General features: G+C 43.7%; 1 protein-coding gene across 2 annotated transcripts; it reads right to left on the bottom strand.

Moving 5' to 3' along the window:
• Positions 1-35,370: 35,370 nt before the first annotated feature.
• SLC29A3 (solute carrier family 29 member 3) lies at positions 35,371-130,334 on the bottom strand. 2 transcript variants are annotated; one of them, XM_069753213.1, is made up of 6 exons: positions 129,770-129,888; positions 127,736-128,019; positions 106,982-107,064; positions 95,842-96,068; positions 74,927-75,089; positions 35,371-35,438 (listed from the first exon to the last, which is right to left on the bottom strand). In XM_069753213.1, coding segments are annotated over exons 1-6 (822 nt in total). In that variant the 5' UTR covers positions 129,771-129,888; the 3' UTR covers positions 35,371-35,374. The 2 variants fall into 2 exon arrangements, with proteins under 2 accessions (XP_069609314.1, XP_069609313.1); XM_069753212.1 differs by lacking the exon at positions 35,371-35,438 and adding an exon at positions 46,883-50,364 and having other exon boundaries at positions 129,770-130,334.
• Positions 130,335-144,179: the final 13,845 nt, after the last annotated feature.

The following is a 144,179-nucleotide window of genomic DNA, read 5'->3' as shown; positions in this document are numbered from 1 at the left end:
CTGATGGTGACGTTCACATTAGTTTTTATTGTAATTTAATGTGGAACCATGGTCCGGGGGCTCCGAAGCGGGCGTGACTACATGTAAGGTATTAGTTGATATTAGGGCCATAATATGGGAGCTGGCAACCCACGCCAAGGGTCCTTACGTATTGCCAGTCCTACTCTAACATGAAAAACACCAAAAAAGGACACATTCAAGAAAAAACACCAAAGACAGGCAAAGATGCTTACCTGTCTAAATAGGCCTCAATACAAATGCACAAGCAGGGTGCAGCGGACCCAAACAAAATAGCAAATGCACAGGTGCAATACCTATTTTGTTTGGGTCCGCTGCACCCTGCTTGTGCATTTGTACTGAGGCCTATTTAGACAGGTAAGCATCTTTGCCTGTCTTTGGTGTTTTTTCTTGAATGTGTCCTTTTTTGGTGTTTTTCATGTTAGAGTAGGACTGGCAATACGTAAGGACCCTTGGCGTGGGTTGCCAGCTTCCATATTATGGCCCTAATATCAACTAATACCTTACATATATTTATATGTTTTTTGCACGTATATTTTTTGCAGGGTGCAGCTGGGCCCAAATTGTTCTGTATACTGTGGCCTCTGTTCGCACGGGATGCATTTTAGCACTGGGCAGCCCGCCATAGGGCGTTATTAATAGGCTGTAGCCAGATGCTTTGTATTCCTTGTGTGAACACGCCACATACAGAGTATTTTATCTTAGTGCATTGGTGTACCACAAGGCCAAACCCTTATTGAAGGCTGGCTGTTTCATTAGGTATTGCACCTGTGCATTTGCTATTTTGTTTGGGTCCGCTGCACCCTGCTTGTGCATTTGTATTGAGGCCTATTTAGACAGGTAAGCATCTTTGCCTGTCTTTGGTGTTTTTTCTTACTTCAAACTCCGCCGGACAGTCAATTATAGGTTGGCGGTCTATCTTACTACACCTACGAAGACATAGGGGGCAACGCGTGGAGAGGGGCGTCTCTAGGGTTCCGGAAGAGCTCCGAGCCTTCCCGTTAAACGGGTGGCGTCCTAGCCATAACATACCTGGGGGACGTTAGAAACTAGTAACATCTGGAACCAAAGAACGAGAGAGAGCTGTAGAGAACGAACGAACGAACGGGAACAGCAGTTGTGAGGACTATTCCGAATGCTCAGCAGGGTAGGACTACAACACACAGGCGCTAGTGGTAGGCAACGATTTCCATCTGTGAAGGAAACTGGGTGTGCCCATCGGACCGGCCGGTCTCTGATAGCCCTGTTAAACGTGCTCTGGATTGAGGATCCTGAAGTCTTCAGTAAAGAGGTAAAGACACTGCAACCCTGTGTCCTCGTTATTGCCTGCACCTCACACCATCACCATCCACCTTACTGGGAAGCCCTGGGGACACACTTTACCTGTGGGAAGTTATACCATCCAGCTGCCATTCCATCATCCCAGCGGACCCCACAGCAGCGTCGTTCACCCTGACCGAACACCACAGGTGGCGTCACGAACCCCTGACAGACTGCACCACCTTTATTGGACGCCCCTTAGCAGGGTCGTGGACCAGGTCTAGCCACCGTGACAGCCTCAGAACCGAACCAGAGAGGCCCGGTACCGAGAACTCGTGGCCCTGTGTCTGGGGGCGATCCACGGGGAGAGGGACAAACAGGTGCTTCTCACAAAAATACAATATCATCAAAAAGTTAATTTACTTCAGTTCTTCAATACATAAAGTGAAACTCATTATATAGAGTCATTACAGAGTGATCTATTTCAAGTGATTATTTCTGTTAATGGTGATGATTATGGCTTACAGCCAAAGAAAACCCAAAAGTCATTATCTCAGTAAATTAGAATATTTTATATCACCAGTTTGAGAAATTGTTTTAAAATCCGAAATGTTGGCCTACTGAAATCTTTGTTCATTAAATCCACTCAATACTTGGTTGGAGCTCCTTTTGCATCAACTACTGCATCAATGCGGTTTGGCATGGAGGCGGTCAGCCTGTGGCACTGCTGAGCTGTTATGGAAGCCCAGGTTGCTTTGATAGCAGCCTTCAGCTTGTCTGCATTGTGGGGTCTGGTGTCTCTCATCTTCCTCTTGATAATACCTCTTAGATTATATCTATGGGGTTAAGGTCAGTCGAGTTTGCTGGCCAATCAAGCACATTGATACTGTTGTTTATAAACCAGGTATTGGTACTTTTGGCAGTGTGAACAGGTGCCAAGTCCTGCTGGAGAATGAAATTTCCATCTCCAAAAAGCTTGTCGGTAGAGGGAAGCATGAAGTGCTCTAAAATTTCCTGGTAGACAGCTGTACTGACTTTGGTCTTGATAAAACACAATGGACCTACACCAGCAGATGGCATGGCTCCCCAAACCATCACTGATTGTGGAAACTTCACACTAGACCTCAAGCAGCTTGGATTGTGGCCTCTCTACTGTTCTTCCAGACTCAGACCTTGATTTCCAAATGAATTGCAAAATTTATTTTCATCTGAAAGCAACACCTTGGACCACTGAGCAGCAGTCCAGTTCTTTTTCTCCTTGGCCCAGATAAGATGCTTCTGGTGTTGTCAATTGGTCATGAGTGGCTTGACACAAGGAATGCTACACTTGTAGCCCATGTCCTGGATATGTCTGTGTGTGGTGGCTCTTGAAGCAATGACTCCAGCAGCCGTCTACTCGTTGTGAACCTCCCCCAAATTTTTGAATTGCCTTTTCTTAACAATCCTTTCAAGGCTTAGGTTATCCCAGTTGTTTGTGCACCCTTTTCTACCATATTTTTTCCTTCCAGTCAACTTCCCATTAACCCCTTTCTGCTATCTGACGTACTATTCCGTCCATGTGACCTGGGACATATTCCCCATGGACGGAATAGTACGTCACATGCGATTAGCCGTGCTCACGGGGGGAGTGTGACGAATCGCAGCCAGGAGTCAGCTGATTCTCACAGCTGACACCCCGCACTAAGTGCCAAAAGTGGTCATGGACCGCTCCTGGCACTTTAACCCCCGGAACACTGATCAAACAAGATCGCATCGCAGCGTTTCGGTGGCATAGCGAAACATCGCACAAGGAGGGGGCTCCCTGCGTGCTTCCCTCAGACCCTCAGAACAACACGATGTGATCACATTGTTCTGAGGTTCTCCCTGCCTGCAGACCCCTGGATCCAAGATGGCTATGGGGTCCTTCCGGGTCCTGCAGGGAGATGGCTGATCTGACACAGTGCTGTGCAAAGTGTTAGATCAGCGATCTGACTTTATACTGTGTAAAAATATATACTTTTTAAATTCCTAAATAAAGAAAAAAAATATATATTGTTCCAATAAATACATTTCTTTACGTAAATAAAAAAATAAATAAAAGTACACATATTTAGTATCGCCACGTCCGTAACGACTAGACCTCTAAAACTATAAAGGCACAGATGATTGGCCTCGGGGAGACCAAAACATCCAACACCGCGGAGACACCATCACGTGTTTCTCAACGCAGTGATTCCAGAACACTGCCCCCATCCCTTATGGGAAATATGCAGATGCCTAGACCTGTAAAACTGTCCTAATAGTTAACCCCTGCAGTAAACACCGTAAAAAAACGAGGCAAAAAACAATGCTTTATCATCATACTGCCGAACAAAAAAGTGGAATAACACGCAATCAAAAAGACGGATATAAATAAACATGGTACAGCTGAAAACGTCATCTTGTCCCGTAAAAAACGAATTGCCACACAGCATCATCAGTGAAAAAATATAAAAGTTATAGCCCTCAGAATAAAGTGGTGCAAAAATAATTTGCTATATAAAATAATTTTTATTGTATAAAAGCGGCAAAACTTAAAAAACTTTAATCTAAAGAATAAAACTACTTTATCAATTTTACCACATGCAGAACGGTATAAACAAAGCACCCAAAAGATCTTCATGAATTGCTGGTTTTTATTCATTCTGCCTCCCAAAATCATAATAAAAAGCGATCAAAAAATATCAAGTGCCCAAGAATGGTATCAATAAAAACATCAACCCGTCCCGCAAAAATCAAGACCTCACATGACTCTGTGGGTCAAAATATGGAAAAATGATAGCTCTCAAAATGTGGTGGTGCAAAAACTTTTTTTTGAAATAAAAAATGTCTTTTAGTGTGTGACAGCTGCCAAACATAAAAACCCGCTACAAAAACCTGCTATAAATAGTAAATCAAACCCCCCTTTATCACCCTCTCAGTTAGGGAAAAATAAAAGAAAAAAAATTATTTATTTCCATTTTCCCATTAGGGTTAGGGTTGGGGTTAGGGCTAAAGTTAGGGTTAGGATTGGGGCTAAAGTTAGGGTTAGAGTTGGGGCTAGAGTTGGGGTTAGGGTTTGGATTATGTTTATGGTTGGGGTTAGGGTTGGTATTAGGGTTAGGGGTGTGTCAGCATTAGGGGTGTGGTTAGGGTTATGATTAGGGTTGGGATTAGTGTCAGGGGTGTGTTGGGGTTAAGGGTGTTGTTAGGGTTGGGATTAGGGTTAGGTAGGGGCGTGTTGGGGGTAGGGGGAGATTAGGGTTAAGGTTAGGGTTGGGATTAGGGTTATGGGTGTGTTTGGGTTAGGATTTGAGTTAGAATTGGGGGGTTTCCACTGTTTAGGCACATCAGATGCTCTTCAAACGCGACATCACATCCGATCTCAATTACAGCCAATTCTGCGCTGAAAACGTAAAACGGTCCTGCCCTTCCGAGCTCTGCTGTGCTTACAAACAGTGGTTTACCCCCAGATATGAGGTACCAGGGTACTCAGGAAAAAATGGACAACTTTTGCAGTCCAATTTCTCCTGTTACCCTTGGGAATATAAAAAATTGGGGGTGAAAATTCATTTTGTGATGATTTTTTATATTTAATGCTCTACATTATAAACTTCTGTGAAGCACTTGGGGGTTCAAAGTGCTCACCACACATCTAGATACGTTCCTTAGGGGGTCCAGTTTCCAAAATGGTGTCACTTGTGGTGGGGTTTCCACTGTTTAGGCACATCAGGGGCTCTCCAAACGCGATATGGTGTCTGATCTCAATACCAGCCAATTTTGCATTGAAAAGTCAAACGGCGCTCCTACCCTTCCGAGCTCTGTCATGTGCCCAAACAGTGGTTTACCCCCACATATGGGTTATCAGCGTACTCAGGAAAAATTGCACAACTTTTGAGATCCAATTTCTCCTGTTACCCTTGGGAAAATAAAAATTGGGGGTGAAAAGTTCATTTTTGTGAAAAAAAAAATATGATTTTTTATTTTTACGGCTCAATATTATAAACTTCTGTGAAGCACTTGAGGGTTCAACGTGCTCACCACACATCTAGATAAGTTCCTTAGGGGTCTACTTAGCAAAATGGTGTCACTTGTGGGGGGTTTCCACTGTTTCGGCATATCAGGCACTCTCCAAACGCGACATGGCGTCCGATCTCAATTCCAGCCAATTTTGCATTGAAAAGTCAAACGGCGCTCCTTCTCTTCTGAGCTCTGCCATGCACCCAAACAATGGTTTACCCCCATATATGGGGTATCAGCGTACTAAGGACAAATTGCACAACATATTTTTTGATACAATTTCTCCTATTACCCTTGGCAAAATAAAACAAATTGGATCTGAAGTAAGTTTTTTGTGAAAAAAAGTTAAATGTTCTTTTTTTTTTTTTTTTTTAAACATTCCAAAAATTCTTGTGAAGCACCTGAAGGGTTAATAAACTTCTTGAATGTTATTTTGAGCACCTTGAGGGGTGCAGTTTTTAGAATGGTGTCACTTTTGGGTATTTTCTATCATATAGACCCCTCAAAGTGACTTCAAATGTGATGTGGTCCCTAAAAAAAAATGGTGCTGCAAAAATGAGAAATCGTTGGTCAAATTTTAACCCTTATAACTTCCTAAGAGAAAAAAATTGTGGTGATGTAAAGTAGATATGTGGAAAATGGTACTTATTAAGTATTTTGTGTGACATATCTCTGTGATTTAAGGGCATTAAGATTCAAAGATGGAAAATTGTGAAATTTTCAAAATGTTCACCAAATTTACGTTTTTTTCACAAATAAACGCAAGTCATATCAAAGAAATTTTACCATGATGGTGAAGTAAAATATGTTACAAGAAAACAAATGTCAGAATCACCGGGTTCCATGGAAGCATTCCAGAGCTTTACTTCATAATGGGACAGTGGTCAGAATTGAAAAAATTGGCCTGGTCATTAACATGCCAACCACCCTTGGGGGTTAAGGGGTTAATATGCTTGGATACAGCCCTCTGTGAATAGCCAGCTTCTTTAGCAATGACCTTTGTGGCTTACCCTCCTTATGGAGCGTGTCAATGACTGCCTTCTGGATATCGGTCAAGTCAGCAGTCTTCCCCATGATTGTGGAGCCTACAGACTTAGGCTGGTTTCACATTTGCGTTTAAATCCGCAGCGTTTAAAACGCATCCGCAAGTGGTGGAAAAAACGCATACAAATGCGTACAAACGCAGCGTTTTTTAGATGCATGCGTTGTCGCATGCGGTTAAAAAAAACGCGTTTGTACGCATTTATATGCGTTTTTCCTGAGTTTGCATTTTTGGTGCACATGATGCGAAATTTCACAAGAGAAAAATCAAGATGACCAGACACCGCCGATGGGACTAAAGAGGGCGTATATGATGGGATCTCTATATATAGACCCTAGGGCTACTGAAATTTTAACAGTTTGCTACTGTATCCTGTGTCATGATGGATCTTCGCATGGAGAGCTTTCATTTCAACCTGGATTTCAGCTTCAAGCTGTTTCTTGCCTCTGCTTTTGCTTGGGAGCAAGACAGAAATCGCGAAAGATGGAGGAGACAACGTAGGCGTTTTTGGAGGCACCCCATTATCGAAGTACGTGAGAGCCGTGGAGCCTATCACACGCTCTGTGCTGAGCTTAATGCCAACCTGGAGAAATTCCATGAATATACAAGGATGTCGCAAGACTCGTTCCGGGATTTGCTTGCTCGTGTCCAAGGAACCATACAGAGACAGGACACCCAGCTCCGTAGAGCGATTCCACCGGAGGAACGTCTGCTGGTTACATTAAGGTACGTTACAAATCTAAACCCAATGACAGTCCAAATTTTTTGTTTTCAGACATGTATGTTTTGGCTATTTACCTATCTTTCTTTAGCGTAAACACACAATAAATAGAATAGATTGTAATTTTTTTTGTTTGTTTTTCTTACAGATTTCTGGCAACCGGAGAGAGTTTACCATCCCGCCACTTCCAATACCGGCTTGGAATATCCACCCTGTCCAGAATAGTTGCGGACACCTGCCGGGCTTTGTGGAATGTACTCCGGCATGAGTTTATACCCGTACCCACTGCAGACATGTGGCTTGAAATAGCTGAAAAATTCTGGAATGTGTGTGATTTCCCCAACTGTTTAGGAGCAGTGGATGGAAAGCACATTCGCATTATCAAACCAGCCAGAACAGGATCGGAGTACTTCAATTACAAAAAATATTTTTCTGTGGTGCTCATGGCAATAGCCGATGCGAACTGTCTCTTCATCGCCGTGGACATTGGAGCTTTTGGCCGTGGCAACGATTCCCAGAGTTTCAAGAACTCGGATATGGGCCACCGTGTGTATGGCAACAATTTCAATTTTCCACCGCCACAACCTCTCCCCAACACTCAAGGTCCACCGCTGCCATTTGTTATAGTTGGGGATGAGGCCTTCCAGATGTGTGAAAACCTACTGAAGCCATATTCCAGTCGGGACTTGAACCACACTAGAGGGATCCTTAACTACAGACTGACCAGGGCCTGAAGAACAGTAGAATGTACCTTTGGCATTCTGGTCGCTAAATGGCGCATTCTTGCATCAGCCATAAATCTAAAAGTGGAAACAGTTGACGAGGTGGTCAAAGCCTGTGCGGTTCTCCACAATTACATAATGACTAAGGAGCGACCCAACATTGAACTGGATGAACCAGTTGCACACCCACTGCCCGATTTCCAGCATCACCCACTGTGGTCAACTGCAGCCGTTGGTCACATGCGGGACCAATTTGCTGCCTTTTTTGATTCAGCTATTGGCCGGGTGTCATGGCAGGACAATGTTGTGTAAATGTCCTGTTGTAATTATATCTGTACCAGTAATTTTCTACAATGATAATAATATTTCTCATTAATAAACTTTAGTTTTGTTTGTGTTGACCATCTCTCCTGTCTTTTGCCTCTCCAAACCAAGATTGTCCTAAAACTGGCAGTATTTGATCTGTATTTAATATCAGTTTTTGTAATTCAAAACCAGGAGTGGGTGATAAAGGCAGAGGTGCTAGTTGTTATGTTAATATCATAATTTACCTCTAATTGTTCCACTCCTTGTTTTGGTTTACAAATACTGATATAAAACACTGGCCACATACTGCTAGTAATGGCAGCCATGTTGCTTTATTGGTAAGCTTGTTGATGTCATTGCGTCATGATTGTCTTCTCCTTTATCCATTGGATACAAACCGAAGAGACAATCACTGTCACACTATCTATACTCATCAAGTCAGGTGTCAGAAATAATGAATTCATAATAAACATATACAGGCTCATGAATTCACTATTTCTGACACCAGGGCAGGTGAGCATAGATATGTAGCGTGTGACAACCATTGTCCCCTCAATTTGTGTGTAATAGATTATGTATAAAGAAGAGAAAATGGTGGTTATACAAGGCAGTTATCTACTCAACAGGTCAGGTGTCATAACTAATGAGTTTTTTTACACCTAACCTGTTCAGTAGAGGTCTGCACTGTATTTCCACCATTTTCTCTTTTTTCTCTTCAGACTGCCACACTAGGCACAGACAAAAAAAGATATTATGGAGATACATGTAATATTTTTTGGCCCACCTCATATCTGTATACTAAAGACACACAAAGCTGCAGTCTTTTTATTTTTAACTACTGGAGTTATGATGTGGGCCAAAAAGTAAGTGTGTGGTGACGTTTCTTGGCGCACGGTGTGTGTTGCCGGCGGCGATAGACACAATAAACAAAACATAATTGTGGCAAATCAAACTTTTTTTGTTTTGTTAACAACAGAAAAAAAATATTTTTTACTGCGCCGGCTTGGGGTAGAGTGATGTAAACGGGGGGTGTGAAGAACTGAGGCCTGGCTAACCGTGGACGACACAGAGGTGGCAGGAGAAGGGGCAATGAAACTAGAGGGGTCTGGAAGTTCGAGGATGGGGCTTGACACATGAGAGGCTTGAGATGCACTTGAAGGGTGAGACAAAAATGACATTACAGACATACTGGTAGGTGAAGGGGAGGAATGCTAAGAGTCCTGTTTTTTTTCTGAGGTTTTTTTTGGGTTTGCCAGGTTGGGGGACGTCTTGGCGGGCTCATATGCCGTGGCGTGGTGGCGGGTGACCTGTCAGGGTCCGGCTGCACTGTGTCAGAGACCATATTGCTCGTAGAGCGTGCAGCCATGCCAGAGCCCATAGCGCTTGGAGAGCGGAAGGCCATGCCAGGGTCCTGCTGCATCGTGGTGGGGGCGGTACAGAAAGCCATGCCAGGGTCCTGCTGCATCATGGTGGGGGCAGTACGGAAAGCCATGCCTGGGTCCTGCTGCATCATGGTGGTGGCGGTACAGAAAGCCATGCCTGGGTCCTGCTGCATCAGGGTGGGGGCGGTACGGAAAGCCATGCCTGGGTCCTGCTGCATCGTGTTGGGGGCGGTACGGAAAGCCATGCCTGGGTCCTGCTGCATCGTGGTGGTGGCGGTACAGAAAGCCATGCCTGGGTCCTGCTGCATCATGGTGTCAGTGGGGGAGGTCCAAGCAGGAGCAGCGGTTGTCACGGTGGTGGCGGTGGGATGTCAAACTGCACTCATCATGGTGCTGGCGCTGTAGTGGAGTCCGCCTGTGGAAGGAATTGAGGTGGCCGTGCAGTGGTATGCAGCAGAGATCGGCATTGAGGTTAATCGTGACAGTGAAGGCACAGTTGGATATGCCCCCACTGTCTGCTGGAAATACCGACTCTGCTGCATAGCCTGCACGTAAGCAGCATTGCAGGCCTGCATGACACTCAGCTGGAGATCAGGAGTAAGGTGTTCCGACATGCCCTGCTCAATTTGGTTAAAAAAATGGTGAGCTGGCCTCTGGAGGTCGGCTTTCACTTGATCAAGGCTTTTGGTGACCTCCTGGATACGGGCATTCAAGGGGTTATGTGAAACATCCATTCGGTTACCTAAAGCCTTGATTGCTTCATGTAAAACCGAGCTCAAGTGCAAAAACTCGGGCATGAGTGACCTGTCCGAAGCCCTCTGCCGCTGCTGGGATGAGCCCAAAAAAAAGGGGGCAGTGGAAGAGGACTGCGAAAGGGGAAGACCTGATGGACCAGCTCCCTGGTCTCCAGTTAGTGTGGAAGGCCCACCTGCTGCTGCGCTGCTGAATGGCTGGGATGGGTCCGTGGCTGTCGGAAGAAGGACCGCTCCAGAACCTGGGCCAACAGTCGTGCTGTATGTGTTGTGAAAAAAGGAAAAAGAAAATTAATACCAAAAATTAACCAGACGCAAAATCCTCTGGAATTTAAAAATACAGATTATGGCAATACAATACAACCTAAAGCATGTGATAAATACTTACGTTCTCTGGGCAAGGACTGGTCTTAAAAATGCCAGAACGCGATGGTATTTGTATGTTCAGATCCTTGCTCCTGAACCACTGGGAACACGACTCTCTTGACGCAGGTCCTTGTTGAAGCGGTCCTTCATCAAACGCCAACGTGTTTTTACTTTGTCCACTGTAAAAAACAAAAACATTATGGTCAGAAAATTGACTTTTTGCCGTGCTCAGCCAACTGTGTGTGATGAGAGAAACTCCGGAGAGTTTCTTTCATCACACACAGTCGAGTGAGCACGGCCAAGGTCTCTGCTGCTTCACACTGCAGTGCAATACTTACCAAATGCACTTCGGACCCGTGTCGTGGCGTTGTCCCAGCCATCCCACATCGCTTGGGCCACCTCATTCCACAACCGCCGGATCGTGGTGTTGTTCGAGTGCAGTGGATCCTGGCTGTCCCACAACGGGACTCGCTCCTGGACCAGGGTGATAAGTAGGTCATTGTCTATCAGGTTATCATCCCGTTGTGAAACCTAAAAATTAAAGAAAGTCTTTAAAGTTTGCTCAATTACATAAGGAAAAGAAAGAAAAAAGATGCTGATAAATGGCATGAATAGGAGAGTCAACATACAAAAGGATTCCAGAAGAAAAAAATTAAAGAAATACGAGTGTAAAGAAAGGAAGATTCAAGAATATTACACTGAGGACAGTCAGCCTTGTATACGTACCCGCTGCCGTCTTTCCACCGGACCTTGACTCCGCTGCTCCTGCCCTGTCTGTGCTTCAGTAGAAGAGCTCTAAAAAAAAGGAAAAATCAAATTGTCACGTGTCGATGTGACAGTGAATACTTACCAATCTGACAAGGCAAATACTCATCTCACTGACATGCTCCACTTCCGACTGTCGTGGCTGAAACTCCTCACCAGATGAAGAAAATCGAAGATGACATTCTGATGCATGTAGAAAAAAAAAATGGCAGAAATTAGGACATGTAGAGACAGAAAATAGAAAATAAAGGCATTGGCTAGGATATACTCACATTGTTCAGGGTCTTGTCCTCCAAGATGTGGCCTGTCCGTGTCTCTTCGGCTTCAGAGTCTGGTGAGAAGTGACCTGCAACTGTCCACACCCTCCCTTTTATCACCTTGATGGTGGGGGGTGGCTTATCAGTGTCTAGACATTGTTATCTTAATTAAAACGCATGCGTTCAAAAACGCAACCAAACGCATGTGCTAAAAAACGCATGCGTTTACATAGACAGCAATATGATTTTTTTTATGCAATCGAACGCATGCGTTTCCTTGCGGTAAAAAGACGCCTCTAGAAATTACTACATGTTGCATTTCCGCGCGAAGACGCAAGCATCGAAACGACGCATGCGTCATCATACGCGGCCAAACGCGTACGAAAAAACGCATGCGTTTTTAATGTTAAATATAGGAAAACACGATGCATGCGTTTATATGCATTACAAACGCAGCGGCAAAAAACACAAATGTGAAACCAGCCTAAGGGACCTTGTAAAATGCTTAGAAAGCCTTTGCAGGTGTTTTTTGTTAATTGTTCTAATTTACTGAGATAATGACTTTGGGGTTCTCATTGGCTGTAAGCCATAATCATCAACATTAACAGAAATAATTATTGTACTTGTTTTTATTATGTATACCCCTCCTCACATGTAAAGCGCCATGGAATAAATGGCGCTATAACAATAAATAATAATAAATAAACACCTGAAATAGATCACATTGTTTGTAATGACTCTATATAATATATGAGTATCACTTTTTGTATTGAAAAACTGAAATAAACTTTTTGATGATATTCTAATTTTGTGAGAAGCACCTGTATATTGCAGCAAGAACACAGTAATTGTGCTTCTTCTAAAGCCTCTTAGTGTTCTCACCCACTACAATAAATCAACACAGTATGATTGCTACATCAGTTCACGCAACAAAGGATAATGCCCTCACATTGCCCCCAATATAATACAATAACCCACAATACAGTATGATGTCTCCATAGTTCCCACACACACCGTTTCATGCCTCCACAATCAACCAACCCACCATTTGATGCCCCTACAGCTCACCCCAAACAATATCATCGTCCCCCACTCCCACCATCCAGTATAATGTACCCACAGCCCCCCACCCACTATATGATGCCCCCAAAACCAGCTATGCACAGTATAATGATCCCCACTTCCCTCAACACACAGTATCATGGACTTCACAGTCTCCCCTCACAAGTACTGAGAACATGAAGAAATAAATAAAAACTGGTTGTTTCACCTCAAAAATCAATATTAGTTTGCTTAAACATTTTCTACATTGTAGGCAGTACATGGCTGGTTCTATTGTCTCTACTGCACCAGAAATTTGATAAGAGCATAAACTCTTACATTTCCTGCCTTCGTTTTTTTAAGTTAGAAACATGAGTAGTAAAAATTACACCAGCTACTTAAGTATTGATGCTTTTGAAACAATCATTTACTATTCTTTCACTGTCATTAAACTGGGTTATATAGATGCAAGAGTCTGTGCGGAAAATGTTAAATTAACCATCGGACTGCTGGCAGTTATGATTTTTATTCACACTGTAATACATTAAAACTTCCAGCTAAGGAGAAAGGAGGAGGAACCAGATGATGTGTGATAGATGATAGCTGCAAATTATATCTAGATGAGAACAAATGGCCAAGGACATTACAAAAGGCAAGGTTTCCACCCGAGAACAGTTCATGCATCTTTGACTCATGACAGCCATAAATACGTGTAGTACAAAAAGTGCTGCAAAATGCGTCTTCTGAAGATTACAGGTTTGTGATTTTTCTCAGGACAGTCAATTTTCCCACATGGTAAGTCACAATGCAGGATACCGGTGTAGCACTATACATATCGCAATAACGAAGAGGACGTGGCCGATACACTGTGTGCCCAATTATCAGGAAATTTTGTATATTTGATGATAAAATGTATTACTGAACAGCGACAGTGCTACTGATAAAGCCAAAAGTTTAACCCCTTCACCCCAAAGCCTGTGTTCACCTTCCTGACCAGGCCAATTTTTACAATTCTGACCACTGTCACTTTATGAGATCATAACCCTACAACACTTCAATGGATCCCACTGATTCTGAGAGTGTATTAACCCTGCTGTTCTGTTCGGTCTGGGGAGACCTATTTTGAACTTTGGTATTTTTTGGGGTGTTCAAGATGCGGTTCTGAAACTTGTGGTTGATTGACTTAAATGAGGATGGGTCGGTCGGCCACGGGTTTCAGAGCCGCATCTTGAATATTTTAAAGAATATTGAAGTTCAAAGTCGGTCATTTTTGACCAACAGAACAGCAGGGTTAACAGGACATATAGTGAAGGACCTTCGATGACGTCACGGTCAGGTGACCGGTCACCTGACCGCTCACGTGACCGCGACGTGATCGAAGGTCCTTCACTCACTGCATTCTTAGGAACGGAGGCAGACGCTTGCAGCGCTGAGAGCCAGGGGCCGTCCGAGGGTGAGTATATCCATATTTTTTATTTTTATTCTTTATTTTTTACATGAATATGGATCCCAGGGCCTGAAGGAGAGTCTCCTCTCCTCCAGACCCTGGGAACCATCCAGCATCGCTCCGTGCACCCGTACCTGGCGTATAAGACGACCCCCGACTTTTGGGACAATTTTTAGGGGTTAAAAAGTCGTCTTATACGCCGGAAAATAAATAACATTTCCCACATGTCTACTTTACATCAGCACAATTTTTGAAGCATAATTTTTTTTTGTTAGTAAGTTCTAAGGGTTAAAAGTTGACCAGCAATTTCTCATTTTTACAACAAAATTTACAAAACTATTTTTTTGGGGACCACATCACATTTGAAGTGAGTTCGAGGGGCCTATATGACAGAAAATACCCAAAAGTGACACCATTCTAAAAACTGCACCCCTCAAAGTACTCAAAACTACACTAAAGAAGCTTATGAACCCTTCAGGTGCTTCACAGGAATTTTTGGAACGTGGAAGGAAAAAATAAACATTTACTTTTCTTTCACAAAAATTTTCCTTTAGACCTATTTTTTTTTTAATTTCCCAAGAGTAACAGTAATTAATGGACCATAAAATTTGTTGTGCAATTTCTCCTGAGCATACTGATACCCCATATGTGGGGCATGTCTACTGTTTGGGCGCACGGCAGGGCTTGGGAGGGAAGGAGCGCCATTTGACTTTTGACTGTAAAATTTTCTAGAATAATTAGCGAATGCCATGTCGCGTTTGGAGAGCCCCTGATGTGCTTGAACAGTGGAAACCCCCACACAAGTTACACCATTTTGGAAACTAAATCACATTGGGAACTTATCCAAATGTGTATTGAGCACCTTGAACCCCCAGGTGCTTCACAGAAGTTTATAAAAAATAATAATAATAATAAAAATTTCCCAGATAAATCTTTTTTAACTCCACATTTTGCATATTCATAAGGGTAACAGGAGAAAATGCTCCATTCAATTTGTTGGGCAATTTCTTCTGAGCATGCCAATACCCCATATGTGGTGGAAAGCTACTGTTTAAGCGCATTGCAGGGCTCGGAAGGGAAGGAGTGCCATTTGAGTCTTTGAATGTAAAATTTGATGGAATAATTAGCAGATGCCATGTCGCATTTGGAGAGCCCCTGATGTGCCTAAACAGTGGAAACCCCCCACAAGTGACACCTTTTGGGAAACTAGACCCCTCAAGGAACATACCTAGATGTGTGTTGAGCACTTTGAACTCCCAGGTGCTTCACAGAAGTTTATAATGTTAAGCCGTGAAAATAAAACAATCACATTTTTCCCAAATAAATCTTTTTAACTCCAAACTTTGCATTTTCAGACGGGTAACAGGAGAAAATGGACACCAAATTTTGTTGTGCAATTTCTCCTGAGTTGACCAATAGCCCGTACAGTGGGAGAAATAATTATTTTATCCCTTGTTGATTTTGTAAGTTTGCCCACTGACAAAGACATGAACAGTATATAATTTTAAGGGTAGGTTACTTTTAACATTAAGAGATATAATATCAAAAATAAAGTCCAGAAAATCACATTGTGTAAGCTTTATAAATTTATTTGCATTTTGCAGTTGAGAAATAAGTATTTGATCCCCTACAAACCATTAAGAGTTCTGGCTCCTACAGACCAGTTAGATGCTCCTAATCAACTACCTGCATTAATGACAGTGGTCTTACATAGTCACCTTTATAAAAGACTCCTGTCCACAGACTCAATTAATCAGTCAGATTCTAACCTCTACAACATGGGCAAGACCAAAGAGCTTAATAGGATGTCAGGGACAAGATCATAGACCAGCACAAAGCTGAAGCGGGCTACAAAACCATAAGTAAGACAAAATGACTGTCAATTGACATCGATCTGGGGCACCATGCAAACTCCCATCTCGTGGGGTATCATTGTTTATGAGGAAGGTGAGAGATCAGCCTGAAACTACATGGGGGAACTTATTAATAATCTCAAGGCAGCTGGGATCACAGTCAACAAGAAAACCATTGGTAACACATTATACCGTAAAGGTTTAAAATCCTGCAGTGCCCGCAAGGTCCCCCTGCTCAAGAAGGCACATGTGCAGGCCCATCTGAAGTTTGCCAATGAACAGCTGGATGATTCTGTGAGTGATTGGGAGAAGGTGCTGTTTTCAGATGAGACAAAAATTGAGGTCTTTGGCATTAACTCAACTCGCCCTGTTTGGAGAAAGAGAAATGCTGCCTATGACCCAAAGAACACTGTCCCCACTGTCAAGCATGGAGGAGGAAACATAGTTAGGGGGTGTTTCTCTGCAAAGGGCACAGGACTACTTCACCACATCAATGGGAGAATGGATGGAGCCATGTACCGTAAAATCCTGAATGACAACCTCCTTCCCTCTGCCAGGACATTAAAAATGGGTCGTGTATGGGTCTTCCAGCAAGACAATGACCCAAAACATACAGCCAAGGCAACAAAGAAGTGGTTCAAAAATAAGCACATTATTGGGGTGGTCTGCAAGTCAGACCCTCAGGGATATTGGATGGCTGCCAGAAATGAGGATGCTGGAGCAATGATGGACAGAGACAGACGTCTCGAGCTAGACATGTTTAAACATATTCTGTTAGACTAAGAAGTACAGTATATAGATGTGAATTATAAGGATATATCAAGGTGGTCCTTGATTTCCCCATCAACATTAAGGTCATGGAGTGGCCTAGCCAGTCCCCACACCTAAATCCCATAGAAAACTTATGGAAGGAGTGGAAGCTCCAAGGTGCCAAGCAACAGCCTCAAAATCTTAATGACTTAGACGTGATCTGCAAAGAGGAGTGGACTAAAATTCCTCCTGACATGTGCGCAAACCTCATCAACTACAAAAAACATCTGACTGCTGTGCTTGCCAATAAGGGTTTGCCACCAAGTATTAAGTCTCATTTGCCAGAAGGATCAAATAATTATTTCTCATTGCAAAATGCAAATAAATTGATATAATTTATACAATGTGATTTTCTGGATTTTATTTTTGTTATTCTATCTCAATGTTAAAATTAACCTACCCTTAAAATTATAGACTGTTCATGTCATTATCAGTGGGCAAACTCACAAAATCAGCAAGGGATCAAATACTTATTTCCCCCATGTATGTCTTCGAAAACTACTTTTGAGGCACAGTGCAAAGCTCAGAAGTGAAGAAACGCCATATTATAGTGCAGATTTTGCTGCACTTGTTTGAGGGTGCCATGTTACATTGGCAGAGGCCCTGAGATGCCAGCACAGCAAAACACCCCATATCTGACCCCATTTTACAAACTAAACCTATCAATGAATTCATATAGGGGTACAGTGATTATATTGACACTACAGGTGTGTCACAGACTTTTATACCACTGGGCAGTGAAGATAAAATACTTTACATTTTTGCCACCAAGATTGTGTGTTAGCCCCAATTTTACATTTTCATACTGGGAAATGGGTAAAAATGGCACCAAAATTTGTCCCACAATGTCTACTGAATGTGGTAATATCCCATATGTGGCTGTGCAGTACTACTTAGCCTTACAGAGAGACTCAGGAGGTATGGAATGCTATTTACCTTCTGGAACAAAGATTTTCCTTGAATAATTTGCAGATTCTATATAAAGAGCCCCTAAGTGCTAGAAAAGCAGAATCCCCCCTCAACTGACCCCATTTTGGAAATTATGCCCCTTTGGGAATTTATTAACAGATGTAGTGATAATTTTGACTCCATGGGCGTTTTCCATGTTGCTGAATGAAAATTGCAAACTGCCGCTGTAGTGATCAGTACATTATGCTAAGCTCATGCTTTTGAAGACACACTACTGTAAATTAGGTGGGCTCTCATCACTACAGAAATGCCAAGCATGTGGGAGCTAAATGTGGTTTAGGCACACTGGGGTTCAGAAAGGAGGTGGGGCATTTGGATTTTGGAGTGGAGAATTTGCTGCATTTATTGGGGGGGGGAGGGGGGCAAGGAGCCATTTCACTTTTCCAGAGCCTTTGTGCTACCAGTAATGTGGAAGCCTCTATATTTCCGTTAACAGACAATGGACCTGAATGGGGACTTGCTTTTTTCTGTGGATTAAGTTGAAGCTTTTACTGGGAACATTTTACATAGTATTTAAATTATGATCACATTTATCCGGCACTCTACGCTGAGCAATTACATCAGGGTTTCCATTTAAATCTCTGAGTGATGTGACAGATGAAACCCCCGATGGATCCATTCACTTTAATGAGGCAGCAGATTTACTCTGGACTCCGTCTGGCCTGTTTAGCGGTGTCGCTTTCAGAAGTGCATAAAACTGTGGCCAACGGCACTTTTATGCAATCCTAAAAAGACGGACACCACCAGATCACAGGTCCCATGGCACCGACAGTGCCTCTCTCTGCCTCATTATAGGGAATCTTGTGCCGGGGGTTCTGTCTCGAACACATATTTCAGAGATTTACACAGAAGCCGTGATGCAAGCGCTCAGTGCAGAGCGCAGGATAAATGTAAACCAAGCCTTACTGCGATCAACCTCCAGCTGTCTGCTTTATCATTGCTGGTTAGCGAGAGTAGAGAGTTCAGACACCATTTTAATAAATAATTTTAAAAAATGGTGTTGGGTCCCCTTCTGTATCAAAAATAGAAGAGACCCAGCATCATATTTTTATTATTTGTTTATTTATTGCACAGGGGCGGGCTGATGAATACTCTCATCAGTTTCGCCTGCTCTCTGGCACAGTAAAAGTATGGTGAGGAGAGCCGTACTCTCATCAGCCAAAGCCTGTGACCAGCAATAATCTGTATAATCCCCGTTCACAGCTTCTGGTTCACATGCTGTCATCTGACAGTGAGGGAACTGCAGCTCTCTGACCAGCGGTAACAATCTTACTGACAATCAAAGCTGCTGGTGTTTCTTGAGCTGTCACATAGATGACAGCGTGGGAAACAGCTGATGTTTGGGGTGCCAAACCCAAACAGTAACACGGACTTCCTAGAAAAGTGCATGCATGAACTAGGTATTCGATACAAACCCCGAATTTTACTGTTTGCGTTCGCACATCACTAGTCACAACCCATGGTCAAGGGCCACACTGTTTTTGAAAGAAATCAGTCATGTTTTCCTACACTTTGACAACTCCTGTAAAATAAAAATGTAGGGCTTATATGGCTATAACTTTTATTTTATTAAGAATTTACCTTTAAGTTGTTTGTATTTTATATTATTGTTGCTGAAAAAAATTAAAGAATAATAACACAATCAATTTTCTTAGATTTGTTTTTAGGTCAGTTGGATTACTGATGTGAAATAGAAAAAGCTCAGAGCAAAAACATTCAAATTAAAATGAAAATGTGACGATGCATCAAGAGTCGTCAAAATATGAAAATGTACAATACAAAGCCTTAAGGTTATTGCTTTACAAAAAGATGGAATTCAGATAACGTGGAATCAAAGTATACTTCAAATAAAATGGCAACACTCAGATAAAGCAGACGTCAACAGAGAAGTAAGGAACGAGATCATGTAGACACATAATAGGTTTAACACATTAAAGATTAAAAAAAAGCAGGTCCATTCCGCTGACTACCTGGTAGTCAAAGCGTAGATGTGACATTTCAGATGTAGCAAAGGTCTGCAGGTAAATCAAATATATTAAAGTGACAGATTTATTTTGGTTACATTGATATAACATTGGACAAGTTACATAGAAATGCATAACTACTTTTATGCTTAAAGGGAATCTATCCCCACCTGGGATGTTTTTAATCTATTAATACAGGTAATAAAATGGTATAAAAAAAACAGCCATACCAGTGGTAAAAACAGTCATAGCTGTATTCTTCTTGAGACATACTTATTAGAGTCTATTCACAAATAAGTGCTTTTTCACAGACTGTGTGCAAAAATCACGGAGACATGTCATTTTTTTTCCACCATTACGGATGAATAGTGCCAATATAATTTTTTCGGACTGGTGGAAAACACAGACACACATGGATGGAATTGGAGTGCAGTCCGTATGCGGTCTATATTTAATAATGCAAAGTATAGGAGAGGCTTTGTAATTGACTTTTTTATTTATTTATCCGTCCTTGAAAAACGCTGATGACACCGCTCTCATCTTTTGGGTACATGAAAAATGCTGACGCCTATAAGAGACCTCACTGTTGTGAATTCTGTTGTCGGGCTCCCTCCTGTGGTCATGAATGGTACTTCGGCTGGTTCTGTCCATGGACTTCCTCTGGTGGGTGTTTCTGAGTTTCACAGGTGACTAGGTTAATTCGTTAGCTGCTGCTCTATTTAACTCCACTTAGATCTTTGCTCTATGCCACCTGTCAATGTTCCAGTATTGGTCTAGTTCACTCCTGGATCGTTCTTGTGACCTGTCTTCCCATCAGAAGCTAAGTTCCAGCTTGCATTTCTTTGGTTTTCTATTTTTCTGTCCAGCTTGCTATTTAATTTGTTGTCTTGCTTGCTGGAAGCTCCGGGACGCAGAGGGAGCGCCTCCGCACCGTGAGTCGGTGCGGAGGGTCTTTTTGCGCCCTCTGCGTGGTCTTTTTGTAGGTCTTTGTGCTGACCGCAAAGTAACCTTTCCTATCCTCGGTCTGTTCAGTAAGTCGGGCCTCACTTTGCTAAATCTATTTCATCTCTGTGTTTGTATTTTCATCTTTACTCACAGTCATATGTGGGGGGCTGCCTTTTCCTTTGGGGAATTTCTCTGAGGCAAGGTAGGCTTTATTTTTCTATCTTCAGGGCTAGCTAGTTCCTTAGGCTGTGCCGAGTTGCATAGGGAGCGTTAGGCGCAATCCACGGCTATTTCTAGTGTGTTTGATAGGTTTAGGGATTGCGGTCAGCAGAGTTCCCACGTCCCAGAGCTCGTCCTTATTATCAGTAACTATCAGGTCATTCCGTGTGCTCTTAACCACCAGGTCCATTATTGTCCTGACCACCAGGTCATAACAGTACAGGTGGCCCAAAGTACTAATGCATCTCAATAGAGGGATAAGAGAAGTTCTGAGACCATTTTTTTTTCTTTGCAGTGTGTTTTGTCTCTATTTTCCCCTTTACCTCTGGGTGGTTCAGGACACTGGTGTAAACATGGACATTCAAGGTCTGTCCTCTTGGATGGATAATCTCACTACAAGGATACAAAACATTCAAGATTTTGTGGTTCAGAATCCGATGTCAGAGCCTAGGATTCCAATTCCTGATTTGTTTTTTGGTGATAGATCTAAGTTCTTGAATTTCAAAAATAATTGTAAATTGTTTCTTGCCTTGAAACCTCGCTCCTCAGGTGACCCTGTTCAACAAGTAAAGATCATTATTTCTTTGTTACGTGGTGACCCTCAAGACTGGGCATTTTCCCTTGCGCCAGGAGATCCGGCATTGCGTGATGTTGATGCGTTTTTTCTGGCGCTTGGATTGCTTTATGACTAACCTAATTCAGTGGATCAGGCAGAAAAAATCTTGCTGGCTCTGTGTCAGGGTCAGGATGAAGCGGAGATATATTGTCAGAAGTTTAGAAAGTGGTCTGTGCTCACTCAGTGGAATGAATGTGCCCTGGCAGCAATCTTCAGAAAGGGTCTCTCTGAAGCCCTTAAGGATGTCATGGTGGGGTTTCCCATGCCTGCTGGTCTGAATGAGTCTATGTCCTTGGCCATTCAGATCGATCGACGCTTGCGTGAGCGTAAAGCTGTGCACCATTTGGCGGTACTATCTGAGCATGGGCCTGAGCCTATGCAATGTGATAGGACTTTGACCAGAGCTGAACGGCAAGAACACAGACGTTGGAATGGGCTATGTTTTACTGTGGTGATTCCACTCATGCTATCTCTGATTGTCCTAAGCACACTAAGCGGTTCGCTAGGTCTGCCACCATTGGTACGGTACAGTCTAAATTTCTATTGTCTGTTACTCTGATTTGCTCTTTGTCATCCTATTCTGTTATGGCATTTGTGGATTCAGGCGCTGCCCTGAATTTGATGGACTTGGAGTACGCTAGGCGCTGTGGTTTTTTCTTGGAGCCCTTGCAGTATCCTATTCCATTGAGAGGAATTGATGCTACGCCTTTGGCCAAGAATAAGCCTCAGTATTGGACCCAATTGACCATGTGCATGGCTCCTGCACATCAGGGGGATATCCGCTTTCTGGTGTTGCATAATCTGCATAATGTGGTCGTTTTGGGGTTGCCATGGCTACAGGTTCATAATCCAGTATTGGACTGGAAATCTATGTCTGTGTCCAGCTGGGGTTGCCAGGGGGTACATGGTGATGTTCCATTTTTGTCTATTTCGTCTTCCACTCCTTCTGAAGTTCCAGAGTTTTTGTCGGATTATCGGGATGTATTTGATGAGCCCAAAGCCAGTGCCCTACCTCCTCATAGGGATTGTGCAATTAATTTGATTCCTGGTACTAAGTTTCCTAAGGGCCGATTGTTCAATTTATCTGTGCCAGAACACGCCGCTATGCGGAGTTATACAAAGGAATCCTTGGAGAAAGGCCATATTCGCCCGTAGTCATCACCGTTAGGAGCAGGATTCTTTTTTGTGGCCAAGGATGGTTCTTTGAGACCTTGTATTGATTACCGCCTTCTTAATAAAATTACAGTCAAATTTCAGTATCCTTTGCCGCTGCTGTCTGATTTGTTTGCTCGGATTAAGGGGGCTAGTTGGTTCACCAAGATAGATCTTCGAGGGGCGTATAATCTTGTGCGTATTATACAAGGCGATGAATGGAAAACTGCATTTAATACGCCCGAGGGCCATTTTGAGTACCTGGTTATGCCATTCGGGCTTTCCAATGCTCCATCAGTATTTCAGTCCTTTATGCATGACATCTTCCGAGAGTACCTGGATAAATTCCTGATTGTGTATTTGGATGATATTTTGGTCTTTTCGGATGATTGGGAGTCTCATGTGAAGCAGGTTAGAATGATGTTCCAGGTCCTTCGTGCGAATTCCTTGTTTGTGAAGGGGTCAAAGAGTCTCTTTGGAGTTCAGAAGGTTTCATTTTTGGGGTTCATTTTTTCCCCTTCTACTATCGAGATGGACGCTGTTAAAGTCCAGGCCATTTACGATTGGACTCAGCCGACATCTGTGAAGAGCCTGCAGAAGTTCCTGGGCTTTGCTAATTTTTATTGGCGCTTCATCGCTAATTTTTCTACTGTTGCTAAACCGTTGACTGATTTGACCAAGAAGGGTGCTGATGTGGTCAATTGGTCTTCTGCGGCTGTAGAGGCTTTTCAGGAGTTGAAGCGTCGTTTTTCTTCTGCCCCGGTGTTGTGCCAGCCAGATGTTTCGCTTCCGTTTCAGGTTGAGGTTGATGCTTCTGAGATTGGAGCAGGGGCTGTTTTGTCGCAAAGAAGTTCTGATGGCTCGGTGATGAAGCCATGTGCTTTCTTTTCTAGAAAGTTTTCGCCTTCTGAGCGTAACTATGATGTTGGTAATCGTGAATTGTTGGCCATGAAGTGGGCATTCGAGGAGTGGCGTCATTGGCTGGAAGGAGCCAAGCATCGCGTGGTGGTCTTGACAGATCACAAGAATTTGACTTATCTTGAGTCTGCCAAACGGTTGAATCCGAGACAGGCTCGATGGTCATTATTTTTCTCCCGTTTTGATTTTGTGGTTTCGTACCTTCCGGGCTCTAAGAATGTGAAGGCTCATGCCCTGTCAAGGAGTTTTGTGCCTGACTCTCCGGGTGTTCCTGAGCCGGCGGGTATTCTCAAAGAGGGGGTAATTTTGTCTGCCATCTCCCCTGATTTGCGGCGGGTGCTGCAAAAATTTCAGGCTGATAGACCTGACCGTTGCCCAGCGGAGAAACTGTTTGTCCCTGATAGATGGACTAGTAGAGTTATCTCTGAGATTCATTGTTCAGTGTTGGCGGGGCATCCTGGAATCTTTGGTACCAGAGATTTGGTGGCTAGATCCTTCTGGTGGCCGTCTTTGTCGCGGGATGTGCGTTCTTTTGTGCAGTCCTGTGGGATTTGTGCTCGGGCTAAGCCCTGCTTTTCTCGTGCCAGTGGGTTGCTTTTGCCCTTGCCGGTCCCGAAGAGGCCCTGGACGCATATTTCTATGGATTTTATTTCGGATCTCCCCGTCTCTCAAAAGATGTCGGTCATTTGGGTGGTTTGTGATCGCTTTTCTAAGATGGTCCATTTGGTACCTCTGTCTAAATTGCCTTCCTCCTCTGATTTGGTGCCATTATTTTTCCAGCATGTGGTTCGTTTACATGGTATCCCGGAGAACATAGTTTCTGACAGAGGTTCCCAGTTTGTTTCAAGGTTTTGGCGATCCTTTTGTGCTAGGATGGGCATTGATTTGTCTTTTTCCTCGGCTTTCCATCCTCAGACAAATGGCCAAACCGAACGAACTAATCAAACTTTGAAAACATATCTGAGATGCTTTGTTTCTGCTGATCAGGATGATTGGGTGTCCTTTTTGCCGTTGGCTGAGTTCGCCCTTAATAATCGGGCCAGCTCGGTTACTTTGGTTTTGCCGTTTTTCTGCAATTCTGGTTTCCATCCTCGTTTCTCTTCAGGGCAGGTTGAGTCTTCAGACTGTCCTGGTGTAGATACTGTGGTGGATAGGTTGCAGCAGATTTGGACTCATGTGGTGGACAATTTGACATTGTCCCAGGAGAAGGCTCAACGTTTCGCTAACCGCCGGCGCTGTGTGGGTCCCCGACTTCGTGTTGGGGATTTGGTTTGGTTGTCGTCTCGTTATGTTCCTATGAAGGTTTCCTCTCCTAAGTTTAAGCCTCGTTTCATTGGTCCGTATAAGATTTCTGAGGTTATCAATCTTGTGTCATTTCGTTTGGCCCTTCCTGCTTCTTTTGCCATCCATAATGTGTTCCATAGGTCGTTATTTCGGAGATACGTGGCGCCTGTGGTTCCATCCGTTGATCCTCCTGCCCCGGTGTTAGTTGAGGGGGAGTTAGAGTATGTGGTGGAGAAGATTTTGGATTCTCGTGTTTCGAGACGGAAACTCCAGTACCTGGTCAAGTGGAAGGGTTATGGTCAGGAAGATAATTCCTGGGTTTTTGCCTCTGATGTTCATGCTGCCGATCTGGTTCGTGCCTTTCATTTGGCTTATCCTGGTCGGCCTGGGGGCTCTGGTGAGGGTTCGGTGACCCCTCCTGAAGGGGGGGTACTGTTGTGAATTCTGTTGTCGGGCTTCTTCCTGTGGTCATGAATGGTACTTCGGCTGGTTCTGTCCATGGACTTCCTCTGGTGGGTGTTTCTGAGTTTCACATGTGACTAGGTTAATTCGTTAGCTGCTGCTCTATTTAACTCCACTTAGATCTTTGCTCTATGCCACCTGTCAATGTTTCAGTATTGGTCTAGTTCACTCCTGGATCGTTTTTGTGACCTGTCTTCCCATCAGAAGCTAAGTTCCAGCTTGTATTTCTTTGGTTTTCTATTTTTCTGTCCAGCTTGCTATTTAATTTGTTGTCTTGCTTGCTGGAAGCTCTGGGATGCAGAGGGAGCGCCTCCGCACCGTGAGTCGGTGCGGAGGGTCTTTTTGTAGGTTTTTGTGCTGACCGCAAAGTAACCTTTCCTATCCTCGGTCTGTTCAGTAAGTCGGGCCTCACTTTGCTAAATCTATTTAATCTCTGTGTTTGCATTTTCATCTTTACTCACAGTCATTATATGTGGGGGGCTGCCTTTTCCTTTGGGGAATTTCTCTGAGGCAAGGAAGGCTTTATTTTTCTATCTTCAGGGCTAGCTAGTTTCTTAGGCTGTGCCGAGTTGCATAGGGAGCGTTAGGCGCAATCCACGACTATTTCTAGTGTGTTTGATAGGTTTAGGGATTGCGGTCAGCAGAGTTCCCACGTCCCAGAGCTCGTCCTTATTATCAGTAACGATCAGGTCATTCCGTGTGCTCTTAACCACCAGGTCCATTATTGTCCTGACCACCAGGTCATAACACCTCACTGAATACAATCATTGAAGAGATAAGTCTCAAGCAGGAGGCTACTGAAATCATTAACTTTCGTCTGTGTTGGCATAAAGGGAGGAGACATCACCAGTGGCAACAATCAGGGAGCAGTAAGTGGGTAATTCATGAAAGAGTTTGTTAAAAAAAAACTGGAATGAAAAAAGTTAAAAACTTTGTGATTTTTGCCTTTTTGGGCCAGTTCCGCCACTTTTCTAAAATATCGAGTTAGCAAAACGGGTAGAATACATGATGATCTAGAACAAAAAGTGGCTTGCATTATAGCAGACATCAACCCCAGGTTGTAGTTGAAGCAGATTTCTGAATTGGGTACACAGCAGCCCCACTTGTGTCAAAATGTTAATGAATTTGGTGCATCTTACACTAGCTAACTTTTCTTCAAGACTGGTGTGGGAAATGCCAATCCTGAGGAGTAACGGCTAAACAGAAAAAAAAAACAACAAAAAATTACAGTTAACGCTCCCTAAATCGCCTTCTTCAGTTTTGCTTCAATTCTATCCAAAATTGCAGTCAAGAAAAAAAGTACAGTACGGTTAATAACTTTTGCTTTACTTAACGTCAACCTCTCAGCTGTCTCTCAGCTAATTGAAGGGAATGTATCATTAAAAAAGGAAATTCATTTTTTTTAAATGTTAGAATGAATGTTTAGTTTTATATATATTTACATTTTATATGACATAAAATAAAGAAACAAAATAAAAATAGTTTTGATATTTCCCACTCTTAAACACCAGGGGGAGCAGTGTCTCATATTTGCCATGAAGACCTCGTTTTCTGCTAGTTTGCCTTATGGCTGCAGTAAATATGGGCGGGATCTGCTCCCGTGAGTGATGTTACTCCTCCCCTCCTCTGCAGGGTGTTTGCAAAAGGGTAATGTAGGATAAAGATTTAGGAACACAGGGCAGACATTTTATTGCTGACTGCAATGTGAAACTGGGATATAAACAATGTCACGGAGAATAGCTGGTAACACTGATTCTGGCAGTTCTGCTGAGAGGAAAATTAAACTGGCGCCGCCTCTGCAGTGCAATATAATCATAGAGTAAACAACTCGGCCATTGTTTTTAGGGTTCATTTTTACAGCTTTTATTGTATGGTAAAAATGACAATGTAACACGACTCTCCAGGTCGGTATGATGTCGGCGATAAGGTATAGGGTTTTTTTATTGAAACTTTGAAAAAAATAAGTCAGAAGTGGTTGAAAAATGGAAAAAGTTTGTGCCAATTAACAAAATCTTTAACGTTTTTTATTTTTCCAGCGATAGAGCTGTGTGAGGTCTTGTTTTCTTCCAATTTGGGGTACATTTGATGCTTCACTGCTTAGCTTGCTTTTTTTTTTTTTTGAGGCGACAGATATTCACAATTCTCACATTTCAGTTACTTTTGTGTATTTCTCATAGGGGTAAATTAATGAAATATTTTGATCGACCTATTATAGATGAGAATCCATAAATCCAAGGTACATATTAATTAACATAAATGGGTATTACAGATAAAATACCAGTGTATCTCTGAACCCATGTAGGCCACTCTAAAGGATGTGAATGAATAAGATACAAGAGAAATAGGAATTTTGACTCTAAAATGCAAAAAAAAAAAACCCTTTCATTGTTTGCAAGTTAAAAAACAAAACAATTAAGGAATATATAAAAAGACAGACTTCAGCGCTTCTGGCAACCAAAAAAAGGCATAGTTAAGGTGCTTACAATTTAGAACAAAAATAGTAAGGTACATACAATTTACTTGAAAGAAAAGGTCAGGTGTGAACATGTACCGATTAAAGGGAATCGGTCAGCAGTTTTTGCTACTTATCTGAGCGAAGCATAATAGAGGCAAATAGAAGCTGAATCCAATGCCCCCTGAAGAAGCGGTATTTTGAATGCGAAACGCACGTTGGGGTACGTGGCAGAGGCAAAGGCAGTACCAGTCATCTTCATGGGTAATTATCCCGGTTTTGCTTAATATGATCTTACATTGATTTTGGATGCTGCAGTAGGGTTAGCTGCATCGCATGTTACGGCAATTGATTGAAGCACATTTAGCTGATATGCGAGTCATATTGCAAGCCATAGTGAGAGACTATTTGCCCTATAGCTGCACTATATTTATATATATGTCCTGACCTTACTTCGGCCTCTTTTTCATAACATGGATCTAATCACTTAGTGATATTAAAAAACCCAAAGAGAGGCAAAGAGAAGCTGAATCCAACGATGTGTCACTTAGGACAGAGGTCCCCAACTCCAGTCCTCAAGGCCCACCAACAGGTCATGTTTTCAGGATTTCCTTAGTCTTGCCCAGGTAATAATTGCATCACCTGTGCAATGCAAAGGAAATCTTGAAAACATGACCTGTTGGTGGGCCTTGAGGACTGGAGTTGGGGACCTCTGACTTAGGATACCAGGTGCAGCAGTTCTGACAGTCAGAGCTTTTAGATTTAGCAATGAAGCAGAGCTGAGGAAGCTAACCTCGCCCATACCAGACTCTCTGTGCACAAAGTCCATAGACAGTGAGCTGCTTATCACAGAAGGAGGCGTTGCACGACTAGTTCGGCAATGTTAATCTCTTAGTATTAAATCCTTCACAGACAGTTAGTAAACAGCAGCACACACTTTGACAAGTGACACATCCCTGCATTATGTGTTTCAGCCTCTTTCTCCTGGTCTTCAGATTACATAGCAAAAACCTGCTGACAGGTTCCCTTTCAATGTATCTGAACAACCAAATGTAAATGGGCATAAATTGCACCAATATGTAATAACAGGTATGTCTCGTAGAAAGGAAGAATAATGAGCCGTAACATAAAAAAGACAAAATAGTCACAACACTCAAAAAGTCATTAGGTCTCCCATAAATACCGCAAGTCAAGCACAAAGTTCTAGTGTGAACATGGAGCGCCCGCTAGGGCCTAGGGGTACTCGGTACCAGGTCCAGTCGTCATTAAAGGGGTGGTCACGGTGGCAGCAACCCGGTCCATGGCCCTGGGCATCCAAATTAAAGGAAATGACTTTAAAGGGAACCTGTCACCCCCAAAATCGAGGGTGAGCTAAGCCCACTGGCATCAGGGGCTTATCTACAGCATTCTGTAATGCTGTAGATAAGCCCCCGATTTATCCTAAAAGATGAGAAAAAGAGGTTAGATTATACTCACCTGGGCGGGCGGTCCGATCCGGTGGCCGTCGCGGTCCGGGGCCTCCCATCTTCATAGGATGACGTCCTCTTCTGGTCTTCACGCTGCGACTCCGGCGTACTTTGTCTGCCCTGTTGAGGGCAGAGCAAAGTACTGCAGTGCGCAGGCGCCAGGAAACTTCAGAGGCCCGGCGCCTGCGCACTTCAGTACTTTGCTCTGCCCTCAACAGGGCAAAGTACGCCTGTGCCGCAGCATGAAGACCAGAAGAGGATGTCAAGCTTCAGGAGGCTAATTTGCATATTCCAGGTGCCTTCTGGGAGAAGCGAAGTCTCCCTAAGCTAGAAGATCGTTGGATACAGCCGGGACCAGCTGCTTCGAAAGCATCACCAAACCAGGGATTCAAGCTTCAGGAGGCTAATTTGCATATTCCAGGTGCCTTCTGGGAGAAGCGAAGTCTCCCTAAGCTAGAAGATCGTTGGATACAGCCGGGACCAGCTGCTTCGAAAGCATCACCAAACCAGGGATTCAAGCTTCAGGAGGCTAATTTGCATATTCCAGGTGCCTTCTGGGAGAAGCAAAGTCTCCCTAAGCTAGAAGATCGTTGGATACAGCCGGGACCAGCTGCTTCGAAAGCATCACCAAACCAGGGATTCAAGCTTCAGGAGGCTAATTTGCATATTCCAGGTGCCTTCTGGGAGAAGCGAAGTCTCCCTAAGCTAGAAGATCGTTGGATACAGCCGGGACCAGCTGCTTCGAAAGCATCACCAAACCAGGGATTCAAGCTTCAGGAGGCTAATTTGCATATTCCAGGTGCCTTCTGGGAGAAGCAAAGTCTCCCTAAGCTAGAAGATCGTTGGATACAGCCGGGACCAGCTGCTTCGAAAGCATCACCAAACCGCGCGCCTTACGGCGCGCGAATTTTTGCCTGTAGGACATTATTGCAAGAGAGCTTGGCTGAGTAGATTACACAAGAAGGAAAACACACAGCAAGTCAGCAGGATCTAGGAGCAACATGGCAGATGTGACAACCTACATGGTGAGCTGCAGCATGTGCTACATGTTCACAGATCGACCAGAAGAAGAATCCAATTTCACCTGTCAGAAGTGTAGACTAGTGGCCCTTTTAGAAGAAAAGGTGCGGGGTCTGGAAGAAAGAATAGCAACTTTGAAACTCATCAAAGAGAATGAAGACTTTCTAGACAGAACAGAAGCATCTCTACTGGTCACAGAAGGTGCAAAAAGTGTCAGAGAACCTCCAAAAGCAGATGAGTGGAAGCATGTGACCAAAAGAAGCAAGAAGACCATGGAGAAATCACCAACCACACAACTGAAGAACCGATATCAAATCTTTGTAGAGGATGAAGATGGCACACCTAAGAATGAAGCAATACCAGCAAGCAAAAAAGAAAAGGGCACACAGCAACAAGTGACAGCAAAAAGTACAGCCAAGAAGCAACGAAGAGTGGTGGTGGTGGGAGACTCACTACTGAGAGGCACCGAAGCAGCCATCTGCAGACCGGACATAACTGCAAGAGAAGTATGCTGCCTTCCAGGTGCGATGATCAAGGATGTGACCGATAGGATACCAAAGCTCTTCAGCTCCAAGGACGTCCACCCATTTCTTCTGATACATGTTGGCACCAATGACACGGCAAGGAAGGACCTACCGACAATCTGCAAGGACTTTGAAGAGTTGGGGAAGAAAGTAAAGGAACTGGATGCACAGGTAGTTTTTTCTTCTATCCTTCCAGTAGACGGGCATGGCACCAGGAGATGGAACAGGATCCTTGATGCAAACAACTGGCTAAGACGATGGTGCAGACAACAAGGATTTGGATTCCTGGACCACGGTGTGAATTACTGGTATGATGGACTCCTCGCCAGAGACGGACTACACCTCAACAAACCTGGGAAACACACATTCGCCAGAAGACTCGCTACACTCATCAGGAGGGCGTTAAACTAGAAGAAGAGGGGACGGGAAGAAAAACATTAGACTCGAACAAAGACGACCCAGGAAAACATACTCAGAAGGGAGGTAAGAACATTTCTAAAACAATCCACAGTGAGGAGATTGGAACAAAACAAAATACTCTAAACTGCATGCTCGCAAACGCCAGAAGCCTGACAAACAAGATGGAAGAACTAGAAGCAGAAATATCTACAGGTAACTTTGACATAGTGGGAATAACCGAGACATGGTTAGATGAAAGCTATGACTGGGCAGTTAACTTACAGGGTTACAGTCTGTTTAGAAAGGATCGTAAAAATCGGAGAGGAGGAGGGGTTTGTCTCTATGTAAAGTCTTGTCTAAAGTCCACTTTAAGGGAGGATATTAGCGAAGGGAATGAGGATGTCGAGTCCATATGGGTTGAAATTCATGGAGGGAAAAATGGTAACAAAATTCTCATTGGGGTCTGTTACAAACCCCCAAATATAACAGAAAGCATGGAAAGTCTACTTCTAAAGCAGATAGATGAAGCTGCAACCCATAATGAGGTCCTGGTTATGGGGGACTTTAACTACCCGGATATTAACTGGGAAACAGAAACCTGTGAAACCCATAAAGGCAACAGGTTTCTGCTAATAACCAAGAAAAATTATCTTTCACAATTGGTGCAGAATCCAACCAGAGGAGCAGCACTTTTAGACCTAATACTATCTAATAGACCTGACAGAATAACAAATCTGCAGGTGGTTGGGCATTTAGGAAATAGCGACCACAATATTGTGCAGTTTCACCTGTCTTTCACTAGGGGGACTTGTCAGGGAGTCACAAAAACATTGAACTTTAGGAAGGCAAAGTTTGAACAGCTTAGAGATGCCCTTAATCTGGTAGACTGGGACAATATCCTCAGAAATGAGAATACAGATAATAAATGGGAAATGTTTAAGAACATCCTAAATAGGCAGTGTAAGCGGTTTATACCTTGTGGGAATAAAAGGACTAGAAATAGGAAAAACCCAATGTGGCTAAACAAAGAAGTAAGACAGGCAATTAACAGTAAAAAGAAAGCATTTGCACTACTAAAGCAGGATGGCACCATTGAAGCTCTAAAAAACTATAGGGAGAAAAATACTTTATCTAAAAAACTAATTAAAGCTGCCAAAAAGGAAACAGAGAAGCACATTGCTAAGGAGAGTAAAACTAATCCCAAACTGTTCTTCAACTATATCAATAGTAAAAGAATAAAAACTGAAAATGTAGGCCCCTTAAAAAATAGTGAGGAAAGAATGGTTGTAGATGACGAGGAAAAAGCTAACATATTAAACACCTTCTTCTCCACGGTATTCACGGTGGAAAATGAAATGCTAGGTGAAATCCCAAGAAACAATGAAAACCCTATATTAAGGGTCACCAATCTAACCCAAGAAGAGGTGCGAAACCGGCTAAATAAGATTAAAATAGATAAATCTCCGGGTCCGGATGGCATACACCCACGAGTACTAAGAGAACTAAGTAATGTAATAGATAAACCATTATTTCTTATTTTTAGTGACTCTATAGCGACAGGGTCTGTTCCGCAGGACTGGCGCATAGCAAATGTGGTGCCAATATTCAAAAAGGGCTCTAAAAGTGAACCTGGAAATTATAGGCCAGTAAGTCTAACCTCTATTGTTGGTAAAATATTTGAAGGGTTTCTGAGGGATGTTATTCTGGATTATCTCAATGAGAATAACTGTTTAACTCCATATCAGCATGGGTTTATGAGAAATCGCTCCTGTCAAACCAATCTAATCAGTTTTTATGAAGAGGTAAGCTATAGACTGGACCACGGTGAGTCATTGGACGTGGTATATCTCGATTTTTCCAAAGCGTTTGATACCGTGCCGCACAAGAGGTTGGTACACAAAATGAGAATGCTTGGTCTGGGGGAAAATGTGTGTAAATGGGTTAGTAACTGGCTTAGTGATAGAAAGCAGAGGGTGGTTATAAATGGTATAGTCTCTAACTGGGTCGCTGTGACCAGTGGGGTACCGCAGGGGTCAGTATTGGGACCTGTTCTCTTCAACATATTCATTAATGATCTGGTAGAAGGTTTACACAGTAAAATATCGATATTTGCAGATGATACAAAACTATGTAAAGCAGTTAATACAAGAGAAGATAGTATTCTGCTACAGATGGATCTGGATAAGTTGGAAACTTGGGCTGAAAGGTGGCAGATGAGGTTTAACAATGATAAATGTAAGGTTATACACATGGGAAGAGGGAATCAATATCACCATTACACACTGAACGGGAAACCACTGGGTAAATCTGACAGGGAGAAGGACTTGGGGATCCTAGTTAATGATAAACTTACCTGGAGCAGCCAGTGCCAGGCAGCAGCTGCCAAGGCAAACAGGATCATGGGGTGCATTAAAAGAGGTCTGGATACACATGATGAGAGCATTATACTGCCTCTGTACAAATCCCTAGTTAGACCGCACATGGAGTACTGTGTCCAGTTTTGGGCACCGGTGCTCAGGAAGGATATAATGGAACTAGAGAGAGTACAAAGGAGGGCAACAAAATTAATAAAGGGGATGGGAGAACTACAATACCCAGATAGATTAGCGAAATTAGGATTATTTAGTCTAGAAAAAAGACGACTGAGGGGCGATCTAATAACCATGTATAAGTATATAAGGGGACAATACAAATATCTCGCTGAGGATCTGTTTATACCAAGGAAGGTGACGGGCACAAGGGGGCATTCTTTGCGTCTGGAGGAGAGAAGGTTTTTCCACCAACATAGAAGAGGATTCTTTACTGTTAGGGCAGTGAGAATCTGGAATTGCTTGCCTGAGGAGGTGGTGATGGCGAACTCAGTCGAGGGGTTCAAGAGAGGCCTGGATGTCTTCCTGGAGCAGAACAATATTGTATCATACAATTATTAGGTTCTGTAGAAGGACGTAGATCTGGGTACTTATTATGATGGAATATAGGCTGAACTGGATGGACAAATGTCTTTTTTCGGCCTTACTAACTATGTTACTATGTTACTATCTGATGAAGATGGGAGGCCCCGGACCGGACCGCGACACCCATAGGACCGGACCGGGACCACTAATGGGTGAGTATAATCTAACCTCTTTTTTTCATCTTTCAGGATACATCGGGGGCTTATCTTGTTATGGCTGGCAATCAGGCAACACAGCGTGCAGTAATCAGCGCACATACAGAGATCTGGCAATTACCAAAAACAATAGGACGAGCTCTGAGACGTGGAATCTCTGTAGACTGCAGTACCTGATCTATCCTCACACAACTATAAGCAGCAGTGGATTGCGCCTAACAACTACCTATGCAACTCGACACTGCCTGAGGAGCTGACTAGCCTGAAGATAGAAATACAAGCCTGACTTACCTCAGAGAAATACCCCAAAGGAATAGGCAGCCCCCCACATATAATGACTGTTAGCAAGATGAAAAGACAAACGTAGGAATGAAATAGATTCAGCAAAGTGAGGCCCGATATTCTAGACAGAGCGAGGATAGCAAAGAGAACTATGCAGTCTACAAAAACCCTAAAACGAAAACCACGCAAAGGGGCAAAAAGACCCACCGTGCCGAACTAACAGCACGGCGGTGCACCCCTCTGCTTCTCAGAGCTTCCAGCAAAAGACAATAGCAAGCTGGACAGAAAAAAACAGAAAACAAACTAGAAGCACTTATCTAGCAGAGCAGCAGGCCCAAGGAAAGATGCAGTAGCTCAGATCCAACACTGGAACATTGACAAGGAGCAAGGAAGACAGACTCAGGTGGAGCTAAATAGCAAGGCAGCCAACGAGCTCACCAAAACACCTGAGGGAGGAAGCCCAGAGACTGCAATACCACTTGTGACCACAGAAGTGAACTCAGCCACAGAATTCACAACATTATCTACAGCATTACAGAATGCTGTAGATAAGCCCCTGATGCTGGTGGGCTTAGCTCACCCTCGATTTTGGGGATGACAGGTTCCCTTTGAAGGGGTTATTAGAAATAAGAATGTTCATGACACCACCTGTGGTATTCAGTCAGGGGTGACAAACGCTGCTTAAAGGGGTCCTCTGGGGTGATGGTACTCCAGCAAGGATGGTATGGCTTCCCACAGGTGAAGCTGGGTCCCCAGGGCTCCCGCTGTATTTGGCAAGGATAGTGTGGTGCCAGAAATAATCAGAGGACTCAAGGTTGCAGTCTCTTTACCTGTTTACTGACGATTAACGGCCACAGTCCAGGGTACTGGTAACAGGTGTTGGTGAGGTCCAGGCAGCCTGCAAGCGAATAGTGATCCCGTTAGCCAGGTGGGATTAATAGCCTTCCTTGCTGCGCTGTAAGGTGTGTCCCTTGCTGCCTATGGCTTCTTACAAGGTCCTCTCTCTCTGTGTCCTAGGACAGTACTCGCATAGCAGGCAGTGCAAGCCTTTTTACAGGTGTGTATTTACTGGGACTCCGGGCTCTGGGTGCTGCTGTGCATTCGGGTTTAGATGTGGGCAAGTAACTTTAAATCTCCTGCTCTCCGGTTTCTGCTGTGGGGCATGCAGTCCCACACAGCCTCGGAGTCCAGTTCCTGCGCTTCAGCGTGGAGGGAGCCCAGTCGCAGCTCCCCTCCAGCTCCTCACTTCTCCTGTGCTCTTTCCTCCTTCACACAATCTACCCTAACTCCTCCTCCAAGCCAGAATATATATCTAGGAAAGCTCCCCTGAAACCAGGTTCTGAGCTCCCCTTCTGGCCTGGAATCAGAACATGTTGCATGTACAGTGCCTACAAGTAGTATTCAACCCCCTGCAGATTTAGCAGGTTTACACATTTGGAATTAACTTGGCATTGTGACATTTGGACTGTAGATCAGCCTGGAAGTGTGAAATGCACTGCAGCAAAAAAGAATGTGATTTCTTTGTTCATTTATTTTTTTAAATTGTGAAAAGTTTTTTCAGAGGGTCATTTATTATTCAACCCCTCAACCCACCAGAATTCTGTTTGGTTCCCCTAAAGTATTAAGAAGTAGTTCAGTCACAAAGAACAATGAGCTTCACATGTTTGGATTAATTATATCTTTTTCCAGCCTTTTCTGACTATTTAAGACCCTCCCCAAACTTGTGAACAGCACTCATACATGGTCAACATGGGAAAGACAAAGGAGCATTCCAAGGCCATCAGAGACAAGATCGTGAAGGGTCACAAGGCTGGCAAGGGGTACAAAACCCTTTCCAAGGAGTTGGGCCTACCTGTCTCCACTGTTGGGAGCATCATCCGGAAGTGGAAGGCTTATGGAACTACTGTTAGCCTTCCACGGCCTGGACAGCCTTTGAAAGTTTCCTCCCGTGCCGAGGCCAGGCTTGTCCGAAGAGTCAAGGCTAACCCAAGAACAACAAGGAAGGAGCTCCGGGAAGATCTCATGGCAGTGGGGACATTGGTTTCAGTCAATACCATAAGTAATGTACTCCACCGCAATGGTCTCCGTTCCGTTGCTCATGATCACTTGGAGGACTCTGAGACTGACTGGTTCAAGGTTCTCTGGTCTGATGAGACCAAGATCGAGATCTTTGGTGCCAACCACACACGTGACGTTTGGAGATGGCACTGCATACAACCCCAAGAATACCATCCCTACAGTCAAGCATGGTGGTGGCAGCATCATGCTGTGGGGCTGTTTCTCAGCAAAGGGGCCTGGCCATCTGGTCCGCATCCATGGGAAGATGGATAGCACGGCCTACCTGGAGATTTTGACCAAGAACCTCCGCTCCTCCATCAAGGATCTTAAGATGGGTCGTCATTTCATTTTCCAATAAGACAACTACCCAAAGCACACAGCCAAGAAAACCAAGGCCTGGTTCAACAGGCAAAAAATCAAGGTGTTGCAGTGGCCTAGTCAGTCTCCTGACCTTAACCCAATTGAAAACTTGTGGAAGGAGCTCAAGATTAAAGTCCACATGAGACACCCAAAGAACCTAGATAACTTGGAGAAGATCTGCATGGAGGAGTGGGCCAAGATAACTCCAGAGACCTGTGCCGGGCTAACCTAGGGGTTGAATAATAATTGACCCACACTTTTATGTTTAAAATTTATAAAAATTTAACTGAGCAACAAAACTTTTTGGTTTGTAAGATTTATGCATCTGTTAATAAATCCTGCTCTTGTTTGAAGTTTGAAGGCTCTAACTTATTTGCATCTTATTAAACCTGCTAAATCTGCAGGGGTTGAATACTACTTGTAGGCACTGTATGTACCACCTGATAAAGGGATCCTCCTCACTTCCAGGCATAGTATCACCCTCCCCGAAAGGAAGGCAACACCACTGTAACAACCATCTCCCAGGGGTGTTAGAAGCATGTGGCCTAATAGAGGTGCATACATTTTACTAATAAAAGATAAATTCAGATGTGAATATACAGCTACAGTATTAAGTACATTTTGATAATCATGTTTGAATGAACATAGAGCTCCATGGTTATAAACAAGTATTTGCTGCTGTAACAAGTGTACATACAGTAAGGACTCATGAGTCTTTATATAAATGGGACACAATGGTCAGAAAACGAGGCATTAACTCACTGGGGAACACAATTTTTTAAGAGTTAGGTCAGACAACTGTTCTTAATTAATTTTTGGATGCTGAATCCAGAAATGATCTCAGTTTTTCTCTATCACGTCAAGTTTTTGAACTATAGGATTTTTGTCTTCTCAAAACTATGTAAACTACTGTACCTAAAAAGTGTTGTTTTTTTTTAAATAGTACAAATATGAACAAAAAATGAAATATATAAGAAATAGGCATGACAAAGTTGTGACTACTCTTACAAGTTGCCACGTAGCTCTATATGAGTCGAATTGTAATCAGATAACAAGTCTTATTACAGATATCAGTGCAATTGTGCTTCTCTGGCAGGTAAGTTGTGTAGGAAAAACTTGACGTGCTAGAAAAAAACTGACTACATTTTTGGAATCAGCATGCCAATTTTAGTATAAATCGGCTCAAAAACCTAACTCAACAGAATTTTTTTTTCAAATTGTTCCCCTGTGAATTTAACATGTATAACAAAATATGACATTATCATCCTCAATGAACATGTAAATGTCCATCAGTTGGGTATATTCAAACAACCGGGTTTAAATGGGCATAGAATGACCCATGTGTATAAGTAAGGAACTAGGACTATAGGGGTATGCAAGGTAGAAGGGAGGAAAGATATGTCCTTACATATAATGGACACAATGGTCACAGCAATCAAAAAAAAGTATTGGATCTCCCAAATACCTTCATATAATGAACAAGATAAGAAATAATGCAGCCTTACCCTTTGTAAAAGTACAACCAGAGCGGTCACCAGAACACGATCCGCAAAGCGCATTTCACGTTCGATATTTGTGGCTTCCTCAGGAAGAATCGACTATTATAGATGCAGCGATACCAACTTTTTTTTTTTTTTTTACTTAGGGATCAGAATTTAAACTTTTTTTTTTTTTTTAGCAGTGAGCCATAAGCAGGCGCGGTGTTGGCAGAGGGGTGTAGACTTCACCTGCTCCTCTAATGCCTCCTCCTGTGTGATTTGGTAGTTGTAGCTATTCTTGGTACAACTGGGTCCTTGGGAAAGCATTTTATGGGAAAGCTTGCCACCCAGATACAATTAACAGCGGCTGAAGGAACAAATAACACAGGAGGCATTAGAGGGATGAGTGACTTCATCCAGTGCCCTGTTCTCACCACTGGATAAAGCCACAATCCTGATGCCCAGACCTGTGCTCATGGCTAGTTCCTGTGATCAGAGCGCTGATGCCGGCACTAATCTGACTGCTACATTATGAACACTGTAAGTAGCAATGACAAATGGAAATTGTAGCCCAGGACTGTGCAGGGCTACAATAAAACAGTGCTGGGCTACACATACAGCAATGAACTGCACATCCCAGGGCAGCCGCAGCATAGGAGATAGGGCTTGACACCAACTATAATGTAGCAGGTGGTATAATCCCAAATAGAATATGTAAAGAATACGTGTGGGATAAAATATAATTTTTACTGATTATTTTTTAAAAACAGCCCAACAAGAATTGCAAAGTGCATAACAATAAACAAACAAACATACACACGGATGGCAGCGTCGGCTGGACGGGCATGAAAGCACAACCCCAAAGTTTATCCCCTGATGAGTGTTAAACGAAACGCGTCGGAACGAGAGGGGAGGACACTCACCGCCATCAGCTGGACTGAGTACCCATGACTTAATATGGTCGGAGGCGGGTGAGACCGTTCTATAGCTTTGTATATACCAGCCACATCTACTGAATATGCTGAATAAGAGGCATGCACAGTCTCAGGTGGACTGAATACGGTGCATTATCAGCAATTCTGTAAGAGAATTATTTACTCTAGGGTGCAACATGTATTAATATACGATTGTATTGCACTTTGTTTATAATTCTATAGTGGTGTGATAAGGATCTGTACCTTAGGGGTGAGTACAACCGTTTCTCTGTACCTAATATATCAAGGACAGGTTCCTGTAGTAGGACTTGCACATATATATCCTAATATAGTGCTTTAAGAACACGCTGGTAAACTGATAGTGTTAATTGCTGCTGCATACAAACTATCAGTTGGTTTTGATAGCGTAACCTGCACATCCGTGTGTATGTTTGTTTGTTTATTGTTATGCACTTTGCACTTTTTGTTGGGCTGTTTTTAAAAAATATTCAGTAAAAGTTATATTTTATCCCACACGTATTCTTGACACCAACTATGTCTAGTATGGATTGCTGGATCTGCTGAGCATAAGTGTCAGGCTCCCACAACCAGCAAATAAAAATGGCAGTTGCTGAAGTAATACATCATAAAAAAAGAAATATTACAAGTTAGTTGTATATTGTTATAAACAAACATTTACATAAATACAAAACCAAAAAATGGTGAAACCTTCCCTTTAATGGGGTGGTATCAAGAGTATAACTTATCAATATTCCATGGGACAGGTGACAACTTGCTCTTCTTTGGGAATCGGGCATGCACACGGCTGCACAACTGAACATCTAATAAGATAACCAGAGCTCACACAGCGATGTTCTCAGTGTCTCCGACAGTCGCATTGACTTTGATTGGATGGGCCTTGTTATAAGATTGCTCCACTCAAGCTGGGGACTCATGACCCTGCTCTCCTTGTGGTTGGGGTCTCAGTGCACTGACCTGCATCCACTTACTGTCTCTGAAATGCCCATCACTTGTGTAATGGATGCCACTTTTTCAAAGTGGGTGGAACTTAGGGGAGTTGGCATGACCTACTACAGTTGTCACATTATAGCAGTAATGTACTTCAGCTAACGATTTCTTACAGTCGTGAACGCCAGCTGAAACGTGTCCCAAATTAATTATGAGGAGCCCACTTTTTATTAAATTTAGCACAACTTACTCCAAAATAGTCTTCATCAAGACCGGCATGCAAAAAGCTAGGGTTCATGAACTTGGTCGGGCTGAGTGATGTATCTGAATGAGTTATACAGTATGATTGAGATCGTAAAGCTGATTTTTTTTTTAATCACATACTTAAAAAAAAAAAAATATATATATATATATTTTTATTTATTTCACCTAAATATAAGCCAGAGAGCACATGCAGAATGAAGAACTGAAAATCCTAAATCAAAATGTAATACTGGCCCTCATGAATGTGATGCTGAATGCCCAACATTGTTTCTTTTTCTGGTGGATTCCACCTGGAACTCACCTGAAAAAGACCTAAAAAAAAATGGTAAAAAAGACATGAACATACATTATGTACAGCAAAGTAAAAATGATTTGTATATATGTTTCACTTCTTTTAAATCGTTTCAGGGTTTGAAAGCCATGAAGTGGCTAAAAGAAGTTACTACCGTACTTTCCGGCATATAAGACGACTTTTTGCCCCTAAAAATTGTCCCAAAAGTCGGGGGTCGTCTCATATGCCGGGTACGGCGTGTGTAGGGAGCGATCCTGGATGTCGGCATGTGGTTCCCAGGGTCTGGAGGAGAGGAGACTCTCCTTCAGGCCCTGGGATCCATATTCATGTAAAAAATAAAGAATAAAAAACATGGATATACTCACCCCTCCGACGGCCCCTGGCTCACAGCGCTGCTAGCATCTGCCTCCGTTCTTTAAAGGGAACCTGTCACCCCGTTTTTTGAGATTGAGATATAAATACTGTTAAATAGGGCCTGCGCTGTGCGTTACTATGGTGTATGTAGTGTACCCTGATTCCCCATGTATGCCGAGAAATACATTACCAAAGTCGGCGTTTTCGCCTGTCAATCAGGCTGGTCTGGTCAGGTGGGCGTGTTCACAGCGTTCTTTTCTTCCCCAGGTTTCCGTTGGTGGCGTAGTGGTGTGCGCATGTCCAAGGTCCGGATTCCCTGTGCCCACGTGAAGACACAGCGCGCGATCTGCGCTGTCATTCCTTTCATCGGTGCGGGCGGCCATCTTCCTGGGGCCGCGCGTGCGCAGATGTAGTGCTCTGCTGCACGGGGCTTCAGGAAAATGGCCGCGGGATGCCGCGCGTGCGCAGAAGAGATCGCGGCGGCCATTTTCCCAAAGCCGAGATGCAAACTCGGCTTTGGGAAAATGGCCGCCGCGATCTCTTCTGCGCACGCGCGGCATCCCGCGGCCATTTTCCTGAAGCCCCGTGCAGCAGAGCACTACATCTGCGCACGCGCGGCCCCAGGAAGATGGCCGCCCGCACCGATGAAAGGAATGACAGCGCAGATCGCGCGCTGTGTCTTCACGTGGGCACAGGGAATCCGGACCTTGGACATGCGCACACCACTACGCCACCAACGGAAACCTGGGGAAGAAAAGAACGCTGTGAACACGCCCACCTGACCAGACCAGCCTGATTGACAGGCGAAAACGCCGACTTTGGTAATGTATTTCTCGGCATACATGGGGAATCAGGGTACACTACATACACTATAGTAACGCACAGCGCAGGCCCTATTTAACAGTATTTATATCTCAATCTCAAAAAACGGGGTGACAGGTTCCCTTTAAGAATGCAGAGAGTGAAGGACCTTCGATGACGTCACGGTCACATGAGCAGTCAGGTGACCAGTCACCTGACCGTGACGTCATCGAAGGTCCTTCACTCTCTGCATTCTTAGGAACGGAGGCAGACGCTAGCAGCGCTGTGAGCCAGGGGCCGTCGGAGGGGTGAGTATATCCATGTTTTTTATTTTTATTCTTTATTTTTTACATGAATATGGATCCCAGGGACTGAAGGAGAGTCCTCTCCTCCAGACCCTGGAAACCACATGCCGTATAAGATGACTGGGCGTATGAGATGACCCCCATCTTATACGGCGGGCATATCCCAAATTCCATATTTTATATGGAAAAGTTGGGGGTCGTCTTATACGCCCAGTCGTCTTATGCACCAGAAAATACGGTAGTCCATTCATGCAGCTTCCGCTTGGAAGTCTCCATTACCTTGTATATGAAATCATTTAAAAAAGTCATCAGCAAAGCTGCAACAAGAACGGTGCAAGAGATGTTTAAGGAGACGCTTTAAGAAAAACACTTAAGAGGTAGAAAAAAAAAATTCCAAACTTACGGTAGTTTAAAAAAAAAAAAAAAATTGCTCCATTTTCCAATACCTGATTTCGGGCTGGGTGAGGGCTTATTTTTTGCGTGGTGAGCTCATGTTTTTAATTATACCATTTTGGTGCAGATATGTTCTTTTGATCGCCCATTATTGCATTTTAATGCAATGTTGCGGCAACCAAAAATAATGTAATTTTGGTGTTTTGACTTTTTTCTCGTTATGCCGTTTAGCGATCAGGGTAATTTTTTTTTTAAATGGATAGGTCGGGCAATTCTGAACGTGGCAATACCAAATATGTGTATGTTTGATTTTATTGAATGGGGCGAAAGGGGGGTGATTTGAACTTTTATATATTTTTTTTATATTTTTAAAAACTTTTTTTTTTTTTTACTTCTGGCATGCTTCAATAGTGTCCACTTGCTATGAGCACCGACCACTATGTGGCACTCCTAGCAAGCCAGCAGTGACAACCATAGAGGTATCCAGGAGACCTCAGGTTGTCATGCCAACACACTGGTGATCCGCGATCACGTGAAGGGGATCCCGGTGTGCGTATTTCCGGCACGATTGCTGGAAGCGCTTGTTAAATGCATTTAACTGGTTTTATAGCTGCAGGGGGATCGAGATTCAAAACAGCTGACATGTCTCCGGAAAGATGCCATTAGACAGAGATCTCATGAATACACTTTCTTCCTCTGTACATTGGCAACAAGCTGACTTTAATTTCCCAAGTTACAGACTACACAAGTAAAACCAGTCTGAAAATAAATTACTAACAGTAGTCTTCTGTATCTGCCAAAGTCAGAAGTAAATTGAGGGCATCATGAAGTGTTGGTACTGCTGATAAAGCGCAAAAAAATGTAATAATTTTGGTATTGCTCAACAGGTTCACAGGAAGTTACAGTTCTAGGAAAATGGAAGGAATGATCTGATACATTTATGTGACATCTGCTGTCTGGAACTTTTTAGCTGTAGCATGCAAGTATTTAGAGTTTACTTGGGGGGGATCTAGGTTTATAACTTAGGAATTTGCTGCATTTGCAGTTTTCTATATATATCTATCTCTCTCTAATATATACATCAAGCCTTGAGAAAGGCCCACACTGTCGCAGAAGCCCCTATGGGCTATTAGACTACTACATTGTTTCTAAAAGAGGAGTGCGGTCTTCATCTTTTTAACAAAATATAATATACTAGATGGCAGCCCGATTCTAAAGAATCGGGAGTCTAGAATCCATATATACTTTATTTATTCAAATGTAAGAATAATACAATTAATAAATAACTAGATGGCAGCCCGATTCTAAAGAATTGGGAGTCTAGAATCCATATATACTTTATTTATTCAAATGTAAGAATAATACAATTAATAAATAATAGTAAGAAAGAACAAAAATAATAGGCAGTATATGGAGAAAACACCAAACAAAAGTTCAAAATTGGTGTGAAAATGTCACTGAACCACTTCACAACTAAATATATATAGTTTTGGTAAATGGTATTATCATTTTTTTGACGAAATTCGGCAGGAGCTTGAAGAGCAACGTCACTGGGCCCGCCTCCACGCAGTAGAAACTTGCTGTGAGGTAAAAATTCAAAAATCACACCAAAATGGCGGGCGGAGTGTGTCACAGTACGGCACGTTTCTGATTGGTCGCTCGCAGCAGGCGGCAACCAATCAGACACTGGACACTGTTGACGTCACTTATCTCCGGACATTAGCTCCGGACATTAGCTCCGGACAAAGCCACGGAAGTTGGCACAAATTGCAGGAAGTAGTATTCTAGGCAATTATATATTAGATATATATATATATATATATATATATATATATATATATATATATATAATACATTCTATATAAACACACACCAAAAATGAACATCCAATACATGTATACACAAGCAGGTGTTTTGACCATTTCATGCAGATTTTCCAACTTCAAGCTGTATAATCTTGAATGCTTATTGGGCGAAGCAAATCAGATGATGCATATTTGTGTATTGAGGCTGTGGTCTAAGGATTAGGGATGAGGGAGGAGCAAACCCGTGGATGTTGGGGTACATTGGGTTAGAACAAACTTTAGTCTAAAGTTCGGTACCAGAACTCTACCCGAACCCCATAGAAGTCAATGGAAACCAGAACTCTGGTGCTGTAAAATGGTCATAGTAAGGGCTAGGGCGCTGCAAACGTCTCGCTCTCTCAAAAAGCTTGTTGACAATAAAAGATGCACCATAACTGCCAAAGATGTGAGACAAATACATTTTGTGAAGCCACTAGGAACCAATTATCTTCCATTGTGTTCATATTCCAGAACTCCAAACTCACTGGGGCGCAAGGTGTTCAGTGGTCAGAGACATGGCCAAGGCTGAAATCCAACCACCACTGAACAAGACACAGAGGATTAAACATCAAGTCTGGGCCAAAAAATACCTGAACACAGATTTTTCAAAGATTTTATGGACTGATGAGATAAGGGTGTCTTGATGAACCAGATGGATGGGCCCGTGGCTCAATCAGTGGGCACAGACCTCTACTTCGCCTCAGATCCCTGTAAGATGGAGGTCAGATACTGATATGTGCTGTTATTATTAAAGATGAGCTAGATGGATCTTTTCAAGTTGAAAATGGACTCAAAGTCCACTTCCAAACCTACTGTCATTTTTAGAAGACACTTTCTTCAAGATTTTGTACAGGAATCTTGCAAGAAAACCAGGATGATTTCTATGCAGGAAAACATTCAACCGCATGCAGCGAAGTCCCAACTGCCTTAAAGATGAAAGATCAATGACACGGCCCCTTCCTCACCAGAAGTATACCCTAGTGAGAACTTGTGGGCTTTTCTTAAATAGGACATTTACTGGGGAAGGTAAAAAATCACCTTTCTGAACAGGCTGTGGTAGATGCTGCTCAAAAAGTGGACCATCAACATATTTAGAAACTGACAGACTTCATGGATGAAAGGCGTATGACTGTTATAGAAAATAATAAGGGTGGCTACATTGGTCACTCATATTTTTTAAATGCCAGAAAAGCATTTTTGTACATTTTGAGATGCTTGGTAGTAATTTTTAATAGCTGAAAATAAACATTTCAGATGAGAACATTTACATTTTATGTATTTAGCTGAATAATTCAGCAAACATGGCGAAATTCCAGCTCTACTGTGTGCAGAAAAATGTATGTAATAGAAATCCAACTGTAAAATTCATACGTCATGTACCAAATCTACAAACACAATGTAGATCTACACGATTTAGATGAGAACCATCCTAAAAATCATGATCCATAGCAAAAACCTGCTGACAGATTGCATTTAATCTGTCTGAATCCTTGATACTATTAATACAACTAATAAATGATAGTGTCAGGTAGAACACAGGGGTCATATGCTTTTTCAGGAACCTATTCGCCACAAATCAACAGCAAAACCTACGTGTTGCATGGAGATATGCAAAAATACTATTGTGAATTGACATACCCTGTTTTTTTTCCTATTTGATTAGATCCTTTAAAAAAATCCACCCATGTATTTTATAGTAAAATAATTCAGGATGTAAATTCTCCATTAGTCATTGAGGGAATATATTAATTTCCACAGAACATCCTTAAATTGCTCTTATTCCCTCCAGTACGTATCTGAAGGGTGAAAAGTAACTAATCATAACCTGAAAATCTGCAGTGTTAATTGTCTTAAAGTTGAATTTCAGATGCCCAAGTTTCCCTTAAGGTCACCAGAAGACTAGGTCATCCCTCTGCTGTGGCAGCACTTCTACTTTGTGATCGCTATGTTCCGTACTTATCTAAACTGTTTTTGAATGGCGTTAATGCTGCCAGAGTGTCGGCTACATCTCACCGCAGCCTATTTCACAATCCAATTACCTTCTGTCTAAAGTAATACTTTATCTGACCCAACCAAGCTGAAGAGAACTTGCTACTCTTCAATACACATTCCAGCAATGAGCAGTGAAATTAAATTCTGGGGTCCGGCGTTCTGATACATCTGCTGCTCACCTTGGTCCCAATACAAGAAAGAAAGACTTGCTCCATGTGATGTGCTTTAGGAACATTGGAGCTTTGGAACAGACTTACCTCCTGTGAACTCATCTATTGAGACCGGTCAATACTTTCAGACCATCCATTACACTGTACATAAAAGCAGATAGCATTTTTATTGTGGTAGGACCATATACACACCAAAATAATATACATATACATCACATGTACCAATATGAGGAGATTCCTGTAAACATATTCCTTTACATCTGTTTTTATTGGTCTCGTATCCATCCATTATTTAGATAGTGTTCCGAAAAAAAAAGTTATCTATAATGCTATGAGGAACTATAATGCATCTCATGTATTACAGCAAGAAACAAATATGGCCGAGTACTTCATGTTAAAAAAAAAAAAAAAAGATTTGCGACAGATCAAAGAGCTAGAGCTGCAGTTACTTCCTTTACACAATAGATGTGATGCCAACATGATGCAGTAAATTCCCCACAGACACCAGTGGAAAGTCAGACGAGTGCAAACTGCATATTGTTTATGATACTCTGAAAATGAGAACTGAAATCAGCTTTTCATGGGAAGGAGGTTCAGCTTTCACAAGCAAATCTGGCTCCGTTCCCATCTCAACATGTGCATACATCAGGGGTATTCCCCAACGTACTCCCCCGATGTACGGCTTGGACTTATGCTACTGTGCACACATAACATTTTGTTCTGGTGGCCTCTAGACAGTTTTAAAAGGTTAAAAAAAGTAATGATGCCTTAACTCTGGCCTCAAAATAAAAGTATGAAATATTACAGTACATATTAATAGTCTACACTTCACGTATTAAATGTGCAACTTGTTGCAAATGTACTTTTATAAGAAAGTAGGAGACGTTAATAATCCGATCCATAAAAACAAATGTCATGGTTCATCAATCTAATGGTCCCTTTTCTATTTTACTATCGATATTACTAATGAATATGCATGAGACATTTATGCAACTTTGCAAGTTTTGGTGTTTCTACGTCAGTCTCGAGCAGTTCCGACAACTTTTTAAAAAGTTGGTGGAACTCTGGGATGGGGTGAGGGTGTGGAAAAGCACACCTGACAAGTTCATCATTTACAAAAATGGTGAAACTTTTAACAGAAAAATGTAGGCCAGCCCTTGGCTGGAGAAACATTTGTGGCAGCGGCGCACAGAAGTTGAAAGGCGCACCAAATTCATTTAAAGGAGAATGATGAATTTGGTGTATCCACTGCCAGGGCTCCATTCATTAAACGTGGCTTACAAAAGGCCAGTCCTAATGAATCGGGTGTAGGGAGAAATACAGGAGTTGAAAGATTGGCTTTCCAATATCACCCTGCACCAAATGTTAAAACCATACGAGAAGTGAACACAGCATTACTTAACAAATATAAAAGTGTAACAGATGTCTATAGCTCAAACTTCGGAAGATTGAAGTTGGTCCATCTCTAACCATCACTGAATACCTGATATAGTTTATTATATATAGATATAGAACTATATAGTTTAATGATCCCACACCTGGCTAAACACTACTCAGCTTCTGAAATATATAGATGAAAAATCAAACTGACGGTCTATCTTGAAACACATGGGAATGTTGGGTCTGCCGTAACATTACATTTTGCCCCAAACAGGGTATCGAATCAATGACATGGACATCTTTAAAGAACTTTGTGCTCATATGTTCAACTGTTATTTTACCTGGAAATGTACACAAAAATAGATAACAGGATGCCATCACTGCCCTAATTAATGGGGCATTTCCTATACTGTCAGTACTGGTTACACACTGTATATTTTATTTCATAGTGCCCTTAATTCCCGAACACTGTGCATGTGAAAACAAGGTTTACAGTACATAACGAATTAACGTAAGAGAAAACCCATGAGGGCTCACAACCTACAGGGGATGGACACTATGCTTTTAACAATAGGAATAGTAAAGCCCAGTTGTCAAGGTGTTCAAATATTTCCAGGAAAACTAACAGCAGAAAAGCCCAATGCAGAGTATGGAAATTATGCTGCAGAATTGTGGAAAAATATATGGCAGAAGAGCCGAATGTTCCTAACTAGATAGCAATGACTTCTGTACTGAAAGACACTTTATATCTGAACTTTGAAGAGGACCTATTCACCAATCTGGGGCTGCCCTTATTTAATAAAACAGTCTGTCTATATAATCTAGTAACATAACCACTCAGTTATGCTCTTAATGTCCCCCGAATGCGTCCTACATTCTAAAGCTGCAGTCACACTAGCAGTATTTGGTCAGTATTTTACATCAGTATTTGTGAGCCAAAACCAGGAGTGGGTGATAAATGCAGAAGTGGTGCACATGTTTCGATTATACTTTTCCTCTATTTTATGAAATCCCAACTCCACTATGCGTGCGAACACGCATCCGGCGGCCCTGGGTTTATGGACATGCGGCACGTCTTTTTAGAACGCAGCATGTCTGTTTACCTTGCGGCGACGCTCCGTTGCCGCAAGGTAAATAACAGGGTCCTATGTATAGGGTATGGCGATTCCGGATGTGTGCAATGAACACAACCGGAATCACCACGCGTACAGAAGAGGGCGACGCTTTGGGCGGAGCGGGTTTTCCGCTCCGTCCAAAGCGCCGAAATCCGGAACGTGGACCCGCACCCTGTCACTTAAGGAATAGCTACTACCCCCCTAGCAACCAGAAAAAAAAAAAAGATTGCATAGCTCCACGTTGTTCAGTAGACAACTTTAGAATACCCTTTTAACAGAGCATCAAAACAACAGATCTGCTTTAAAGGAAAAAATATCAAGAATTTTCTTTCATGCATTCAAGGGTTAGACTACTAGATCTTTAGTACATACAAATAATTGAATACTTAAAACCATTAAAAGTTCATCTTCTAAGGAGATTTAACTGATTTTGTTTCATTACAAAGTCTCTGGATAAAAATGTATAAAAATAAAAATCTAGTTTGTGTTTTTTATACATCAAATCAAGTGAACAAGTGAGGAGAAAGCAGATCCTATTGCTAACCCCAATCCTAGGAAGAATGACATTACTATTGCAGTGCCCTCGCTGAATTCCTTGGGGACTACCTTAGGACCATACACCATGGAGAGTGTTCCCAGATAACCATTGCTAAACCCCAGCAGAGTGATAAACATGACTGGATAGACATCATTCTGGAATAAGACTTGGTATATATGTTTTCTGGGCTGGTAATTACAGAACATAAATAAAGGAATGAAAAATGTCCGGAGGAAAACCAGTGTTGGTAGTATCTTGCTGGTAGGCCCCGGGCTCTGAATCCATGTAGTGATCTGCCGTCCACTCCAGTCAGCAAAGTTATATGTGAGGAAACATATCATGGGTGTGAAATACTTATTGGTCCATATACTGCCAGATAATTTCTCAACAGACTCAATGCCAGCAGAAATGGTTGGAAAAATGATGATACTAATGAAAAAGGTGTAAAATAAGCAAGCAGCCAACACTTTGACCTTCTTCAGGATTGGAAGTATTGGTGGAGAGTTTGTCTTTGTTGAGGAGATGTCAACTGTTTCCTCAGAAACATCAGCTTCGGTCACATGTGGCCCCTCTTCTTCTTTTATATTCAAGTAATAGCTTAAGAGAAACAAAAAAAGGTTATTAACATTCTATAACACAGCAAAAAGTCTACCAAAAAAGTGGCCCCTTTTTTTCCTAAGTCATGTCTGCATATAAACATGTGATCCAGCTAACGTTTAAATGGTTATTCCCAAAAAACAGTTATCCGTAGGATATGATGGGGATCGCTGAGTCCGACTGCCAAGATCCCCAGCGATCCTGAGAATGTGCTCTACAGCCCAGTCTGGAGAGGAGGTGTGCATTCACGGCCTTGTGCATTCTCGGCCTCTGCTCCGTTCATTGTCAGTAGATCTGCTGCTAACAGAGTGCAATACTAAACTTTCAATACTCACCCTCCGTCGCTGCATCTCAGTCCCGGCGCCGGCAGCTCTTTCTGTTCCTGTGCTCAGCGGTCACTTGGTACCGCTCATTAAAGTAATGAATATGGACGCGTCTCCACTCCCATAGGCGTGGAGCACATATTCATTACCTTAATGAGCGGTACCACGTGACCGCTGAGCAAAGGAAGAGCTGCCAAGACAGAGATGCAGGGACGAGCGAGGAGGGTGGGTAGGACAGGGGAAGTGTGGGAGCCATGCGGGACCATGGGAGCCATGTGGGACATTGGAAGCCATGCGAGGTATTGGGAGCCATGCATACAACAGAGGGAGCCACACATAGCAGGACAAAACGGGGGAGCCATACATAGCAGGACAGGGATGAGGGGACAATGCATTCCCGGCTTATGCTCGAGTCAATATGCTTACCCAGTTTTCCATGGCAAAATTAGGTGCCTCGGCTTATACTCGAGTATATACGGTATATTACAATACAAGGATATTGCAGTATACAGTATAAGTGATCGGATGATTGCAGTTTCAAGTCCCATTAGAGGACTAATAAATAAGGTAAAAAGAAAACATTTTTAAAAGTCTTAAAAATAATAAATAAAAAAAGTCACATTTTCCCCATATTAAATGGAATCTGTCAGCAGGATTTTGTTATGTAATCTGAAGACAGCAGGAGACAGAGGATGAAAGACAGAATTCAGGGATTTGTCACTTGTCATAGTGCGTGCTGTCTTCTGTGAAGGATTTATCACTAAAGCGAGTTTCACATTAGTGTAGGCCTGCGTACTGTCCGCATGCGTCCTGCGTTACCTATCTTTAACATTTTGTACAGAGCGACATGCGTTGGCATCAGTTTGTATGCGGATGCGTCCCCGTGCGTCGTTTCGCGGTGTTTTTTGGGGTATTTTCTGTGATCTCTGGTTTTAAATGTTTTTAAAATTTTGTGTGTAGTGTGTGATTTAAATGACTTTGGAATTAATACAATTTGTTAATCTTTCTTGGTGATCCCTGCGTATAGTGCATGTCTTCTTTGCTTTTTGTACTGTTTCGCATTTATTGAGGCGTCAAATATGCGCAGGCAGACGCAGGCGGATGAGTACGTATAAACAATGCATTACTGTCTATGGGAACGCATTTGTACGCAAGGACATGCATACGCATGCGTTCGATTGAGACACGGCCATTAAGACACGCCCTCCTGAAAATATTGAATGCATGCGCATAAACAACGCAAACACAGGCAAAAACGCATACAAACACATGCACACGCAGCGTTTTTTTGGTGTCATGTGTAAGCTGATGTGGATAAAAAACGCAGCGTAAGCATGTGCTTAAATGTGTTTTGGCATGTGTTTGCGCACGCAGATGATACGCTGCGCACAGATACGCTAATGTGAACTTAGCCTAAGAGATTAACATTGATGGACATTGTATAGACCCCAAACTGGTATCAATAAAAAGGTTTGTTCTCCAAGCAAAAAAACCAAAAACACACCCTCACACAGTTCCATGCATGGAAAAATAAAAACATATCACGTCTCAGGATATAAGGACACAAACCCTTCAATTTATATATACAGCTCTGGCAAAAATTAAGAGACCACTGCAAAATGTTCAGTTTGTATGATTTTCTCTTTCTAGGTACAGTACAGACCAAAAGTTTGGACACACCTTCTCATTTAAAGATTTTTCTGTATTTTCATGACTGACAATTGTAAATTAACACTGAAGGCATCAAAACTATGAATTAACACATGTGGAATTATATACTTAACAAAAAAGTGTGAAACAACTGAAATTATGTCTTATATTCTAGGTTCTTCAAAGTAGCCACCTTTTGCTTTGATGACTGCTTTGCACACTCTTGGCATTCTCTTGATGAGCTTCAAGAGGTAGTCACCGGGAATGGTTTTCACTTCACAGGTGTGCCCTGTCAGGTTTAATAAGTGGGATTTCTTGCCTTATAAATGGAGTTGGGACCATCACTTGTGTTGAGCAGAAGTCTGGTGGATACACAGCTGATAGTCCTACTGAATAGACTGTTAGAATTTGTATTACGGCAAGAAAAAAGCAGCTAAGTAAGAAAAAACGAGTGGCCATCATTACTTTAAGAAATGAAGGTCAGTCAGTCCGAAAAATTGGGAAAACCTTGAAAGTGTCCCCAAGTGCAGTTGCAAAAACCATCAAGCGCTACAAAGAAACTGGCTCACATGAGGACCACCCAAGGAAAGGAAGATCTCTGCTTCTGAGGATAAGTTTATCCGAGTCACCAGCCTCAGAATTCGCAGGTTAACAGCAGCTCAGATTAGAGACCAGGTCAATGCCACACAGTTCTCGCAGCAGACACATCTCTACAACAACTGTTAAGAGGAGACTTTGTGCAACAGGCCTTCATGGTAAAATAGCTGCTAGGAAACCATTGCTAAGGACAGGCAACAAGCAGAAGAGACTTGTTTGGGCTAAAGAACACAAGGAATGGACATTAGACCAGTGGAAATCTGTGCTTTGGTCTGATGAGTCCAAATTTGAGATCTTTGGTTCCAACCACCGTGTGTTTGTGTAACGCAGAAAAGGTGAACGGATGGACTCTACATGCCTGGTTCCCACCGCGAAGCATGGAGGAGGATGTGTGATGGTGTGGGGGTGCTTTGCTGTTGGGGATTTATTCAAAATTGAAGGCATACTGAACCAGCATGGCTACCACAGCATCTTGCAGCGGCATGCTATTCCATCCGGTTTGCGTTTAGTTGGACCATCGTTTATTTTTCAACAGGACAATGACCCCAAACACACCTCCAGGCTGTGTAAAGGCTATTTGACCAAGAAGGAGAGTGATGGGGTGCTACGCCAGACCTGAACCCAATTGAGATGGTTTGGGGTGAGCTGGACCGCAGAGTGAAGGCAAAAAAGCCAACAAGTGCTAAGCATCTCTGGGAACTTCTTCAAAATTGTTGGAAGACCATTCCCGGTGAATACCTCTTGAAGCTCATCAAGAGAATGCCAAGGGTGTGCAAAGCAGTCATCAAAACAAAAGGTGGCTACTTTGAAGAACCTAGAATATAAGACATATTTTCAGTTGTTTCACACTTTTTTGTTAAGTATATAATTCCACATGTGTTAATTCATAGTTTTGATGCCTTCAGTGTGTACAATTTTCATAGTCATGAAAATACAGAAAAATCTTTAAATGAGAAGGTGTGTCCAAACTTTTGGTCTGTACTGTAAATTTTTGAGTAAAATGTAAATTGTTCTTTATTCTATAAACTTCTGACAACATATCTCCAAATTTCCAAGCAATAAATTTTGTATTTTTTTCTGAAAAGGAGAAATGGTCAAAATTAAAAAACAAAACAGTGCTTTCAGACCTCAAATAATGCAAAGAAAACAAGTTCATAATCATTTAGAAACAACAATACTAATGTTTTAAGAGTTCAGAAATCAATATTTTGTGGAATAACCATGATTTTTGATCACAGCTTTCATGCCTCTTGGCATGCTTTCCACCAGTCTTTCACACTGCTTCTGGCATAAAAATGTAAGCAGTTCTTTGTTTGATGGCTTGTGACTATCCATCATCCTCTTGATTACATTCCAGAGGTTTTCAATGGGCTCAGGTCTGCAGATTGGGCTGCCCATGTCAGGGTTTTCATGTGGTGGTCTCTTAATACACATACACATTTTTCTCATTTTTTTTTCACCACTTAGAAGAAGAAAAAAAGTTTGGTATCACTGAAATCGTACTGACTTGGAGAATCATAATGCTAAGTTTTTAGCAGATGATTAACCCCTTAAAAAAAACCCCAAAAACAATGGTGGAATTGCTTTTTTTCCCATTATTTCAGCCCCCTTGGAGAGTTTGGTGCAGCAAAAAAAAAATCCTCATGTCTACATCGACCAAAAAATACAAAAATGTATGGCTCCTGGTAGAAGAGGAGGAAGAAAAAAATGAAAGCGCAAAAACAAAATACTGCCCGTTCCTGATAATATACTACAGAAAAGTTTGAATGTGTTGGAGTCATTTCAGGATGTAGATAATCTGCCTGGAAACAAGTATATGGATGTGGGCATAGCAATGTATGCCACAAATATGCCGCAACATGGCAGAAAACCTCGCAGACATTCGGTTTTACTGCAAACAGGCTAAACAAGCCATTGTTGTGTGGTAACATACTGCCTGAGACACCAACCTCACCTAACACTGTGGCTTCTTTATGCCGCAGATTCTCAGAAGCTGCACAGCGCCACCTACTGATGACAAAGAGAACTACAATGGCTCCCTTACAGTCCTTCACAGTAAACTAAAGATACAGCCTTGTTCACATCATGTGTGATGAATGCTTAGTGTGTACATCACATACACCCAGGTCATATACAGAGGGCAGCATTCACCCAACAGTGGCACTATACGTACTCTAGGCATACTACAAAAAAAAAAAAAAAAGTTTTCTCTCTTGCAGCCAAGGCACTGACCTTGCGTAATTTACTGCTTTATTAAGCCTTATTGTGTACCTTTTCTGCTTTATTGTCCTGGTACAATGAGGACGTGCCAGCTACTGTCCTTAAACATATCCCTGGATAATGGGGGGATCTGGTCCGTGCCGCCTTCCTCACAGACGGCACAGTGCTCCTATTCACACAATGGCCGATGGTGGAGGAGCACGGGACCAGACCAGTCCATCCAGCCTTTAAGAGGAACTTCCAGCTGAAAAAATCTTCATGGACAGGGGCTAAAGTGGCCATTTACACCTTAACCCCTTAGTGACGGGGCCAAATTTTTAAAGCTTGACCAGTGTCACTTTATGTGGTAATACCTCTGGAATGCTTCAACATATCCCAGTTATTTGAGACTGTTTTTTCGTGGCACATTATAAATTTATGATCATGGTAAATTTAGGTCAATATGTTTTCAGTTTATTTATAAAAAATATCAGAAATGACAAATATGTTAAAAAAATTAGCAATTTTCAAAGTTTTAATGATTATCCCTTTGATCCAGATGGTCATACCAAAGAAAAACATTAATAAATAACATTTCCCTCATGTCTGCTTTACATCAGCATCGTTTGTAAAATGCTATTTTATTTTGTTGCCATTTTAGGAGGTTTAAAAATGTAGCAGTCATTTTTCATTTTTTTCATGGAAATTTACAAAATTTATGTTTTTAGAGACCTTTCCAGGTTTGAAGACACTTTGGGGGGTCCTATATATTGGAAACCCCCCAAAAGTGATACCATTTTAAAAACAGCGCCACCCCCTGACATATTAAAAACTGAAGTCAGGTAGTTTATTAACCCTCCAGGTGATTTTCAGGAATGAATACAAAGTGGCATGACAGAAACAGAAAAATGTATTCTTACCACCTAAATGTTGCTAACTTCTGAATATGCCGCTATAGCCCGGAAACTCTAAGGCCGCTATTTTGCTGTGAACTGCCATGGGAAACTGTTGTGAATTCTGTTATCAAACTCCCTCCTGTGATCATGAATGGTACTTCGGCGAGTTCTGTCCATGGACTCCCTCTGGTGGCTGTGAGTGGAGCTGCTGGTTCTGAGGTTCCTTCCACAGGTGACTTAGTTTATTCTTTGGCTGGCTGCTCTATTTAACTCCACTCAGATCGTTACTCCATGCCAGCTGTCAATGTTCTTGTACTGGTTCAGTTCGTTCATGGATCTTTCTGGTGACCTGTCTACTCCAGCAGAAGCTAAGTCCCTGCTAGTTAATTATTTGTTCATTGTTTTCTTGTCCAGCTTGCTATCATGATTTTGCCTTGCTAGCTGGAAGCTCTGGGATGCAGAGTGGCACCTCCGCACCGTGAGTCGGTGCGGGGGTCTTTTTGCACACTCTGCGTGGTCTTTTTGTAGTTTTTGTGCTGACCGCAAAGATACTAAATAGACTGAGGATAGGAAAGGTAAGTCTGGCCTCCTTTGCTGAAACCTGTTTCATTTCTGTGTTTGTGACTTTCATCTTAACTCACAGTCAATATATGTGGGGGGCTGCCTTTTCCTTTGGGGAATTTCTCTGAGGCAAGGTAGGCTTTATTTTCTATCTCTAGGGCTAGTTAGCTCTTAGGCTGTGAAGAGGCATCTAGGCAGAGTTAGGTACGCTCCACGGCTATTTCTAGTGTGTGTGATAGGATTAGGGGTTGCGGTCAGCAGAGCTCCCACTTCCCAGAGCTTGTCCTGTGTGAGTTTAACCATCAGGTCGTTCCGGGTGCTCCTAACCACCAGGTCCATAACAGTACAGCTGGCCCAAAGTGTTAATGCATCTCAATAGAGGAATAAGAGAAGTTCTGAGACCATTTTTTTTCTCTGCAGTGTGTTTTGTCTTTCTTTTCCCCTTAAAGGGAACCTGTCACCCCGTTTTTTGAGATTGAGCTATAAATACTGTTAAATAGGGCCTGCGCTGTGTGTTCCTATAGTGTATGTAGTGTACCCCAATTCCCCATGTATGCTGAGAAATAACTTACCAAAGTCGCCGTTTTCGCCTGTCAATCAGGCTGGTCAGGTCGGGAGGGCGTGGTGACATCGGTGGTTCTTCCTCAGCTTTACGTTGGTGGCGTAGTGGCGTAGTGGTGAACAAGCAGCGCGCGATCTGCGCTGTAATCCCTTGCATCGGTGGGGGCGGCCATCTTCCTGGGGCCGCGCGTGCGCAGATCGAGTGCTCTGCTGCACGGGGCTTCAGGAAAATGGCCGCGGGATGCCGCGCGTGCGCATTAGAGATCGCGGCGGCCATTTTCCCAAACCGAGATGCAAACTCGGCTTTGGGAAAATGGCCGCCGCGATCTCTAATGCGCACGCGCGGCATCCCGCGGCCATTTTCCTGAAGCCCCGTGCAGCAGAGCACTCGATCTGCGCACGCGCGGCCCCAGGAAGATGGCCGCCCCCACCGATGCAAGGGATTACAGCGCAGATCGCGCGCTGCTTGTTCACCACTACGCCACCAACGTAAAGCTGAGGAAGAACCACCGATGTCACCACGCCCTCCCGACCTGACCAGCCTGATTGACAGGCGAAAACGGCGACTTTGGTAAGTTATTTCTCAGCATACATGGGGAATTGGGGTACACTACATACACTATAGGAACACACAGCGCAGGCCCTATTTAACAGTATTTATAGCTCAATCTCAAAAAACGGGGTGACAGGTTCCCTTTAACCTCTGGGTGGTTCAGGACACAGGTGTAGAGATGGACATTCAAGGTCTGTCCTCTTGTGTGGATCATCTCACTGCAAGGGTACAAAACATTCAAGATTTTGTGGTTCAGAATCCGATGTTAGAGCCTAGAATTCCAATTCCTGATTTGTTTTCCGGGGATAGATCTAAGTTCCTGAATTTCAAAAATAATTGTAAACTGTTTCTTGCTTTGAAACCCAGCTCCTCTGGTGACCCCGTTCAACAAGTAAAGATCATTATTTCTTTGTTGTGTGGTGACCCTCAAGACTGGGCATTTTCCCTTGCGTCAGGAGATCCTGCATTGCGTGATGTAGATGCGTTTTTTCTGGCGCTTGGATTGCTTTATGATGAACCAAATTCAGTGGATCAGGCAGAGAAAATCTTGCTGCTCAAACAACGGGAATCCTACTGGATATACACGCCAGACACTCTCCACCCTAGGGGACTCAATAGGGAAATTGAATGGCTATCCTAACCAGGTTTCTATTTTTCCTTAGGCGACTTAACCCACTGCACCAGTAGAATTCGTAATTTTCCTCAACAGGATGGTAAGACACATGCCCTTTAGGAGTTGGTTTATAAAAAGTTTCCTTTCCAATTTTTTAAAAAAGTTTCCTTTCATTCATTTTTATCTTTTATTTTCTTTTTTTATTTTTATTTTTATTTTTTCCCCCATTTCAGGTATAGCTTTACTTTCCATTTTTTGTGTGTCCTAGGCAACTTATTTTCAGTGATATTTTTTATTTTACTTTATCATAACCTCCAATTTGACCCTCTCAACTCAAGGTTCCTCCCATGAATAATCAGAGTGTTTTGGACTCCTATTAGATTTTGCTACGTATATGTATGTTTAAGTGATTCTGCCTTACAACATGTGTTGACATTATACAGAAATATGTATTTGGGTCTATACTTATCTATTTGCACATATATATGCATTTTCTTTTCCTTTACAAATAGGGTCCTCCACTTCTATTCATTGGACTGGTGAGGATTACACAATTGTCCCCTTTCATGCCATCTACATTTATACCTCATTCAGACTAGTAGTACACTCCTAATCTATCTGTTTCCCTTGTCCTCTTCTACGCCTATACTACACATCAGTGCCTTTGTACGCACTAACACAGACTTCTGTATCGCTCCCATCCATTCATTACTGTGCAGCGGCGCCTGCGCTCTCCTTGTTGCCTTTCTGTACACAAGTTGCACTACGCAGGCGCGAGCCGTCTCTGGCTGGTCCGTCGCTCGCCTTGTCCGCTCTGCGCAGGCGCCGGTTTGGTCCTCCCACTTCCGGCCGCGGCGCTTCTTAACAGCGTCGGCCGGTCCCTTGCCACATCCGCCTCCTCTGCCAAGACACTGTTGCGTGTCGGCACCGCTCCCCGGACTTACCAGGCAGACGCTGTGACCCCTGCACCACCAATGGATGTGAGCTTCGGACCCCAGATAAGTGCCCTTCATGCGGTCATACCGCTTCTCTCTAATTTTGCATCTCTTCTCAGATACTTTTTAGGTGAACCCTAGCTGCACTAACACGTACCATAGGGCTTATGCCTGGACATAATTTCCTCCACTACCTTTGCTATACTAAGGACCCTAGGTATGCATCTCCTCTACGGACATAGTAACCATTTGGTGTTCTACAACACGAAATTGTAGTTTAACCCGGTATATTCAGTCACCACCATACTCCATGATATACATTTCTTTACAGAACGTGACGGTTTTCCCGTACGGGCACACTTACGCCGCCTGCTCCTACTTTCTACAGTACTCCCTTAGAGGTCCATGGAACTTGGTTTGGACTAGGACATTTGGTAGTCTAAATTTTCTAATTTTATAAACACATATTGTGTCTCCTCTACCATTGGTTTACCAATCACTATATATGGATACATGTACGTGTTCTGTGTTTCAGCTGAAGCCCACTTTGGACTATTGCACTTCGATTATCCATTACCTAGCATTAAGTGCCCTCTGACTTCATTTTGGGTAAATACCTCATTTGTGTATATGTATCTATCCCCATACATCCCACATAGGGATCCTTATCACATGTATCAGTTCAGTGCTCATTATCCACTAGTTAAATCTACATACTCGTATGGGATTCATTTCATCTAAATACCAACACCTTGTCTTATTTTCCTGTTGCCTCATTAGGGTACCACGGGGCCGTACCCGTCTTTTGAATATTATTTGACCATATGATATCATTAGGACTTCCACTGAGGGTATGTGTTTTTCTTGTCCTGCCTTTTTATTTGATTCTTATCTTTAGACTCCTGCAAAACCCTTTTCCTTTTCTTTATGTCCTTATATATAAACGTCGTTTACAGGGTGGGTACAACATTTGCCTGCCTATTGCATTACTTCCATTGACATGTGTTCCATCTCTCTTTGGTTCTTGTTGTGGTTTGGTTTTCCACACGGAACCGCAATCAAGTTGTATATAGTATGTACATAACCTTGTTCATCATTGTATTCATTGTATATATTGTTTACTTATACGTCTTTTTTCATTTTTTCAGCACTACTCTGTGACCAAGGCCACTGAGTGGCCGAAACGTTAGAGTTTGAACCATTGCCTTGTTACGTCCTTGAATTTCCTTTTTTGCACCTTGAATAAATAAAAAAATCTTCACTTCAGCGAAAATTGACTCATTCTGACGTGTGCAGTGATTCGTTCTCTTCTAGTATTTGGGGTATTCTGACTCCTTTCACTTGCACCGTCCACACCCCAGCTCGTGTTGAGTGCTAGCTCTTCGTTTATTCTACTTGCTGGCTTTGTGTCAGGGTCAGGATGAAGCGGAGGTATATTGTCAGAAGTTTAGAAAGTGGTCTGTGCTTACTCAGTGGAATGAGTGTGCCCTGGCGGCAATTTTCAGAAAGGGTCTTTCTGAAGCCCTTAAGGATGTCATGGTGGGATTTCCCACGCCTGCTGGTCTGAATGAGTCTATGTCCTTGGCCATTCAGATCGATCGGCGCTTGCGTGAGCGCAAAGCTGTGCACCATTTGGCGGTATTCTCTGAGCATAGGCCTGAGCCTATGCAATGTGATAGGACTTTGACCAGAGCTGAACGGCAAGAACACAGACGTCGGAATGGGCTGTGTTTTTACTGTGGTGATTCCACTCATGCTATCTCCGATTGTCCTAAGCGCACTAAGCAGTTCGCTAGGTCTGCCACCATTGGTATGGTACAGTCTAAATTTCTTTTGTCCGTTACTCTGATTTGCTCTTTGTCGTCCTATTCTGTTATGGCATTTGTGGATTCAGGAGCTGCCCTGAATTTGATGGACTTGGAGTTTGCCAGGCGCTGTGGTTTTTTCTTGGAGCCCTTGCAGTATCCTACTCCATTGAGAGGAATTGATGCTACGCCTTTGGCCAAGAATAAGCCTCAGTACTGGACTCAATTGACCATGTGCATGGCTCCTGCACATCAGGAGGATATTCGCTTTTTGGTGTTGAATAATCTGCATGATGTGGTCGTTTTGGGGTTGCCATGGCTACAGGTCCATAATCCAGTATTGGATTGGAAATCAATGTCTGTGTCCAGCTGGGGTTGTCAAGGGGTACATGGTGATGTTCCATTGCTGTCAATTTCGTCTTCCACTCCTTCTGAAGTCCCTGAGTTTTTGTCGGATTACCAGGATGTATTTGATGAGCCCAAATCCAGTGCCCTACCTCCTCATAGGGATTGCGATTGTGCTATTAATTTGATTCCTGGTAGTAAGTTTCCTAAGGGCCAACTGTTCAATTTATCTGTGCCAGAGCACGCCGCTATGCGGAGTTATATAAAGGAATCCTTGGAGAAAGGGCATATTCGCCCGTCGTCATCACCGTTGGGAGCAGGGTTCTTTTTTGTGGCCAAGAAGGATGGTTCTTTGAGACCTTGTATTGATTACCGCCTTCTTAAGATCACGGTCAAATTTCAGTACCCTTTGCCGCTGCTGTCTGATTTGTTTGCTAGGATTAAGGGGGCTAGTTGGTTCACCAAGATAGATCTTCGAGGGGCGTATAATCTTGTGCGTATTAAACAGGGCGATGAATGGAAAACAGCATTTAATACGCCCGAGGGCCATTTTGAGTACCTGGTGATGCCATTCGGGCTTTCTAATGCTCCATCTGTGTTTCAGTCCTTTATGCATGACATCTTCCGAAGGTACCTGGATAGATTCATGATTGTATATTTGGATGATATTTTGGTCTTTTCGGATGATTGGGAGTCTCATGTGAAGCAGGTCAGAATGGTGTTCCAGGTCCTTCGTGCGAATTCCTTGTTTGTGAAGGGGTCAAAATGTCTCTTTGGAGTTCAGAAGGTTTCATTTTTGGTTTTCATTTTTTCCCCTTCTCCTATCGAGATGGACCCTGTTAAAGTCCAGGCCATTTATGATTGGACTCAGCCGACATCTGTGAAGAGCCTGCAGAAGTTCCTGGGCTTTGCTAATTTTTACCGTCGCTTCATCGCTAATTTTTCTAGTGTTGCTAAACCGTTGACTGATTTGACCAAGAAAGGTGCTGATGTGGTCAATTGGTCCTCTGCGGCCATAGAGGCTTTTCAGGAGTTGAAGCATCGTTTTTCTTCTGCCCCTGAGTTGTGCCAGCCAGATGTTTCGCTCCCTTTTCAGGTCGAGGTTGATGCTTCTGAGATTGGAGCAGGGGCTGTTTTGTCTCAAAGAAGTTCTGATGGCTAGGTGATGAAACCATGTGCCTTCTTTTCTAGAAAGTTCTCGCCTGCTGAGCGCAATTATGATGTTGGCAATCGAGAGTTGTTGGCCATGAAGTGGGCGTTCGAGGAGTGTCGACATTGGCTTGAAGGAGCCAAGCATCGCGTGGTGGTCTTGACGGATCACAAGAATTTGACTTATCTCGAGTCTGCCAAACGGTTGAATCCTAGACAGGCTCGATGGTCGCTATTTTTCTCCCGTTTTGATTTTGTGGTTTCGTACCTTCCGGGCTCTAAGAATATGAAGGCTGATGCCCTTTCAAGGAGTTTTGTGCTTGACTCTCCGGGTGTTCCTGAGCCAGCAGGTATTCTCAAAGAGGGGGTAATTTTGTCTGCCATCTCCCCTGATTTGCGGCGGGTGCTGCAGAAGTTTCAGGCTGATAGACCTGACCGTTGTCCAGCGGAGAAACTGTTTGTCCCTGATAGATGGACTAGTAGAGTTATCTCTGAGGTTCATTGTTCGGTGTTGGCTGGTCATCCTGGAATCTTTGGTACCAGAGATTTGGTGGCTAGATCCTTTTGGTGGCCTTCTTTGTCACGGGATGTGCGTTCTTTTGTGCAGTCCTGTGAAATCTGTGCTCGGGCTAAGCCCTGCTCTTCTCGTGCCAGTAGGTTGCTTTTGCCCTTGCCGGTCCCGAAGAGGCCCTGGACGCATATTTCCATGGATTTTATTTCAGATCTCCCTGTCTCTCAAAGGATGTCGGTCATTTGGGTGGTTTGTGATCACTTCTCTAAGATGGTCCATTTGGTACCCTTGTCTAAATTGCCTTCCTCCTCTGATTTGGTGCCATTATTTTTCCAGCATGTGGTTCGTTTGCATGGCATTCCGGAGAACATCGTCTCGGACAGAGGTTCCCAGTTTGTTTCGAGGTTTTGGCGGTCCTTTTGTGCTAAGATGGGCATTGATTTGTCTTTTTCTTCGGCTTTCCATCCTCAGACAAATGGTCAAACCGAACGAACTAATCAGACTTTGGAAACATATCTGAGATGCTTTGTTTCTGCTGATCAGGATGATTGGGTGTCCTTCTTGCGTTTGGCTGAGTTCGCCCTTAATAATCGGGCCAGCTCGGCTACTTTGGTTTCGCCTTTTTTCTGTAATTCTCGTTTCTCTTCAGGGCAGGTTGAGCCTTCAGACTGTCCTGGTGTGGATTCTGTGGTGGACATGTTGCAGCAGATTTGGACTCATGTGGTGGACAATTTGACATTGTCCCAGGACAAGGCTCAACGTTTCGCTAACCGCCGGCGCTGTGTTGGTCCCCGACTTCATGTTGGGGATTTGGTTTGGTTGTCGTCTCGTTATGTTCCTATGAAGGTTTCCTCTCCTAAGTTTAAGCCTCGTTTTATTGGTCCGTATAAGATTTCTGAAGTTCTCAATCCTGTGTCATTTCGTTTGGCCCTTCCAGCTTCTTTTACCATCCATAATGTGTTCCATAGGTCGTTATTGCGGAGATACGTGGCGCCTATGGTTCCCTCCGTTGACCCTCCTTCCCCGGTGTTGGTCGAGGGGGAGTTGGAGTATGTGGTGGAGAAGATTTTAGATTCTAGTATTTCGAGATGGAAACTCCAGTACCTGGTCAAGTGGAAGGGTTATGGTCAGGAAGATAATTCCTGGGTTTTTGCCTCTGATGTTCATGCTGCCGATCTAGTTCGTGCCTTTCATTTGGCTCGTCCTGATCGGCCTGGGGGCTCTGGTGAGGGTTCGGTGACCCCTCCTCAAGGGAGGGGGTACTGTTGTGAATTCTGTTATCAAACTCCCTCCTGTGGTCATGAATGGTACTTCGGCGAGTTCTGTCCATGGACTCCCTCTGGTGGCTGTGAATGGAGCTGCTGGTTCTGAGGTTCCTTCCACAGGTGACTTAGTTTATTCTTTGGCTGGCTGCTCTATTTAACTCCACTCAGATCATTACTCCATGCCAGCTGTCAATGTTCTTGTACTGGTTCAGTTCGTTCTTGGATCTTTCTGGTGACCTGTCTACTCCAGCAGAAGCTAAGTCCCTGCTAGTTAATTATTTGTTCATTGTTTTCTTGTCCAGCTTGCTATCATGATTTTGCCTTGCTAGCTGGAAGCTCTGGGATGCAGAGTGGCACCTCCGCACCGTGAGTCGGTGCGGGGGTCTTTTTGCACACTCTGCGTGGTCTTTTTGTAGTTTTTGTGCAGACCGCAAAGATACCTTTCCTATCCTCAGTCTGTTTAGTAAGTCTGGCCTCCTTTGCTGAAACCTGTTTCATTTCTGTGTTTGTGACTTTCATCTTAACTCACAGTCAATATATGTGGGGGGCTGCCTTTTCCTTTGGGGAATTTCTCTGAGGCAAGGTAGGCTTTATTTTCTATCTCTAGGGCTAGTTAGCTCTTAGGCTGTGAAGAGGCGTCTAGGCAGAGTTAGGTACGCTCCACGGCTATTTCTAGTGTGTGTGATAGGATTAGGGATTGCGGTCAGCAGAGCCCCCACTTCCCAGAGCTTGTCCTATGTTAGTTTAACCATCAGGTCGTTCCGGGTGCTCCTAACCACCAGGTCCATAACAGGAAACATCTGGACCACACAATCATGATCTCAACAGCATCTGAGGGGTTAAACAGATATGGATGGTGCCAACACTGATCGTGGCTAATGCAGCAAGTTCTCTTCTATCTCAGACCAGTTAAAAATGTATTGGTGGTCATTAAGAGGTTAAAGCAAACCAGTCAGCAGGTAAACTACAGACACTGCGAGGTTGTCGCTATTAAACTGATTAAAATGATTCCTGGGGTGAAGAAATCCATCCTGTGGTTCTTGTGTAATCAGTGTTAGAACTTTTCAGTTAATGAGATGCTTTTACTTCGGGACAGCCTGTGGGCAGAGTCTTATCTTCGCCTCTAGGCCAGAGAAACCAAGGAAAGACCTGCCCACAGTTCACCCCAAAGCACAAACAGTCTGTCTCTAGGATGAGGAACATGTTTGTATTTCAGGGTGGCCTGTGGGCAGGTCTTTCCTTGGTTTCTCTGGCTTAGAGCAGGAAGATAAGACTCTGCCCACAGGCAGCCCCGAAGTACAAGCATCTCATTAACTGAAAAGTTCTAACACTGATTACACAAGAACCACAAGATGGATTTCTTCCAGGGTGGATAAAAATCAATGTTTTTTTTAAAAAAAAAAAAAAAAAAAAAAAAAAAAAAAAAAAAATCGGATTTTTTTGATTTAAATCAGATTTTTTTTTATTTAAATCGGATTTTTTTCAATAAACTGCTTTTTGAGGAAAATATTTTACCATCCAAAGGTTCTTCCATCATGAGATAAAGCTGAATTGTTTAACTCAGTAGAATAAAGGTTGTATATGTGTAACATTCACAATGCCATGCTCTTCCAGAGGTTTCTGTAGGATTAGTGGGCAGTTTCTCTCCTATATTATCACAGACGCTCGCTTTACTTACGCAGTTCTCAAAACTGAATTTGACTCCGCAGAGGTCCCAGCCTCTTCTTCACGGCAAAAATGTTACAACATGAACAGAGTTGAGAAAAAGACCTTAATCCTATTGTTCTACAAACCTATGAATACAGAATCAACCCCTTCAGTGCCAAGTCCAAGAAGTTAGACAATATGTTTCTGATTGTTTGGAGTGGAATAGATCTGCACAACACAAGAAAAATGTGAATCTAAGTGTGAGGAGGAGGAAGGGCAAGCAGACAAGAAAATGAAAGTGAAACTTTGAGCACAATACTGCAGCATAGCCACAGACAGACAAGTCTGGATCTGTTTGTGTGTACGATCTGAGGTTTATTACATTATTTCCTTATAATGGCAGCAGGCCGTAAAAGAGACCCAGTTTGGGAATATTTTAATGAAGCTCCTTTGCCTATCGGTAAGGCAGGCATGCGTGCAAAATGCAAACGATGCAACAAAGAGATGCAAAGCCTGGTGGAGCGAATGAGGCAACATCATGATAAGTGCGGTGATGAAGATGAGTCATTCACATTCTTCTTGTGTTGTGCAGATCTATTCCACTCCAAACAATCAGAAACATATTGTCTAACTTCTTGGACTTGGCACTGAAGGGGTTGATTCTGTATTCATAGGTTTGTAGAACTATAGGATTAAGGTCTTTTTCTCAACTCTGTTCATGTTGTAACATTTTTGCCGTGAAGAAGAGGCTGGGACCTCTGCGGAGTCAAATTCAGTTAGGTAGAAACTTTGATTTAAATCACTGATTTAAATCAAGCCTTACTGACTAGTGATTTAAATCGTGATTTAAATCAGTTAGATTTAAATCAAATCCACCCTGATTTCTTCACTCCAGGTATCATTATTATCAGTATAATGGCGCCAACCTGACAGTGTTTGTAGGTTACTGAGCAAAATCCTGATGACACGTTCACTTTAATGCAGAGAGCGTGTCCAAAGGTTCCAGCCTCATGCACATTTATCTACATACAACTGCTTTTCCTGGTTTGTGTCATGGGAAAGGTATATGTATTCCAAGAAGATGGCGTTGCCTAAGGACCTGAGCAATGTGACAAGGTGGTCGGTCAGTGGAATACAAAATTTGGGAACTTGTGGTCAGTTTCTTATTTACTAAAAAACATAAAAGATGTCCAACATGTGAAACAGAGAATAGTATAATCATAGCGATGTAAGTCTTCTGCTTTGTGTAGAGCTTCTCCATAGTGATGTTAGTGAATGGAGTAAGGAAACTGGCACAGATGCTACAGATTGAGAAACCGGCCCGAGTCATCTGTCTGTAAGGACACTCGGCTTCTCGCTGACACCTCTACTTCTCTTTTGGTTTCTGACGGAACAAGCATGATCAAACTCTGGCAAAAGTAACCTCAGGCCGAAACTCATCAGTTTCACCCTGTGGTTTTTACATTTTTTTTTTTATAACACTGAATGTAGGAATCTAGTCGCATGACTAAATAACAAAAATGGATGAACTAAAGGGTAGCTCTGACATTTCTTATCATACAGGAAACGGTAACTTTTGTTTTATGTAAGTGTAAAATAATGACCTTAAACTAAAACCCTGGCAGACTGCAGGTCTATAAGAAGGACATTAGCAGCTTACTGAACAATACCAATGAGGGCATGACATCACCACTTACTTTGTGTTGTGTGTATGCCCTTGGCTAACATGGCTACCAGTCTCTAGGGGATGCTGACATGGTGTCAGTAAATTTAATTAAGTGTGATGGGTTAGTATATAGTGTGTTCAGGTCACAGTCACCGGAGATGAATGAAAAGATCACACAAAGTGCCGTGGAGTCAGGTGACAGACATCATATTTACTCCTATTCAGTTACCTATGGTCACACCACACATGACTATCACTTATGCTTTGCTGCACATAATCATGTCTGTCAAAACTATGTCCCCAGCTGCACCTCACAAACAACGGACAGAACAATATACACTGCTCAAAAAAAATAAAGGGAACACTAAAATCCCACATCCTAGATATCACTGAATGAAATATTCCGGTTGTAAATCTTTATTCATTACATAGTGGAATGTGTGGAGAACAATAAAACCTAAAAATGATCAATGTAAATCGCAACTAATATCCCACGGAGGTCTGGAGTTGGAATGATGCTCAAAATCAAAGAGGAAAATGAAGTTACAGGCTGATCCAACTTCAGTGGAAATACCTAAAAATAAGGAAATGATGCTCAATAGTGTGTGTGGCCTCCCTATAACACCTGGGCATGCTCCTGATGAGGTGGCATATGGTCTCCTGAGGGACCTCCTCCCAGACCTGGACTAAAGCATCCGCCAACTCCTGGACAATCTGTGGTGCAATGTGACATTGGTGGATGGTGCGAGACATGATGTCCCAGATGTGTTCAATTGGATTCAGGTCTGGGGAACGGGCGCGCCAGTCCATAGCTTCAATGCCTTCATCTTGCAGGAACTGCTGACATACTCCAGCCACATGAGGTCTGGCATTGTCCTGCATTAGGAGGAACCCACAGCCAACCGCACCAGCATATGATCTCACAATGGGTCTGAGGATCTCATCTCGGTACCTAATGGCAGTCAGGCTACCTCTGGCGAGCACACGGAGGGCTGTGAAGCCCTACAAAGAAATGCCTCCCACACCATTACTAACCCACTGCCAAACAGGTCATGCTGAGGATGTTGCAGGCAGCAGATGGCTCTCCATGGCGTCTCCAGACTCTATCACGTCTGTCACATGTGCTCAGTGTGAACCTGCTTTAATCTGTGAAGAGCACAGGTCAAAAGTGGAGAATTTGTCAATCCTGAAGTTCTGTAGCAGATACCAAGCATCCTGAACGGTGTTGGGCTTTGAGCACAACCCCCATCTGTGGACGTCGGGCACTCAGACCATCATCATGGAGTCGGTTTCTAACAGTTTGTGCAGACACATGCACATTTGTGGCCTGCTGGAGGTCATTTTTCAGGGCTCTCGCAGTGCTCTTCCTGTTCCTCCTTGCACAAAAGCTGAGGTAGCGGTCCTGCTGCTGGGTTGATGCCCTCATACGGCCCCCTCAACGTCTCCTGGTGTACTGGCCTGTCTCCTGGTAGCGCCTCCAGCCTCTGGACACTACACTGACAGACACAGCAAACCTTCTTGCTACAGCTCGCATTGATGTGCCATCCTGGATGAGCTGCACTACCTGACCCACTTGTGTGGGTTGTAGAGTCCGTCTCATGCTACCACGAGTGTGAAAGCACAACCAACATTCAAAAGTGACCAAAACATCAGCCAGAAAGCATTGTTACTGAGATGTGGTCTGTGGTCCTCACTTGCAGAACCACTCCTTTATTGAGTGTGTCTTGATAATTGCCAATAATTTCTGTTGTTTATTTCATTTGCACGACAGCATGTGAAATTGATTGTCAAACAGTGTGGCGTCTTAAGTGGACAGTTTGATTTCACAGCAGTTTGATTTACTTGGAGTTATATTCTAAGTGTTCCATTTATTTTTTTGAGCAGTGTATATATCAATCTCATACACAAACACACACAGCGGGTGAAGTAAGTATTGAACCCGTCACCAATTCTCCAAGTAAATATACTTCCACGGCCTTCTTCACACATCCGCATATATGGACACAAGCATGCCAATTGTATTCAGTGGTGGTGCCCACATGTCAGGTTTTTCAGAAAGACCGAGTAACTGTGTGAAAAACCTGCAGACATGTCAGTTTTTTTCCGCAGCATTGATAAAATGAATGCTGCACACGTGTACACTAATGACACAAGAATCACATCCATGTGTCATCAGAGTGACATGTACCAGGGCCTGGGAGCAAGTAGTACAGTTCACGCTTTTCCCAGGCGCCTGGCCGGCTGCTGAAGGAAACTCATCATTGTCTCCTGCTTGTGCAGATATCAGCATAACCAGAAGACAATTAGGGGATTGTATTTAGCAGCAGCTCTGTAACTTCTGTGTAAAATAAAGAATTAAATTAAAAAAAATGGCATGGGCTGCAGTGCAAGTTTAATAATCAGCAGAGAGAAAGCCCGCAGCTGGGAGCTGATATTAATAATCGGGGCAAGGGACAATACGCCATAAGGTTTCCAGGCTATTAATAACAGCTTACAGGTGTTTGCTTAGCATTTACTGGTAAATGTAAGGGTGACCCCAGAAAAAAAAAAAAAAGTAGGGTCTTCCTAAATTCATACCAGCAAAGGCTAAACAGACAGCTGTGGGTTCATATTAATAGCCTGGCAAGTGGCCAAAGATATTGCTCTACCACAGGCTACCAACATCAGCTCTCAGCCGCCTCAGAAATGGCACATCCATAAGATGGCCAAATCTGTCTCTTTGCCTCGCCCTGTAAACTTACTCTGTGGCGGTGGCAAGTGGGCTGACTTCAAGGGTTAGTAACTTACGATATATAATAAGTCTGTAAGTCAACGCTCATCCATGTGAAAAACCTGATATGTGTGCACCACCATTGTATACAATGGGTACACGTATGTCTGTATTTGCAGTCCTTAAAAAAAGGACGTGGGAAAGGAAACTAAGAACTACACTCATAACTAATTGAACTACATATCTTCCACTACCTTTTATCCATACTACATATAGTGCACTGCTCTCTGTATGTATAATTATATATATATATATATATTATATAATTGCCTAGAATACTACTTCCTGCAATTTGTGCCAACTTCCGTGGCTTTGTCCGGAGCTAATGTCGGGCTGCCATCTAGAATATACAGTGGGGCAAAAAAGTATTTAGTCAGTCAGCAATAGTGCAAGTTCCACCACTTAAAAAGATGAGAGGCGTCTGTAATTTACATCATAGGTAGACCTCAACTATAAGAGACAAACTGAGAAAAAAAAATCCAGAAAATCACATTGTCTGTTTTTTTAACATTTTATTTGCATATTATGGTGGAAAATAAGTATTTGGTCAGAAACAAAATTTCATCTCAATACTTTGTAATATATCCTTTGTTGGCAATGACAGAGGTCAAACGTTTTCTGTAAGTCTTCACAAGGTTGCCACACACTGTTGTTGGTATGTTGGCCCATTCCTCCATGCAGATCTCCTCTAGAGCAGTGATGTTTTTGGCTTTTCGGTTGGCAACACGGACTTTCAACTCCCTCCAAAGGTTTTCTGTAGGGTTGAGATCTGGAGACTGGCTAGGCCACTCCAGGACCTTGAAATGCTTCTTACGAAGCCACTCCTTCGTTGCCCTGGCGGTGTGCTTTGGATCATTGTCATGTTGAAAGACCCATCCACGTTTCATCTTCAATGCCCTTGCTGATGGAAGGAGGTTTGCACTCAAAATCTCACGATACATGGCCCCATTCATTCTTTCATGTACCTGGATCAGTCGTCCTGGCACCTTTGCAGAGAAACAGCCCCAAAGCATGATGTTTCCACCACCATGCCTTACAGTAGGTATGGTGTTTGATGGATGCAACTCAGTATTCTTTTTCCTCCAAACACGACAAGTTGTGTTTCTACCAAACAGTTCCAGTTTGGTTTCATCAGACCATAGGACATTCTCCCAAAACTCCTCTGGATCATCCAAATGCTCTCTAGCAAACTTCAGATGGGCCCGGACATGTACTGGCTTAAGCAGTGGGACACGTCTGGCACTCCAGGATCTGAGTCCATGGTGGCGTAGTGTGTTACTTATGGTAGGCCTTGTTACATTGGTCCCAGCTCTCTGCAGTTCATTCACTAGGTCCCCCCGCGTGGTTCTGGGATTTTTGCTCACCGTTCTTGTGATCATTCTGACCCCACGGGGTGGGATTTTGCGTGGAGCCCCAGATCGAGGGAGATTATCAGTGGTCTTGTATGTCTAACATTTTCTAATTATTGCTCGCACTGTTGATTTCTTCACTCCAAGCTGGTTGGCTATTGCAGATTCAGTCTTCCCAGCCTGGTGCAGGGCTACAATTTTGTTTCTGGTGTCCTTTGACAGCTCTTTGGTCTTCACCATAGTGGAGTTTGGAGTCAGACTGTTTGAGGGTGTGCACAGGTGTCTTTTTATACTGATAACAAGTTTAAACAGGTGCCATTACTACAGGTAATGAGTGGAGGAAAGAGGAGACTCTTAAAGAAGAAGTTACAGGTCTGTGAGAGCCAGAAATCTTGATTGATTGTTTCTGACCAAATACTTATTTTCCACCATAATATGCAAATAAAATGTTAAAAAAACAGACAATGTGATTTTCTGGATTTTTTTTTCTCAGTTTGTCTCCCATAGTTGAGGTCTACCTATGATGTAAATTACAGACGCCTCTCATCTTTTTAAGTGGTGGAACTTGCACTATTGCTGACTGACTAAATACTTTTTTGCCCCACTGTGTATATATATATATATATATATATATATATATATATATATATATATATATATATATATATATATATATATATATATATACACATATATACACTAGATGGCAGCCCGATTCTAAAGAATCGGGAGTCTAGAATCCATATATACTTTATTTATTCAAATGTAAGAATAATACAATTAATAAATAATAGTGAGAAAGAACAAAAATAATAGGCAGTATATGGAGAAAACACCAAACAAAAGTTCAAAATTGGTGTGAAAATGTCACTGAACCACTTCACAACTAAATATATATAGTTTTGGTAAATGGTATTATCATTTTTTTGACGAAATTCGGCAGGAGCTTGAAGAGCAACATCACTGGGCCCGCCTCCACGCAGTAGAAACTTGCTGTGAGGTAAAAATTCAAAAATCACACCAAAATGGCGGGCGGAGTGTGTCACAGTACGGCACGTTTCTGATTGGTCGCTCGCAGCATAAATAAATATGAATAAATAAAGTATATATGGATTCTAGACTCCCGATTCTTTATTTAGAATCGGGCTGCCATCTAGTCTAATATATAATTGCCTAGAATACTACTTCCTGCAATTTGTGCCAACTTCCGTGGCTTTGTCCGGAGCTAATGTTCGGAGCTAATGTCCGGAGCTAATGTGCGGAGCTAATGTCCGGAGCTAATGTCCGGAGCTAATGTCCGGAGCTAATGTCCGGAGCTAATGTCCGGAGATAAGTGACGTTAACAGTGTCCAGTGTCTGATTGGTTGCCGCCTGCTGCGAGCGACCAATCAGAAACGTGCCGTACTGTGACACACTCCGCCCGCCATTTTGGTGTGATTTTTGAATTTTTACCTCACAGCAAGTTTCTACTGCGTGGAGGCGGGCCCAGTGACGTTGCTCTTCAAGCTCCTGCCGAATTTCGTCAAAAAAATGATAATACCATTTACCAAAACTATATATATTTAGTTGTGAAGTGGTTCAGTGACATTTTCACACCAATTTTGAACTTTTGTTTGGTGTTTTCTCCATATACTGCCTATTATTTTTGTTCTTTCTTACTATTATTTATTAATTGTATTATTCTTACATTTGAATAAATAAAGTATATATGGATTCTAGACTCCCAATTCTTTAGAATCGGGCTGCCATCTAGTGTATTAAGATAATCAGATAAACTGATAGTACAAGAACATATAATCCATATAGGGTTACTATGTGAACAACAGATACAGGTAACAAAACCACGCACTACACCAAATATAGTACGACTTGAGGTCACAGGTTCAATAGAGTAGGTATATCATATAGTAACTGAACATTAAATGTCCCACTGGGAACCCATCAAAAGCAAGTGTTTCCACGTCCACACAACGACTAATATGGGTGAGGTCCAGTCTTAGACACTTACTTAGACACTTGCTTTTGATGGGTTCCCAGTGGGACATTTAATGTTCAGTTACTATATGATATACCTACTCTATTGAACCTGTGACCTCAAGTTGTACTATATTTGGTGTGGTGCGTGGTTTTGTTACCTGTATCTGTTGTTCACATAGTAACCCTATATGGATTATATGTTCTTGTACTATCAGTTTATCTGATTATCTTAATACATGATGCTATTTAATAAATGTTGCAAAAAAGTTTTATCTACTAAAATTGGCAGCTTGTGACTTCTTTTTTCTAATTGCATAAACATTTTTCTGTACGTCTGCTGGGACGAGGGCGGACAGTGTCCAGAGAAGCCTCATATTAGTGGCTGTAACCTCTGGGTACTGACCTAGCTTCATCTAAAACTATAGGTACCGTAGCACTAAGCGACACTGCAGCGATACCGACAACGATGTCGATCGCTGCAGCGTCGCTGTTTGGTCGCTGGAGAGCTGTCACACAGACAGCTCTCCAGCGACCAACGATCCTGAAGTCCCCGGGTAACCAGAGTAAACATCGGGTTACTAGGCGCAGGGCCGCGCTTAGTAACCCGATGTTTACCCTGGTTACCAGCGTAAACGTTAAAAAAACAAACACTACATACTTACCTTCAGCTGTCTGTCCTCTGGCGCTCTGCTTCCTGCACTGTCAGCGCCGGTCAGCCGGAAAGCAGAGCGGTGACGTCACCGCTGTGCTTTCCGGCTGGCCGGCGCTGACACAGGATGCAGGAGGAGTGCAGAGAAGCACAGCGCCGGGGACAGACAGCTGAAGGTAAGTATGTAGCGTTTGCTTTCTTAACGTTTACGCTGGTAACCAGGGTAAACATCAGGTTACTAAGCGCGGCCCTGCACTTAGTAACCCAATGTTTACCCTGGTTACCAGTGAAGACATCGCTGAATCGGCGTCACACACGCCGATCCAGCGATGTCAGCGGGAGATCCAGCGACGAAATAAAGTTCTGGACTTTCCTCTGCGACCAACGATCTCCCAGCAGGGGCCTGATCGTTGGTCGCACATAACGATTTCCTTAACGATATCGTTGCTACGTCACAAAAAGCAACGATATTGTTAACGATATCGTTATGTGTGATGGTACCTTTAGGAAGAATTAATCTGGAACCACATAAAGATCTTACCTGGAGTACTCTATTCTGGGAAGGATCAGATACAAACAGATGCATATCAGAAGGAAGAGGTCGGCAGTCAGGAAATAAGCAAGGGCACTATCTGTAACGTTGGATGCAATCGACAGGTCCAAAATTGCGGCCAATGCACTCACTGTACCTCCCATTGCTTGGCCTGAAAATAAGGAAAAAAAAGAAAAAGATGTTGTATTCCCTAGGAATAATTTTGTAAAGTGACAGATTTGCAAACAGGTTATAGATGAAAAGAATTACATCCCTATATTAAAAAGGCACTTACACGTAGATGGGAGCACATGCCCTAAAATACCGTCATGTGACCAAGAGATGAAGACTAGTGTTGAGTGAACTTTCTTGGATAAGGTGTTAGGCCTCTTTCACACATCAGTTTTTTAGAATCAGTCACAATCCGTCAAAGTGTTGAAAAGACGGATCCTGAGCGGATTGTAAAAAACTGATGCACTGGATCGTTTTTTTTTATGGGTCCGCCGGAGCAGCTGCTGCCGGAATTGCGGGGGGAAAGGGGGAGAGATTGAGAAGAGAAAGAGAGAGAAGAGAAAGAGAGAGAGATTTTTTTCCCCTGAATGAAAAAAATGGGTTAAAATTACAGGAATTGGAAATTCTTCTAGGCATGCTCAGTTACAAAAAACGGGACCAGTCGCTGGATTCCGTCTTCTGACGGACAGCGACAGATCCTGCGTCCATAGGCTTCCATTATAGCCAACGACGGACAGCGCAGGATCAGTCGCTGTCCGATTTTTCAACATACACAAAAAACGTTACTATGTCCGTTGTCTCCAGGTGACGGACACAGAATTTATGACAGATCCGTTAAACTGAAGGCCATCCGTCACAAACCGTCGCTAATACAAGTCGATGAAAAAAAAACGGATCCAGCAGCAACATTTGCTGGATCCGGTTTTTTTTTCTCACAAAATGATGGATTTTGACGGAAAAAGACTGAAGTGTGAAAAAAAACGACGGATTTTCACGGAAAAAGACTGAAGTGTGAAAGAGGCCTTATCCGACCATGCTCATGTGCTAACAAAGTTGTCTTCCTCGCGCCTGCATGTCTCCCCGCTGTTCGACAGCCGTAACACGTGCAGGGATTGTCTATCAAACAGGTAATCACTTCATATGTTGGGCCTGTCGAACAACCGTGAGACATGCAGCCGCTGGGAATCTAACATTTTTCGAGAACGCATCCTCGAAAAACTCCTTATCCAATCAAATCACGTTCGTTCATCACGAATGAAGACCTGTGAGAAGTCTTTGCAGCCCTCCCATAACCCGGTAGGGTTCTGGGGGTAAACACCTTACTATATACAGATTTTGGATGTCACTGAAAGTTCTTGTGTGACTGTAAAAAACAGCAGTTTGATCTTACTAACAGTATTTAGCAATGGAGGGGCTTCTTTTGGCGGCTTTAAAGAGCAGTGCTTGATAAAATATAATCTCACACATCCTTACAGCTTGTTTCTGCTATGTAGCTCAGCTCTTTCCCTACAGCATGTGTGCAAATAAGGAACAGAATAATGAGTTCATCATTGCATTGCTACCAATTTTTGTGAGTGAATACCTCTCAATCATTGACTTTGTGATTTGTGACAAATGTATTAAACAATTTGCGCCTTTTTTCAAGCAGTCTCTTGTGGTTTAGTCAGTTTTCTGATTTGCATTTTCTAAAGGTTATAGAGAAGGTCATGAAATGCTATTTTTTTTTTTTTTTTTAAAAAGGTCTCAAAATTAGGCATAACTATATTCTAGTCTTGTCCTGGAGTGCTTTTTTTTTTTTCTTTAAAACTGGTTTAATCCTTCGTTGACAAAAGTAATTGAAAGGAGTTGTCCACTACTATGACAACCCCATCTTGAACTAAATGTTCTGCCCCGATACAATAAACAAACCTATACTCACCTCCCGTGCCGGTTCCGTTTGAGCGGTGTCGGCATTCGCAGCCTTGGGGCTGTTATGAAGTGAAATGACACATGGTGGCCAGCACCCAATCCACGCTGGCGCCACTGTCCCCGCAGCCTGTCGAAATGAACATGAAGTTTAAGATCATCTACAGCCCTGACTTCCGCTTCATATTCAGTTCATACGATGACGGGGACTGTGATGCTAGTGCTGATTGGGTGCCGGTCATCACGTGTCAATCCCCCGCAACACAGCCCTGGGTCTGCGAGTGTCGACAAGGCTGGAATAATGTCGGCACGGGAGGAGAGTATAAGTTTGTTTATTTTATCAGGGCCTAACATTTAGTGTAAGAAGATTTGGTCCTAGTAGTGGAAAACCCCTTTAAACATATATGACTAGTGATGCCCATATACTTAGGCTGAATCCTGACGTCTGTGTATGGGACATGATGGGTGGACGGGCCAAGGGTCTATTGACCTGACCTCAACAGCCTCATTGGTATATATGAAGCTGTTGAGTTAGGAAAACAAAAATATTATGCCTAATCAGGTCCCAGGTAAATAAAAAAACACACAAAAAAATCTTCCTACTTTCACAACAACTTTAATTGATAAATATTAAAAAAAAGAGCGCTATTGTAAGACAGCCTCTTAGAGGCTTTTTTAGAGGCTGTGGAGTTTGGGTCAGAAGACACAAGGCCCATCCATCTATCATGTTCCTACGGACCATGCTTCATCTCATCTGAATTTGGCTTCAGATACATTTTTACTGAACACTTGTTTGACTGATGGCCAGCTCTCATAACTTCTCCATAAACATGAATGATTTATTCAGTTGATAATTTACATATTTATTTAGTGGCCTTCGGCTTGATCTTGAGCCATGGAGACTTGATGAATGAATGCTTTATAGGAAGACAGATCATGTGCAAGCCTAGATAGGCCCACCAGTATCTTATCTGCCATTATCTTGATAGTATTAAGCCATTGGGTTGCTGGTCTTTCTCTTTGCCTTGTTCCTCCTATCCTTACGAATATTATTTCCTTCTCCAGCGATTTTGTATGACGTGTCCAAAGTAGGCAAAAGGTAGCCCGGTTATCGTTGCTTCAAGTGGCGTGTCTGGCTTGATTTGTTCTAAAATTTGTTTGTTCCTCTTGCCGTCCATGGTATTGATAACATCCTTCTCCAGCACCACATTTCGAAGGCGAAGAGTCTTCTTCTGTGTCACTTTATCGTCCAGGTTTTGTATCCGTCTGTTATCACAGAAAAGCTCAAACTATGGACAAGCCGTATCTTTGTTGCAAGTAAAATGTAGCTCCTTTTTGAGTGATCATCTTTACATGTAGGTTGAAGCCCTTTACAACTTCCAGTTCATTGCTGTTCATCTCAAATGAGTCCCGGTCATACCTGGCAGTAGTCAATATCTATCTTCTTTGTGTTGAGTAGCAGTCCCATGTTTGAGCTTTCCATTTTGACACTCTACGATTGTTGCTATCAATGTTGTATCGTTTGCCTTGCTAAGATTATTGATGATTCGTCTAGCAATTTGGATTACATGAAGAGGAAATAGAGGGAAGTTTGTGGCACATCCATTCGAAAAAAGTTTTCTTTACTTAGATTTCCACGAAAATAGGTGAATTAATTTAGTGGAGGAAAAAGTTTTTTAATTGTCTAAATGGATTCATCTATTTTTACGGAAACCTACGGTAAATAAAGAAAACGGTTTTTATTTGAATGGATGTGCTGCAAACTTCTATTTCCGCTTCATATGTTGGCTGTGCACTGTTGGAGGATTCGTTCAAAGCATTTATTCTAAAGCATGTGTGGTCAGTAGTGATGAGCAAGTGTACTCGGGGTGACCTCCGAGTATTTATGACTAGAAAACTTGAATACATGTGGGGATTCCCTAGCAACCAGGCAACCCCCACATGTACTCAGCCTGGTTCAGCTGCCGCAATGAAAACGAAATCTCTGAACACTAACAAATACTCGGAGACCACCCGAGCGTGCTCGGGAAAACCCAAGCAACGAGTACACTCGCTCATCACTAGTGGTGAGCTTTATATAAAATTTTCAATTCTGATTACCTCTTTTTTTGGCAGGTCCACCCTTCCTGAAAATAGCTTCTGCATATAAACTGAAGAGAAATGGTGACAAGATATAACCTTGGCTGACGCCTCACTCTAGTTTGAGCCATGCAGAGTCACCATGTTCCGTTAGGACTGTTGCTGCTTGGTCAATGTAAGCTTCCAAATGAGGCTGATCAGATGGTTTGGCATATTCTTCATTGTATTTCAGTTTCTGGTGAACAACACAGTCAAAGGTTTTGCTGTAGATGATGAAGCAAAGATGGTTATCCTAGTCTTTGGCCTTTTCCACTATCCATCTAATGCTAGCAACCACATTTCTTGGTCCCCTGCCTTTTATGAATCTTGCTTCTTCCTCTGACAGCTCTTTGTCAAAGTAAGGCCTTTCACCATCTTTTTAGGATCTTCAGTAGTATTTTGTTGGAATAAGGTATGAGTGCAATAGTCTGATAGTTTCCACAGTTGGCAGCATCTCCCTTCTTCGGAATAGGAATAAACACAGATCTTGTCCCGAACCATTTACCAGTAAATACAGGCATATGGTGACATCGACTGCTGCTTCAGAAGACATGATTAGCTGTATTGGAATATTGTCAGATCCAGGCGCATAAATATAATAATTCATGTATTATCATTAAGAAAAGCAAAGTAAGTCGAGGCCAGAGAAGAATGGATGCAGCTGATAGGCTTAGAAGATAAAAGACTGAATTCACACCACCTGTTCTTTATCTCCACATAAGGAATTTGTTGGTTTTGTGAGGCATTTATGGGGAAAATTGCATTGCTTTGCTGCAATTTTCAAAAATCACAGGTAAAATTATGCGGTTTTACTGTGATCTCGGCAAAAAAGCTACACTGCAGCCATAACATGTGAAATACAGCCTTATTTTATAGGTTGATCCTGCCGAAATCAGTGGGTCCGGATGACTTTACTCAATTTGTATATGTGCTTTTAGAGTAAAAGTTTATTACAGGCCCAAGCTTGGCAGATTATACAATATGTATTATTCATGTCATCTGCTACTTTTGTGGTAAGTACTTTTGCGCAGTGGAAATGGAAAATCTGGAGATTTTCTTTATTGCTGCAGCTCATTCTGTGGAACACAATGAACATTAGCGTTGCCGTCTCTTATTCTAGCACATGGAGTACTGGGAAATCAAAGAAAACATTATTCTGTGAACTTTGATTTCTTTTCTTCTGCATTAATCTGTTAAGCCTCTGAAATGATAATCTAATAACACGTAAGTGCTGGTAAAACGCCCTGCTCAGTGTGTAGATGGGTCTATAATCTGTACTAATACTATTGTTCTGAAAAGGCTTTTCTGTTACATTTTATTATGCTCATACACTTGTCATAGGGAAAAATAATAAAATCAGAGGTACTCACCCGCCACAGGTCCAACGATGCCTGTCTGCCGCTGTTTCTGGTCTTTGTGGACTACTTGTAGCAGTGACCTCATGACTACTGCAAAAGTGAACTCTGCAGCCAGTCATCGAGCTCAGCGGGTCTGCTCATGTAGCAGTCTGCAACAGCTGAGCCCACTGATTGACTGCAACCGTCACATGTGACGCTGTTGTGACGTCATCCCTGCAGACAGCTAAAGACTATGGATCGCATCGGAGAGACTTTGTTGGATCTACGAAGGGTGAATAACTGATCATCAACAGTTGGAGAAGGTTTTGTTACTGGTGTGTTACCAAGTTCAACAGTTTCTCTGCCCAGAACCTGCTCTGTTGGCAGTAAAAATGCGGTCTTAAAACCATCACATTACATGTGTGATTTCTCCACAGCACATGTTTAATAAAGTTAGATTTATTCATCAAAAATGCAAAGAAAATGTTTGTTGCATTTTTTAAAGCATTTTTTCACTATTGGCAGTTGCCTATAGCTGCTACTGCGCAGGCTCGAGGCGCCATTTTGGAGGACATTTTTTCTTTTTATCTAGAAAGATGGGTCCGCCGGTGCATGTGCAGCAGTAGCTATTGGATCACTTCTATATACACACTGATAACTGCCAGTGCACAGGCGTCATTTTCAGACAGATTTATTTATTTTTTTTTTTAAATATCAGGATAACCTCAACCATAATTATATGCACATTACACATGCGATTATGCTGCATTGCAGGTTCCACGGCTGGCGCCTGCAGGTTTTTTTTTAGTATGTACTGTATATATAATACATACATGCTAGCCACCTTAGGGAGAGACCCAAGTTGGGCTAAATGTAGCGGGACGAAAGAGACCGAAAAGCCCTCTACTTAAAGGAAATACATAGTGGATGCTTTCCTGAAACGGAAAGTACTTGCAAGCAGCATAATACAAAGAATAGCAGGTTTACCCAGAATCCTTTGCAGTAGGCGGAGCTATGCAAATCATCTCTTTCCACCCCAGTGCTGATGAGGGCCTAAAGCCCGAAACACGTGTCCACAGGTAGGAATTGGTTGGCTGTGTAAATTTAGAAACTAATCCGCAGCATTGCACGCTTGGCGATTCCAAGCGCTGTGGATTAGACTGGGGTGGAAAGAGATGATTTGCATAGCTCCGCCTACTGCAAAGGATTCTGGGTAAACCTGTTATTCTTTGTATTATGCTGCTTGCAAGTACTTTCCGTTTCAGGAAAGCATCCACTATGTATATATAATATTCATTATGTATACCAGGGGGCCGGTCAGTGAGGGATGAGTGACCTGTCAGCAGTCTGCATTATGAATAGCTAACCAGAGCACCACATGAAGACCCCCACAGGCCGCCCCGGGGCACGAGCATTTCATTAACTCAAAACTGAAAATAAAGATTAAACACAAGTTAGAGGTTTTCCTCTGGAGAACAGCAATCTGCAAGTCTGACCACAGATTCCCAACTGGATTAAGGTCTGGGCTGTGACTAGGCCACTCCAAAAGAGTTACACATTTCCCCTTAAACCACTCGATCGTAGATTTAGCAGTATGCTTTGAACCTCTGTCCCAGTCTCAAATCACTGACAGACTAAAATACTAGGGAGAAAGTAGCGCAAATAGGGTCTTATCTGACCTACAATTACAGTCTTAATCAGATTGTACAAACATGATTTATATTATTAAAAAGGCATTTTTCAATCATTTGCACATCTGCTGGGGATCCACAGGTTACAAAACTGACACGTGGTAATTTTCTGAGGAAGAAGTGCTGGACACTTTGAATAGATTAAAAACCACATGTTTGAATAAATCGCTGAGATGTGACGCCTCTCCATACACAGCAGCGCGGGAGGCATCCACAAATTATTCTTATCTTCATCATTGACAGACTGAACCATATTTGGTCAATAATATCTCTATTTTGCACTATGTATCTTCCCCTCAACTCGGACCATTTTTCCTGTCCCTGCAGCCAAAAAACATTCCCACAGCATGATGCTGCCACCACCATGTTTCACCGTGTAGATGGTGTTCTTGGGATGAGGAGCTGTGATGGTTTGGCGTCAGATATATCATTTAGTTTGGTGGCCAAAAAATTCAATTTTGGTCTCATCTGACCACAGCATCTTCCTCCACACATTTGGGGAGTCTTCCACATGTCTTTTGGAAAACTCAAATGAGCCTTACAATTTGTGTTTGTAAGTAAAGGCTTTTTTTTTGCCCTCTCTTCCATAAAGGCCACTCTATGGATGGTATGGCTTATTGTGGTCATATGGACAGTTACTCCAGTCTCTGATTGGAAACTCTGCAGCTCCTTCAGGGTTACCTTTTGTCTCTGCACTGCCTCTGTGATTAATGCCCTCCTTGCCTGGGCAGAGCGTTTTGGTGGGCAGCCCTCTCTTGGCAGGTTTGTTGTGGCGCCATGTTCTTTCCATTTGATGATAATGGATTTGATGGAGCTTTGTGGAATCAGAGATTGGGATATGTTTAGTTAGTGGTACATTTTGCTTAATGGTGTTGCAGCCTCTGTGGCCTTTCAGAAAAGGTAAAGTGTATATACTGACATACCATGTGACACTTAGATTGCACCCAGATGGACTTCCTTTCCCTAAGCATTGTGACTTATGAATGTAAGTGCTTGCACCAAAAATGTTTTAGTGGCTTCATAACAAAATAAGTAGATACACATGCACATCCCAATTTTTAGTTATTTAATCCCATAAATTTAATTTATGCCTATATTTTTCTCACTCCATCAACTTAGACTATTTAGTGCTGATGCATCATAAATAAATCAGATTACAAAAATATTTAAACACACATTGTAATGTAATAAAATATGTTAAAAAAACAAAAAAAAAACCAAGGGGTTGAATACTTTTTCAAGCCACTGTACATCGGGTATTTGTGGCTTGATTTATTGCAGTGTGCTCTAATAACGGCATTTTGTTTCCTTTTTTGCTCCCTTTATCTATGAAAAACATTTGACATTTCTGCCATTTAAAAGCATTAAAAAAATTGGGATTTGGATGTTTCTCCCCCAGCAGTTCGCCCCCGTTTGTCCTTGTGGTTCATGAATTCCCGTCCGGTATCAATCCAAATGTCACAAAAGTACTGTACAGAGTGCTACACATGTTAAATCAACTGTGTCCATCTGACGTCACGGGGAACCGCTAGACTGCACTCCGTGACCCAAGGAGCTGCAGATGTGACAGGTAAGTATCAACCTGGGGGGCCAAATACTGGGGGCGAAATGTGCGGGGGCGAAACATCCTATAACCAAAAAATGATGGTGTAACGAAGCCCTTAACATCGCCTGTGACTGCAGCTGCACCAGGATAAGTTCTGCAATCATTTGGTAGTTCCATTTATTAAGCTATCTCCATGACACAGATGACTGACAGCGGCCATCATTACAATGGGAAGTGACAATGTGGATGGACCCTACACGGCACTTGTACATTGAGGTACACTGAGTAAGTCTGGGCTTTTTAACACATGCCATGCCTAAATGGCCGTTACTCACATGCATCTTATTATATGCAGGAAAGGGTCTACCACTAGACACATATGGACCATAGATATTTATACGACTGTCAGAATAGAAATGGTTCTGTATTCCAGGGAATTTATTTTTGTAGTCATTAAAAAAATATATATAAATATTCACGACATGGGGCAAATGCGTAGCGTGCCAAAAATCTAAAGCAAATGCATTAAAAATGTCCCATTTCTTTCCTAAGGGACACATTTACCAGTAATAAATAACATAAGTGTCTGTTAACTTGACAAATGTAGAGTGGAAAAGGAAGCACAGAAGAAAACAACACCATGTAACATCCTGCAGGGGACTCATCCGTCACAGAAATGGATTGCCAACTTATCAAACATGCAAATGAAGCCGATCCCAGAAAAGTCTGTGTCATCACAAAAGGTCGAGCGCGGCAACACATGCCGATGGCTGGCCCACCCGTGCCGTGACTCCGCAGGTATGGACCCACCGTAATATACAGTGTCTCCCATCACCAAGAGAACTCGACACGCTGTGGATTTCTAGAAATCCAATCCACTTAGCTGGAATTGTAAGACGCTGAGATTTTGACGTAAAGAAAATGCACAATGACAAAAAGGCACCAAAATCTCATTGAGGGAACGTAGCTTACCCGAGGGCAGCCATAACGTCAGCACTGTATGACTGATGACAAAGAGCGGGGTGCTGGAGCAGAAGGTATTGTAAGCCTGCTCTCTGGTCAGTTTTAAAATCTTTTGGACAAGTGTGTAATGTTAGATAGCGACTATAATACTGCTGCCAAGCTGTGCGGTAAGGAACATCTCCACAAAAGGTCAGGAGACACGCCACCACGGCTGCAGCACACAACAAAATACCATTACACCGCGGTAACACAAGTCAGGCGCAAGTTATGGCTTTAGTAAGATTCCAGCTACTCAATCCAAAGGTCCGAACCCCAAAGATTAAATCCCAGCAATGTCTCATTCCTAATAATGATCAGAGACCCTCTGACAGGGTTAATACAGAGTTGTGACCAAAATGTCAGGCTCTTGGTACTGGCTATGTTGCTTAACACAGGAAAAGCTGCTTATCTAGGTTTCCTTACAACTTTCGCTTCCTCACAATAATTCTGTACTCAATACTCCAAAAATGCACAAAGCACAAAACTAAGAGTCACTAACCACAATGTGCCAAAGCTGAGAGAGAGAGAGAGAGAGAGTCTGAGACAGCAGTCACTGCAGAGCAATAAGTCAGTGCCTGCCATAGAGTAAGAGGAACAGGATATGTCATGGACCCCTATACACCACCCCAGATGTGTCCCTATTGGCAACCCCCCCCCCCCCCCCCCCCCCATTATTTCACCACTTGCTTTGGCAATGCTAACATGTAGTTAGCCCGGCCAATAAAAACCATTTGAATTGAATTGACAGAGAGAGACAGAAACAGAGACAGGGACACACAGAAAGACAGAGACACACACACAGACAAACACACAGAAAGCCAGAGACACACACAGAGACAGAGACACACAGAAAGCCAGAGAGACACACACAGAGACACACAAAAAGCCAGAGAGACACACACACACACACACAGAAGGACAGAGAGACACACACACAGAAAGCCAGAGACACACAGAAAGCCAGAGAGACACACACAGAGACACACAGAAAGCCAGAGAGACACACACACACACACAGAAGGACAGAGAGACACACACACACACAGAAAGCCAGAGACACACAGAAAGCCAGAGAGACCCACACAGAGACACACAGAAAGCCAGAGAGACACACACACACACACACAGCCAGAGACACACACAGAAAGAGACAGAAACACACAGAAAGCCAGACACACACACACACACACGCACACACAGAGAGAGACACACACACACAGAAAGCCAGAGACACACAGAAAGCCAGAGAGACACACAGAGACAGAGACACACAGAAAGCCAGAGAGACGCACACAGAAACATACAGAAAGAGAGACAGAAACACTCAGAAAGCCAGAGACACACAAACACACACAGAAAGACAGAGAGACACACTGAAAGAGAGACAAACACACAGAAAGCCAGAGACACACACAAAGACAGAGACACACACTGAAAGAGAGACAGAAACACACAGAAAGCCAGAGACACAGAGACAAAAAACACACAGAAAGCCAGAGAGACACACACAGACAGACAGAAAGAGACAGACAGACACAGAGAGAGAGAGACACACACACACACGAGGCATCTGTCTGGAATGTAACGAGTCGTTACATTTTTCATTAGCTTCACAGGAAAAGATGTAAAAAAAAGAAAAGACTTGTAAGACTGTGTGCACACGGTCAGGATTTTTAGCATTTTTTTCGCGTTTCTTTTGCCATAAAAACAAGATAAAAACGCTTAAAAAAGCATACATATGCATCCCATCATTTAAAATGTATTCCGCAATTTTTGTGCATATGTTGTTTTTTTCTGTGAAAAAACGCATCGCGGTAAAAAACGCAGTATGTTCATTAATTTTGCGGATTTTTTTCCGGATTTCCCATTATTATTGCATTGGGAAATCTCCGGGAAAAACATGCAAAAAAAAAGCGCAAAAAAACGTGAGAAATTTCTGCAAGAAATCCTGACGTGTGCACATAGCCTCAGAGATGCATCCTGTGCCTAGGAAACTGCCCCCTCTGACAGACTGCAGAGTGGCCGGTATCCTAGGTGATCAGCAGTATTATTATTATTATTTATTGTTATAGCGCCATTTATTCCATGGCGCTTTACATGTAAGGAGGGGTATACATAATAAAAACAAGTACAATAATCTTAAACAAGTCAAGTCTTAACTGGTACAGGAGGAGAGAGGACCCTGCCCGCGAAGGCTCACAATCTACAAAAACATTATAAGAAGAATCCCTACATTCTTGATACTGAAGAGGATTCTTAATAGGAGGCAAACTGCAAAGTTGCTTGTCTTTACAGGTATTTTGCAATTTTGCCTAGTCATATTGTTGAGAAAACGCAATAAACCCCTAAACACCCAATGACGTGCAGCGTCAATCATTGTGTGCCTCCCCCTCTTTGGTGTGGGCTGAAGCTCTGCTGTGTGTAGCACAAGCCATCGGATAACCGCAGCTTCTAGTCTCCCTTGGAAACTGTTGAAGCAAGTTAAAAAGAATGTTTTTAAAAATATTTTAAAAAATGTAAAAAAAAATCTAAAACTTTAAATTCCCCCCCCCCCAATTCGCTCTATTCAAAATAAAACAAGTAAAAAATAAAATACACTTTTGGTAAGGCCTTGTTCAGAAATGCCCGATCTATCAATATATAAAAAGAATAAATCTGATCGGTAAATGGCGTAACGCTTGGTTGCCACAACATTGCATTAAAATACAATATTTTGATCGCTCATTATTGCATCTACCCCCAAATGGCGTCAATAAAAAAGTCAGCTGGGAAAGCAAAAAATAAACCTTCACCCAGCCCCAGATCCTGAAAATTGGAGATGTTACGGGTGTCGAAAAATGGCGACTTTCTTGGTATCTCTCTATACGCTGCCGCTATTGGACAAACAATCAGCAGATTTGGGTTCCAGTATCATCTCTATGCTGATGACACCCAATTATACTCTTCTTCCCCCAACATCACCCCTACCCTAATTCAAAATACCAAGGATTGTCTGTCTGCTGTCTCTAACATCATGTCCTCCCTCTATCTGAAACTAAATCTCTCCAAAACGGAACTTCTTGTGTTTCTCCCTTCTACCAACCTCACTCTACCCAACATCGAAATTACCCTGGAGGGTTCAACCATAACTCCCAAGCAGCATGCCCGCTGTCTTGGGGTCATATTCAACACCGAACTTTCCTTTGCTCCCTATATCCGATCATTCACTCGCTCCTGTCACCTGCATCTTAAAAACATCTCCAGAATCCGACCTTTTCTCACCTTTGAAACTGCTAAGACTCTAAAGGTACCGTCACATTTAGCGACGCTGCAGTGATCTAGACAACAATGCCGATCGCTACAGCGTCGCTGTGTGGTCGCTGGAGAGCTGTCACACAGACAGCTCTCCAGCGACCAACGATGCCGAAGTCCCCGGGTAACCAGGGTAAACATCAGGTTACTAAGCGCAGGGCCGCGCTTAGTAACCCGATGTTTACCCTGGTTACCAGTGTAAATGTAAAAAAAAAAAAAAACACTACATACTTACATTCCGGTGTCTGTCGCATCCCCCGGCATTCTGCTTCCCTGCACTGTGTGAGCGCCAGCCGTAAAGCAGAGCGGTGACGTCACCGCTGTGCTTTACGGCCAGCCGGCGCTCACAGTAAGTGCGGGAAGCAGAACGCCGGGGGACAGACACCGGAATGTAAGTATGTAGTGTTTGTTTTTTTTACATTTACACTGGTAACCAGGGTAAACATCGGGTTACTAAGCGCGGCCCTGCGCTTAGTAACCCGATGTTTACCCTGGTTACCAGTGAAGACGTCACTGAATCGGCATCACACACGCCGATTCAGCGATGTCTGCGGGAGATCCAGCGACGAAATAAAGTTCTGGCCTTTCTGCTCCGACCAACGATGTCACAGCAGGATCCAGATCGCTACTGCGTGTCAAACACAACGATATCGCTATCCAGGACGCTGCAACATCACGGATCGCTAGCGATATCGTTGTTAAGTTGTTCAGTGTGAAGGTACCTTTACTGTCGCTCTTATTCATTCTCGTCTGGACTACTGCAACTCTCTTCTGATCGGTCTCCCTCTTACCAAACTTTCTCCTCTCCAATCCATCTTGAGTGCGGCAGCCAGGGTCATATTTCTGTCCAGCCGCTTCACCGATGCCTCCATCTTGTGCTAGTTATTACATTGGCTACCCATTCGCTACAGGGTCCAGTATAAACTCATCTCTCTCACCCACAAAGCTCTCCACAGTTCTGCACCGCCTTATATCTCCTCTCTCATCTCGGTCTATCGCCCTACACGTGCCCTCCGTTCTACAAATGACCTAAGACTAAGGGTACCGTCACACAGTGGCATTTTGATCGCTACGACGGCACGATCCGTGACGTTCCAGCGATATATCCGTGACGTTCCAGCGATCTCGCTGTGTCTGACACGCTCCTGCGATCAGGGACCCCGCTGAGAATCATACGTCGTAGCAGATCGTTTGAAACTTTCTTTCGGCGTCTAGTGTCCCGCTGTGGCGGCATGATCGCATGGTGTAACAAAGGTGTGCACGATATTGTACACGATGTGCGCATAGTAACCAACGGCTTCTACATCGCACATACGTCATGAAATTATCGCTCCAGCGTCGTACATTGCAAAGTGTGACAGCAGTCTACGACGCTGGAGCGATATTGTTACGATGCTGGAGCGTCACGGATCGTGCCGTCGTAGCGATCAAAATGCCACTGTGTGACGGTACCCTAACATCCCCCGTAATCTGAACCTCGCACCTCTGTCTCCAAGACTTCTCTTGTGCTGCGCCAGCTCTCTGGAATGCACTTCCCCAGACGATCAGACTGATACTTAGCCCCGACCTATTCAAGCGCGCTTTAAAAACCAATCTCTTCAAACAAGCCTACCACATCAACTACTCAGTAAACTAACTTTGCCCTGTTCCCTCCTTCCAAATATTATTCTGAATCTGCACCTTACTATTCATCTGTCTCCACACCCTCCATGCACACGATAACTGCACTTGATACTTGACTATTGCACTTAAACACACGGGCTGATGACCGGATCATGCAGCTTGATATAAAAATCCCTATTTATTATAATTGCCAGACCTGAAATAACAAGCACTTTTCACCTATTGTGTCCCCCCATTTCCTTGTAGATTGTAAGCTTTCGAGCAGGGACCTTACCCCTAATGTCACTGTTTAACCCCTTCATGGCCCAGCCTATTTTGACCTTAAAGACCTGGCCATTTTTTGTAATTCTGACCAGTGTCCCTTTATGAGGTAATTACTCAGGAACGCTTCAACGAATCCTAGCGGTTCTGAGATTGTTTTTCGTGACATATTGGGCTTCATGTTAGTGGTAAATTTAGGTCGATAATTTTTGCGTTTATTTGTGAAAAAAATGGAAATTTGGCAAAAATTTTGCAATTTTCAAATTTTATTCTGTTAAACGAGAGAGTTATGTGACACAAAATAGTTAATAAATAACATTACCCACATGTATACTTTACATCAGCACAATTTTGGAACCAAATTTTTTTTTGCTAGGAAGTTATAAGGGTTAAAATTTGACCAGCGGTTTCTCATTTTTACAGCAAAATTTACAAAACCATTTTTTTTTAGGGACTACCTCACATTTGAAGTCAGTTTGAGGGGTCTATATGGCTGAAAATACCCAAAAGTGACACCATTCTAAAAACTGCACCCCTCAAGGTACTCAAAACCACATTCAAGAAGTTTATTAACCCTTCAGGTGCTTCACAGCAGCAGAAGCAACATGGAAGGAAAAAATGAACATCTAACTTTTTAGTCAAAAAATGATGTTTTAGCAACAATTTTTTTATTTTCCCAAGGGTAAAAAGAGAAACTGGACACCAAAAGTTATTGTACAATTTGTCCTGAGTACACCGATACCCCATATGTGGGGGGGAACCACTGTTTGGGCGCACGACAGGGCTCGGAAGGGAAGGAGCGCCATTTGACTTTTTCAATGAAAAATTGGCTCCAATCTTTAGCAGACACCATGTCACGTTTGGAGAGCCCTTGTGTGCCTAAACATTGGAGCTCCCCCACACGTGACCCCATTTTGGAAACTAGACCCCCCCAAGGAACTTATCTAGATGCATAGTGAGCACGTTGAACCCCCAAGGTGCTTCACAAATTGATCCGTAAAAATGAAAAAGTACTTTTTTTTTTTTTTCACAAAAAATTTCTTTTAGCCTCAATTTTTTCATTTTCACATGGGTAACAGGATAAAATGGATCCTAAAATGTATTGGGCAATTTCTCCTGAGTACACGGATACCTCACATGTGGGGGTAAACCAATGTTTGAGCACACGGCAGGGCTCGTTAGCGGACACCATGTCGCGTTTGGAGAGCCCCTGTGTGCCTAAACATTGGAGCTCCCCCACAAGTGACCCCATTTTGGAAACTAGACCCCTGAAGGAACTTATCTAGATGGATAGTGAGCACTTTGATCCCCCAGGTGCTTCACAAATTGATCCGTAAAAATGAAAAAGTACCGTATTTTCCGCTTTGTAAGATGCACTTTATTTCCCCCAAATTTGGGGGGGAATGGGGGTGTGTCTTACAAAGCGGTTATACCGATTACCGTTACAGGCTGGGATGAGGGGGTATTCGCCACCGCGGTTGTCCGCCACCGCTGCCGCTGTTGTCCGCTGCTGCCTCGGGTGATGCTGGAGGCTCCGACGACATTTTGTGAAAGACCAGAGCCCCCCGGCAGTTCGTCCATGCTTTCCTGTATGACTGATTCCGGGAAAATGGCCACCGGAATCTCGGGAGATGAGATTTCAGGGCTGAGATCTCATCTCTCGAGATCCCGGCGGCCATTTTCCCCGAAGTCCACCGCACAGGAAAGCATGGACGAACTGCCGGGGGCTCTGGCCTTTCACAAAAAGTCGCCAGAGCTCCCTGCAGCACCGGAGACAGCACTGCAGCACCGGAGACAGCCCTGCAGCATCGGAGACAGCCCTGCAGCACCAGAGCCCCCTGCAGCACTGGAGACAGCCCTGCAGCACCGAAGAAAGCCCTGCAGCACCAGAGCCCCCTGCAGCACCAGAGCCCCCTGCAGCACCAGAGCCCCCTGCAGCACCAGAGCCCCCTGCAGCACCAGAGCCCCCTGCAGCACTGGAGACAGCCCTGCAGCACTGGAGACAGCCCTGCAGCACTGGAGACAGCCCTGCAGCACTGGAGACAGCCCTGCAGCACTGGAGACAGCCCTGCAGCACTGGAGACAGCCCTGCAGCACTGGAGACAGCCCTGCAGCACTGGAGACAGCCCTGCAGCACTGGAGACAGCCCTGCAGCACTGGAGACAGCCCTGCAGCACCGGAGACAGCCCTGCAGCACCAGAGCCCCCCTGCAGCACAGGAGACCCCCTCATCCCAGCCTGCAGCAATGCTCCACTCCTGCCTTCAACAACGACCCTGATCCAACGCAGCCACAACCCCTGGTAAGCAATAAGACGCATGGATTATAAGAAGCCCCCCAATTTATTAAAAAAGTTTTTTCCTATTTTTCTCCTCAAAATTTGGGGTGCGTCTTATAATCCGGAGCGTCTTACAAAGCGAAAAATACGGTACTTTTTTTTCACGAAAAATTTCTTTTAGCCTCAATTTCTTCATTTCCACATGGGCAACAGGATAAAATGGATCCTAAAATGTATTGGGCAATTTCTCCTGAGTACACTGATACCTCACATGTGGGGGTAAACCACTGTTTGGGCACACGGAAGGGCTCGCCATTTGACTTTTTGAATGAAAAATTAGCTCCAATCGTTAGCGGACACCATGTCGCTTTTGGAGAGCCCCTGTGTGCCTAAACATTGGAGCTTCCCCACATGTGACCCCATTTTGGAAACTAGACCTCCCAAGGAACTAATCTACATGTGCGGTGACCACTTTAAACCCTCAAGTGCTTCACAGAAGTTTATAGTTGTAACGCAGAGCCGTGAAAATAAAAAATCATTTTTCTTTCCTCAAAAATTATTTTTTAGCGCACAATTTTTTATTTTCACAAGGGTAACAGGAGAAATTGGACCCCAATAGTTGTTGCCGAGTTTGTCCTGAGTACACTGATACCCCATATGTGGGGGTAAACCACTGTTTGGGCACACGTCGGGGCTCAGAAGGGAAGTAGTGACTTTTGAAATGCAGACTTTGATGGAATGGGCTGCGAGCGTCACGTTGCGTTTGCAGAGCCCCTGATGTGCCTAAACAGTAGAAACCCCCCACAAGTGACCCCACTTTGGAAACTAGACCCCCCAAGGAACTTATCTAGATAAGTGGTGAGCACTTTGAACCCCCAAGTGCTTCACAGAAGTTTACAACGCAGAGCCGTGAAAATAAAAAATCATTTTTCTTTCCTCAAAAATTATGTTTTAGCAAGCAATTTTTTATTTTCACAAGGGTAACAGGAGAAATTGGACCCCAATAATTGTTGCCCAGTTTGTCCTGAGTATGCTGGTACGCCATATGTGAGGGTAAACCACTGTTTGGGCATACGTCGGGGCTAGGAAGGGAGGGAGCACCATTTGAATTTTTGAATGCAAGATTGGCTGGAATCAATGGTGGCGCCATGTTGCGTTTGGAGACCCCTGATGTGCCTTAACAGTGGAAACCCCTGAATTCTAACTCCAACACTAACCCCAACACACCCCTAACCCTAATCCCAAATCTAGCCATAACCCTAATCACAACCCTAATCCCAACACACCCCTAACCACAACCCTAACCCCAACACACCCCTAACCCTAATCCCAACCCTAATCCCAACCCTAACCCCAACACATCCCTAACCATAACCCTAACCACTGCCTAATCTTAACCCTATTTCCAACCTAGCCCTAATTCCAACCCTAACCCTGAGGCTATGTGCCCACGTTGCGGATTCGTGTGAGATTTTTCTGCGCCATTTTTCAAAAATCCGCAGGTAAAAGGCACTGCATTTTACCTGCGGATTTACCGCGGATTTCCAGTGTTTTTTGTGTGGATTTCACCTGTGGATTCCTATTGAGGAACAGGTGTAAAATGCTGCGGAATCCGCACAAAGAATTGACATGCTGCGGAAAACACAACACAGCGTTTCCGCGTGGTATTTTCCACACCATGGGCACAGCGGATTTGGTTTTCCATAGGTTTACATGGTACTGTAAACCTGATGGAAAACTGCTACGAATCCGCAGCGGCCAATCTGCTGCGGATCCGCAGCCAAATCCGCACCGTGTGCACATAGCCTAATTCTAACCCTAACCCTAATTCTAGCCATAACCCTAAGGCCAGGTTCACACTGCGATAGCAGCAGCCCGTTCAGCACATACGCTAACGGGCTGCTGTTAGCGCAAGTGCCGACGTTTGCATCGCGCTAGCGCAGATAGAGCATCTGCTAGCTCTATCTGCGCTAGCAGTGACGGACCCGGAAACGCTGCAGCCCGCGTCTCCGGGTCCGTCACTTAATGACGGCACATCCCTAGCGCACGCCCATTGTGGGCATGCGCTAGTGATGCGTCCGACATTGCTGTCAATGGCAGCCGTAACGGACTACGTTACACCGCATTTATGCCGCGGTGTAACGTAGTCCTTCTAACCCTAACCCTAGTGGGGCAAAGAAAAACATAAATACATAGTAACATAGTTAGTATGGCCGAAAAAAGACATTTGTCCATCCAGTTCAGCCTATATTCCATCATAATAAATCCCCAGATCTACGTCCTTCTACAGAACCTAAACGTCCTTCTACAGAACCTAACCTTCTACAGAACCTAATACATTTTTCTTTATTTTATTATTGTCCCTACCTATGGGGGTGATAAAGGGGGGGTTTATTTATTACTTTTTTTATTTTGATCGCTGAGATAGGTTCTATCAAAATGTACCTGTAACGTATCTGTCGGCCGGCAGATTCGGCGGGCGCACTGCGCATGCGCACGCCATTTTGGAAGATGGCGGCGCCCATCGAACAGACAGACGGACACCGGGAGGGACACAGGTCGGTAAGTATGAGGGGGGGGTGATCGGACAGCGTGGGAGGGAGCGGACAGCGGGGCGAGCGGACAGGAGAACGGAGGGGAGCGGGGGACACTAGATGACAGGACGGAGGATCGGAGGGGAGGAGATCGGTGGCGGTGGGGGGGCAGATCGCGATCTCCAGCCATGCTATTGCAGCATTGGCCATGGCTGCATTGTAATATTTCACCAATTTTCATTGGTGAAATATTACTATCGCTCTGATTGAAAGTGAAACGTCACTTTCAACAGCCAATCAGAGCGATTGTAGCCACGGGGGGGCGAAGCCACCCCCCCTGGGCTAAAGTACAACTCCCCCTGTCCCTGCAGGCCGGGTGAAATTACAGTTAACCCTTTCACCCGGTCTGCAAGAGCACAATCCGACCATGTTTTCATGACACATACGGTGCGTCAAAGGTTGGGAAGGGGTTAAATTGTCTGAACTTGTAAAAAAAAAAAAGATTTGTATGATTGCACTTTTTTTTGGCAATTTAACCGCACTTTGAAATTTTTTCACTTTTTATTGTGTTCTATTTGGGAAAACCAATCATGTCATTCAAAAGTACAGCTCGTCCCACAAAAAAAAAAAAAGCAAGCCCTCACATGGCCATATTAACAGAAAAAAAAAAAAAATGTTATGGCTCTGGTAAGAGGGGGGAGCAAAAAAACAGAGATGCAAAAATGGAAATACCGATGGTCCTTAAGGGGTCAAAAGTGGTTTTGTGTTTTGCTGTTCTTTATTCCCTTCATCCTGAGTATGCTGTTTTTTGTTTTAGATATCCGCCACATGGGTCCATGGGCCTTTTTATTTATTGCTAATTTTTACAGTCTTTATCAAGGGTGTGTGGCTCACAAGGCTTTCTGGGACATGTGCTAAGCCTGCTCTGCATTGTTAAACTGCGAGCCACGCCCCCTTGGTAATGACCATTCTAAACTTTTCAGTCACTTTGCCTCCCACAAACATACTTTCCATCCCATGCAACGATAAAGGTTGCAGGTCTCGGGTGGCATTGGCACAGTGTCAGGCTCCGGAGCAGGGCCGATGCACTGAGCACATTGGAAGCACTGAAGCCCAGCAGTGGAGACCCCCTTTGATTTTCTGTAAATCAATGCAGTAAAACTTCTCCTTTGTTCGGACCAGGTATCCAGGGACAGATATTCACCTCTGATATATACTGTGCAGCTACACTGAGAAGACGCTAACCCTAACCCTTAGGAGACCACGTTATAATGTAGTTTTGGGTGGTCTTCTCAAAGAGGTTTCACATTCTATCCAAATGTTGTTACCTGATATTAATGACTGTGAGTGTTTCATGGGGAAACGTCCGGTTACACCAAACACACTGGCGGTGAGGATGTTGGATGCCCCGCTGAGAACGGCTACACATATCAAAGTTACAGCAAAGAACTCCTGAGTCCAGAAAGACGTATCTACTTTCACCAGCACCGTGGTGAATATAAAGATGAGCAGCATGACAACTAAGGATGACAGTATTCTGGCCTGGGAGGAAATCCTAGAAGACAAAAAAAGAGAGGAAAACACACTTAAATGAGATAGGCAAGAAAAACCCAATAGAAATCTGCACACTCCCTCCCCGATGTTCAGCGCAAAGAGAGACAAGGGAACCTGAGCTCTTCTGTGACTACTGGGAGCCATTGGGAATATCACACAACCTTCTACAGAAGATGGTCTGAAAAAATATGCAAATTAGCTTCCCTCCAGAAGGAAAAGTCTCTGTCTACAGCTATCTGGTAAGTTAAAGGGATTCTCCAGTGAAAATAAGTTATCACCTAGCCACATGATAGGTGTTAACTTATAGATCGGAGGGGTCCGGTAGCTGGAAACAGCACTGATCGGCAGTTTGGGGCACTTTTATACCCATTAGAATGGTAGTGCGCATGTCTGACCATCACTCTGTTCACACTCTATGAAGATGCCGGGAAAACCTGAGCGGTCCTAGAGAGAATGAATAGAGTGGCACTGCCACTCCATTCTAATGGGTATAATAGTGTCCTACTTTGCTGATTGGTCGGCTAGCGACCTATACCATATTACCTCTCCTGTGGACTGGTGATACCTTCTCTTTACAGGACAATCCTTTTAATGCTCAACCCATTAAAGAGGTTTTCATAAAATATGGAACAATTACATAAGGGGACGAAATGAATAAAATAGAAAATCAAGTGGGAAAGTTAAGAGGTGAGTAGTTGGTCTTCTATTACTTTATCCCATTCACCCCAGCCTCAGCCACGGACAATATTTGCCATATCCTAGAATAAAACCCTATAAACCCTTAGTGACGGAGCCAAATTTTTGAAATCTGACCAGTGTCACTTTATGTAGTAATAACTCTGGAACGCTTCAACAAATCCCAGTGATTCAGAGATTTGTTTTTCATTGCACATTATAATTTATGATGGTAAATTTAAGTTGATATGTTTTGTATTTATTTATAAAAAAAAATTCAGAAATTTTACAAAAATGTAAAAAAAGAATTGCAATTTTCAAGCTTTGAATGATTATCCCTTTAATCCAGAGGGTGATACGACAGGAAAACATTAATAAATAACATTTTCCTCACATCTGCTTTACATCTGCAAAATTGTAAAATTATATTTTATTTTGTTCGCATTTTAGGAGGTTTAAAAATGTAGCATCAATTTTTCATTTTTTTCAAAGAAATTTACAAAATTTAGTTTTTTAGGGACCCATCCAGGTTTGAAGTAACTTTGGGGGTCCCATATATTGGGAAACCTCCTAAAATGATACCATTTGAAAAACAGCACCCCCTGACATACTGAAAACTGCAGACAGGTAGTTTATTTACCCTTTAGGTGATTTTCAGGAATTAATGCAAAGTGACATGAAAGGAATGAAAAAGTGTATTTTTACCACCTAAATGTCGCTAACTTCTGAACAGGTCACAACAGCCGGCAGACTCTAAGGCCCCCACACTCTTTTAACCATTCACATGATATAGTTACTATTGACAGCAGCATCTAAGGGGTTAAACAGATATGGACGGTGCCAATACTGATCGTGGCTAATGCAGCAAGTTGTCAGCTATAGTGTACAGCTGATAGCTACAGGATTGTCACCTATGGGGGGATGCTAACCTCTTACATCTCAGGTCAGTAAAAAAAACATATTGGCGGTTATTGGGGGATTAAACAGCCTTGACATGTCAAAGGTGGACATACACCGACTTCTGCATGTCACCCAGCAGTTTGGGGTCTGAACTGTGCTGAGATGTTAAAGCCGAGATCTGCCGTGTAGTGAAGAGTTAATGGCAATGTTCATACCTGTCTGGTGAGTCAGTGCCTCCGCACACAATGACACCTCCAGAATTTTAATGACAGCCAATTATGGCTGGTAAATAAATACGCTTCTTTCTTGTCTAGGTTCCTGGGTGAGGGGGAAACTTTAGGCCAAATCTTGATTTTCTGCCTTCCTGCAATCACATTGTTAGCAAGTGTTGTTTTTAAGCCTCCTGCATCCACTTGTGGGTTTGATGCCTATTTTAAGACATTTGTTCGTGTGACAGCAGCTGGATGTTAATAACCTCAGCTCGGGGATACAGACCTAGGTCTGAGTGCACTGCCACGTCTACCATCAGTGCCGGCTAATTAGATGTCTGTGAACACTGATACAGGCCGATCAGACGCTGGAAGCATGATGGGGACTCACCAATAAATAGAGTAATAAAACAAGATTACACTTTTCTTCTACTTTAGAATTTGAGATAAACATCTCACTTATTTTCTTTACCCCAAGCTGAAAATACATTAGTGCCAAAGCCCCAGCTTCACACTGCCGCTCCTCTGGGGAGACTGAGGCCGTGTTCTGGGACGCGTCCATCCCCACTTATTACTATAGATTACAGTCCGAAATTGTCCCAATCTGCATTACCTTTTAGGACTGTACTGAGGCACTAATCAATACATTCACCTACAGTTTTTCAGAGAAACTGGAAAAAAGCAGATATATATATTTGTTTTTTCCAGGGATAAAACACATTTTTTTCATTTTCAGCCCATGATATGTAACTTGAAATCGGATCCAAGTTTCAGATTTTTCTCTTCTGGGAGTGTCTCTCCATTACCCCTCCACTCCCCAAGGCAATTTTCACCTTCCTGACCAAGCAAACTTTTACAGTTCTGACCAGTGTCACTTTATGAGGTAATAACTCGCTTCAACGTATCCCAGTGATTCTGAGAATCTTTTATCATGACATACAGTTATATGAAAAAGTTATCATGAATATCATTGAACATCTGTGGGATCATTTGAAGAGGGCTGTCCATGCTCGGCGACCATCAAACTTAACTGAACTGGAATTGTTTTGTAAAGAGGAATGGTCAAAAATACCTTCATCCAGGATCCAGGAACTCATTAAAAGCTACAGGAAGCGACTAGAGGCTGTTGTTTTTGCAAAAGGAGGATCTACTAAATATTAATGTCACTTTTCTGGTGGGGTGCCCATACTTATGCACCAGTCAAATTTTGTTTGAATGCAGATTGCACATTTTCTGTTAGTACAATAAACCTCATTTCAAGGCAGAAACATTACTGTGTCCAACAGTTATTAGATATATGAAACTGAAATAGTTGTTGCAAAAAAACAATTTTTATAAAACATTAAGCTTAAGATTAATAGGGGTGCCCAAACTTTTTGATATAACTGTATACTAGATGGTGGCCCGATTCTAACGCATCGGGTGTTCTAGAATATGCATGTCCACGTAGTATATTGCCCAGTCACGTAGTATATTGCCCAGCCACGTAGTATATTGCCCAGCCACGTAGTATATTGCCCAGCCACGTAGTATATTGCACAGCGACGGAGTATACAGCCTTAAAATAAAAAATAAACATATAGTCAGCCTCCGAAAGCCCGTTGAAGTCCTGGCCCTGTGTGCGGTGCACGCGGTGGCTTCCGGTCCCAGTTGGTATGGGCAAAAGACTTGTGATGATGCCGCGGTCACATGACCGTGACGTCATGGCAGGTCCTTGTCGTATACCATCCTTGCCACCGGAACCTGCCGCTTGCATGGAGCGGTCACCGGGGCGTCACGAGGAGCGGGAAAGGCGGCGGAAGGTGAGTATATGATCATTTTTTATTTTTTTTAAATTATTTTTAACATTAGATATTTTTACTATTGAGGCTGCATAGGCAGCATCAATAGTAAAAAAGTTGGTCACACAGGGTTAATAGCAGCGTTAATGGAGTGCGTTACACCGCGGCATAATGTGGTCCATTAGCGCTGCCATTAACCCTGTGTGAGCGCTGACTGCGGGGAGGAAGGAGCGGCCATGTTGCCACCGGACTGCGCCCGTCGCTGATTGGTCGTGGCAATGGTCGTGGGAGTTTTGCCACGACCAATCAGCGACTTGGATTCCATGACAGAGGCCGCGACCAATGAATATCCGTGACAGAATGACAGAAGGACAGAGAGAAGGACAGACAGAAAGACGGAAGTGACCCTAAGACAATTATATAGTAGATATATAAATATATATAGTAGATATATATATTATATATATCTCTATAATATAACACTGGGAGCGTCACTCTGTCCGAAGCCTTTATAGACTGCGCAGGCGCGACGCTCCTAGCGTTACATTATAGTGTCAGGAAAAAAAAATGGCGTCGGAAGGAGCGGACTGCCGGGAGCAGGGGGACACCGTGCACATATTTGCGCCCTGATTATGCTGTGGCACTGCATGCCACAGCAATTTGTTACTTACGCCATTCCTTTCCGCCCCGCCCATTTTCTTCGTCCTCCTGCTGCCGGAATCGGCGCCTGCGCAGTCCGCGCTTTCCGGCGCCATTTTCTTGAAGACACACTGCAGGTGTGTCTTCAAGAAAATGGCGCCGGAAAGCGCGGACTGCGCAGGCGCCGATACCGGCAGCAGGAGGACGAAGAAAATGGGCGGAAAGGAATGGCGTAAGTAACAAATTGCTGTGGCATGAAGCTGTGGCACTTATGCCACAGCAATTTGTTACTTACGCCGCCTGATTCCTTTGTCCTTCTGCCGGAATCGGCGCCTGCGCCCTGCAGTGTGTCTTCAAGAAAATGGCGCCGGAAAGTGCGGACTGCGCAGGCGCCGATTCCTGCTGCCGGAATCGGCGCCTGCGCAGTCCGCGCTTTCCAGCGCCATTTTCTTGAAGACACACTGCAGGTATGTCTTCAAGAAAATGGCGCCGGAAAGCGCGGACTGCGCAGGCGCCGATTCCGGCAGCAGGAGGACGAAGAAAATGAGCGGAAAGGAATGGTGTTCTGCCCATCTTATTGTGCAGAAAGTTAATTATCTTGTAATTCAAGTTGTGGCCACTGGAGGTCATCAGTTGACTACTTTTCATGTTTACCAACCTTTCACTCAGAACAGCAATGTCTTCTGGGTAAGTTCCGCCCTCATTCTTTTTGTGGAAGACAAGCTTCAGTAGCCATTTTCCTCTGGTCTGAAGAGAGGCACACGTGCTCCTGTCTCGCTTACTTTCTTACCCCTGTCCTAACGGATCTCGGTACGTTTATAAAGGTTTAATGCATCTTATGTTTGTGTTAGTATTTAAGCCTTATGCAGCTCCTATAGTCAAATATAGTTAGGCAGATTGTGCTTTGCAGCTTGCAGTTAGGTTAATGTGTACTCTGCATTTAGATAGATGCATCTTGTATAGAATAGGGCAGTGCTGTTAGAATTACTGTGTAATGCACTCTGTATAATTTCTGCTGTAATGTCCCAGTTATTTATGTGATTGCACCCTGTATGTGCTTATACTGAAATGCTGTTATTCTTTACAGTTTTTCACCAGTCATCCACTATGATCAGCCATCCACTATGATCAGTCATTCACTATGATTATTCACTGAACATCCACCTTGTACATCAACATCATTCACTATTCGATCATCTACTATGAATACTGTCCATCATTGTTGTTCAACATTATAGTTTTGGTTATCATCACCCTAATAAATAAGACTTAAGCATCAACACAGTCTGTTTTCTGGGATGTGGATGAAGGTTTAGCCGTATGTTGGAATCCACACAGCATCCTACGTGGAGGAAGACACAACAAATGGCGTAAGTAACAAATTGCTGTGGCATGAAGCTGTGGCACTTCATGCCACAGCAATTTGTTACTTACGCCGCCTGATTCCTTTCCTCCGCCATTTTCTTGGTCCTGCTGCCGGAATCGGCGCCTGCGCAGTCCGCGCTTTCCGGCGCCATTTTCTTGAAGACACACTGCAGTGTTTCTTCAAGAAAATGGCGCTGGAAAGCGCGTACTGCGCAGGCGCCGATTCCGCCAGCAGGAGGACCAAGAAAATAAAGGAAAAACGAGGAAAAAGATTGGAGCGCACTTACCCAGGTAAAATAGTCACCACTTTATTAGGACTTTGTACAAAAAGCAGGGAAGGGAGTGGATAAAGATCGGACGACGGCCGTTTCGTGCAGAGTGGCACTTCAACGGGTCCTACGGCTGAATGAATGCAGGGAGGATTTTATAGGAAAAAAAAAAAAAAAACTCCTCCCTGCACACAGCACATGGGTGGGAGTAACCACCACTGATAGAAACATGAACGAAGGTGCAATAAAAACAACAAAACCAATTAAAATCAAACTCTGAGAGCTACACTTGAAACAACACTGAACGGAACCTATAGTACAATTAACTATCTACAAGAACACAGACATGTCTAGCTTTTCATTCATACCAAGCGGTCCAGCTGCGTCTGCACGAAGAATCCATCATCCATATGCAGCTTTACATGAACACCCGAGCCTTACACTATGGTCGGTCCGAATATCTAAAGCAATTGTTACCATCCACCTCTCGTGTCTCCCCTTTTCCTCATAGTTTGTAAGCTTGCGAGCAGGGCTCTCATTCCTCCTGGTATCTGTTTTGAACTGTATTTCTGTTATGCTGTAATGTCTATTGTCTGTACAAGTCCCCTCTATAATTTGTAAAGCGCTGCGGAATATGTTGGCGCTATATAAATAAAAATTATTATTATTATTATTATTATCTGGCCTCCCTGCGTAGGAGGAGGCGGTGCAGATCTCCTCCCCCCTCTGACAGAGTAACCTGTTCTAATCCAGCGAACCGCAGCACCTGCACATTGCCTGCGTGGTAAGTCTTGACATGGTCTATTAATCGAGGAGCCCCCTTGCCGGTCCTCACAGAGTTAAAATGCTCTCTAACCTGTATGAACATTGGCCGAATAGTCTTGCCAATGTAAAAGAAGCCGCAAGGGCAGAAAATGACATAGACTACATACGTAGTTCTACAAGATATGAAATTGCGCACTGCGTGCTGTATGTGCCCCACTGTAATCGTACTACCGACATGGTGATAAATACAGAAATTGCAACGCCCGCACTTGAAGTTACCTTTTGGTCTATTAAGAGACAGCCAATTGCTGTGATCTGATACAAAACGATTGCGGACCAAACAGTCCTTAATATTTTTGCTGCGGCGACTAGCAAACAGTGGTCCCCTATCCACTATTTCTTTTAAATCGTTATCTTGTCTCAAGATCTGCCAATTTTTCCGAACAGCTGCTCTGTTCGGAAAAATTGGCAGATCTTGAGACAAGATAACGATTTAAAAGAAATAGTGGATAGGGGACCACTGTTTGCTAGTCGCCGCAGCAAAAATATTAAGGACTGTTTGGTCCGCAATCGTTTTGTATCAGATCACAGCAATTGGCTGTCTCTTAATAGACCAAAAGGTAACTTCAAGTGCGGGCGTTGCAATTTCTGTATTTATCACCATGTCGGTAGTACGATTACAGTGGGGCACATACAGCACGCAGTGCGCGATTTCATATCTTGTAGAACTACGTATGTAGTCTATGTCATTTTCTGCCCTTGCGGCTTCTTTTACATTGGCAAGACTATTCGGCCAATGTTCATACAGGTTAGAGAGCATTTTAACTCTGTGAGGACCGGCAAGGGGGCTCCTCGATTAATAGACCATGTCAAGACTTACCACGCAGGCAATGTGCAGGTGCTGCGGTTCGCTGGATTAGAACAGGTTACTCTGTCAGAGGGGGGAGGAGATATGCACCGCCTCCTACTATGCAGGGAGGCCAGATGGATTCTTCGTGCAGACGCAGCTGGACCGCTTGGTATGAATGAAAAGCTAGACATGTCTGTGTTCTTGTAGATAGTTAATTGTACTATAGGTTCCGTTCAGTGTTGTTTCAAGTGTAGCTCTCAGAGTTTGATTTTAATTGGTTTTGTTGTTTTTATTGCACCTTCGTTCATGTTTCTATCAGTGGTGGTTACTCCCACCCATGTGCTGTGTGCAGGGAGGAGGTTTTTTTTTCCTATAAAATCCTCCCTGCATTCATTCAGCCGTAGGACCCGTTGAAGTGCCACTCTGCACGAAACGGCCGTCGTCCGATCTTTATCCACTCCCTTCCCTGCTTTTTGTACAAAGTCCTAATAAAGTGGTGACTATTTTACCTGGGTAAGTGCGCTCCAATCTTTTTCCTCGTTTTTCCTTTATGAACTCTGTATGCTTTTGTTGGATGCAGCACCCCGTTGGTAATGAAAAGGAAATTATCAGCCATATACGCCCTTTGCATGTGGTTTTTGCTGCTGTGCACATTGGGGTCAGATTATCGGGGCAGTGCGGAAGTAGAACTTTCTTTTACCCTGTGAGGACCAAGAAAATGGCGGCGGAAAGGAATCAGGTGGCGCAAGTAACAAATTGCTGTGGCATGAGGCTGTGGCACTTCATGCCACAGCTATTTGTTACTTGCAGCACATGACAGAACCGGGGTGCAGGATGGGAGCAGCACATGACAGGATGGAATAAAGTTCTTTTCTACTGGATAACACCCGTTTGGAGAGCTGTTCTTCCCATTTGTTGGATGTGTACTTTCCCAGGAGGGTTCCCTGGACTTAGAACGAGCGCCCTCAGGAGTGAGTGCTGTTGGTCATTTGTATACTGTATAAGCTCTCGGGGTCCAGACGTGTGACTGTGCAAAATTTTGTGGCTGTAGCTGCAACGTCTCCAACACTTTTCCTTTCACTTTTTCCCCATTGTGTAGATAGGAGCAAAATTGTTTGGTAAATTGGAAAGCGCGGGGTTAAAATTTCACCTCACAACATAGCCTATGACGCTCTTGGGGTCCAGACGTGTGACTGTGCAAAATTTTGTGGCTGTAGCTGCGACGGTGCAGATGCCAATCACAGACATACACACACACATACATCTACAGTGGGGCAAAAAAGTATTTAGTCAGTCAGCAATAGTGCAAGTTCCACCACTTAAAAAGATGAGAGGCGTCTGTAATTTACATCATAGGTAGACCTCAACTATGGGAGACAAACTGAGAAAAAAAAATCCAGAAAATCACATTGTCTGTTTTTTTATCATTTTATTTGCATATTATGGTGGAAAATAAGTATTTGGTCAGAAACAATCAATCAAGATTTCTGGCTCTCACAGACCTGTAACTTCTTCTTTAAGAGTCTCCTCTTTCCTCCACTCATTACCTGTAGTAATGGCACCTGTTTAAACTTGTTATCAGTATAAAAAGACACCTGTGCACACCCTCAAACAGTCTGACTCCAAACTCCACTATGGTGAAGACCAAAGAGCTGTCAAAGGACACCAGAAACAAAATTGTAGCCCTGCACCAGGCTGGGAAGACTGAATCTGCAATAGCCAACCAGCTTGGAGTGAAGAAATCAACAGTGGGAGCAATAATTAGAAAATGGAAGACATACAAGACCACTGATAATCTCCCTCGATCTGGGGCTCCACGCAAAATCCCACCCCGTGGGGTCAGAATGATCACAAGAACGGTGAGCAAAAATCCCAGAACCACGCGGGGGGACCTAGTGAATGAACTGCAGAGAGCTGGGACCAATGTAACAAGGCCTACCATAAGTAACACACTACGCCACCATGGACTCAGATCCTGCAGTACCAGACGTGTCCTACTGCTTAAGCCAGTACATGTCCAGGCCCGTCTGAAGTTTGCTAGAGAGCATTTGGATGATCCAGAGGAGTTTTGGGAGAATGTCCTATGGTCTGATGAAACCAAACTGGAACTGTTTGGTAGAAACACAACTTGTCGTGTTTGGAGGAAAAAGAATACTGAGTTGCATCCATCAAACACCATACCTACTGTAAAGCATGGTGGTGGAAACATCATGCTTTGGGGCTGTTTCTCTGCAAAGGGGCCAGGACGACTGATCCGGGTACATGAAAGAATGAATGGGGCCATGTATCGTGAGATTTTGAGTGCAAACCTCCTTCCATCAGCAAGGGCATTGAAGATGAAACGTGGCTGGGTCTTTCAACATGACAATGATCCAAAGCACACCGCCAGGGCAACGAAGGAGTGGCTTCGTAAGAAGCATTTCAAGGTCCTGGAGTGGCCTAGCCAGTCTCCAGATCTCAACCCTATAGAAAACCTTTGGAGGGAGTTGAAAGTCCGTGTTGCCAAGCGAAAAGCCAAAAACATCACTGCTCTAGAGGAGATCTGCATGGAGGAATGGGCCAACATACCAACAACAGTGTGTGGCAACCTTGTGAAGACTTACAGAAAACGTTTGACCTCTGTCATTGCCAACAAAGGATATATTACAAAGTATTGAGATGAAATTTAGCTTCTGACCAAATACTTATTTTCCACCATAATATGCAAATAAAATGTTAAAAAAACAGACAATGTGATTTTCTGGATCTTTTTTTTCTCAGTTTGTCTCCCATAGTTGAGGTCTACCTATGATGTAAATTACAGACGCCTCTCATCTTTTTAAGTGGTGGAACTTGCACTATTGCTGACTGACTAAATACTTTTTTGCCCCACTGTATATCAATATATAATGAATGCAGAACTTTTCTTCCGCTCTAAAAAAAAAAAATGGTGTAATCAATAGGGCTTTCCTTTTGAAACAGGAATGCACTGGATTAGCAATTCCATTTATCTGTTACATTTCTCTGGAAGTAGTAGAGCTTTATACTCAGCACATGTTCGCTGTGTCCAAAGCGCTGCAGTCTATTGAAAGCAGGTGAATCCTCTGTGTTCACTGAGCCGTGCAGATTTACCTCGTTCAATGCATTCTATTGGTGAAATTTATTTTGCGTAGACACTAGTCTAGTCCTAGAAATTGACATGCTGTGGTCTGGAAAGACGCGCTGCATGTTAGTCTCTGCGGGTGAGCCCCGGGCATCTATGGACACATAGTGGACATGGGATTTCTTGAAATCCCATCCACTATGCTGTAACATCTGGCCACTGGGTTTGACCCTGCATAAGTACATGGCGTCAAACCCGCAGTGATTACTGATCATCTGCACATACCCTTAATGCAACAAACAAATGCAAAAGATACTTTAACAGTTATTCTACAGTAGTAAAGTATTAAAGTGCTGAATTTTGCTCACATAGACTTTACCTGTTTACAAGGTAGAAATTCAGGATGAGGCATGGCACCGATGGTATGGATGAGGCAATAGAAAAGTAACTTTCGAAGTAGTCCTGGAAGATAAAAGGTTAAGAAAAGTTATATTAGACATGGAGAATTTTCTATTACTATGCTACAGTCTGTAATTAGTATAAGCAGGAATCTGCTGCACATAATAGAGAAATCCAATATGTAACAGAGGCTAAGCACTTTAGATATCTTAGAAATACATCATTCTCATCATTTCAAATACAACCATGACAAAACGTAAGCTTATATGGTTACTGTTTTCTCCTGAAAGACAACCAAATGTAAGCTATGCTGTAGTCTTAAAGAGGCACTACTCCTCCCAACAAAATGTGTATCCTCTTAATATATTGCAATCATCTTATTATATAGCACTGTGTACTTACAATTGATCATTTTGCCCTTCTATCCCGGGGGATCTAAGAGGTAACATTTTTCTTGTGGAAAGTGACATGCCTAGCCTGACATGTCAGAGTGAGGAGGCTGTGAGCAGGTTGTGCGATGCAGTGACAGATAGGAGGCGGAGCATGGGTTAACAATTTTACTTGAACAGGGGGATACTTCATCCAGGGAGGCAAACAGTTTGAATGGGGAATTAAATAGTTAAATGGCAGAATGAACGGTTCAATGGCAAAATGATATGCAGGGTTGGAAAAAAAAACAAAAAACATAACAGTAGATTCAGTAAAGGCAGTGCCTTTGTACACTAAAAGGCATCTGTCACCTAATTTTGGGCCTATAAACTGTAGCCACCGGCATCAGGGGCTTATCTACAGCATTCTGTAATGCTGTAGATAAGCCCCCAATGTAACCTGAAAGATAAGAAAAACAAGTTATATTATACTCACCAGGGGGGGAAGGGGGGGTCCCGATGTGGTCCGGTCCTCCAATGGGCGTCGCGGTCCGGGTCCAGTGCCTCCCATCTTCATGCAATGACGTCCTCTTCCTTGCTTCCTGTCGCCGCTCCGGCGCAGGCGTACTTTGTCTGCCCTTTTGAGGGTAAAGCAAAGTACTGCAGTGCGCAGGCGCCGGGAAAGGTCAGAGAGGCCCAGCACCTGCGCACTGCAGTACTTTACGCTGCCCTCAACAGGGCAGACAAAGTACGCCTGCGCCGGAGCCGCGACAGGAAGCAAAGAAGAGGACGTTATCGCATGAAGATGGGAGGCGCCAGACCCAGACATGCGGCGCCCATCGGACCGGACTGCACCGGGGCCGCCCCTGGGTGAGTATAATCAAACTTCTTTTTCAGGTTACTTCGGGGGCTTATCTACAGCATTATAGAATGCTGTAGATAAGCCCCTGATGGCGGTGGCCGCAGTTTATATGCTCAAAATTAGGTGACAGATTCCCTTTAATGTGGCAGTAATTCCTCAGACTGTGAATTCTGCTAAGAAGTCAATAGAGCCAACAACGGCTGGCGCAGTGTTGGTACAAGAAGGTTCAGCTGGTAACGTCTTCTGGCGGCAGAGGTCGGTCTCAGGTACCTTCCACTGAGCCCCTAGTCCATGAATATATGCGGCCGGAGCAAACAAGGACTCAGCACAATCAGGGTCTCCCGTGTGTGGGAAAGTATATGCTGGTAAGGTGGGTTACAAAAGTCTATCCAGTACTAGTTTCTCTCTTTGCGGCACGTGCGCTTTACTCACGGTCACAAAGCACACAGCACCTCAATCCCTGTCAACTACGGGGTGCGCTGCACTTTTCTCTCTATGCTGCGCACTGCCTGTTCCCGCCAAGACTGAAGCGCCGACAACCACTGGCGCGCTGCTTCTCCAACGTGGTCCCGAACTCTGCCCTGGCTCTTAGGCTGACGTGCGGCGCTTAGCTGAACAGGGCTCCTCGCTCTTTCCTTATTATTGCAGCGGACTCCGTCACTGTCTGAGCCCAACTTGGCCCGGCAGATATACCATGGTAAATCAGGGTGCAGATGGCAATCCTGCACCCGATTTCTCTAGGTCACCGGGTCTGTCTGCTGCAGTCCGTTGCAGCGCCAGCGGTTTGGGTGCGGTGCGCGCTGCCTGCCCTGCTGTTCGCACGCTGACGGTGGGGAGGCCTCTCTGCAGCTTCGCGCGCTTTCTCCCTCAGCTTCCAGCTGAGTTTTCTCTCTAATCACGCCCCCTCATCCTGGGTCATGGGGCCTGTCTGGTCCCCTATTCCTTCCCCCAGGAAACAGGGGATGCAGCCTCAACAGTTCTGGACCCGGCTCAATACAGGTACTTGCAGCCTGGTCATCCTCCTTACAAGGCCTTGCATGCTCCTCTGAGAAATTAAATACACAAATTGGCTCTTCAGAGAGGAAGTGGACTAGAACTCTAGTGTCACCTATTGGAAAATAGAATTCCTAAAAGTCAACATCTAGCCTTGAAGAAGCATTGCCATATACCTCAGGCTTAAAGCCAAACCAGAATCTCAATTTGCAGACGAGCTGTGTCAGGTTATTTCCTCTAGTCAGTGCAAAGTATGAGATGTGATTTGGCTAGGTGAGAGGCTTCTTAGAGGGAGCTAAGGCGTTACGTCGAGTTTGACTTTTACTCAAGTTCATATGGCAAGGCTCGTTAAAGGGTAGATAGTGACTTTTAGGATTACTACTTCCAAATAGGTGGCACTAGAGTTCAATTGCCCTTCTACCCACTAATTCTTCTCTTTTCCAGGGCTGTGGAGTCGGAGTCGTGGAGTGTGTCCATTTTGGTGGAGTTGGTATAAAATGGACTGACTCCTGAAATATATAATAAATTGTGTTCTGTAGTAGAATGCAGCATGTGCTGTACATTTTTTCTTAAGAATGAGTGGATAAAAAAGTTTTGGTGTTATCATCCATAGTCTCTGAAAAAAAGGCCAGGAAAGGAAAAATTCTGCTGGGGTATGTAAACTTTTGAGCACAACTGTAGATAGATAGATAGAGATAAACTACTGTATATAATATATAAACTGTGTTCCAAAGTATTATGCAAATTGGATGTAAGTGTCAAAGATTTAATTGTTTTGTTTTTCAAATAAACTCATGGATGGTATTGTGTCTCAGGGCTCACTGAAATCAATCTTAAACACATGTGATAATTAGTTTTCCAGGTGATTCTAATTAAAAGGAAAACTACTTAAAAATTATGTTCCACATTATTAAGCAGGCCATAGGTTTCAAGCAATATGGGAAATAAAAAGGATTTCTCTGCGGCTGAAAGGCGTTAAATAGTGCAATGCCTTGGACAAGGTATGAAAACATTAGACATTTCACGAAAATTTAAGAGTGATCATCATACTGTGAAGAGATTTGTGACTGAAACAGAGCACAGACTGAGTTCATGCAGATAAAGGCATAATGAGGAAGGTTTGTGCCAGACAAATTCATTGGATTAAGAGAGTACCTGCAGCAAAGTAATTTGAAGGCAGTGGTACTGCTACTGCTACTACTACACCACCCCTAAACAGTGTTCACAAGCAGAAACGGTTGCAGTGGGCCCAGACTTACATGAAGACTAATTTTCAAACAGTCTTGTTTACTGATGAGTGTTGAGCAACCCTGAATGGTCCAGATGGATGGAGTAGTGGATGGTTGGTGGATGGCCACCATGTCCCAACAAGGCTGCGACGTCAGCAAGGAGGTGGAGGAGTCATGTTTTGGGCTGGAATCATGGAGAAACAGCTGGTAGGGCCCGTTAAGGTTCCTGAAGGTCCTCTGCAAAGTATATAGCGGTTCTGACTGACAACTTTCTTCCATTGTATAAAAAGCAGAAACGTGCCTTCAGGAACAAAGTCATCTTCATGCATGACAATGCACCATCTCATGCTGCAAAGAATACCTCTGAGTCATTGGCTGCTATGGGCATAAAAGGAGATAAACTCATGGTGTGCCCACCATCTTCCCCTGACCTCAACCCTATAGAGAACCTTTGGAGTATCCATCAAGCAAAAGATCTATGAGGGTGGGAGGCAGTTCACATCAAAACAGCAGCTCTGGGAGGCTATTCCTACTTCATGCAAAGAAACACAAGCAGAAACTCTCCAAAAACTCACAAGTTCAATGGATGAAAGAATTGTGAAGGTGATATCAAAGAAGGGTTCCTAGGTTAACATGTAACTTGGCCTGTTAGGATGTTTTGGAGTTAAATAGCTTTTTTGTTCAGTGAATGTGACCTCCTAATGCTGCAAATTCCACAAATGAGCATTTTCAGTTCTTTAAAACATATCAAATGTTTAGAAATTCTACTGTGCCTAATAATTTGGAACAGTGCATTTTGAGTTTTTATTCATTGTGGAGATTATACTATTATTGGGAGGTTTCTTCAATAAAATTCGATGTATACTCTAACGGGTCATGACTTTTATTAGACTGACTGTCATTTGCGCTGACCATTTAGGAAAATCTGAGAAAAATGTAATTTGCATAATAATTTGGAACGTGGTGTATATATTGTATTATATTTTGATCCTTTATGTTTCTGTATTTCTTCTAGTTTTCACGTGTGTGACGTCTTTAATCTGTCAATCTTTCAATCCAGTGTAAAACGGGCCCCATTGTCCCATCTACCCATTTGTGACTGCATTCAGGGCCACCATCTGGGCAGTACTACCCTTGTGTAAGGGGCCCGGTGAGCAGAGGCAAGGAGGGAGGGCTCGGACTGACTGACACGCTGGCAGCAAGTCTCACACACTTCGGGCCCAACCTCTTTTCCTCCTGATAACCGGGCCCCAGGGACAGGGGAGGCACTTTCCTGCTGGTCTGGAGGCATTATGAGCTGACTGCATTGCTCCTATCGGATGTGATGCACAAGGACCTCGGTGCCGCCTCCAGCACTGGCTCCGCATCCATCTTCTGTCACCAGACACCCTCACTGACTCCTGAACATGACAGCAGTAGCAAGAGATTAGAGCCAGGGAAGGTCAGCAATTCTGGGAAGGACAGCATGAATGGTATCAGCCATTTGTCAGTTTATTCATATATTTTCAGGAGAAATAAAGGAATGACAATGCAAAAAAAGCCCCATACTGGTTTCCAAGTATCTAGTAACAAAAGGTACCGTCACATTTAGCGACGCTGCAGCGATATAGACAACGAGCCGATCGCTGCAGCGTCGCTGTTTAGGTCGCTAGGAGACGTCAAAGACGGCAACAGCAGAACGATGCAGGAGCGATACAGGGACGTACTTATCGTTCTCACTGGTTGTTCGCTCCATTGAAAACCATTGCAGGCATCGTTGCTTTTGCTGTCAAACATGACGAATCACGCCGACCTGACGACCAAATAAAGTTCCGGACTTTCAGCGACGACCAGCAATGTCACAGCAGGATCCAGATCGCTGCTGCGTGTCAAACACAACGAGATCGCTATCCAGGACGCTGCAACGTCACGGATCGCTGTCGTTCTCGTTGGAAAGTTGTTCAGTGTGAAGGTACCTAAAGACAAGTGAAGACTGTAGAAAGGTTCTTGTTACATCTCCCAAGAACTGTCTGATCAGTGCTGGAGACTTGTAAAGTCTGGAGCGTATTAAAGGGAACCTGTCACCCCCAAAATCGATGGTGAGGTAAGCTCACCGTCATCAGGGGCTTATCTACAGCATTCTGTAATGCTGTAGATAAGCCCCCGATGTAACCTGAAAGAGGAGAAAAAGAGGTTAGATTATACTCACCCGGGGGCGGTCCTGCTGCGGTCCGGTCAAATGGGTGTCTCAGGTCCACTCCGGCGCCTCCTATCTTCATTCCATTACGTCCTCTTCTGGTCTTCACACCGCAGCTCCGGCGCAGGCGTACTTTGTCTGCCCTGTGGAGGGCAGAGCAAAGTACTGCAGTGCGCAGGTGCCGGGAAAGGTCAGAGAGGCCCGGCGCCTGAGCACTGCAGTACTGCCGGAGCCGTGGCGTGAAGACCAGAAGAGGACGTCATGGAGTGAAGATAGGAGGCGCCGGAGTATATTGCCCAACCACGTAGTATATTGCCCAGTCACATAGTAGATTGCCCAGTCACATAGTAGATTGCCCAGCCACGTAGTAGATTGCCCAGCCACGTAGTATATTGCCCAGCCACGTAGTATATTGCCCAACCACGTAGTATATTGCCCAGTCACATAGATTGCCCAATCACATAGTATATTGCCCAGCCACGTAGTATATTGCCCAGCCACGTAGTATATTGCCCAGCTACATAGTATATTGCCCAGCTACGTAGTATATTGCCCAGTTATGTAGTATATTGCCCAGCCACGTAGTATATTGCCCAGTCACGTAGTATATTGCCCAGCCACGTAGTATATTGCCCAGCTACATAGTATATTGCCCAGCTACGTAGTATATTGCCCAGTTATGTAGTATATTGCCCAGCCACGTAGTATATTGCCCAGTCACGTAGTATATTGCCCAGCCACGTAGTATATTGCCCAGTCACGTAGTATATTGCCCAATCACATAGTATATTGCCCAGCGACGTAGTATATTGCACAGCGACGTAGTATACAGCACAGAGCCACGTAGTATACAGCACAGCCACGTAGTATACTGCCCAGTCACGTAGTATATTGGCCAGTCACATAGTATACTGCCCAGTCACATAGTATATTGCCCAGCCACGTAGTATATTGCCCAGCCACGTAGTATATTGCCCAGCCACGTAGTATATTGCCCAGCCACGTAGTATATTGCCCAGCTACGTAGTATATTGCCCAGCTACGTAGTATATTGCCCAGCTACGTAGTATATTGCCCAGCCACGTAGTATACAGCACAGAGCCACGTAGTATATTGCCCAGCCACGTAGTATATTGCCCAGTCACGTAGTATATTGCCCAGCGACGTAGTATATTGCACAGCGACGTAGTATACAGCACAGAGCCACGTAGTATACAGCACAGCCACGTAGTATATTGCCCAGTCACGTAGTATACTGCCCAGTCACGTAGTATATTGGCCAGTCACGTAGTATACTGCCCAGCCACGTATGTAACAGGTTAAAAAAAAAAAAGTTAAAATAAAAAATAAACATATACTCACCTTCTGAGGGAGCCCTTGTAGTCCTGTTGCTTGTGTGTGGTGCACGCGGCAGCTTCCGGTCCCAGGGTTGGATGAGTGCAGGACCTGTGATGACATCGCGGTCACATGACCGTGATGTCATGGAAGGTCCTTCTCGCATACCATCCTTGGACCCGAAACCTGCCGCTTGCACTGCCGAGGAGAGGACACGACGGCGGAAGGTGAGAATAACCTTTTTTTTTTACTATTATTATTATTTGTAACATTAGATCTTTTTACTATTGATGCTGCATACACATCATCAATAGTAAAAAGTTGGTCACACAGGGTTAATAGCTGCGTTAATGGAGTGCGTTACACAGCGGTCCATTAACGCTGGCGTTAACCCTGTGTGAGGGCTGACTGGAGGGGAGTATGGAGCGGGCACTGACTGCGGGGAGGAAGGAGCGGCCATTTTTCCGCCGGACTGTGCCGGTCGCTGATTGGTCGTGGCTGTTTTGCCGCGACCAATCAGCGACTTGGATTTCCATGACAGCAGACAGAGGCCGCGACCAATGAATATCCGTGACAGAAAGACAGATAGACGGAAGTGACCCTTAGACAATTATATAGTAGATTGATGGGCTATATCATCTATGTTACATATATAAAGGTCCCACCAGGGTAATTCAGAAATTTTTTGAGTTCTTATAGAAATGAATGGAGATAGCGGCACATGCGCTGTCACTGTTCCTTTTATGGAAGCCACTGCCGGGTCTCAATTTTTTCAGTTCAAAAGTGGAACATTAATCTGACATACACTATAAGGCAGATCCTTTCAGATCGTCATTATTATCGGTTCACTATATGGTGATAATAATTTGTCTGGTCATAGTGCGGTGGTGTTTGTCCCTTTTATGTGGTATTATTTGTTCACAATGTGGTGGTGATATGTGGTCTGGTCATGGTGTGGTTGTATTTGTTCCTTGTATGTGCTATTATTTGGTCACTATGTGGTGGTAATATGTGGTCCGTCCATGGTGTGGTGGTATTTGTCCCTTGTATATGGTATTATTTGTTCACTATGCGATAGTAGTTCGAGATGAGCAAATTTGTTCGGGTTCCCTCTTATTTGGCAAGCTGCAGAGGGAACCCGGCTTCCTGGATCTTGCCGCCTGATCAGCGTCACAGCTGCATGTGTCGCGGCTGTGCCACAGAACATGCATGGAGAGCCTGTTTGTTGGGCTCTCCATGCATGTTTTGTGACTGTGACACAGCCGCGACACATGCAGACTTCTAGACAGAACGCAATTATAATTGTGCTCTCACTGTATATATTGTATGCTTATGGGCTTCTCATATTACTGCAGCCCACTGTGTCCAAGCCGTGGAGATCTGTGGAAAAGACAAATGCTCCTTGTTTTGCTCTACTGGAGCATTCCCAACAAATGCTCCTTGTTTTGCTCTACTGGAGCATTCCCATCCCCATGTACAATGTTAGATAGAGTTCTCAAGGTTACATTTTCTATGGTTCACTGTGGCTGTACTGAGAAAACTGTACAACTATATGCAAGAATCTTAAAGTGGCCAGTGTTTTCTCTTATTTTATCTTTGCTGCTCCTTGGAGAATGCTGGGGTTATTGTTGTTTTTTTTTTCAATCCATAAGGATCCAGACATACAAGCCTTTCAAGTCAGTGCTGTTTTTTTTTTCATCTCTCTACAAGGGGGTGTGCCTCACAGGGTAATTATGCAAAACAGCCTAAATACATGCATAGATACCTGTAAACCAAGTCCCCTTAGAAAAGTACCGTACATAAAAAAATCAGTACAAAATAAAAAGGTTCATATCTCTGGGACCATATGGCAGATAAAAAAAAAACCTCAGGGGAGTAGTGGGAATGCAATAAGGGCAAAAACTGGCTATTTTTCATCTGGTGACTATTCGCGGATTTTTCGCGTTTTTTGCACGTTTTTTCGGCGCCTTTCCGTGGCAAAAAGGCTTAAAAAAGCATACATTAAGCATCCCATCATTTTTAAAGGTTTCTGCAATTTTTGTGCACATGTTGCATTTTTTCTGCAAAAAAAAAACGCATGCGGAAAAATTCACAGCAGGTTCATTAATTTTGTGGATTTTAACTGGATTTCCCACTATATTATTGCATTGGGAACCTCTGGAAAAAAACACGAAAAATCAGCACAAAAAACTTCCTGCGGAAAACCTCAGGATTTTCTTTGGAAATTTTTGCATACTTTCCGGACGTGTGCACATAGCCTGAGGCATATGCTACACTGCAACTTTTTGTAGCACTACTGATTGGTAGCTGAAGTCCATCCAATTGCATACAACTCAATGTACTGCATCTGTGACAAGAGAGTTAAAAATCAATAAGTAGCACTACAAACAGGCACAGTAAAGGCCCCTTCACATTAAGCGACGCTGCAGCGATACCGACAACGATCCGGATCGCTGCAGCGTCGCTGTTTGGTCGCTGGAGAGCTGTCACACAGACCGCTCTCCAGCGACCAACGATGCCGGTAACCAGGGTAAATATCGGGTAACTAAGCGCAGGGCGGCGCTTAGTAACCCGATGTTTACCCTGGATACCATGCTAAAAGTAAAAAAAAAAAAAAAACAATAGATACTTACCTACCGCTGTCTGTCCTCCAGCGCTGCGCTCTGCTTCTCTGCTCTCCTCCTGTACTGGCTGTGAGCCGGAAAGCAGAGCGGTGACGTCACCGTTCTGCTTTCCGGCTCACAGCCAGTACAGGAGGAGTGCAGAGCACAGCGCTGGAGGACAGACAGCGTTAGGTAAGTATCTAGTGTTTGTTTTTTTTTACTTTTAGCATGGTATCCAGGGTAAACATCGGGTTACTAAGCGCGGCCCTGCGCTTAGTTACCCGATGTTTACCCTGGTTACCAGTGAAGACATCGCTGGATCGGTGTCACACACGCCGATCCAGCGATGTCAGCAGGAGTCCAGCGACGAAATAAAGTTCTGGACTTTATTCAGCGACCAACGATCTCCCAGCAGGGGCCTGATCGTTGGTCGCTGTCACACATAACGATTTCATTAACGATATCGTTGCTACGTCACAAAAAGCAACGATATCGTTAACAATATCGTTATGTGTGAAGGTACCTTAAGGCCAAGGCCCAAAACTCACAAATGATCTAATGACTGTGTTCCCTAGTCTTCAGACTTTTAAAAGACCACATGTGGCTGTCGCAGAACACGTCTCTCCAATAATCACAAATCATTAAAGTACTGTAGCTATCTCCGATTTTATTTTGCATAAATCACAAGTACATGCAATAAGTAGAAGATAATTGCCTCCATTTAGCCAACATGTTTCACCCTTACGAGCTTCATCAGGGTGAAATCAATTACCTGGATGAAGCCCGTAAGGGTGAAATGGTAGGGAGGCTCTTTTTCTATTTTAATAGCACCTTGCTTGCCTGGTCATTTGAAATTACAAAATAGGATACAATCCCTGATGATTAGATAATGGACAGCAGTCCTTTTGCTTTATGCTAGTTATACAATTCGAGGCTACAAATAGGTAGATGTATCCATATGTATATTACAACTGAATTACACAAGTAGCATAGTAATTTTACTGCTTCGGATACATTAACATACGCAGGACCAATAAGGAACAGAGCATAATTTTAATGTGCACCTTACCATATGATTTGCTCTGGTTATGTTCTTGTGCGCCTTTTGATTTTTACTTTTTGAGGTGCAGTTGGGCCCTGGCGGCTTTGTAAGGCTACGTTCACATTAGCGTTCCGCTAATGTGCGTCGCTGTTGCGTCGGCGACGCAGCGGCGACGCGCCCCTATGTTTAACATAGGGGACGCGTGCGTTTTTTTGGTTGCGTTTTTCGACACGTGCGTCGTTTCCGACGCTAGCGTCGGACGCAAGAAAATGCAACAAGTTGCATTTTTCGTGCGTCCGATTTTCGTCAAAAAACGACGCACGCGTCGCAAAACGCAGCGTTTTTGCGCGCGTTTTGCGCGCGTTTTTTGTGCGTCGTGCGTTGCGTCGCCGACGCACCGGCGCGCAACGCTAATGTGAACGTAGCCTAAGTTGTGGCCTCTGTTCACACAGGACGCATTACAGTTAGCACTGGGCAGCCTGCCACAGGGCGTTACTAATAGTTACTTCTGAACACTGCTGCAGATTATTTATTTGCACTGGTGTGCCAAGCGGCCAATCCCTGATTGTAGGCTGGCTGTCTCAATTTGGTATTACTGCACCTGTGTAGTCGCCATCTTTACTTGGGCCCGCTGCACCATGATAGTGCATTTGATTTGAGGCCTGGACAGGTCAGCACCTTTGCCTGTTTTTTTATTATGTATACCCCTTCTCACATGTAAAGTGCTATGGAATAAAGGGCGCTATAATAATAAATAATAATTTTCTTGCATGCTTTCTGTGAAACATGGTAACCTAAAACAGGTGCCATCATCTCCACTGCACTTAAGACATGGCACTAATGAATTACCAGATCCAGCACTAGGACTATTTGTACAGAAGAGCGAGGAAATCAGGACACCACTACATGGAGGACTGTGGAGCTTTCTGATCTAAGGGCCACACTGTCACATTACCCGATTCTAGAGGGTGCAATATAACAAAGTGGTGTCATCACATTTATGGCATTCTAACAGTATACCCCTAAGGGCAGTCCCACACGTCCAGATAATTCCGGTACCGGAAAAATCGGTTTGGCACACGGAGACACGGTCCGCAAAAAAATCAATGACATCTGCACAGATGCATTGATTTGAATGTGTCTACGTGTGTCAGTGGCTCCGGTATGTGAGGAAACTGTCACCTCATGTACCGGAGCCACTGACGTGTGAAACCGGCCTAATACAGTTATATGAAAAAGTTTGGGCACCCCTATTAATCTTAAGCTTAATGTTTTATAAAAATTGTTTTTTTTTTGCAACAGCTATTTCAGTTTCATATATCTAATAACTGTTGGACACAGTAATGTTTCTGCCTTGAAATGAGGTTTATTGTACTAACAGAAAATGTGCAATCTGCATTCAAACAAAATTTGAGAGGTGCATAATCATGGTGCATACTTTGACAGGTGCATAAGAGCTCATGGATGCGGCTATCTTCATTGTAATTTAATGTCAGTTTTTAAAACTATGTCATTGAGGAAGGAGAGAAAGTATACACCAAAACAAGTTTGACGACCAATTCATCCAGGGTGGACCTACAAGCCACAATGTCTTTGAGTGTATTAACAACGCAATTGATTTCTCAAGCATTTTGTTTGAAACTGTGGAACTACAAGTTGCAACATCTTCATGGCACAGTAAAGGTGGTGGTATCTCCAAATCACTAAGGCTACATTCACATGTACAGTAGTGATCAGTTAGAACAGATCCAGCAGCAATCTGTTGGTAAAAAAGTTGTGCAGACAACTTTTTAGTCCGTTTTTAAATAACTGATCTCTGCTGGATCTCTTTTTTTAAAATATTGAAGCCTATGGACAACGGAACGGTTAATTAGCCATCCGTTTTTCTTTCACTTGTAAGGGATCAAAAAGCTGCAAAAACCATCAAGCGCTACAAAGAAACTGGCTCACATGAGGATCGCCCCAAGAAAGGAAGACCAAGAGTCACCTCTGCTTCTGAGGATAAGTTTATCCGAGTCACCAGCCTCAGAAATTGCAGGTTAACAGCAGCTCAGATTAGAGACCAGGTCAATGCCACACAGAGTTCTAGCAGCAGACACATCTCTACAACAACTGTTAAGAGGAAACTTTGTGCAGCAGGCCTTCATGGTAAAATAGCTGCTAGGAAACCATTGCTAAGGACAGGCAACAAGCAGAAAATACTTGTTTGGGCTAAAGAACACAAGGAATGGACATTAGACCAGTGGAAATCTGTGCTTTGGTCTGATGAGTCCAAATTTGAGATCTTTGGTTCCAACCACCGTGTCTTTGTGCGACGCAGAAAAGGTGAACGGATGGACTCAATATGCCTGGTTCCCACTGTGAAGCATGGAGGAGGAGGTGTGATGGTGTGGGGGTGCTTTGCTGGTGACACTGTTGGGGATTTATTAAAAATTGAAGGCATACTGAACCAGCATGGCTACCACAGCATCTTGCAGCGGCATGCTATTCCATCAGGTTTGCGTTTAGTTGGACCATCATTTATTTTTCAACAGCACAATGACCCCAAACACACATCCAGCCTGTGTAAGGGCTATTTGACCAAGAAGGAGAGTGATGGGGTGCTACACCAGATGACCTGACCGCCACAGTCACCAGACCTGAACCCAATCGAGATGGTTTGGGGTGAGCTGGACCGCAGAGTGAAGGCAAAAGAGCCAACAAGTGCAAAGCATCTCTGGGAACTCCTTCAAGATTGTTGGAAGACCATTCCTGGTGACTGCCTCTTGAAGCTCATCAAAAGAATGCTAAGAGTGTGCAAAACAGTCATCAAAGCAAAAGGTGGCTACTTTGAAGAACCTAGAATATAAGACATAATTTCAGTTGTTTTACACTTTTTTTGTTAAGTATATAATTCCATGTGTGTTCATTCATAGTTTTGATACAGGAAAGATATATATCTTGGTACCATGTTAGCCAGTAGATAGAAAAATATTTAGAATTGAGAGTCCTCAGCAGCGGCGTATCTAGGGGGGGCAGCCGAAGCATGTGTCCCGGGCGCAGCCGGCAGGGGGGCGCAGTTGGGCTGCCTAATGCGGCGGTCCAAAGTGTCTCCCCCGGCGGCTGCATTCTTCCACCCCCGGTCTGGGAGTCAGCTGTTCTCTGTGCTGCCTGTCAAGCTGACAGCCGGCACAGAGAAGCTGCAGCGCTCTGGCTCCCAGAAATCAATTGTACTCACATCTAACAGCTGCGAGTACAATTGAGGCTCTGACCGCTGGGTCAGAGCGATGCCAGCAGCGCGATCAAGTCATGTGATCACGCTGCTGATGTCACTATCCGGCGCACAGGAGAAAGAAGAGACTCGGTGGTAAGTGCTCCTGTAGTTGTGGAGCTGAAGACACCGAAAATTCAGCATGGGGTGGATTTATTGGGAATATGTATTGTGTGTTTGTTTTTATTTATTCAGTGTTTGGGGGGGAGATTTATTTAGTGTGTGTATGTTGGGGGGTCAGGGATTTATTCAGTGTGTGTGTGTGTGTGTGTGTGTGTGTGTGTGTGTGTGTGTGTGTGTGTGTGAGATTAGGGATTTATTCAGAGTGTATGGAAGGGACGTTCAGGGATTTATTCATTGTGTGTGTGTGTGGGGGGGGGGGATTTATTCAGTGTGTGTGGGGAGAATTTAATCAGTGTGTGTTGGGATTTATTCAGTGTGTATGTGGGGGGTGGGAATTTATTTAGTATGTGTGGGGGCAGGGTGCATTTATTCTGTGTGGAGGGGGATGGGTTCTGTCGGAAGGGGAGTGGATATTTTCTGTGGGGGTGAGTGGTGAGATGGGGTGGACACAGTAGCGAAGGCAAAAAATGTGTACTGACAGTATTGGGAGCGAGGGTGATGGGATGTGTGAGGACACAGTATGGGGAGTCGGGGGAATGTGTGAGGAGGAAATATGGAGAGCTAAAGGGTAAATAAGTGAGGAGATAGTATAGTTAGCAGGGGGGATGTACATGAGGATGCTATTAAAATGTGTGCAGACAGTATGGGGGGAGGAAAGTGCGAGTGGGCACAGAATAGATACTGAGTAGTGTGAGGGTAACAGCCAGGAGGAGACAGTATGCCAAGAAGGAGGAGTGTAATGAAGGGGCACAGTAGAGAGACTGGGCTCTCTAGGAGGGACACAGTATGAGAAGGCAGTGTGAAGTATGGAAAAGAGAGAGGGCAGTGTGGATGGCATGTACCATAAAAGGGACAGTGAGGGTCATATTATGTGATGGGAATAAAGTGAGGGGAAATTATTTACTCAGGGGCTCAGCCTAGAGCAGATATTTTTATTCCGGAGCATTATAATAACACTGCTATCTTTAAGGGTGTTGTGTTGGGATGTGCTGCAGAAGACAGGAGAAGATGGAAGTCTGCAGAAACGAGCTCTGGCGGTGGATGAGAAGAGTCATCATGGCATCTGGACAAGATGAAGATGAAAAGAAAGAGGCGACTCCAGAAACGCCGTCATCTATCAGGTACCAGGATATAAATGTGGGTTTTTTGTGATACTAATTCTCATATTTTTATTTATGTTAGGAACATTAAAGGGGATGTCCAAGGTTGTGATGAGTCTGCAGTCATACTATGTGACTGCAGACTTCTGAATTCTCACAGTGCACACTGCTATCATAATTCTCTGATGTTGGCTGTTTGCATACATGCGGTCACTTGCTGACTAGACATGTGTGGCCTCATTCAATGAAAATGAATTGTCTGAGCCCGGACACGTCTAGTTGGAATGTGGCCAGAAGTATCCAAGTCACATACTTGTGCTATCATAACCGTCCACTCTGGCCACCGGCAAGGGAGAATCCTAAAAGTGTGCAGTGCTTGTGCTGTGAGAATTCAGAAGCCTGCAGTCACATAGAATGACTGCAGACTTTCATCTCAAACCTGGACGCACCCTTTAATTATAAAATGAAGCCCTGTAGTCAGTCCTAACAACGAACAACGTGTAATATCCTAACTGTCAGGATTAAGCTCTGCTTTCAGGTTCCAGCAGTCATCACATGGCCACTTCACTCATATGTGATATGTGATTTTCATATTTGCTGTCATGTGACAATGAGGTGTTCTTCCTACTTCACTCAGTTTTTCACTGAACATTGAGAGAATTATGGAAAGCAGCTCGTTGGCGCGTGACTAAGTGTACAAATCGCATATGTGCTGAGGAAGGGGGGGGGGGGCGCCAAGCTGAATTCTTGCCCCGGGTGCCAGAAAACCTAGATACACCTCTGGTCCTCAGTGGTTGATACCTTTTAATGGCTAACTGAAAAGATGGTAACAAATTGCAAGCTTTCGAGACTACACAGGTCTCTTCATCAGGCAAAGACTAAAAGAAATTCTGAAGAATCACATATTTATGCACAACATAGCACTTTTTTTTCTGTATACTGCACAGTCACGTAGTATATTGCACACAATATAAAGTGACTAGCACACTCCAGGGTGTTGTGATGCAAAAAAGTGGGGATTTATTACATACAGTAAATCACAAACGTTTCGGTCGATACTGGACCTTCATCAGTGTGCTAGGTATAATTGTATACTTGTATGGCCCCAAAAACAATAAAATACTCGGATTTGCATAAACTGACAGTGTGACACTCTATTAGCAGTGGATACCGCATTTATCCCTAGTGTCCCGGCGTACTGACAGCTCTTTTAAGCCTCAGCGCCACCTATTATTCTGACTCACCGTCAGTTGATGCAAATCCGAGTATTCTATTGTTTCTCTCAAACCATTTTCTAGTGCTTTTTGAAGTGTGTTTTGGGTCATTGTCCTGCTGGAAGACCCATGACCTCTGAGGGAGACCCAGCTTTCTCACACTGGGCCCTACATTATGCTACAAAATTTGATGGTAGTCTTCAGACTTCATAATGCCATGCACACGGTCAAGCAGTCCAGTGCCAGAGGCAGCAAAGCAACCCCAAAACATCAGGGAACCTCCGCCATGTTTGACTTTAGGGACTGTGTTCTTTTCTTTGAATGCCTCTTTTTTCTCTCCTGTAAACTCTATGTTGATGCCTTTGCCCAAAAAAGCTCTACTTCTGTCTCATCTGACCAGAGAACATTCTTCCAAAACGTTTTAGGCTTTTTCAGGTAAGTTTTGGCAAACTCCAGCCTGGCTTTTTTATGTCTCGGGGTAAGAAGTGGGGTCTTCCTGGGTCTCCTACCATACAGTCCCTTTTCATTCAGACGCCGACAGATAGTACGGGTTGACACTGTTGTACCCTCGGACTGCAGGGCAGCTTGAACTTGTTTGGATGTTAGTCGAGGTTCTTTGTCCAACATCCGCACAATCTTGCATTGAAATCTCTTGTCAATTTTCCTTTTCCGTCCACATCTAGGGAGGTTAGCCACAGTGCCATGGGCTTTAAACTTCTTGATGACACTGCGCATGGTAGACACAGGAACATTCAGGTCTTTGGAGATGGACTAGTAGCCTTTAGATTGCTCATGCTTCCTCACAATTTGGTTTCTCAAGTCTTCAGACAGTTCTTTGGTCTTCTTTCTCAATGCGGTACACACAAGGACACAGGACAGAGGTTGAGTCAACTTTAATCCATGTCAACTGGCTGTAAGTGTGATTTAGTTATTGCCAACACCTGTTAGGTGCCACAGGTAAGTTACAGGTGCTGTTAATTACACAAATTAGGGAAGCATCACATGATTTTTCGAACAGTGCCAATACTTTTGTCCACCCCCTTTTTTTATGTTTGGTGTGGAATTATATCCAATTTGGCTTTAGGACAATTCTTTTTTGTGTTTTTTCATTTAAGACAAATTAAATGAAGATAATACCAAAGAATTTGTAATTGCAATCATTTTCAGGAAGAAACTGAGTATTATCTGACAGAATTGCAGGGGTGTTAATACTTTTGGCCATGACTGTGTATACTGCGTGGCTGCTATATACTGCGTGGGCTGTGTTACTATTTGGGCTGTGTTATATACTGCGTGGCCACTGTTATATATTGTGTGGCCTGTATTAACGCATCGGGTATTCTACAATATGTATGTATATAGCAGCCACATAGTATATAGCACAGGCCACGTAGTATTTGTCTGCTATATACTACATGGCTCCTATATACTACGTGGCCTGTGCTATATACTATGTGGCTGCTATATACATACATACATACATATTCTAGAATACCCGATGCGTTAGAATCGGGCCACCATCTAGTATATATACTAAAAATATGAAAAAAACGCATGTAAACGCGTCAAAACGCCGCGTTTTTTTCACCACATGCAAAAACGCATGCGTCAAAAAAACGCAGCGTTTGCACGCGTTTTTTTTTTTAAAACGCATGCGTTTTGAAACGCAAGTGTGAATCCAGCCCAAGCTATTTGGCTTCAGTACTTGCATGTAAGTGACCTCCAACCCGTGCTTACCCCTTTTTCTATTTTTCTGGCTTTTCTGTACTCAGTTATATGCGTTGGGAGTACAAACTCTGGCAGTGACGGGGTAGGCACCTAGGAGTGATCTCACTGCCCAGTAATCGCGAGACCGCTACGTCATCTGGAATTTCGCAATGCATCCTGGGAACGGAAGCTGGCGGAAGCCACGCGACAATCAACAGAGCTGCGCTGGACGACGGAGGGTGAGTATAGAACTATTTTTTATTTTAATTATTTTTTTTAACAGGGATATGGTGCCCACACTGCTAAATACTACGTGGGCTGCGTTATATACTACATTGCTGCTATATACTACATGGGCAGTGTTGTATACTATGTGGGCTGTGTTATATACTACATGGCTGCTATATACTACATGGCCAGTGTTATATACTATGTGGGCAATGTTATATACTGCGTGGGCTGTGTTATATACTGCTTGGCTGCTATATACTACGTGGGCAATGTTATACACTATGTGGGAAATGTTATATACTGTTTGGGCTGTGTTATATAATGCGTGGCCACTGTTATATACTGCGTGGCCTGTATTAACGCATCGGGTATTCTACAATATGTCGTGGCCTGTGCTATATACTATGTGGCTGCTATATACATATTCTAGAATACCCGATGCGTTACAATCGGGCCACCATCTAATAAATTATATATATATATATATATATATATATATATATATATATATATATATATATATATATATATATATATATATATATATATATATATATATCGTCAACTTAAATCCTAAAACTACAATGCTGGAATTGCAGGGTCTGCCTGGAATGTCTTCCCAGCTTTGCTATATACTGTACAGTAAAGTTAATGGTGTCTCCAGGAGAGGGGAGTGTAAAAATAAATAATAATGCTGCTGTGCAATAATTGCCAACCCGCCAATGCTCTGGGCTTCTTACATGTTCAGTGTGCAGGCGCCGGGAAAGGTCAGAGAGGCCCGGCGCCTGCGCACTGCATTAGTTTGCTCTGCCCTTAACAGGGCAGACAAAGTACGCCTGCGCCGGAGCGTGAAGACCAGAAGAGGACGTCATCCTATGAAGATGGGAGGCGCCGGACCCGGACCAACAGCGGGAATGCCCCTGGGTGAGTATAATCTAACCTCTTTTTCTCATCTTTTAGGATACATCGGGGGATTATTTACAGCATTCCAGAATGCTGTAACATAGTAACATAGTTAGTAAGGCCGAAAAAAGACATTTGTCCATCCAGTTCAGCCTATATTCCATCATAATAAATACCCAGATCTACGTCCTTCTACAGAACCTAATAATTGTATGATACAATATTGTTCTGCTCCAGGAAGACATCCAGGCCTCTCTTGAACCCCTCGACTGAGTTCGCCATCACCACCTCCTCAGGCAAGCAATTCCAGATTCTCACTGCCCTAACAGTAAAGAATCCTCTTCTATGTTGGTGGAAAAACCTTCTCTCCTCCAGACGCAAAGAATGCCCCCTTGTGCCCGTCACCTTCCTTGGTATAAACAGATCCTCAGCGAGATATTTGTATTGTCCCCTTATATACTTATACATGGTTATTAGATCGCCCCTCAGTCGTCTTTTTTCTAGACTAAATAATCCTAATTTCGCTAATCTATCTGGGTATTGTAGTTCTCCCATCCCCTTTATTAATTTTGTTGCCCTCCTTTGTACTCTCTCTAGTTCCATTATATCCTTCCTGAGCACCGGTGCCCAAAACTGGACACAGTACTCCATGTGCGGTCTAACTAGGGATTTGTACAGAGGCAGTATAATGCTCTCATCATGTGTATCCAGACCTCTTTTAATGCACCCCATGATCCTGTTTGCCTTGGCAGCTGCTGCCTGGCACTGGCTGCTCCAGGTAAGTTTATCATTAACTAGGATCCCCAAGTCCTTCTCCCTGTCAGATTTACCCAGTGGTTTCCCGTTCAGTGTGTAATGGTGATATTGATTCCCTCTTCCCATGTGTATAACCTTACATTTATCATTGTTAAACCTCATCTGCCACCTTTCAGCCCAAGTTTCCAACTTATCCAGATCCATCTGTAGCAGAATACTATCTTCTCTTGTATTAACTGCTTTACATAGTTTTGTATCATCTGCAAATATCGATATTTTACTGTGTAAACCTTCTACCAGATCATTAATGAATATGTTGAAGAGAACAGGTCCCAATACTGACCCCTGCGGTACCCCACTGGTCACAGCGACCCAGTTAGAGACTATACCATTTATAACCACCCTCTGCTTTCTATCACTAAGCCAGTTACTAACCCATTTACACACATTTTCCCCCAGGCCAAGCATTCTCATTTTGTGTACCAACCTCTTGTGCGGCACGGTATCAAACGCTTTGGAAAAATCGAGATATACCACGTCCAATGACTCACCGTGGTCCAGCCTATAGCTTACCTCTTCATAAAAACTGATTAGATTGGTTTGACAGGAGCGATTTCTCATAAACCCATGCTGATATGGAGTTAAACAGTTATTCTCATTGAGATAATCCAGAATAACATCCCTCAGAAACCCTTCAAATATTTTACCAACCAGCCCCTGATGCCGCTGGGCTTACCTCACCTGCAATTTTGGGGGTGACAGGTTCCCTTTAACCATTTACTTTTGTACAGTGATGTTAAATTAATGCAGCTGTCATGTCAAAAATACTCATTGATACTCACGCCCAAGTCTGACACGCCAGCGCCCTCTATGATGGGGAGATCGGAGCAGTTCCTTAGCTTGTATATCCAATAGTGTTTTGCTGTGCAAATAAAATTCCAGGGGAGTGAGGAACCCACTCCCAACATAAAGAATATAATATAGGTCCCATTATAATGGTCCACCGGCTTCTGAGCATGGCAATTGTTTCTTTGGTGCTCCCCTATGAGGGGGTCTTCTTCCTCCGAACATTTGCTATCCGGTGACCCAAAAAGAGAGTTTGAGCTGCCTGTAGGGTTCTCGGACACTGTAAAATAAAAATTACAGACTGCAATTTAATTATCACAGGAAATAAAGAAGCATCGCATCCCCCCTCTATTTCAGGCGCTATCGCACCCCCTCTCCGAGCACAGTCCTCAATGCATGGACAGTCCGTGGGTCTCACAACTCAAACGCAACAACTGCATAAAAGCCTATGGGGCTGCGAGCGCGAGACCAGCAGGCAAAGCATACATTGTGTTCTGCGCTATTCCACCAAGGCCGCTGACGGAGGAGTCTGCTCACAAAACTTTTTCTGACCTTGAAGATTTCAGATATCAGTCTTAGTCCTTTGAACTCTCAGCGATACTCACCCTCCGCAGCTCCAGCGATTCTTCTCGGCCTCGGCAGTGGTGACGTCTCATCTACAGCTGGCAAGCACTGTGCTCATGGGCTTGTGCCATCTACATCGGCATCCCGGCCAGTGATTGACTGCAGAGGTCATGTGCACTGGACTATGACGTCACCGCTGCAGCTGGTCAGCACAGAGATGAATAACTGATTTTAAGCATTTTACCTAGTTCAAGCCTATGAGCGGCAAAATAACATTTTAAAAGGAAAACCCCTTTAACATGCCCCTTATTTCATGTGCCGTTTGATGTCTTATCCAATATACAGCAGTCATCATAATCTAGCGGTGATGGATGCCGCTGGGGAGATCCATTCACAGGGATTCTTTCACCCCCAAAACTCATTTTAAACCATTTATACTATCCATTAAGGGACTTCGCTCTAAATAAAAAAAATCAGCCGTGTGGTATAAATTTCCTTAGTTTTTCAGGAAATACCGTACATTTTATTTCTAATGCATAGGAGCGCTCCATGGTGGTCCCGGGATGAACAAGGGGTCAGCGCACTATTCTGCCCTCACAGTCACCAGCCGCACACCTCCCCTTATGTGGTGACAGTGCTGGTTTATCCCGAAAAAGTGCTGCCGAGATTCAATCCCTGCCACCGTGCATTGCCGAAGTGTGCAGAAGGAATAAAACTGAAAAGCTTTACTGCAGGGAAGATTTTTATAGAGACCTATAGTCCTCATAGGACTGAAGCAATAGTTTAAATCAAGTTTAAAAACATTATACACACACACTACGCGTGCACAGACACACATCTCACACACACCAGGTACGGACTGGGGCTGAAATTCACTCCTGACATTTGAAATCACACAGGCCCTCATTCCCAAGCACAAGATGGGATATATTACTAATATTTCCCTGCATGGAGGAAAGCAAGATTTACTATAATAAGATAAATATTTCTAATGATACCTTCGTCTCAACTCTTAACAGCATGGGTGTCTTGAGAACACCGATTCTGTTAAAGTAGCAGACAAGGTCGCCCACAACCAGACTGGCCCTTCTGGCATTTGCCAGAATTGCCAGATGGCCAGTCCGGCCCTGTCGCGTGTGCACGCACGCACGCACGCACACATCGCATCGCACGCACAGACATACATCATACACACTGCGCACGCACAGACATACATCTCTCACACACACAGACAGACACGTCGTGCGCACACACACACATACAGACAGACATAGAACACATATCACATACAGACATGTACATATATATATATAAGGCACACAGACATATACACCGTACATACAAACCACAATGCACATATATATATATATATATATATATATATACACACACACACATACATACATACAGCTCCATTCCACAAGCCGCACAGTGTGCACTGCTGAGCCCGGCTCCTCCGCACTTACTCGTTGGGAGACCTCATATATCCGGGCCGGCTGTGTCGGTAGCTCGGTGCTCATGTACCGGCCTCACATCGCCGCCTCCTTCCTGTTTTCCTCTCAGACTGGGCGGGCAGAGCGGCGGCTGGTGCGGCCCACAGTGCAGTCAGTGAGTGCTCAGTGCTGCCACATCGGGACACAGCGCGCATCGCAGCCCGTCTGCCACCTGCCGAGCCGCTCTATAGTCCCCGCCCGCACCGCTGGGGTCCTGTAGAGTCGGGGGTCTCACTGTGCCGCGTTTTTCCTATGACCGATGTCACATGTCACAGTGTCACCGAGCGTCAGGCACAGGACAGTGGGTAATAATAGGGCTCATTTCTTCCCCTACAAAATGCTCCTTCTGTGTGCCGCCTCCCATACACCCGTCGCAGGGTGCTGTGCAGCAGGGGAGGTGGTTGTGACCCCTAATAACTTGCAGGGGGTGTCCAGACTACGAGCACTTGTGTGTCCCATGGATGTGATTGCACACTTGCGGTCCTGTGGTGAGCAGACTCTGGGATGCTTCTCATCAGACACAGTCCAGCCCATGAGCGCAGGATGGCAAATCACATACAGCTCTGGCAAAAATTAAGGCTAGGTTCACATTGCGTTAGTGCAGTCCTTTTTGTGCATACGCTAACGGACTGCGTTAACGCAATGTCCAAAAAGGGATCACGTTTAGCAATCGCGCTAGCGAGAACGGACCCAAAAACGCTGCAGACAGCGTTCGAGGTCCCGTCACAAAATAACGGAACACCAAAAATGTCATGCGTTAGCGATGCGTTACATACATTGCGGTCAATGGGTGCGCTCACGGATCCGTTACATTGCGTTAGTGGCGCTATGTAACGGATACCGTTTTAGTGGATACCCACTAACGCAATGTGACCCTAGCCTAATGGAGACCACTGCAAAATGCTCAGTTTGTCTGATTTTTCTCTTTATAGGTATATTTTTGAGTAAAAGGTAAATTGTTCTGTTATTCTATAAACTTCTAACAACATGTCTCCGAATTTCCAAGCAATAAATTTTGTATTTTTTTCTGAAAAGGAGAAATGGTCAAAATGAAAAAAAAAAAACTGTGCTTTCAGACCTCAAATAATGCAAAGAAAACAAGTTTATAATCAATTAGGAACAAAAAAAACAAATGTTTTACCTCAGGAAGAGTTCAGAAATCAATATTTTGTGGAATAACCATAATTTTTAATCACAGCTTTCATGCCTCTTGCCATGCTTTCCACCAGTCTTTCACACTGCTCCTGGCACAAAAATGTAAACAGTTCTTCTGTGTTTGATGGCTTCTGACTATCCATCATCCTCCATTACTAAAAAAACCTACCCTCGACCCAGGGCCGGCATCAGCACCCGGGCAAGTGTCGGGGCCCTGAGCAGGCAGGGGGCCCACTTGCCGTCGGGGACACTGGCGCGCTATAGTGCCGACCCCGAGAGTGGATCCCCGCCTGCTCCGGGCCCTGGCACTTGCGATACTTACCTCTCCCGGTTCCAGCACTGCAGCGTCTTCCATCCTCTGACTGTGACGTTCAGGTCAGAGGCCGCAATGACGTCACCAGTGCGCACCCTCTGCCTGAGCAGTCGCCGCACAGAGAGCAGGAAGACGCCGACGGTGAGGAGTCCAGAGCAGAGCAGCGTCAAGCAACGAGAGGTGAGTATTTCATTTTTTTTTTAATATTTGGAGCAATATATGGGGACCATCAGAAGGGGCCCATATATGGAGCATTATGTGGGGCTAATTCTATATGGAGTATCTTATGGGGCCAATAATATAGGGAGCATCTTATGAAGCCAATTCTATAGGGAGCATTATATGGGGCCAATTTAATATGGAGCATCTTATGGGGCCAATTCTATATGGAGCAGTATATGAGGCCAATAATATATGAAGCATCTTATGGAACTAATTATATATGGAGCATTTTATATGGCCAATTATATATGGGGCCCATTATACATGGAGCATCTTATGGGGCCAATCATTTTTGGAGAATTATATGGGACCCATTCTGTAAGGAGTATTATATGGGGCCCATTCTGTATGGAGCATCATATGGGGCCCATTCTGTATGGAGCAATATATGGGATTCAGTATACTGTATGGGGCTGATCATATACTGTATGGAGCATTATATGAGGCCCATTATATATGGAGCAATAGATGGGGCCCATCATATACTGTATGGAGAATTATGTGTCTCACTATACTGTATGGAGCATTATATGGGGTCAATTCCGTATGGAGAAATATATGCCGCTCATTCTGTATGGAGCACGCTGTGGTGCCCATTATACTGTATGGTAGATAGGGAAAATGGTGTGCACTCAGGTCAGGGACAAGGAGGTGCTGGTAAACTGACCGTGTGGTCAAGTCAATCATGGAGAAGAATTACCGCACACTCAATACTGGTATGATGCAGAAGGTGTATGCCAATTTTATTCAAGGAAACAAAACAGAGTTGCCACATTGATTTGAGTAGACAGAAACCCAACGTTTCGACCCTCGCGGGTCTTATTCATGGGGTTACTCTAGTCCTTTGATAAAATGCATAAAGGTGGCAGTGGTAGGGGGTGAACAACCAATCCCATTTAAAGCATAACCTTATAGTGAGGCCACTACAGGCTGCTGCGTCCCAGGTCCAAAAAGCTTGTTTAAGAGGGGCCGTAAAATTCACAGTGGGCCTGATAGGAGTCTTTGGTGGAGTTAGCGGCGTGTCCCGCGCCCTGCTGTGCTGTCCGGAGGAGACTAGGAGAGCACTCCTATCAGGCCCACTAATTAGGCCCAGCTAATGTAGAATGTACAATAGATATCACTCATGTAATGTAAGAAGTAAGTGAAATCTTTGGCATTGTACTATACCTATATTTCTCTGCCGTATCCGTGCATTATAAATTGTGGTATGTGTTAAAGGGGCCCACCGTGACTCTTTCGCCCAGGGCCCATGAAAACCTGGACCCGGCCCTGCCTCGACCCATCCTGCACAAACAACTACAGACCTGTCTCCAATCTCCCCTTCATCTCAAAACTCTTGGAGCGCCTGATCTACTCCCGCCTTACCCGTTACCTCTCCACTCATTCCCTCTTAGACCCTTCACAGTCCGGTTTCCGCCCCCTACATTCAACAGAAAATGCACTCATCAAGGTGACCAATGACCTGACAGCAAAATGTAACGGTGACCACTCTCTGCTCATTCTCCTCGACCTTTTGCAGCTTTCGACACTGTTGACCACCCTCTCCTACTCTCTAGGCTCCAGTCACTAAGCATTAAGGACACTGCTCTCTCCTGGTTCTCCTCCTATCTTTCTGACCGTTCCTTCAGTGTTCTGTTCTCTGGCTCCACTTCATCTCCTCTTCCTCTCACTGTTGGGGTACCTCAAGGCTCAGTCCTTGGCCCCCTTCTCCCTCTACACAGCCCCAATTGGACAGACCATCAGCAGATTTGGCTTTCAGTATCATCTTTATGCTGATGACACACAACTATACACGTCATCCCCTGACCTTACTCCCGGAATGCTACAGAACGCCACTGACTTTCTGTACGCAGTCTCCAACATCATGTCCGCTCTCTATCTGAAACTCAACCTCTCCAAAACTGAACTACTTTTGATCCTGCTTTCTACTAACCTCCCTAAATCTTACATTTCCCTCTCCGTAGGTGGCACCAAAATAACACCCTGGCAGAAGGCACGCTGTCTGGGTGTTATGTTTGACTCCGAACTCTCCTTCACCTCCCATATACAATCTCTTGCCTGCTCATGCCGCTTACACCTAAAGAACATCTCCGCCCTTTTCTCACCATGGAGACAACAAAAACCCTCACTGTCACCCTGATCGACTCCCGCCTGGACTACTGCAATGCTCTATTAATTGGCCTCCCCCTTACTCGACTTTCCCCTCTCCAGTCTATCTTTAATGCAGCAGCCAGGGTCGTCCATCTGGGTAATCGTTACTCAGATGCATCCGCTCTTCGCCAGTCGTTACACTGGCTGCCCATTCATTACAGGATACAATTCAAAGTATGTGTTCTCACCCACAAAGCTCTCCACAGTGCGGCACCCCCGTACATCTCCTCCCTCATTTCGGTCTATCGGCCTAGCCGACCACTGCACTCTGCAAATGACTTTCGGCTAACCTCTGCACTAATCCGTACCTCCCACTCCCGACTCCAAGACTTCTCCCGCGCTGCGCCAATCCTCTGGAATGCTCTACCCCAAGATCCACAACTCGCATAGGACCATCCACAACTCGCATAGGACCATCCACAACTCGCATAGGACCATCCACAACTCGCATAGGACCATCCACAACTCGCATAGTTTTAGGCGCTCGCTCAAAACACATTTGTTCAGAGCAGCCTACCACGTTAACTAATCAAAGTCATTTTATGTTTGTGTGTGTTTGTGTGTAGCCCATTCACTATCTCCATCTATCCCCCACCCCCTGATGATGGCTGGACCGTCATTGTAAATACACACCTGTACTTTGTATCTCCCCCACCCCATTGTAGATTGTAAGCTCTCACGAGCAGCGTCGTCTTATTTTGCTTTATTGTATTGTTATCGTTGTTTCCTATGACTGTTGTGTTTGAAACTGTTAAACTGTAAAGCACTGTGGAATATGTTTGCGCTATATAAATAAAGATTATTATTATTATTATTATCATCATCGTCTTGATTACATTTCAGAGGTTTTGAATGGGGTTCAGGTCTGGAGATTGGGCTGCCCATGACAGGGTTGCGCTGTGGTGGTCTCTTAATTTTTGCCAGAGCTGTACAGTCACGTAACCACCGCCTGTACCGAGGAATTGTGACACTATGTGTACCACACATAGTGGGACCACAACTTGATCACACCGTGGAAGACCCCGGCTCAGTCAGTTTAGTGGCTGCCCCTGGGTACAGCAGGTCAGAGGTCATTCAGTGTGACGGCGGTGGAGTTCAGCAGGTGCCAGAGTCAGTAGCAAGTGATCGGTGGGGATGGCAGGTCCAACATATCTGTTATTGAGGACCTGTCCGAGAGAAAGGTCATCATTATTGTTTTGATGTAAAAGCCCCTTTAATTCAGAGCCCGCTGCAGACTATACAGTTACTTTCCTCTCTCATCATTCGCACCCGTTGGCAGCCATCACTTCTGAGCCAAAATTGAAATTGCGCTGATACGAGTCGTATGACTTTACCTCTGTCTTCTGTGACACAAGGTGGTGGCAGCCATCTCCATTATTACAGAAACCCTTGTCACCCGGCTTCGTTGTGCATTTCCAGGCAAGCGCAAAGTCACACATCTGAGAGATTAGACGTAGAGAGCAATGTGAGGGTAATGTCCCTTGTGCACCAGGACTCGAGGTCAGACCAGTGTGCGGGATCAGCACCCACCGAATAGTCTTCCCTCATTTGTATATGACAAGTCTGACCTAAAGGGAACCTCTCAGGACGAGTGGGCAATATAACGCCATGGCTGTGCTAGCACTGTAGTACGGATTGCATGGATGCCTTTGGTGGAGAAATCCGCTTTGTTCTGTAATCAGCATGTGAAGTTTTCTGCAAATTAGATTTCAGTATTCCAGCGCCATTACAGCCATGTGTGTAAATTACCATATTGTACAGACGGGTTCTCTCGAAAAGTCTTTTGGCCCCTTCACATTAAGCGACGCTGCAGCGATACCGACAACGATCCGGATCGCTGCAGCGTCGCTGTTTGGTCGCTGGAGAGCTGTCACACAGACCGCTCTCCAGCGACCAACGATGTCGGTAACCAGGGTAAACATCGGGTAACTAAGCGCAGGGCCGCACTTAGTAACCCGATGTTTACCCTGGTTACCATCCTAAAAGTAAAAAAAAAAAAACACTACATACTTACCTACCGCTGTCTGTCCTCCAGCGCTGTGCTCTGCACTCCTCCTGTACTGGCTGTGAGCACAGCGGCCGGAAAGCAGAGCGGTGACGTCACCGCTCTGCTTTCCGGCTGACCGACGCTCACAGCCAGTACAGGAGGAGTGCAGAGCACAGCGCTGGAGGACAGACGGCTGTAGGTAAGTATGTAGTGTTTGTTTTTTTTTACTTTTAGGATGGTAACCAGGGTAAACATCGGGTTACTAAGCGCGGCCCTGCGCTTAGTTACCCGATGTTTACCCTGGTTACCAGTGAAGACATCGCTGGATCGGTGTCACACACGCCGATCCAGCGATGTCTCCAGGGAGTCCAGCGACGAAATAAAGTTCTGGACTTTATTCAGCGACCAACGATCTCCCAGCAGGGGCCTGATCGTTGGTCGCTGTCACACATAACGATTTCATTAACGATATCGTTGCTACGTCACAAAAAGCAACGATATCGTTAACAATATCGTTATATGTGAAGGTACCTTTAGTCTCAGAGAGGACTCTGATTTAATACCTGATTAGATAAAAGCAATGGTGGCGGTTTGTTAGGTGTAGGGCAGCTGACCAGTTACCTAATCATGTGGTGCTGCCAAACGGAGGGCTCAGCAATAGTGATGAGTGAAGGTTTTCAGATACGGTGTTATCCCAGCATGCTCAGGTGCTAACCGAGTGTCTCCAGTGTGCTCGAATAATATGTTCCAGTCCGCGCAGTTGTTCAACAGCCACTACACATGCAGGGATTGCCTAACAGACACCTTATCTGAGCACATTCGCTAATCACTACTCTGCAACATTAGTCTCCTACAACATGGCATCAGGGTGGATTCTCCCAGACTCTACACCAAATAACGAACAAGGTTACCATCTACACCATACCACTTGACCCACCTCAAGGAAATGCTATAACAATAAGGGGCTGATTCATTAAAATTGGCACTGTATACATTAGTCTTAAGAGGAAAGGTGTGGTAACATGCACTGAATCCACACCACTTAAAGAGGTTGTCCACTACTTTAGCATTGATGACCTATCCTTAGCATAGGTCATCAATCTCTGAATGGTCACCCGGCACCCCCAACAATTAGCTGTTATCCGTGTTATCAGCGGCCGCTGGCCAGAAGTACTCACTTGTGAAGCTGGACATCTTTCGAGAGTGGCTGCGGCAGGGTACTGCACACCCTATTGATTTGAATAGGAGGCGGATGTGTAATACCCTGCGGTGGCCACTATCAGAAGACAGCCAGCTCCACAAGTGAGTACTTCCAGCCGATACTGATAAAAGCTGATCGGTGGGGCCACCGGGTGTCGGACCCAGAAAACTGGTGTAAGGGTATGTGCACACATTGCGGATTTTGCCCTGTGGATCCGCAGCAGTTTTCCATGAGCTATACAGTATCATGTAAACCTTTGGAAAACCGAATCCGCAGTGCACAAAATCCGCAGAAAACCCATAGGGAATTCGCGTGGAAAAATCCACAATGGAATCCGCAATGTGGGCACATACCCTTAGCGCTTTGATGGACTGGCCCCTGTGAGGGACGAGGGAGACTCCATTTTGCATTTATTAATTCAGGCCCAATATATTGTCCAGAGATCTTCCTCCACCCCAGAAGTGGCCCCCACCCTTCGGATAAATACACAAATCCCCAAAAGAACAGAACTTTTGCCAAATGGCCAGAGAATTAGAGACCACATGTTAATGAAGGCAAGGAGGAGCAGAGCTGGGAATCCTCTGCTATCTTTTTTGCAATGGAACACTCAGGATAGACCATCACCGACATCTAGAGATGAATTATGCGAGTACCGTGCATCTCAGGGTTAAGCCCAATATATACGACCAGAACCCTGGGAGCCCTCCGCATGCACACCTGCATCTCATATTTCTCTAGCTGTCCCGGATACCGAGCTATCGAGACTGGCTCTCCAGAACCACTTAGCCGAACCAAGTTTGGACTCTCCGTATCGGTCCAGCCAAAACTAACCCATTGAGACGTCCATTGGACCTCGCACTAGGAAGTTATGACCCATCCTAGATATTGGGAATTATTTAAGCTAGGAGGTCAAGGGAGGAGAATTCAGTCCAACCCAGAGGGGCCGTGGCGAATATGGGAGGGGGCGAGCTAGGGGTTAAAAGTTAGCTACATACATTTTGCCTTTGTCATTGTTCTGCCAGAGAAGCTGTGTCACATCACACGTGGAGACGGACCAGAAACTAAGAAGGTGCCTGTGGATACGAGAGCTTACCTCCATCCACAAGTTATAAGAACCGCTAATGCACCCTACTTTTATCTGTATATTACGCTGTATATATGTGTATTATCTAGTGCACCTTTTGGCAATTAAAATATCAATTAATTTTACAGAAGAGAAGGTGTGTCCAGCGAATGGTGAGGGTAAAAAATAACTTTTAATGAAAATATAATAAAAACACATCCATATATATGGTATCCAGCACTCAGTATGCACTGGCCACAGAGCCTAATAACGATCTACGCGACGTTTCGACCTGGTGGTCTTAGTCATGATCATCAAATAAGGTTTAATTATTTCACTCTCTCTTTTCAAAAATTAATTTCTTGTTTTGGCAGCTACTCCAGCCAACAAGTCTCTGGCCAGAAGCTCAGTAGTTATCCTCTGTTCCTGGGATTGTTGCACAACAGATTTGAATCTGCAGTATGTCAATTCTCTGTCTGTTTTTGCCCTACAATTTTCATCATTGACTTCACTCAAATCAAAAACATAGGGCAAAAATGCATCAATGCACGTTTTTGTTGCTCTATTTTTCCTGCCAAGAGATGCAGAAATGGTGCAGAAATTTCTGCATCCATTTACTCAAAATGTTCACATAGCCTTAGGCTACATTCACACTTGCGTTTTGTGCTGTATGTTGTTGTGCAGCAAAATGACGTATCGACGGACAACATGAAAATATGGAAAAAACATGTGTGACGCATCCAGTGTAATGATGGATGCGTCGTCCACAAATTCCGGGAATCAAATGTCCGAGAACGAGACAGAGAGAGAGAGAGAGAGACTGACTTTGTTCTGGATCGGAAAATCCTTCTGGGCATGCTCAGAGGAGGAAAACGGGTTCCGTCGCTGTATTCCTGTGTGTGACGGTCAGCGACGGATCCTGCGTCCATAGGCTTCCATTATAGCTGACGACGGGCAGCGCAGGATGCGTCGCTGACCGATTTTCCGACGTGCAGGAAAAACGTTCCTATGAACGATTTCTCCGCACGACGGATCAACTATTTTCCGACGGATCAAGTGCACGACGGATGAAACGGATGGCCATCCGTCACAATCCGTCACTTATACAAGTCTATGGGAAAATGCAAGTGTGAAAGTAGCCTTAGTGTCCACATGTTTTGCAATTCTGTAGCAATGTATGTTGACTACAATGTACTGGGCACTGCAATGACAGATATACAATTTTCACCCAGCAACAACAACTACTTCTTGTTTCTGGAAAACACATTATGGAGTCAAAATCGTCACTACACCTGTAGATAAATTCCCAGAGGGGTGTAATTTCCCAAATTGGGCGCTACTTGAGGGGGGATTCTACTCTTCTGGCAGATAGGGGCTCTTTATATAGAGTCTGAAAACTATTCTATTAAAATTTGTTCTCTAAGGGTTCTTTTACACTTACCATGGTTTTGCGGCCTGTTTTTGCGGCCGCAAACGGGCTGAAATAATTCCACGGTGCGCCATTTGGCCGTGAGAGCCATATTTACGGCCATGAGAAAAGATCGAGCCTGCTCGATCATTTTCACGGCTTACGGACACGGCCCCCAATGGGGCCCAAAAACAACGGAAGCTTGTTTTTGCGGTGCACTGTGACTTCCAGTCTTGCGGAACGCTTTTTTTTCCAATACTTTTTCCATAGTATTGGAAACCCGAAAAACGGCGATCCGCAAGTTTTTTGCTGTCCGTTATTGAGGCAGACCGTGAAAATTGTGGCGATACGGCAGGCAAAAAAGGACCGCAGTAATGGGCAGCAAAAAACCCAGTAAGTGTAAAAGGAGCCTAAGAGTCAAATAGAGCTCACGTTCAGTAGTAATTGTGTTACAAATTTTGATGCCATTTTTACACATTTTCCCTTGTGAATATGTAAAATCTGAGACTATAACAATTTTTTTGTGGTGAAAATATAATTATTTTTTCTTCACTACCCTATGGATTAAATTCTGTGACACCCGCGTGTCCATATTATCCACATGATCACTCCTGGATGAACTGGATGTACTCCTGGATGAATTAATTGAGAGGGTAGTTTGTACAATGGGGTCACTTATGGGGGTTCTGGTCTTCAGGCATTTCAGGGACTCCCCCAGTGGGTCATGGCACCCGGAAACCGTAACAGCCAAATCTGCTCTATAATATGGCGCTTCTTCCCTTCTGAGCTCTTCGCTGTGCGTGAAAAATATTTCCCCATTACTTGTAGGACATTGCCACACTCAGGAGAAATTGTACAACAAACTGAGATCCATTTGTTCCTCTTAGCCCTTATAAAATGTAAAAACTAGGAGCTGCAACAACATTTTAGTTGTAAAATGTAATTCTTTCTTTACCACTCAATTGTATAATTCTGTGAGGCACATGTGGTGTCAACATGTTCACTGCACACCTAGTAAAATGGAATCACTTATGGGGGTTCTGCTTTTCTGGCACCACAGAGGCTTTGCCAATGTGATATGGCACCCTCCCAACATTTCTGCAAAATCTTCCCTTCTGAGGTTTGCACAATGCCTAAAGGTAGTTTTCGTACTGAAGTACTCAGAAGTCATTGCGTAACAAATCGTAACCTTCACTTTCTTCTATTATCCCTTTTGAAAATTAAAAACTTGGAGCCAAAGGAATACTTTAGTGGAAACAATGGTAATTTTCCATTTACGGTACTCAGCTCAATGTTATAAATTTTTATGAATCGCCTGAGGATTAAAAATGCTCACTACATTCCTAGATGAATTCCTCAAGAGGTGTAGTCTTCAAAATGGGGTCACTCGTAGGGGGGTTCCACTGTTTAGCCAAATCATGGGCTCTGCAAATGCGATATGAGGTATGCTATCTATTCCAGCCAATTTTGTGCTCCAAAAGCAAAATGGTGATCCTTCCTTTCCAAGCCCTGCCATGCGCTCAAAGAGTTTTCCACCACATATGAGGTATCTGTGTACTCCAGAGAAACTGCCCAACAAATTGTGTGATCCATTTTCTCCTGTTTCCCTTGTGAAAATGAAAAATTGGGGGCTAAAGTAACATGTTTATGAGAAAAATGTATTTTTACATTTTCACAGCACACTGCGGTCCCGAGTGCTGGTGGCCATTACGGGTATTGGGGCGATAGACTCACTCGAGTTTCTCGCATTGCAGTTGCAAGTGTGACCCCAGCCGTTGAAAGAGAAATTGTGCAACAAATTGTATTGACTATCTTCTTGTTGGAAAACTAAAAAAATTGGGGCTAAAGCAACATTTTTGTGGGAAAAATTAAAATGTTCATTTTTTCCTTCCACATTGCTTTCATTCCTGTAAATCACCTAAAGGGTTAATATACTTCTTGAATGTAGTTTTGAGCACTTTGAGGGGTGTAGTTTTTAGAATGGTGCCACTTTTGTGTACATTCTGTCACATAGTCTTCTCAAAGTCACTTCACATGTGGTCCCTAAAAAATGGGTTTGTAAATATTGTTGGAAAATGAAAAATTGCTTATTAACTTTTAACCCTTCTAACTTCCTAGCAGAAAAAAAAAAGTTTAAAAAATGATGCAGATGTAAAATAGACATGTGGTGAATGTTGTTGTTTTTTTTCTGTGGTATAACTATCTCATTTAAAGGCATAATAATTCAAAATTTGAAAATTTCTAAATGTTCAATTTTTTTGTAAAATTTTTCATATTTTCATAAACGCAAATCACACCAACCAAAATTTACTACTGACGTGACGTATAATGTTTAGCAAATAAATAAACTAAAAATCAATGTACCGTATATGTTGAAAAGTTCCAAAGCTATTACTTCATAAAATCACACTGATCAGAATTGTAAAATTTCGCCTGGTCAGGATGGTGAAAACAGGCTTGGGGGTGAAGGGGTTAGTCTGTGGAATAGTCTACCTCAGGATCTGGCCACAGTGGGAATCATTGATGGTTTTCCAAAAGTTTTGGATGTTTTTCTTAGAAGAAAATAAAAAAATATATAAATATGTAAAGTTATATTCTGAAAGTTTGATCCAGTAGGTCAACAAACAAGATAGATCAAGATGGAAAGATTAGTTCATCTAAGGCTTACCAGATCATGCATTATGGTTGTACATACACTCCTCCCCTTATCCTTTCCCATTCCTCAGTTGAACTTGATGGATTTTATATTTTTTTAACCGTACTGCTTGGGGGTTGTACACATTGGTAGTGGAAATATTTGTAGAGCACTTGTCACTGCAATCAGTCAGTAAGGACCAAAAGAAAAGCAAAAAGTCCAGTCAAACAAACTACCCACTTTGTATACTGCAACCCATTTTGCCTGCCGACTTCTTCAGAGGAAAAGAGTGTCTCACAAGCTCCTGGGCACCACAACCAGAAAGCTCCAAGGTTCCTGCTCTATTTTCACAGCTTACAATCTGATATTCAGAGAAGGACAGTTTTCTTCTCCCACCCTCCAAAATAATTTAAAATTTACAATCGTGATATATGTATAGTTTTAACCTACTATTACTGCTGACAGGCTTCCATCACTTCATTTGCTGAAAACTAAGGGATGGTCAAGCCTGTTTGACGGGTTTGTATGTTTCTTCTTTTGCATTCAATAACAATATTTTAAGAGAATTGTTGGATCTCTCCAGGTTGATAGATATGACTTGCAAATCTAACACTAAAATTTTTTGTGAAGCCACATTCCTGGAATCTGGAGCCAAAATTCACAGCTGACTGAGTAATTGTTGTGTGTGACTACAACATCGACATTGTAGGTTATAAGTAGAGGTGAATGCAAATCTTGACCCAATTATTCAAATTTACATTGGCGATTACATTTCTTACATTTTTCTGGGTCTAGTTCCTAGTGAAGTGATCCTGAAACTTAAAGGGAACCTGTCACCAAAAACATTGTTATTTTTAACCTGCAGATATTGGGTTAATCTTTGGGTTAATAGTATTACTAACCTGCTCAGCGCCCGCACTTACTTACCCGAACGCCGAACTTTGTTCCCCCCACAGCCTTCTGGTTTCAGCCAGCGGGGCGGCACGGGTTCAGTTACCACTCTGAGTATACCGAGCGTCAACTGTAACTGAACCTCCCCATCCATACTGACCCATACATACGGCCCAAATGTAGAGCAAGAGTCAGTCAGGGCCGAGGGCACAGTTACAGCCGCCGCTCTATATACTGAGTGCGATGACTGAACCCGTGTCGGCTGTGCCTTCCTGACTGAAACCTAATCACTGTGGGTGAATAAAGTTTAAGTAGATTATCTAATCTAATCCTCCCTGTCACACCTTGTGCATTTGCAATATAATCATTTCAATGTTCGGATTGGTTCTTTATTGCCATTTAAACCTTTGTTCATTTATCCTATGAGTAAAGGTACCATCACATTAAGCGACGCTGCAGCGATCTAGACAACGATGCCGATCGCTGCAGCGTCGCTGTGTGGTCGCTGGAGAGCGGTCACACAGACAGCTCTCCAGCGACCAACGATCCCGAAGTCCCCGGGTAACCAGGGTAAACATTGGGTTACTAAGTGCAGGGCCGCACTTAGTAACCCGATGTTTACCCTGGTTACCATTGTAAAAGTAAAAAAAAAAACACTACATACTTACATTCCTGTCGTGTCCCCCGGCCTCAGCTTCCCTGCACTGTGTAAGCGCGCTTGCCGGAGAGCAGAACGGTGACGTCACCGCTGTGCTTTGCTTTACGGCCGGCCGGCGCTGACACTGGGGGACGCAGGGAAGCTGACGCTGAGGAACGTAACAGGAATGTAAGTATGTTGTGTTTTTTTTTTACTTTTACATTGGTAACCAGGGTAAACATCGGGTTACTAAGCGCGGCCCTGCGCTTAGAAACCGGATGTTTACCCTGGTTACCAGTGAAGACATCGCTGAATCGGTGTCACACACGCTGATTCAGCGATGTCAGCGGGAGATCCAGCGACGAAATAAAGTCCTGGACTTTCCCCAGCAACCAACGATCTCCCAGCAGGAGCCTGATCATTGGTCGCTGTCACACACAACGATTTCGTTAACAATATCGTTACTACGTCACAAAAAGCAACGATATCGTTAACGATATCGTTAACGATATCGTTATGTGTGACGGTACCTTAAGGGTGCGTTCAACGCACCAGAAACGCATCAGGTGTTTCCTATGTTTTTAATGATGGCTTGAAATGCCTGAATAAAGTTTTTTGAAGTTTACTACATGGGTTGAAGTGTCAAATCCTTTCCCTTTCCTTTTAATCTAATCCACACTTTGCTTTTATTTTTAGCCAGAAATTGGCCTGCTTTGCTGA

This window comes from Ranitomeya imitator, chromosome 2 (genome assembly GCF_032444005.1).
Source record: "Ranitomeya imitator isolate aRanImi1 chromosome 2, aRanImi1.pri, whole genome shotgun sequence".
Taxonomy (NCBI): Eukaryota; Metazoa; Chordata; class Amphibia; order Anura; family Dendrobatidae; genus Ranitomeya; species Ranitomeya imitator.
This window is presented reverse-complemented; position numbering and strand designations above follow the sequence as displayed.

What these genes read in the sequence shown, in the direction of transcription:
- SLC29A3 (XM_069753212.1), bottom strand. An exon ending in CTCACAGTCATTAATATCAG is followed by an intron (nt 75,090 to 95,841) that starts GTAACAACATTT and finishes CCTTATTTTCAG; the next exon opens with GCCAAGCAATGGGAGGTACA. An exon ending in CCCAGAATAGAGTACTCCAG is followed by an intron (nt 50,365 to 74,926) that starts GTAAGATCTTTA and finishes GTTTCTCTTAAG; the next exon opens with CTATTACTTGAATATAAAAG.